At 46.5% G+C, this 121,896-nt stretch overlaps 1 protein-coding gene across 4 annotated transcripts; it reads left to right on the forward strand.

Moving 5' to 3' along the window:
• The first annotated feature begins 33,002 nt into the window (after positions 1-33,002).
• On the forward strand, positions 33,003-121,620 carry SMIM29 (small integral membrane protein 29). 4 transcript variants are annotated; one of them, XM_069238844.1, is made up of 6 exons: positions 33,003-33,196; positions 44,216-44,484; positions 45,218-45,243; positions 45,855-45,960; positions 119,199-119,258; positions 120,451-121,620. In XM_069238844.1, the coding sequence occupies exons 2-6, from the start codon at positions 44,374-44,376 to the stop codon at positions 120,460-120,462; spliced, it is 315 nt and encodes a 104-aa protein (XP_069094945.1). In that variant the 5' UTR covers positions 33,003-33,196; positions 44,216-44,373; the 3' UTR covers positions 120,463-121,620. The 4 variants fall into 4 exon arrangements, with proteins under 4 accessions (XP_069094945.1, XP_069094946.1, XP_069094949.1 ...); XM_069238845.1 differs by lacking the exons at positions 119,199-119,258; positions 120,451-121,620 and adding an exon at positions 66,610-68,422 and having other exon boundaries at positions 33,013-33,196; XM_069238848.1 differs by lacking the exons at positions 33,003-33,196; positions 44,216-44,484 and adding an exon at positions 44,550-44,823.
• Positions 121,621-121,896: the final 276 nt, after the last annotated feature.

Consider the following 121,896-nt stretch of genomic DNA (forward strand, 5'->3'; position numbering starts at 1 on the left):
AAAGTTTAACAATAAATCCCCACACCTGATCTGGGGACAGGCTGACTGCAGTGTATCATCCTTTGTGAGATATCTCCTGAAGGCCGTGCAGCTTTAAACTTCCATTGTGCGATGGCTGAGAAGATGGGCAAAGTCTCCTTATCAGAGATCATGCAGTCCTGATTGGTCCCTACTTCCTGAGAACAGTGGGGAATGTTGCATTATGTTGAGAGGTGTATGGTTTAATTGTGTATTGCTGAGTTAGTTTAGGATGCTCCTTTCTACTCTCTTGAGACTGCATGTTTTGTGTTGCTCTTGCTCAAAAAGTTGAACTATTAATCAAATCCATTTTTTAAAATCAGGCTGAATCTTTATTTGATTCTGCTTTTAGAGGCTTACTTGCTGAAACCTGCTGCTTAATTTCCCCACCCTCTTTTGAATCCTTAGCTTAGCATTAGGGAATTTCCCTTTGAGGGAACTGAAACTGAATCTTATTTGATTTACATGTAACAACTTTAAATAGCTTGTTTTTATATTTGCTGTTTTTATTTGCTATTTTGACTTTGTCTTGATTATACAGAACAAGACTTTTATAAGGTGACTATTGATTTATGGCTGATTTGAATGATTTCAGTTTGCAACTTTGTTAATCTGCTAATAAATCTTTATGGTTTCCAAATCTACTACTCTCTGTCATCCTTCTAACTGTTAATGTACTTCACTGTCATTGATATACCATTGAACTATTGATATCAAGCCCCATTCTAACATAAAAGGTCCATCCACTTGAGTGCAGCTTAAGTTGAGTTTGTACCAAGAATGTGTATGGTGCAAATCCCATCCACACTGCAACAGAGCACTAGGGAGGCATGCACAACCTCACTCTAGTTGAGGGGTGTCAGCCCAGCAACTAAACACACACTTTGTTTTCTCTGCTCATGATCTAAGCATGTCCAACGACCACTTAAAAAAAGACCAAGGCAAGCTTAACCCACAAAGAGGCAATGATGCATACAACACCCTTATCATGTGGGTTAAGCTTGTCTTGGTTTTCTTTCCTACGGCTGCTGTTCTAAGAGATAGATTCCTTGCTCTTAGAGCAAATTGCCATGATAGAAGTTCAGGAGAAGTGATTGGGCTCATTAGTAAAAAGCTGAAATATTCTTTGTTTCTGTTTTATAGAATAAAGAGAGCAGCTTCTTGGTGCAATATGATCTCACCAATAATGTCACTTGAGATGTCATAAGTGTTGTTAGGAATACTACGATTTCATATGGTAAAACTGATGCAATATGGAAGGGTATAATCAGTGCATGGAGAAGGTGTGAGTTACAGTTAATGTAGTTTGGAGAGTGGGATGACCACAATGGATATAGAGGTATACAATATATAGTAATTTAAAGGTGGTGCATAAATTATAAATTTAAGTTATAACTATAACTTTAGAATTTCTAATATTTGTCTAGTTTAAGTTGAGTTTGTGTAGAAAGAATAAATACATTTTTCCTAACTATAACTTATCCCTAACCTTTGTTTTTCGATTGAATTTTAATGTTTTTTTTATTGTTTGATAAATATGTTTTGAAATCGTATAGTTTACTGTTGTCGAGTGCAGTGTCATTAAGTACAATGTGGTACTGTAAAATGTAGGAGAGTGTTGTAAAGTGTACTGTCATAGCGTATAGTGTTGTAGAGTGAAGTAGAGTGAAAATTGGTGCAGTGAATCTGGAATAGGGTACAGTGGAGTGGTGTAGAGTGGAGTGGCGTACAAGGGAGTGTTGTACAGTGGAGTGCGGTATAGTGGAGTGGTGTATAGTGGAGTGGTGTATAGTGGAGTGGTGTGGTTTAGAGTGGAGTAGCGTACAGTGCAGTGTTGTAGAGTGGAGTGGCATAGAGTGGAGTGGCATACAGCAGAATAGCTTACAGTGGAGTGGTGAAGACAGGAGTGGCGTATAGTGAGGTGTCATAGAGTTTAAAAGCATATAGTGGAGTAGCTTAGAAAGCAGTGGAGTAGAGTGGAGTGGTGTACAGTGAAGTGCGGTACAGTATAGTGGCTTACAATACAATAGTGTAGAGAGGAATGTTGTACAGTGCAGTGGCATCGAATGGAATAGCATAAAGTGGAGTGTTATACAATGTACTGGCTTAGAGTGGACTTACGTACAGTGGAGTGGTATAGAGTGGAATAGTGCAGAGTGTAGTGGGGTGAGTAGAGGTGCCTAAAGTGGAATAGTGTAGTGTGAAGTAGCATAGAGGGGAGTAGTGTAGACTGCAGTGGAATAGACCGGAGTGGCATAGACTAAGGTGGCGTAGAGTGGAGTGGCGTAGAATAAGGTAGGCTACAGTGGTATAGAGTGCAGTGGTATACCATCCGGTGTAGTATAGTGGAATACCGTACATTACAGTTGTGTACAGTGGAGTGCAGTAGAGTGGATTTGTACAGAGTGGAATAGCATAGAGTGGAGCGGATTGGCATACAGTACAGTGATGTACAGTGCAGTGGCATATACTGGAGTGTTTTAGGGTGGAGTTGTGTACAGTGGAACAGTGTAGAGTAAATTAACATACAGTGTCGTGGGGTAGAGTCGAGTGGCTCAAACTGAAGTGGCATACAGTAGTGGCATATGGTGGAATAGCATACAATGCAGTGGCATAGAGTGGAGTGTGGAAGAATGGACTGGCCTAGAGTGGAATAGCGCAGAGTGGATGAACAGAGAGTGGAGTGGTGTATAGTGGAGTGGTGTAGAGTGGACTAGCGTAGAGCAGAATAAGGTACAATGTAGTGTCGTAAAGTTGAATAGCGTACAGTGCAGTAGCGTACAGTGGAATGGCTTAGAGTGCAATAGCATAAACTATAGTGGGGCACAGTGGAGCAGCATAGAGTGGAGTGGCAACAAGTGTAATAGTGTAGAATGCAGTGGCGTATAGTCAAGCAGCACATAGTGGTGTGGTATAGGTGGAGTGAGGTACAGTGTGGTGGTGTACAGTGGAATAGCACAGAATGGAGCGGCATAGAGTGGAGTGTTGTAGAGTGGAATACTGTAGAGTGGAGTGTTGTTGAGTGGAGTAAGGTAGAGTGTAATGGGGCAGACTATACTTGCGTAGAATGGCGTGTTGTAGAGTGCAGTGCCGTATAGATTAATTACGAAGAGTGTAGTGGTGTAGAGAGGAAAGGAGTAGAGTGGAGTGGCATGTAGTGGAGTAGCGTACCGTGGAGTGCTGTGGAGTGGAACAACTTTGAGTTTAGTGGCATACAGTGTAGTGCCATATTGGGGAGTGACACACATTGAAATAGTGTAGAGAGGCATAGATTGCCGTGTCATATAGTGGAATATCGGAGTGGAGTGTTGCAGAGTGAAGAGGGGTAGACTGTACTGCCGTAGAGTGTAATGGCATACTGTGGAGTGACATAGAATGGAGTGTTATAGGGTGTAGTGCTGTACAGTGAAATAGCGTAGAGTATAGTGGCATAGAGAGAAGTAGCTTAGAGTTTAGAGGCATATAGTAAAGTAGCGTACAATGGTGTGGAGTTCAGTAGAATAACATTGAGTTTAGTAGTGTACTGTGTAGTGACGTAGAGTGGAGTGGCACATAGTGGAGTAACGTAGAGTAGCGTGGCACAGAGTGTAGTGTCGTACAGTGGAATAGCAGAGTGTAGTGGCCTAGAGTGTAGTGATGCAGAGTGGAGTGGTGTAGAACGGAGTGGTGTACAATAGAGTGTTATACAGTATGATAGAATATACTGGATTATCATAGAGTGGCGTATAGTGCAGTGGTGTACAGTGTTGTGGCATACAGCAGAAAGGCACAGAGTACAATAGTATAGAGTGTAGTGTAGTAGAATGGAGTAGCGTACAGTGGAACAGCTTACAGTGGAGCAGCATGCAGTGGAGTTGCATAGACTGGAATGTCATAGAATGGATGGTGTACAGTATAATAGCATTTAGTAGAGTGTTTTGGAGTGGAGTGGCATTGAGCAGAGTGGTGTACATTGGATTAGCGTGGAGTCTAGTGGTGTATAGTGGAGTGATGTAGAGTGGAGTGGCGAAGCCTATAATATTGTAAAGTGGAGTGGCATGGAGTGTTTATTAAAATAGACACAGTGTGAAAGCTCGTCAATAGATGTAGATGTATTGTGGCAGGAATATACATTATGAGGTGTAAATGGTAATTTTTGGTACCATGTGTGAGTAGTGTTAAAGTTATACGTTTTAAAAAATGCAGTTATATATTGTGCCCATTTATCGTGCAACACATGCAGATGAGAAGTCTGTATGTGATTGGTCAATGGCTGTGTTTAACAAAGGTAAAAGGCAGCCATGTAGTTTTATTACAGTTTTGCTGCGTTCTGCGTTTCACTGCGTTCTAAGTTACAGTAAGTATTAGGTTTCATTGTTTTTCACTACCCATTACCACATTATTAAAGAGGTAATAGTTAGAGAAATGTATTTATAATTTTCCATATATTTCTATAGCAGTTTAGGGAGAAATGTGCATATTTTTTTAAGTATCACTGTAATTTGTAGGAATTATCGTGCTACTCTGTATACTTTTTTCTGCATATTCAAGTATGTTAAAAATAGAAAATACACGTTTGTACACCATATTTGTAAAATATAGTGTATTATAGATGTCTTTTTTTATTTATTGTTTTTTTACATTTATTTATTTTTGGTACTGCTGTACTCTCGAGGCAGTACTGTGGTACTCCGTATATATATATTTTAATAATATATAGAAACTTATAAATATTTAAGTTTACTAAATTGGTACTAAAGTGGTAATAGGTAGCAGAAAAATACCAAACCTAATACTTACCTAGATCTGAAGGCATAGCGCAGAACACAGCCAAACTGTACCTAAAAACAACATAGCTGCTTTTAACTTTTGTAAAGGCAGTCAGATAATCACCTAACCATTGCTGTGTACTGTTGTACTTTCGCGAAATACTGAGAAATACCACGAACTTTCTTGAAAATACCGCAAGAACAGATATCATAAAGTTAAAATACCTTAGAACTCAAAAAATACTTACCATACTTACCTTTAGTACCCAAAAGGATCATCTGCACACCATATTGTCTAATCCTGGCAAATTTCATGTAAATCTGTTAAACCATTTTCACGCTATGTCCAATGAAAATGTCTATGGGAAAATGCATTGGTGGCAAAATGTGTTTTGGGACCCCCCTCTTTATCCTTTCGCCTCTTTGACCAATCACTGTGAAACTTTGCATCTTACAGCAATGTAGAAGGAAGAATAGGTGTGACAATTTTGTGCAGATTCTTCAAACAGGCGCAAAGTTATTCATGGTGAAAAATCTGAGGAATACCTATCTCTGGTAACTTTAACTAAAACTACAGAGCGTCTAGTGCACTCTGTAGTATATATTGCTGTGTCTATATATCCATACTTGTTTTGCATGTGATAGTACACACACATACACACACACACACACAAGTAAAACACATTCGCTGCTCATGCACACATTGCATTTACAACTTTTTATTCCAGTCTTCTCGATCTTGTTATGCATTACCAATTTCTAAGCACTGGAGAAAGGGAAGCATTTACAATTCAACATGTTTTACGTCACAGCTTCTCCAAGGTGGTTACACACATTTTTACTGTGGTTATGAGAGTATGCTTGTTTGTTCCTTAAAATGAGCACTGTTGTCACTTCTCAAATTATAAATAAATACAATTAAAAACATAAAAAAATACACACATAAAAAGAACATACAAACCACTTCTTATGGAAACCACTAAGGATATTGTAACAAATGTGTACCATTTTATCACCAGAAATCCTGTATCAACACAATCCATGACTATAAACGCAAAATAAGTAAGACAAAATGGCAATATCACTGGTTCAACCATCGCCAAGGCTGCAATAATTCAACCGATATTCTGCCATGCTAACAGGCCACCTACCCCAATAACCAAATTGTCCACAACGTCATTAGTCATAGGCACACTAACACCCAACTGATATTAACTGAAAAGTTGTCAACTATCCACTCACTTCATGCCAAGGGCATTTCCAATAAGTGGAGCTCAAATGTTTACAAACATAGTAACAACACAATACAAATTCCTTCCCGAACTGGAAAAGAGGCAACCCAGGATCAGTTCAGGGAAGACCTGGCTTGACAGTTCAGGCTGGACTGTTCCCATGAGAAGCAGGGTGAAGACTGATTTGCACATGACTGGGTGCAAACTGGGGTAGCATGACTAGCAAATTAAGGATGGGCTGCAGTACTATGCCAAGCTATTGCCAGTGGTTAGATTTATTGCAAGCAGCCCCATCACCCTTTGTGTGTTCCATGTACTGCACTAAATGGCATGGGTATGACCAGATCTGGCTCCCATGCTCACTGTTTCACTAGAACCAAGCTGTACCTGGCTGATGAGCCGAAAACTAGGGTGAAACGAGACCTGAGTTGCTTGTGTTCTGGTTCAGGGATGATCTGGCTTGGCAGTTTGAGCTAGACTGTTCCCATGAGGAGCGTTCAGACTAATTTGCATTTGGCTGGGGCCAAACAGAGGTGACATAGTGAGAAGAAGAAGGATGGGTTGGAGTGCTACCTTGAGCTATTGCCAGTGGTTAGACGTATTGCAAGCAGCCTCCTATTGCCTTTTGTGTGTTCCATGTACCGCCCTAAGTGGCATGGGCATGCCCAGACGTGGGTCCCATGCTCGCTGATTCACTGGAACCAAACTGTTCCTGGCTGATGAGCCCAAAACTAGGGCTAAACTAGTCATGGGTTGCTAGTGTTCTGGGTTGGGGAGGACTTGGCTTGGCAGTTTAGGCTGAACTGTTCCTGTGAGGAGCAGGGTCAAGACTGATTTGCATATGGCTTGGTCCAAATTGAGGCAGCATGTTGAGCAAAAGAATTATAGGTTGGAGTGCTACACAGAGCTATTGCTGATGGTTAGAATTATTTCAAGCAGCCTCACATCACCTTTTGTTTGTTTTAGTATAAATGCAACCTTTCCTATTGATAGCCCACTAACTCAAATGGGAGTGTGTCTAGGACCCCGATCGCCTTTGAGTGAGAAATGCAATAGGTCGACCAACATCTGCAAGGGCACTTTATTCTTAAAAGTGATCATTACAAAACATGAATCACCCTTGATTATCTGACTGTGCCATGCCGATAAAAAAACATTATTAGCTGCCACTTATCTGGCTACTGCTGCTAAGGCACTGGTTTCTGAAGAAAGAATTGGGACATAGTGAACGTAATGTGACTTAAAGGTAGCAGTATGCACCTAATCTCTTTTCGGATTTTCTCCCAAATCCTGATAACAAGAACTGTTTTCCATCTGAGGTGTTGCACCCTCAAACTTGAATTTACAATATTTGTGGTCACCTAATGACAGTTCAGGATTCTACTTTCCTGTTTGTCCCCACCATCAATCAATCATTTTCCTTCTACTTTGTAGTGGAAAAACAAAAGAACAATTTCTGACACCACATGATTATTTGTGATCACATTTAAGAATTATGAGATGGACTTAGAGATCAGATGAGATACCCATGAGAGGTGCCCAGTTGTATTGTCAATGCTTTTGAACTAACAACTGGTGTTAGACCTGGCATCCTTGGCGTGGGTTCCTCTGCCTCTTAGCCTCTACCGCCTGTATTTTTGACTGTGCGCCGGATTTTGTTTTTGCTTGTTTTGGTACTTTGGACACTTTACCACTGTTTATCAGTGCAAAAAAGTGCAAGTGCTCACTGTGTAAATTGTGATTATGATTAGTTATTCATGATTGTCATATTTGATTTACTAGTAAGTCCCTAGTATAGTGCACCATGTGTGCCCAGTGCCTTTAAATCAAATGCTACAAGTGGGCCTGCAGCACTGATTGTGCCACCCACATGAGTGGCCCTACAAACATGTCTCAGACCTGCCTTTGCAGTGTCTGCTTCTGTAGTTGTAAACTGCCATGTCGACCTGGCAAGTTCACCAACTTGTCAGGCCCAAAACCTTCCCTTTTAGTACATGTATGGCACCCCTAAGGTAGGCCAAAGGTAGCCCCCTGGGCAGGGTGCAGTGTATTTAAAAGGTAGGACATGTACTGGTGTGTTTTAAATGTCCTGGTAGTGAAATACTGCTAAATTCTGTTTTCATTATTGAAATGCCTATCTCTCCAATAGGTTAACATGGGGATTGCCTTTTAATGTCTTTTAAATGTAATTTCCCATTGGGAGCAGATAGAGAAATGGAGTTTGGGGTCTCTATACTCACAATTTAAAAATACATTTTCTGGTAAAATTGGTTTTTAGATTGTAAGTTGGAAAATGCCACTTTTAGAAAGTAGACATTTTCTTGCTTAACCAATCTGTGCCTCTGCCTGGTTGCTGAATACACATCTGGGTCAGACTGACTGTGTTACTGTCTAGAGTGAATTCACAAACAGCCCAACTAAGGGAGCTGAGGTATGCCCTTCATATCCTGGAGCCAGGACAGAGAAAGGCAGGATCTTGTGCACTACAAAGTCTTTCCTTTAGAAGTTTACCTACTTCAAAGGCAGAAATGAGTATAAGTGTTGGACTGCTGACCCCACAATTTTAGAACACTTCTGGATCAAGAGGAGACTCTGCCAAGGAGAAGAGCTGAAGAGCGGTGAGGAGGAGTACTGCCCCTTTGCTGTGTGTGCTTTACTGGGCTGGCCTGCAGTTGCTGCTTCTGCTTTGGAGAGGACAAAGACTGGACTTTACTGTGAATCCTGCTTGTGAAATTTCTCCAAGGGCTTGAACTGAGCTTGTCTCCTGTAGTGAAAGACTTCATCTGCCGGCTCCTGGGCTCTTCTGGTGGGAGTCCTGACTTGCCAAGTGGTGCCAAATCCAGTCCCTGGGCCTTTGGAAGTGGAAGCTGGTAACCTGAGTGATAATCCACGCTACGGAGCCAATGTGGCAGAAAAACTGATGCAGCGCCTGCACAGTGGCTGAAAAATTGACACAGCACCTGCCTCGCGGCTGCAAAATTGACATATTGCCTACTTCAGTGCGGATCCATCATTGCTGCACCTCTGGATTTTCCATGCATTATCCCTGGGCATCAAATCTTCAACATCAGTGCAAGGACCCAAGGTTGCGTGCCCAGAAATCGACGCATCGTTGTCATGCGGACAATAGAATCGATGCATCACCTACCCGGTGCGGGGAAGGATCAAAGCACAGCCTCACTTGTGAGTAAGGAATTGAAGTATCTCTTGCTTTTCTGATGCATCACCGCTCCTGTGGCTTTATTTTTTACGCATATCAGGCACTTTGTGTTAAAACAACGCATCTATTGACTTTTATGTATTAAGACTCTTCTAACTTTAGAAAGTGATATCTCTACTTGTGTATGGTGGATTTGTGTCATTTTGGTCTTGTTTTATTTAGATAAATATTGCTGATTGTTCTAAACTGGTGAGGAGTCCTTTTGTGGTGTTTTCACTGTGTTACTGTGTGTGTTTGTACAAATACTTTACACATTGCCTTTGAGTTAAGCCTGACTGCTTGTGCCAAGCTGCCAAGCAGATGTGAATGGGTTATCTTGGGTGTGTAACTCCCTTACCCTGACTAGAGTGACAGTCACTACTTGGATAGGGTGTAAACGGACTGCCAACTAGAGACTCCATTTCTAACAATGGTGATCAACGGTGAGGATAGGACTTATATTTGTACTTGACATACAGTGATTGGTGCACACTACTCCCTTGGTACAGACCATTACGTGACCACATACTGCTTTTTACTTTTGGCTTTTCTTTGCCATCCTGCAACTTTGCAACTTTTTTAATCTTATCCACCATCATGTTTCAGTCTGGTGAGCTACCAGCTGGAGCTGCAGAAATAGTGTTTGAGTAGGAGAGGTTGAAAACATTCACGGTACTTCAGCTCAGAAAGTTCTGTAAGGAGTTCAATTTTCCTGTTAAAGGCATCAATAGGAAGGAGGAGCTGCAAAGGCGCTGAGGACCTGGTTGGCAGCAAAAGAGGCTGATTGGCCCACAGAGGAGGAAAATGTTGTTGTGGATGGAGAGGAGCAAAGCCTAAATGGTAACTTGGTGGATAACCAGGACCTGCGTGGGGGGAGGGCACCCTCCAAGGCAGGCAGCAGTGTTTCTTCCAAGGGATTGACCCCAGAGGTACTGAGGGACAGACTAGCACAGAGGAGACATCATTTGGAGCTTCAGAAGTATAGGTTGGAAGCAGGAAGCAAAAAGTTTGAAACAGAGCAACAATAGATGGCACGTGCCCTTGCTCTGGAGGAAAATAATTGCTTTTGGGTCACCCATTCCTAAAGCTCTAGTGAAGGACTGTAAGAGATAAAATGGCATACACTTGTGGCTTAGGGGGTATGACTCAGCTCTCCACATGAGGGGGGCCCTGAGATATACTGGGGGGCAGGTCTGTGGAAGCACTTTGAGGTAGAGGGTAGGGACACTTTGACAGCCCTAGTGGATCTCCAGTGGCTCAGCTACTATACCATGAAGGGTGCCCTACTCACTAAATATGGCCTCACCCCAGAGCAGTATCAGAAAAGGTTTAGGTCCTACAATCAGGTGGATTTCCAAACTTGGTTACAATATGTTGATGTTTTTTGCAGAGCACTAGATGGTTGGGTGAAGGGCAGCAAGTTAACATATTATGAGGGGCTGTACAAATTGGTTGCAATGGAGCACTTGTATAGTCTTTGTTTTCCAGAACTGTGCCAGCATCTGATTGACAGCAAGCTGACTGAGCCCAGGAAGCTTGCCCAGGGGCAGACCGCTGGGAGAGTACCAGTGTCCACAGGAGGTAAGGTGGGGACTCTGCCAAGGGTGGACATTGTCCCCATCAGAAGAATGGGAGGCAAGGGTAAACAGGGGGAGTTCTCTAAAGGGCCCCAACCTAGATCCCAGGGTAAGGATTCCCTTCCCTCAGGTGAGATGAAGCCTTGGATCTCTACAGGGAAGCCTGCAGAGAAGGATCCCCACAAGTGTTATGTCTGTGATCAGGAGGGTCAAACGTGGGGGGGGCTTAAGTGTCCCAAGTGAACACCAGCCCCCACTGGAGGACAGTCATTGGGGTTGGCCAGTGTAGCGCTTGAGGAGGAGTTGGATCCAGGAGAAGGGTGGGAGTGTGCTGAGATAACCTGTTTCTCCCTAGGAGACAGTGAGATGGTCCAGAAGACCCTTGTGCCTGAGAACACTAAGAAGTAAAGGCAGTGGGTGACCATTAATGGACAGAGGGTGGAGGCTCTGAGAGACACAGGAGCCAACATGACTACTGTCAGGTGTTACCTGGTGTCTAAAGAACAGATGGTCCCTAATCAAGACTCGAAAAATCTACTCGACCACTTGCTATGGCAAATTTTATTTTATGAGGTTGAGCTATTTTTAGATTCCACTCAACCCTTCTGGCGAGTGGACAAAGTAGACAAAGAACAGGTATTCTGTTCAGTCAGAAACTGAATTAGCATTTAAAATGCCTTTAAATCTTATTCTTGTCACATTTGCTCTATGTTCAGAGACTGAGGTCAAAAGTTAGTTTGTCTTCTTGCAATGCAAATACTTTTTCTTGTGACAGGATTTTGTAAGGTGAACTGTCTGACCTATGTGAAATGAAAGGCTTTTGGTATCAGGTTTTTCCTAACACACAGCATTTATATAACTATGTCAACTTTACAAACATTTCAAAATATATTTCAGTACCTGTGAAAGACCATTTTTTCTACTTCTGTGTGATGAAAAAAATATTTTAATAGAATGAAAAAAGTCAGAACACTTTACTTGGTGATGTGCAAATGATAAATGTTTTCTGGAACCCAATTTTCACAGATTATTGTTAATACACTATGGCCCTCATTCTGACCTTGGCGGTCTTTTCGCAAGACCGCTGAGTTACCGCCGCGGTGAAGACCGCCGACCGCGGCGGTGTGCCGCTGTGCGCATTCTGACCGCTGGGAGCGTTCCGCCGGAAAACCGCCAGCAGCCACACTGGCGGTCGGCGGGAAAGTGGAGACTGGTCAACCTCCACCGCCACGCCAGCAGAACACCGCCCCCAGAATTACGACCCACATTTCTGTGTGGCGGTCTTCTGTTGGCGGTCTTCTGTTGGCGGTCACGTCCCTATGGCTCCCGTCGCCTCCCGGAGGACCAACGCACAAGGTAAGTTGATCGTCCGTGAGGGGAGGGGGTGGGGGGGTGTTGTGTGATGTGTGCGTGCATGGGGTGTGCGTGTGAGTGTGTAGAGGGGGTGTGTGAGTGCGTGTATGCGGGCGGGGGGTGCTGCTGTGTCTATGGGTAATGTGTGCTGTTCGGCAGGTGTGCATGTCGGCATGTATGTGTGCGGGTATGTGTCCCCGTTGTGTATATGTGCATGTTGGGGGTGTGTGCATGTCGGGGTACATGTATGTGCATGTCGGGGTGGGGGTGGGGAGGGGGTTCGTACCACCTCTGGGGGGTGGCAGGGGGGTGGAGGGTGTGGGGGGAGGACTCGGGTGGGTAGTGGGGGGTGGGGGAGACCCCTATCAGTGCCAGGGAAGGAATTCCCTGACCCCGATAGTGCTTACCGCCATGGTTCGCACGGCGGTTCCCGCCCGCAAGAAACCGCGGCGGTAGGCAGGGTCATAATACCCTTGGCGGTCTTGGGACGACCGCCGGGCCAGAGTGCGCAAACTCCAGCCCCGCGGTCATGACCGCCGTGGCGGTCGGAGTGGAGAAGTAGCGGTCGGTCGCGGCGGGGACCGCCGCGGTCAGAATGCCATTTTTAATACCGCCGGTCTGTTCGCGGTCCGACCGCCGTCTCTCCGCCGACCGCCAGGGTCAGAATGAGGGCCTATATAGTTTTATCAGTAAAGCTCCAAGTTAGTGGGAGGGTTTTTAGACATTTCTTGGAAATTTACTGCCTGTAAATGACAGTGTGCTTCCACATCATGCTTTAGTAATACATTTATTACAAGTGAGTGTTTAAACATAAACTGAAAAACACTCCTGCCCTGATGGCAAAGCTATTCGTAAACTAAGAGGCGAGCCACACATGGATCATGTGTACCCTATATGTGGACTAGATTTATTATACATGGAGCAAACGTTAGTGTATTTAATCAAACAAAAGAGAATTTTTTTACAGCAGAAATGCTGAACTCACATATTTGAAGGTGCACTTATATGTGAGAATAAAGAAAAAGGTGACTGTAAAATACAATATTTGTCTAGGATCACACAATTTGAGACCCATTTCCGGGTCAAATACATTACAGTTAGGTCGAGTAGGTCATTCAAGGTACTCGACCTGCAGGTCTAGTAACATTTTAATGATTTTTTTAGCCCTGTTAATGTGTTTCACCAATTAGTTGCTGTGGACATCTCTGAGCACAAGTACCAGGTGGCGATCGTTCTCTTTGACAGGGGTGGAGGGGTGTCTCAGGTTCCTTGAGGGTAGCTGTGAGTCCAACCATGCCTGATGATTGTTTGTTAGGTAACAACCTGAAGGATTCCCCTTGGTATGAGGTGGAATACAGGTCACACTTGAAATGGTGGGTCTGCCTGAGTGGCATGTGTTTTACCACTCTGTCTATGGCAGCCAGTAAGGGTGATCAGGAGGACCTGGAGCCTGAAAGAGTTGCCCAGGTGCCTGTCAGGAGGAGCAGGAAGCATGGGAAACCCACCCCAGAAGGTCCTGTGGGCCGGGAGGAGGCAGAACATGAGGGGGATGCCCCGGAACCTACAGGGGAACAGGTAGCCAAACTGGTGGTTGTGCCTGAGCTGACCCACTGGCAGCAAGAAGGGCGTCCCATCAGGCAGGAGTTCTGCGAGGTGCAGAAGACATGCCCTTCTCTTGAGGGTCTGCAGCAGCAGGCTGCAGACCAGCTGGCTGGCCAGGAGTCTGGATCACATTGGATCTACAGGGAGAATGGCCTTCTGGATCATGAGCCTAAGGTTGCTAAGCACGGGGCAGCACAAGTGCTGGTAGTACCCGAGGGCTTCAGAACCTTCGTACTGGGACTGGCTCATGATGTGCCTTTGGCAGGACATTTGAGACAGGACAAAACTTTTGAGAGGATTGTCACCAGCATTTACTGGCCCCAAATGTGCAGGCATTCTGATGCACATTGTAGGTCTTACCAGACTTGCCAGACAAGTGGCAAGAGTTGGGGGAGATGCAAGGCTCCTTTCCTTTCCAGGAGAACCCCTTTTCAGTGGGTGGGGATCGACATTGTGGGGCCTCTGGACCCCAAGATAGCCATGGGCAAAAGGTCCATCCTGTTCTTGGTGGACCGTGCCACCCGGTACCTGGGGGCCATCCTTCCGAGGTCAGTTACAGCACCAGTGCTGGGCTGGGCATTGATGGGGATCTTTTCCCGCATGGTGTTTCCAATGGAGGTGGTATCCAACCGGGGTGCCAACTTCATATCTACCTATATGAAGTCTCTGTGGAAGGAGTGTTGGGTAACCTACAAGTTCACTACTCCTTATCACCCCTAAGGAAATGAGTTTGTTGAAAGGTTCAACCGTATCCTGAAGGGCATGATTGTGTGTCTGTCAGAATCCAAGAGGCGTAAGTGGGATGTCCTCTTGTCCTGCTCTTTCCATACAGGGAAGTACAGCAGAAGGGACTTGGTTTTAGCCCCTTTGAGTTGCTGTATGGGCCCCCTGCGAGAGTACCTCTTAGTCTGGTGAAAGAAGCCTGTGAGAAAGCTCCCCATAGGCACCTCCAGGAAGTATTTAGTTATGTGCTGGCCTTCGGAAACCAGACTGCACGCTTCAAGAAACTTGCTCAGGCGATCCTGAAGCAAGCCAGGAGGATATGAAACAATGGTATGACCAGAATGCCATTCTGGTTGAGTTTCAGTCTGGCCAGTAATTGTGGGTCATGGCTCCAGTGGGGCCCCACACTCTCCAGGACAAGTGGACGGGGCTTTTTGGGGTGGTGGAGCACAAGAGTAATGTCACCTACCTGGTGAACTTGCAGACTCCAAGGAACCATTTGGGGGTCCTACTTGTGAACTGTCTCAAACCGTATTTTGAGAGGTCTGAATTGACCATGCTCTTGAAAACAGATGATGGAATGAAGGAGGAGAGTGAACCCCTTCCTGACCTCCTGTCTGTCAAAGAGCTAGATGGATCTGTGGAGGGTGTGAATCTCCCCCAACACTGACGCTGGAACAGCAGCCGGACTGTTGCCAGTTGCTGGGACAGTTTGCCTCTCTGTTTTCCTTGACCCCAGGAATCACCCATTTGTGCACCCATGATGTGGACACTGAGGACAGTCCACCTGTGTAATATGAAATCTACAGGGTGACGGAGTAGGTCAAAGCCAGCATCAAGGAAAAGGTCTCCAAGATGCTAGCATTATGGGGTGATAAAGTTATCCAGCAGTCCTTGGGCCAGCCCAGTGTTCTTGGTCCCAAAGGCTGCTGCCGCAGGTGCCACCCCTGAACTTAGGTTCTGTGTGGACCACCATGGGCTCAATTCCGTCACTAAGACTGTTGGCCTCAACGGTTATTAGAGGAGATTTGTGAAGGGCTTTGGCACAGTTGTTGCCCCCTTGACAGAGCTGACTTCCAAGAAGCAGCCCAAAAAAGTGATCTGGACTGTAGGCAGCCATGTGCATGGCACTCATGCTGATGACGCCCGATTTCTCTAAGGAATTTGTTGTGCAGACCGACGCTTTAGAGCATGGTGTGGGGGCAGTTCTAGCACAGCTAAACGAAGAGGGCCTAGACCAGCCTGCAGCTTTCATTAGCAGGAGTTTACTCCTCAGGAAACAGAGGTAGAGTGCAATTGAGAGAGAAGCTTTTGCTGTGGTCTATGGACTGAAGAAGCTAAGACCCTACTTGTTTGGTACCCACTTCCAGGTTCAGACAGACCACAAACCCCTCAGATGGTTGATGCAGATGAGGGGTGAGAACCCAAAACTGTTGAGGTGGTCCATCTCCCTACAGGGAATGGACTTTACAGTGGAACTTCGCCCCGGTATAAAACACGCCAATGCTGATGGTCTGTCCAGGATTCTTCTGCGTGATAAAAACTCCCAAAAGGTTGGGTAGTTCTCCCCACTCTCAGCTGGGGGGACACATGTTAGACCTAGCATCCTTGGCGTGGTTTACCCTGTCTATGCTGGTTTTGGTACTCTGGGCACTTTACCACTGCTGGTCAGTGCTAAAGTGCAAGTGCTCACTTTGTAAATTGTGATTATGATTGGTTATTCGTGATTGGCATATTTGTTTTACTAGTAAGTTCCTAGAATAGTGCAACACGTGTGCCTGGGGACAGTAAATCAAATGCTACTAGTGAGCCCACAGCACTGATTGTGCCACTCATATCAGTAGCCCTGTAAACATGTCTCAGACCTGACATTGCAGTGTATGTGTGTGCAGTTTTAAATTGCCATGTCAACCTGGCCAATGCACCCACTTGCCAGGCTCAAAACCTTCCCTTTTAGTACATCTAAGGCTCCCCTAAGGTAGACCAAATCTAGCCCCATGAAAGGCATGCAGTGTATTGGAAAGCTAGGAAATGTACTGGTGTGTTTTACATGTCCTAATAGTGAAATATTGCTACATTTGTTTTTCAATATTGCAAGGTCTATCTCTCCCATAGGTTAACATGGGGATTGCCTTGAAATATCTTTTACGTGTCATTTCTTATTGGGAGCAGATAGATCTATGGAGTTTGGGGTCTCTGAACTACAATTTAAAAATACATGGGACCTCAATACAACCCTGGCGGTCGGTGATAAAGTGGCGGTAATACCGCCAACAGGCTGGCGGTCAATACTGCCAAATTATGACCATGGCGGAAAGATCCCGGATAGACCGCCACTTTACCACACTGACCGCCAGGGCAGAAACAACAGCCTCCACGGCGGTAGCTGCCTACAGCCAGGCAGAAGACAATGTTCCGCCCACTGTATAATGGCAATCCAATCTGCCACCTTTTCCGGGGTTGCACCAACGACATCAAAAGCCTGGCGGAAACACTGCACAGAAGGGAAATGAATCACCTTTGGAGACACAGGGAAGAACCACGCCGTCATGGAGCCCGAGCTGCTGATCTTCCCAATGATCTTCTATGTCCTGCTCCACCACGAACACCAATGACGGCGAAGACGACCAAGGAGTACAGCCGCCAAGCACACATGGGAGGTGGGGAGGAAAAAGAGAGTGACACACACACGCAACACACAAACCCCCACCCCCAACACCATACACACAATCAGATGCAGTAAGAAAACATATTGACCCCCTACCCCTCAGGAGTAATGGAAGGACAACACTAAAGATGAAAGTGAGTGTAATAATATAAATACATTAGAAATACGTACATCCAATCGAAAAGTATATACATATGTACAAATCAAGAGACACTGCCCAGTCCTCAATGTTCGTGGGCCACAGGGCCACATGACAAAGTCCAAGGCCCCACTTGTCTCCTGCAACAACACGGAGAGAACACTGCAGGGGCATCAGTTTGAAGATAGGCAGGCACCTCAGGGGGTGGGGAACGGGGGGCACCTCAGCCGGCAGATGGAGCAACACCACTGGTCCTGGAGGGGGCAACATGCCCTGTGCTTGCTCCTGGGGAGTGCAAGGTCACAGTCTCTCAAGTGGGTGACTTGCCCACATTCTCTGGAGGGGGCAACGTGCCCTGTGCTTGGTCCTGGGAGTGCAAGGCCACAGTCTCTCAAGTGGGTGACTTGCCCACTGGCTCTGGAGGGGGCATCGTGGGGAGTGCAAGGTCACAGTCTCTCAGCTGGGTGTCATAACCACAGGATTTGCAGGGTGCAGGCCGCACAACAGCCCATAGAGGGAGGACTACAGACTGTCCGCCAGCGATGGTGGCTGCTCAGTGGTGGTGGTGCTGCTGCTGGTGGTGGGGGGAAGCTCCAGCCCATCCCCGGCAGCCTTGGATGGCTGCCCACTGGTGCTGCTGCTGGTGATGGGGGAGGGAAGCTCCAGCCCATCCCCTGCAGCCTCGGACGGCTGCCCACTGGTGGTGGCGGTGCTGCTGGTGGTGGGGGGGAAGCTCCAGCCCATCCCCTGCAGCCTCGGCTGGCTGCATAACCATGGTTGGTGGTGGGAGTTCCAAATGAGTTCCTGCACCATGACCCTTGTCCTTCCTGCCTGCAGCTGGGGATGGCTCCTTGCTCTTCAGGGCAGCAGCTGGTGCAGGCCTCTTGCCCTTCCTGCCAGCAGCTGGGGATGGCTCCTTACTCTTCAGGGCAGCAGCTGGTGCAGACCCCTTGCTCTTCCAGGCAGCATCTGGGGATGGCTCCTTGCCCTTCCGTGCAGCACTTGGGCCAGGCACCCTTTCCGTGAAGCCGCCTGGTGCCCTGGATCCTTTCCCACCACGAGTTGCTGTGGACACTACTGGGTCCGTAGACTGGGTGACTGAGTTGCTTGCCTGGGTTTTAGCCACCCTGGCCAGACGTAAAGGACGGGGGTGGGAGGGGTAGGGAAGAGGTCAATGGTGGAGCGGAATAACTTCTTAGGGACACTGGGGTGGGGAGAGGGAGGTTTGGGAGTGGAGGAAGAGGGAGTGGTTGTAGGAGGTGTCTGTCTGCTGTGTTTGGGTGCAGGTGCATGGGCTGGATCCTGTTGTGAGGTGGATGGCTGTTGGGTGTCTGAGTGCTTGCGTTTGTGTACCTTGGGAGGGGGGGCACAGACACAGTGGGAGAGGACACTGGGGACGTGTGCATGGCTGTTGGGTGGTGTCTGCCAGTGAGGTGTGTGTTCTGCTAGGTGTGCTGGTGGTGGCGGTAGTGGATGAGGATGTAGTGCATACAGGTGTGAGTGTAGATGCAACTGGGAGGGAGGTGGAGGAGGAGAAGGAGGGGGACACAGTGGAGGCAGTGGATGTTGGTATGTCTGCATCTAGATGGTGTTTGTGTGAGTGCCTGTGGGATGAAATGTGGTGCTTGTGTTTGCCTGAACCACTCTTGTGTGTTGTCTTGTGTGCATGCTGGTATGCCTGTGTGCTAGGGATAGGTTGTGGTCCATGGGAATGGGATTGGGTAGGGGAAGTTAGAGGGGGGACGGTAGAAACAGGGACAATGGCTTCCATCAGAGAGGAGGCCAGAGCCTGGATTGATCTCTGTTGGGCCACCAACCAAGAGTGTATGATTCCAGAAATGCATTGGTTTGTTGCATTTGGGCTGCCAGCTCTTGGATGGCATTCACAATGGTTGACTGCCCAACAGAGATGGATCTCAGGAGGTAAATAGCCTCCTCACTCAGGGCAGCAGGGCTCACTGGGGCAGGGCCTGAGGTGCCTGGGGCGAAGAAGATGCCCACCCTCCAGGGTGAGTGGGCACGGGCAACTCAATGAGGGGCTGCTGGGAGGGCAGTGCTGGTACAGGGGGGGGCAGCTGTACCTGTAGCTGGGGTGGGCATAGAGGTGTCCGCCACCACCAGGGAGCTTCCATCGGAGGAGGTATCTGTGTCCCAACTGTCCCCTCCTGTCTCCGCCATGGTGCTCCCCTCGCACTCCGTCTCACTGGTGCCCTCAGCATCGGTTGACTCTGCCTCCTGGGTCCTGTGGGATGCAGCTCCCTCCATAGCCGGTGCTTTTGCTCCTCCGCCAGATGATGCTAATGCACATAAGGACAGGATGACAAAAATGGGGAGGGAAGAAACAAAGGAAACACTTGGTCAGTGGCTGCACCAACACCACCGTTGGCAACACAGCACAATCACACACTGGGAACAGCCCTATGCACTTTGCAGTGCACTACCAGTAACAATGCTAGTCACCAGGGCATGGGGAGGGACACATACCATCAACTACAGCATACCTGGGACCCACACAGCCCTGCCCAGTAGTGCATGCCTACTAGCTAGGTAGGAGGAATATCACATCAGAACCCTGTCCAACATGGGACCTACTCTGTGATGTCAGGCCTGGCATAGGGGCACCCACAGACACACATCCCCCACCCGGATACCACCCTACCACACGTAAGTTGTTATGATGGGAACTGTACTCACCCCCTTGTGGCTGCTGTGATGCCCTGAAGCGCCCGTCCAGCTCTGGGTAGGCCACTGCCAGTATGCGGGCCATCGGAGGGGTCAGGGTTCAATGGGCATCCCTTCCTCATTGGGAGACAATCCCCACTTGGGCCTCCGCCGTCTTCCGTGCCCAGCGTCTCAGGTCCTCCCACCGTTTCCGACAGTGGGTGTTCCGCCTGCCATAGGACCCAAGGGTCTGCACGTCCTTGGCGATGGCACGCCATATACCCTTCTTTTGATGGGCGCTGACCTGCAGAGGAAATACACACAGGGAAAGGTATTAGTCAGACCGTCCTGCCTGTTAAAATCATGGCCCACTATACCCCTTCCCATCCCCATTTGCACAGACATGGCCCAGCACAAAAGCTGCACATTGCCCAGGGGACATCCACCAACCCTCCCTCCACGAGGCCATCTCACACACACCACTTCATGCATTCATGCCCCATGCATCGTGCTCACAGTGTACTCACCTGTTGGTCTGTAGGCCCATACAGCAGTCCGTACTGGGGTAAGACCCCATTCACCAGTCGCTCCAACTCCGCTGAGGTGAAGGCAGGAGCCCTTTCCCCAGTCACACGTGCAATGGTAGGTTCCGGACACAGGTCACAGCAGCACATGCAGTGTAGGTCCTCTCCTGGTGAAGGTCAGGTAGCAAGTGAGTGAACAAATAGAAATGGTGGTGACGTCCACGGCGGTGCATACCGTCACTGCCGGCGTACATCACCATTGGCCACTGGACCCCATACGGCCCAATAGTATCCAATGAGGAGTTGCACGGCGGTTCACGACCGCCTCCCGCAACGGCGCACAACGTCAGCGGAATTACCTCACTTCCACCTGTCCCTCCACAGAGGACAGGCGGACGCCATTTCAGGGGGGGACAGACCCTGGATTAAAGCTGCGTCACAGTTCACAATTGTACAAACAGGACAAATGCCACATATACATTTCAGAAATACAACAAGCATTGTACTGTTGTGCTACAATGTACAGTTCATGACCGGCTCCTCACTCTGTTGCCCCAAAGATTACAACCACTGCGGATGAACAGGAGATGGAGACATACCCCTGTGTACAGACCACTGGTAGACTTGGCAACAATGGAGGACAGGCCCATTATCCTCACCTACAGACTTGACAGGGCCACAATCACAGAGCTGTGTGCCAAGCTGGAGCCAGACCTGATATCTGCTATCCGTCACCCCACTGGGATCCCCTCTCTTGTGCAAGTGCTATCTGTGCTCCATTTCTTGGCAACTGGTTCTCTCCAAGTGACAGTGGGCTTGGCAGCAGGAATGTCACAGCCAATGTTCTCAATAGTGCTGACAAGAGTGTTGTCTGCCCTGATAAAACACATGTGCAGCTACATTGTATTTTCCCAGGTGGAGGATTTGGCCACAGTGAAGTCTGACCTCTATGCAATGGGACATATCCCCAACATTATTTGGGCGATTGATGCCACACATATTGCATTTGTACCCCCCCCCCGCTCCCCCTAGCAAAATGAACAGGTCTTCAGAAATCGAAAGAGTTTTCATTCCATGAATGTCCAGATGGTGTGCCTGGCGGATCAGTACATCTCCCACATCAATGCGAAGTATCCTGGGTCTGTGCATGATGCCTTTATCCTGAGGAATAGCAGCATCCCAAATGTGATGGGCAACTACAGAGGCACAGGGTGTGGCTAATAGATGAGCCCTGGTTCCCACTCAGTGTATGTTGGTGAATGGGTATGGTGTAGGCCATATCCATATGGGATAGTGTGGCTAAATGTTGTCCCTCCATATTTGCAGGTGACTCTGGTTACCCCAACTTATCATGGCTACTGACCCCTGTGAGGTATCCCAGGACAAGGGCAGAGGAACGTTACAATGAGGCACCTGGGCGAACAAGAAGGATCATTGAACGTGCCTTTGGTCTCCTGAAGGCCAGGTTTCGGTGCCTCCATCTAACAAGTGGATCCCTGTGCAACTCACCCAAGAAGGTCTGCCAGATAATCGTGGCATGCTGAATGTTGCATAACCGTGCCTTGAGATGCCATGTGCCTTTCCTGCAGGAGGAGGAGGCTGGAGTTGGCCGTGTGGCAGCAGTGGACCCTGTGGACAGTGAAGATGAGGAGGCAGAGGATGAGGATGAGGACAACAGAACTGCAGTGATTCGACAATATTTCCAATGACACACAGGTAAGACAGTGGTACTTCACATTTCATAGTCATTTTTTTTTTAACATTGTCACTGGCAGTTATTTCCCACTTCTATGCCCACCCACTGTATCCTTTGGCAACTCTTTTTGCAGATGTTGGATCCCCACTATCGCTCCTGGTATGTTCACTGCAGCCAAATACAGGTCTGTCCTATGTGCACCTTACTGTACAGTTGATTTGCAATGTTTGAACCTTGTTGCACAAATTCATACTCAAATCATTTGACATACTCCATACTTGTATTTTTTCAAAGTGTGTTTATTGCAGTACTAAGAAGAAAAGGGTAAAGTGCAATGGGCTGGGATGTTGATGGAGGAAAGTCCAGGGTATTGTTCCAGTCTATTTGTAGCACAGGGGTATTGTCCAAGGGGGCATAGGAAGGGGAGCAATGGCAGTTGAAGGTGGACAGGGTGACCGAGTGGGACACAAGAGTGACAATCAGGACAGTCTTATTTCCTGGCAGGAGTCTTGGCAATAGTCTCTGGCTTCTGCCTGGATCACAGGGAACGTTTGCAGGGTGGTTCTCCTTCTGCAGGGGAGGGGTGCTGGTGGCCTGTGAGTCCTGTGGTGGGGCCTCCTATCCACTAACGGCAGCAGAGGTGGAAAGTTGTTCAGATGTCTGGCTAGTGGCAGTGGCCCGCTGGTGTGAGACTTCCTCCCTCATAATGTTAGCCATGTCTGCCAGCACCCCTGCTATGGAGACCAGGGTGGTGTTAATGGGCTGCAAGTCCTCCCTGATCCACTAGTGCTGTCCCTCCTGCAGCCGCCTGTTCTCCTGCACGTTGTCCAGGATCTGGCCCAGCGTATCCTGGGAATGTTGGTATGCTCCCAGGATCTCAGTGAGTGCCTTCTGGAGAGTCAGTTCCCTGGGCTTCTCCTCCCCCTGGTGCACAGCAGTCCTCCCAGCTTCCCGGTTGTTCCGTGCCTCTGTCCCCTGAACCGTGTGCCCACTGCCACTGACCCCAGGTGCCTGATTGTCTTGAGTGCGAGGTGTGCGCTGGAGTCCCTGTAGTGGTGGACACACTGCTGATTGACGTGTCCTGGGGACAGAGGTATGGGTACGCTGGCTGGGTGGTGTTTCCTAATGGGGGAGGCTCTGTGGTGGTGTGTGACTGTGCCTGGGTAACCAACTGTTCAGAGGTCGGTGATGGGCCAGGTTGGTCATCCAGATCCAGGCGAGCAGAGCTGCTGTCATCACTGTGGGCCTCCTCTGTGGGGGAACTGGATAGTGCTTGCACCTCTTCTCTGGTGACATTGGCTAGGATACCTGTGGGGATGTAAATGCAGTGTTATTGTTTCTGTGTGTGGCATATTGTGCATGTCTGGGGTGCCCTCTTTGGATGTATTTGCCCTGGCAGCTATAACTTGTGTGAGTTGGTATGTGGTGGGCTAGTTAATTATCTCCACTCTGCATGCTTTAGTGATAGGTGTCCATGCAGAGCTGTGAGGGGTGTCCATGCATTGGTAGAGCATGCAGGGCTTGGTATTGGGATAAGTGAGATGTGATGATGGGGTGTGTGGGATGGAGTTGAATGATGGGAGCGAGGGTGGGGATATGTGATGGCATGCACTTAGAGGGGTGATAGTTATAGAGAGTTGACTTACCAGCGTCCAGTCCTCCTGCTACTCCACCCAGGCCCTCAGGATGCATGAGTGCCAAGACTTTTTGTTAGTTGTGGGGGAGGAAGTGGGAGTCCCCCACTAGCCCTCTGTATAGCAAGTTGGTTTCTTGCTGCAATGGAACGTACCTTCCCCCGTAGGTCGTTCCACCTCTTCCTGAAGTCGTCCCTTGTTCTGGGCTGCTGTCCCATGGGGTTGACCCTGTCCACGATTCTCCGCCATAGCTCCATCTTCCTAGCAATGGATATGTGCTGCACCTGTGCTCCAAATAGCTGTGGCTCTACCCTGATTATTTCCTCCACCATGACCCTTAGATCCTCCTCAGAGAATCTGGGGTGTCGTTGTGGTGCCATGGGTGTCTGTAGTGTTGGTGAGGGTGTGTAGGGTGATGTGTTGGGGTGTGTGTTGTGAGGTGTGTGGGTGGTGCATAGGTGATGGTGGTGTGTGGCTCTGGTCTTGTCTGTGGTTGTGGTGTCTATCTCGTCGCAATTGTTTGTAATGTGGCTGTGTGTTTTATAGCGGTGTGGGGTGTATATGGGTGTCAGGTGTGTGTAGTTTGAATTGACCAATGTAGTGTTGCTTTGTTTGAGTGTGTGTATTTTGAGCACAGCAGTGTGTACCGCCAATGGTTTACCGCCATTGAATGTCCGCCAGGGTGATTCGTGGGTCATAATGTGATGGGTGTAGTTCTGTTGGCGTAACCGTAGTGGGGTTTGATGCCGCAAGTTTATCACTGACCTTTGGTGTGGCGGAGTTGTGTGTGTGGCTGAATAGTGATGGATTGGTGTGTGTGTGTCATAATATGGTGAACGGATATCCGCTGTGGCGGTGATATGTTGGCGGCCATCCGCATGGCAGTAAGTGGCATTTACCGCCAATGTCATAATGAGGGCCATAGTTTGGTAAAAAAATGTTTTACTTTGTCAGTTGGAACATGCCGAATTACAAAGTGGCCATTTTCTTGCTTAACCATTCTGTGCCTCTGCCTGGCTGCTGAATACACATCTGGGTCAGACTGACAGTTGGGCTGTTTGTCAATTCATTCTAGACAGTAACACAAAGGGAGTTGAGGTGTGCCCTGCATATCTTGATGGATCTTCCTGGACTAGAGTGGTGGGAGGATCTGGCACTTGCACCTGAATAGGGCTGTACCTTTCCTTACGCAATGCAGTCTCCAACCCCCTAGAGTGTGTATGAGGTCTTGTGCACTCCAAAGACTTTCCTTTGAAGTTTGCCTACTTCAAAGGCAGAATTGAGTATTGGACTGATGACTCCACCATTTGTTAACACTTCTGGAACAAGAGGAGACTCTGCCAAGGAGAAGAGCTGAAGAGCTGTGAGGAGGAGTACTGCTCCTTTGCTGTGTATGCTTTGCTGGGTTGGCCTGTAGTTGCTGCTTCTGCTTTGGAGAAAACAGAGACTGGACTTTGCTGTGCTTGCCTCCAGTTGTGAAGACTCAGGAACATCAAAGACCATCTGCCAGCACCTGGGCTCTTCTGCTAAGAGATCCATGTGGTTCCAGATCCATTCTCTGGGCCCTTGGAAGTGGAAGCTGGTAACATGAGATAAAGTCCCTGAACTGAAGCTGTTGCGGCACCTGCACCTGCACCTCAGCTGAAAACACGACGCAGAATCTGTCTTGCGGCTGCAACATCACCTGCTTCAGAGTGGATCCATCGTTCCTGTGCGCCGGGATTTTCCATGCATCATCCCTGGGCATCAAATGTTCAACATCAGCGCAAGGACCTGAGGTTGCGTGCCTGCAAATGAATGCATGGTTCTCCTGTGCGGGAAAGAATCGATGCATCGCCTACCCGGGGGGGAAGAAAGAATGCCCGGTCTCACTTGCGTGTAAGGAATTGATGAATCACTTGCTTTCCTTATACATTACCTCTCCTGCAGCTTTATTTTTGATGCATACCAGGTACTTTGTGCTAAAACAATGCATCTATTGACTTTTATGCATTAAGACTCTTTTAACTTTTAAAAGTGATATCTGTACTTGTGTATGTTGGAGTTTTGTTATTTTAGTCTTGTTTTATTTAGCTAAATACTGGCTATTTTTCTAAACTGGTGTGGTGTCCTTTTGTGCTGTTTTCACTGTGTTACTGTGCGTGTTTGTACAAATACTTTACACATTGCCTCTGAGATAAGCCTGACTGCTTGTGCTACCCAGGGGATGAGATGGGGTTATCTTGGATGTGTGACTCCCATGCCCTGACTACAGTGATAGTCCCTACTTGGACAGGGTGTAAACTGACTTCTAACTAGAGACCCCATTTCTAACAACTGGTTTCACAAAGAACTGTCATTTTGCAAAACAAGATGGCCCTGGACTTAATGCTGCCTAGTAAGAGCAGTTTCCGTACCAAAGTAGGGGCTAAATGTTGCTTTTATTCCTGATACATACATTTAAAACTATAAGGAAGTTAGTAATATACAAGTGTTAAAGACGTATATAATAAGGATGACAAAGTGAGAGGTGGGATCTTTGGTTTGGACTGCAAATGTGTAATTAGGGTTTAGGGTGTGAATATTCTGAAAGCTAGCTTCATTGTTGCTATTGCCCCCTGATTATTTATCACCCACACCAAGCTTGTGTCACCTCAGTAAAGGGCTTTATTATAGACAAGGGAGCCTCTTCTATCCACTCCACTCTTTGATGATGAAACTGATGATGATGATTTAGAGGTCAGAGAAGACGGTGAAGGACAGAAGTTTTTTAATTGAGCACTGATTTATATGACGTGTTAGGCTGTGCTGTAGAAGGGACAGGTTGTGAAATTAAAAATTATGCCATATAACTGCTTGTATATCTTAACCTCGAACTGCCATGTTTTTCCTACCCATGCTAACTATCGTAGTTGGCATGTCTCTTGCTTGACTAAGGTTCTGAAACAAGGTGCACCAATGGAGCCAAAGGCGAGGATTGTAGATTTTCCCTTGTTTAGTAGAAACAGTATACCAATGGTGATAGTTTCTGAAGAATGCCTAGTCTCTCATGAGCTCACCCCAGCATCTGCCTGTTTTGTAGTGAAATTCTGTAAACATAGTACAAGTCTCTGTATTCTAGTATAAATCAAATCAAATCATTAAAATTTATAAAGCGCGCTACTCACCCGTGCGGGTCTCAAGGCGCTAGGGGAAGGGGGTTACTGCTGCTCGAAGAGCCAGGTCTTGAGGAGTCTCCGGAATACGGAGTGGTCCTGGGTGGTCCTGAGGCTGGTGGGGAGGGTGTTCCAAGTCTTGGCCGCCAGGTAGGAGAAGGACCTCCCACCCGCAGTGAAGCGGCGGATGCGAGGGACGGCGGCGAGAGCAAGGCTGGTGGAACGGAGGAGACGGTGGGGGCGTAGAAGTTGAGGCGTCGGTTGAGGTATTCTGGTCCCTTGTTGTGGAGGGCTTTGTGTGCGTGGGTGAGAAGTCGGAAGGTGATCCTTTTGCTGACTGGGAGCCAATGCAGGTGTCTCAGGTGGGCGGAGATGTGGCTGTTGCGGGGTATGTCGAGGATGAGGCGGGCGGAGGCGTTTTGAATACGTTGCAGATGTTTCTGGAGTTTTGCGGTGGTCCCAGCATAAAGGGTGTTGCCGTAATCCAGTCGGCTAGTGACGAGGGCGTGGGTCACGGTCTTTCTGGTGTCGGCGGGGATCCTGCGGAAGATCTTGCGGAGCATGCGGAGGGTGAGGAAGCAGGAGGAGGACACGGCGTTGACTTGTTTGATCATGGTGAGAAGAGGGTCCAAGATGAAGCCAAGGTTGCGGGCGTGGTCTGAGGGGGTCGGTGCGGTGCCAAGGGCCGTGGGCCACCAGGAGTCGTCCCATGCGGTCGGGGTGTTGCCGAGGATGAGGACTTCCGTTTTGTCTGAGTTCAGTTTCAGACGGCTGAGCCTCATCCAATCTGCGATGTCCTTCATACCATCTTGCAGGTTGGTCTTTGCGCTGGCGGGGTCCTTGGTGAGGGAGAGTATAAGTTGAGTGTCGTCGGCGTAGGAGGTGATGATGATGCTGTGCTTGCGTACGATGTCGGCGAGGGGGCTCATATAGACATTGAAGAGTGTCGGGCTGAGCGAGGAGCCTTGAGGGACGCCGCAGATGATCTTGGTGGGGTCTGAGCGAAAAGGAGGGAGGTAGACTCTTTGAGAGCGGTTGGAGAGGAAGGAGGCGATCCAGTCCAGGGCCTGGCCTTGGATCCCGGCGGAGCGGAGGCGGGTTATTAGGGTGCGGTGACAGACGGTGTCGAAGGCAGCCGAGAGGTCGAGGAGGATGAGGGCGACTGTTTCACCGTTGTCCATCAGGGTTCTGATGTCGTCTGTGACTGAGATGAGGGCGGTTTCAGTGCTGTGGTTGGCTCGGAATCCGGATTGTGAGGGGTCAAGAAGGTTGTTGTCTTCAAGGAAGTTGGTAAGCTGTTTGTTGACGGTCTTCTCTATGACTTTGGCAGGGAAGGGGAGGAGCGAGATGGGGCAGAAGTTCTTCAGGTCGCTTGGGTCAGCCGTAGGTTTCTTTAGTAGGGCGTTGACTTCGGCGTGTTTCCAGCTTTCGGGGAAGGTAGCAGATGAAAAAGAGGAGTTGATGATGGTCTGGAGGTGCGGGGCGATGATGTCGTCGGCTTTATTGAAGATGAAGTGTGGGCAGGGGTCCGAAATGTGTGCCTGCCTCTCCTCAGAGAGTTTGACTCTACCTTATTTTAATAAATACATTTTCAGACTCAAAACCTGAAACCAGAGTTTTCTTCCACGTGTTACCAACTACAGGAATAAAACTGTGGGTAAAATAATTACAGAAGAGGCTGTAATACTGTGTATTCCATATATTTACTTCAGCAATATGTTTCACACAAATGCATAATGCACAACATCCACAAGTGACACTAAACAGCCCTTACAGATGTGGTGTGTGCTGACTAGAGAAGCCTTTATTCTGGGGCGGACTGTAGGGGTGGACACTTAACAAAGATACAGCAATTAATGATCTCTTCAGTGAGGATCTGGCTTTAATGAGATGCTCAATCAGATTTTAAATTCTTCTTAATCAGATAAAAAAACAGTTTATTTTGTGTCTGCAACACACAAGAGTTGTATGTTTAAAATGCTGGAAAGTTTGTAATGACTCTAAATGGGATAGAGCCCACAAATTCCCACACAGTCTCATGCAACACCACAAAAGTATCCAAATTACCATACTCCACAATGCCTACCTCACACCACATCAGCTCAACCTGTTTTTTCCCACAGCCCACCTTGTCTGCCTGGGGTGCCAAGGGTCCCTGGTCAACCTCCACCATTGTTCAACTGCGAGAAAGAGATTTTCCACCCTTACGGGACAGGTCAGGCAGCTGACGTCCACTCCTGACTGAAGTCTCTGAAAATTCCCCTTGCTGCTGCCCAGGGACACCTTTTATAGATTAAATAATGAAAAAGCCTGCTGAAAGGCCCTTCCCTCTAATAGTCAAAACATGCTGGCTACTGTAGGTCAGAGTTGGAAGAAACAAGCGTTGAAAGTTGGCCAGGTTTTCTAGGCTGTCTTTCCCAAGGCTGAGTCCTTCCCTGTACTAGAGAAAAACACAAAATATGCGCTTCTTTATCATGCTAGTGTTCGGTGAGAGAAAATACGAAAAATACAAGCTTGGTTTACCATGTGGAAAAACACAGCTTATCTGCAATGTCTCAACTGCAATGTCTAACACCACAATAAAGCCAATAGGCAGCTAAACTGAATACAAAATGTAATGTCTAATGTCACGTTAAAGCCAATAGGCAGCTAAACTGAATACAAAATGTAATGTGCTACTGGTGAACATTGAACAACTAATATGCACAGTGGTGAAACACAAAGTCAGTGGTCAAACATACTTAATTTCCTCTGTATATTGGGAACAATAAATAGGACATCAGACAACCATAAAAAGGGCCCTGATTGACTTTTTGTAAACAATGAAAAGGAATTCCTTTACAAACTCGTGTGCACCTCTTCCACCTTTCCATTTGCTTTAAGAAAACATATATTTAAACGTATCCAATCTCTGCAACAAACAGCTTTAGCTGTCTGTGGATAGGTTTATGGTTGTCAGTATATAACATATACTCAGAGTGGGCTTTGTATCAGGCCTTCCTCATAACCTGATGGCTTTGTTGTCTAGCTCAGTTGTCTGCTCTTAGTTGAATTACTTTCTTATCTGTTATGTTATATCAGTTTGTAGAGGGCGACTAAACACCCGTGAGGGTATCCAGGCACTTCAGCAGGTGAGTGGGCATATGGTCTCCACTGAGTTATTCCAAGATCAAGATCTTCAGCTTCTTGTGGCACTTAGCAAGTGAGGACGATACTCTAATGTGCTGGGGGGGATCGTTCCATGTTTTGGGTGCAATGCATGAGAACAAGAGGCATCCTGCTCTGTTTCTGGGAATGTTGGGGGGGGGGTTGAGTGAGAATGAGGTATAGAGTAGGTGTCCAGTCAGACGGTGAAAATGTATGAGACTTTTGAAGTATTTTGGTCCAACGTTGTGTAGGGCTTTGTATGTGTAGGTGAGGAGTTTGAATTGGCTATGTTTGTGAATGAGGAGCCACTGGAGCTCTTCGAGGTGTGGTGGGATGTGGGTTCAGGGTGTGAGGTCCGGTATGAGTCTAGAGATGCCATTCTGGATGGTTTGGAGGCTTTGTAGGAGTTGCTGGGAGATTATGGCATAAAGTGCATTGCCGTAGACAAGCCTCCTTGAGATAAGTTCTTGGACGAGATGTCCACGTAGCATGCATAGAATGTGGAAGAATGAGGTGCTCACTACACTGACTTGCGCCTTCCTAGAGAGTTTGTCATCCAGGATGATCCCTAGGTTTCTTCTGTGGTCAGAGGGTGTTGGTTTTGGTCCTTACTCTGGGGAGTCCCATGAAGAGGTCTTGTTTCCCAAGCTCAGCACTCCCGTTTTATCAGGGTTGAGCTTCAGGCAGTTTGCTCTCATCCAGTCTGTTACAAGGGTCATGAAGTTTGTGAAGTTGGTTCTGGAGGTGGTTGAATTGTCCGTCAGGGAGAGAATGAGTTGAGTGTTTTCGGCATATGAGATGATGGAGATGCCTTGGGATTGAATATCGGGTAGAGGGTAATGTAGATGAACAAAGTGACGCTGAGGTATGATCCCTGGGGACTCCACAGATCAGCCCCTGGGACTCTGATGTGAATGGTAGCATTTTAGCTCTCAGCTCTTCCTGTGAGGGAGGAGTATATCCATTGGAGTGTGGATCCTTGGATGCCAATGTTGTGAAGTCTTCTTATCAGAGTGTTGTGGGAGACGGTGTTGAAGGCTGCAGATAGGTGAGTAGAATGAGTGGTGTTGTTTCTCCGTGGGCCAGGATAGGCTTGACGTTGTCGGTGGTATGGATGAGTGCTGTTTCGGTGCTGTGGTTCTTTATGAAACCTGAGTGGGTGTTGCCCAGTAGATAGTGAAGATCGAGGTAGGTTGCTAGTTGATGGCCTTTCCCAGCACTTTGGTTGGGTACAAGAACAGGGATATTGGATAGTAGTTGCACAGTTGGCTCAAGTTGGCTGATAGTTTTTTGAGAGGGTGCTGATTTATGCATGCTTCCAGTCATCAGGGAATATGGTAGACATGATAGAGATGTTGATCATGTGGGAGAGGACAGTACTGATGGGTGCATGGGTGCGTTGGGGCCCGAGTGGATAGCCTAATGATTGTTGCTGTGTCATCTCTGGTGAGGGGTGTCCATTTGGTCAGGTTTTTTTCTTGGGTGGTGGTGGGTAGATTGGCATTGAGGTTGACAGGGTCCGGTTGGTGTGCAATGTTGCTGTTCATGAGTTTGTCCCACCCAGGGCCATTTAGGTCTCAGAATGTTGAAATGGGACGAGTTGTGTCCCTCTATGGCATACCTGAGAGTCTTTTTTAGGTTTTTTTTTTTGGGCATTCCTGTGCAGCGCAGGTTTCCTTGCTCTCTCCCACTCTTTGTCTTTACAACTAGTGTGCCCATCGCCCATTTAAAGAGGAGACTTGTTGGCTTTGCCAATGCTTGTAATCATTTCATTTCTGGCACTTGTGTTTTTGTACCGCTACAAATAGAAGCACTTCATGGCCCGGCAAGTAATGAAACCCACAATGAATATGCTACTAAAGGGTGAAATAGGAAATCTCTGTCCTCTCTTCATTGGGCACATCGGTCATGAATGGAATGAAGCACACGACTAGTAAAACACTGGTCATATTTGTTTTTCATACATTTAGTACGTGTAGTAATTCTGCCATGTTTCTCTGTAACACCAGTAGAGACCTGCTGTGACCTGCTTTCTGCTGTCCAGTCTCAGGCTGACAAGCCCCGTGACTCTGAACCAGGCTTCTCCAACAAGTAGGTCGTGAGCCACTGGTAGCTCTCCAGCTACCTGTGAGTAGCTCTACTGTGTGCAGCCCATTGAACTAAAATAAAATACTTTGCTTGGTTGAGTTAATATATCTATACCAAAATTGAAAAAGCATGTATTTGAGACCAACATGTGTATTTTCAGGATTCATAAGCTGATGTTTGGACAAAAGTGGTTGAATTTTCAAAATATATTTAAAGCTGATATTTGAGTGACAAAACTCAAAGGGTGTTGGCAAGACTATTATTACTAATATTATTAACTTGGTGCTAGGAGCATTGCAGCTATGACTATGTATTACTTAAAGCTTTTTTCACTTTACTACTGGCAACCGAGCCCTATGCATGGAGATGATCACTGTTTATAATCCTGCATATGACAGCCACTAATTTAGTCTTTTCCAATGTGGTTACTGTCACATCTCTAAATAGAAGAGGATTTTTATTGCACATAAGTAACTCTTATTACAAAAATGGTTGGAGATCCCTGCTCTAAACCTAATCATGCTTTAGCGTTCTCATAAGTGGTCCAGAGACCCCCTAGAAACCCCCCAAGCCCGCGGCCTCTCGGTCTGACAGCTGCTCTTTCTGCAGCAGATGAAGCTCACTTTGCTAAAGCCATTGTCAAAATCTTCCCTGCGGTCAATCCGCACGCCCCCGCCCCTGGACTCGGCAGCACAGTTCTGCGCGCACCGCTACACAGCTGAAAGTAACAGCAGTTAAATAGCGGAGTGATTATTTCCGGGGCAATGAGGGCAGTTTCTAGCTCTAGTGTCGTTTCTTCCGGGGCAGCAGCAAAGACGGCATCTTCCGGAGTGGGCGGGGCATCTTTTCCAGGATGGATTTTTTTTTTCATTTAGCACCAATCGCACGATTTACGAGGCGCTACAGCAACGAGGACACTCCCAGTACCGCCCAGGGCTTGTCAGTCAGAATAAACCAGCTTCCCTCTTCTCTGTCTTGGTATACAATTCATTTAACGGTTTCATATATTGGAGTCGTCCAAATTACCACCGGATTTAAGACCCTTGTCTGCAGGTAAGGCTCAGGTCTGGGGAGTTCGTAACTAATTGGTGACAGGCTGCGCGCACGAGTGCGTTAGAGTGCCAAGGGAAAGACTAAGGGCTTGTAAATAACCAACGTATCTACCAGAGTTCAAACCGGTAAGATAAAACTGTGTACTTACGAGTGGACGTTGAAGTGTGTATGCTTTGTCAGTTCTTGGTTACGTTTTAGAAAAGGAAAGTTGGAGATAATGAAAACAATTGGGGAAATATATTTTCTCCTATGACTTCTTTTGAAGCAGTGGCATTTTCGGGCGAGAGACACAGCTACAATAAATCAATGTTTTGCTTCACAAATGGGGAGTCTCCCACCTGAACAGTCTCTGTTGGCATGTATGCTATACAGTCGCCTCACCCCAGCTAGGACTCCTTCACACCCATCCTCCATAAAAAGTGTAGTATCTTTCCCAAGAGAAAAAAATTATGAATGGGTGAACGGTGTGATTTGCCTTTGCAGTCGGGGCTCCCATTTTAGAGTGTTGTAAAAAATCTAAACTTTGTGGTCCGTAGGGCAAGCTGTGTAAATATACTGTGAAAGAAACCGCATTGGTGAACATTTATAACCAAAACCATTTTCTAGCACGTTTGTCTAGCGAGTCTAGCACCACAATCATAAAAATTGAGAACATTATTCCTTATTCATAGGAACGGAGGTATAAAAGGCCGTCCGGTTTAAACTTATATGTTTGCTGAATCCACCTCATGGCAAGTGAGGCGTAACAATTGGAAGAAGCGGGGTGTTATGGAGAGCTAGGAATCCTGTTATTCTGCTCGACAGATGCTAGTGCTGCCCAATAAGATGCTGCTTCTCCCCCTCCCCTCCCTTGTCTACTGTCGGAACTGTCATGCAGCTCAAGCCGAGTGGTTACTTTTACTTGTGTGTCCACAGCTGACGGTAAGATCCCTTCCCATACTGAAGTAGTGCAATATGCGGGTAACGACTGTACCCTCATGTAGAGTAAGGTCTCCGCAAATGAGCAGGGGCCATAGGTCTAGAGGACGTGCCTTGCACGGATAGGGAACCTTATAGGTTTTGGTTTGTGTGCGCGGCACAGACTAGTAATGTTCCAATCTAGGGATAAAGTCAGGCACTTACAAGTGTATAGTGTGAAATACTAGGCATTCTGTAGCCACAGGAGCCAGTATGGGAACTGATATAAAGGGATGCTTCATTTGGGCAGTGACTGTCCGGTACTGAGTAACTGCACTTTTTTGATGTGAAATGGAGGGTACCTGCACGTTGCAGCTCTGCCGTAATGCACTTAATAGGAGAGTACGGGCGCTTCTCAGGAGCAAATGGGTACTCCTAATGGAGAGTACCAGCACTTAAGCACTGTGGTACTATCTGTATAAAAAGCCCAACATAAAGCAAAGCATGGGTGGAAATAGAAGGCTGTAGCGTGAGTTCCTAGGTACAGCCCATGCCCACTGGGCCTTTAGATGTGGGTCACACCTAAGTGACCATGTCCATTTAAGGATACAGGTATCAGGGGCTGTGGGTACTATCTGTTCCTGAGCCTCGTGCTAAGTGTATATATTTATCTAATAGAAACTTCTAGCTGCTGATTCCATACCTGTAAATTCTCTCCAGGCTTTACACTGGATCCAGAACATTTTTCATGAGCAGTACCGCTGCGTGCCGGTAGCTGGTGTTGATCGTCTCTGAGTCCATCGTCGGCATTGTGTGCACCAGAAATGAGGTCGCGGTTCCTCTATCGCCACCGGAGTCAGTTCTTTTCTTTCCGTGCCAACATTCGCACTGATCTGACGAAGTTACCCTTCAGTCATTTTTTTTGCCTACCCTTTTTCGACTTTCTGTCAAATATGTTTGAGGTTTACCTCCTGGTGTGTTTAGGATATTGTCACACAAGGTGGGTTGTAAGCCCTGCGGAGCCTGTCCTCGGGCGATGTTGATGACGGATCCGCACCTCATCTGTTTGTGGTATTTGAAGCATGACCACGACCCAATGTCATGCTCTTAGTGCCAGGCCATGCATCCACAGGCTTTGAGAGAGCGGTCCCTAAAGCTGCTAGCGACCCAGTATGCAACTCCTTGCAGGTTGAGGTCCCGCTTATGTGGAAGGTCCCGTTACCGGTCACAGAGCCGGAAATCGTCATCATCCCCCTTCAAGTCCTCTGGGCGATCGGGTAAGTCAAGGCACAAGAAAAAAAGTAGAAAGTCGAAGCAGTCTTCGACTTCTCTTCGTCCGTCAGCCAATACAACAACAGAGCATTGCCATTCTAGGCCTCATTCCTCGAAAGCTACACCGGGGCCGACTCCTCGCCTCCCTGATTTTGCACAAGCGACCTCTGCCCACTTAAAAACATTTTATGAGGCCATGCGCCTAATATTTGGACAGTCTGACCCGGTCAGTGCACATTCGGGTCTGTGGGGTCAAAGGGAGCCCCATTGGGTTCCGCACTGGAGGCTTTGGCGCCGATGGGCCCCAAGGATCTAGTCCTGGACCGGGACCAGTCGTACTACCTCTACCTTACTGTGTGCCGGTCCTGATGCCGATGCCCGAGGCGCCAATTGCGCCCACCGGTGCCACTATCCCCATTGTCCTCCCCGACATGGAGCCAGATGGGCGTCGCCTGACTCCGGCACTGACAGGAGCTTTGCCTCCTCAGTCAGATCCTAAGCCCTATGCCCTTGGGCTAGGCCTCAGGGAGTACTGGGAGGGGTCGCTGCACCATTTAGAAGACTAGCCTTACGAGGAAGAAATGGACTGACGTGAGGATCTTGGTGAAGCTAGTGGGCTGGACACTTCTCCAGATATTGGTATGCTTTCCCCCCCCTACCGTGGAGACTGAGGAGGGAGCTTCCTACAATATGGTGGTGCAGAGGTCCTAGACCTTTAACTATTCTTTGTTGCAGTCAAAACTAACATCTTGACAGAAGTGCTGCAGTTAAGTCTCCACATCCTAACCTCTACTCCTGTTTAATGATTCACTTACGGACGCCCTTTTGGGTACCTGGTCTAAACCCAGCACATTGGCTCTTGTTAATAGGACGATTGCCTGCCGCCATTTCCCTGCTCCAGGGGACCCAAGTTTCCTCACGTAATACCCTACCCCTGAGAGCTTGATGGTCCAAGCCTCCTCTTCCCAAGGCACTTTCCCTACTGCTCCTCCCATATGGAATCCGAGAGGTTGGACTCATTGGGAAGAAGATGTTTTGTTATGCCAGACTGCATGCCTTTTGGGTCATTATTCACAAACTCTGTGGGACACGGTTGTGAAAGTGCTGCCACAGGTCCCAGAGGAGGAGAGGAAGCCTGGGCTGTACTCTCTCAGGCTGTTGCCGATAGGAGAGATGAAGCAAAGTTCACAATTTGTTGCAGACTTGACACGACTGACTCGCGAGGCAGAGCGGTTTCCATGACAGTGGCCCTTGGGTGCCACACCTGGCTTAGAATGTCTGGCTTTTTGGGGGATGTCCAAATTCCCTTATGGACCTGCCAATCAATGGCACCCATCTCTTCAGAGACTAGGCATATTCGGTGCTCAAGCTCTTTAGGGACTCTCAGTATAGCCAGGTCCAGTGGCCCTTTCCTCTCCAGTCTACCTTTCAGGGGCCTCTAGCAGCACAAATACCTTCCCAGCCACCATGCCTCACATGCCGCCCAGCCTCTGTGTGGACAAGGCCGTGGGATCCACCAACCTTGTGGATCAGGTGGCCAGTGGTCTGGTAAGTCCCCCATCTCCTCAACTTGCGGCAGCCTCTAAACCCTACTAGTCTGCCTCTGTACCACCCTGGACACCCAGCTGGCGGCAGGATTCACCATCACCTGCCCCACTGGCACTCCATAACTTCCCACAGGTGGGTTTTGCAAATTGTCTGAAGGGGCTACTCTCTCCTCTTCACTACTACCCATCCCTACATGCCACCATCTCACAACCAGATGACGGAGCCATAGAGAGACTTCCGGCACCTGAAGTAGGCTGTGGTTGTTATTCCCCATTACTTTCTGGTTCCCAAAAAGACTAGGGTCTTCGGGCCCTCAATCTCTTCTTCAAGAAGAAGTTCAGAATGCTCACTTTGGCTCAGCTGTTGTCTGCCCTGGACCCTAGAGACTGGATGGTAGTGTTGGACTTGCAGGACGCTTATTTTGATATCTCCGCCCTGTCTGCTCATAGACGTCACCTTCGGTTCACGGTAAGACGCATACACTTTAAGTTCACAGTGCTTCCCTTTGGCCGTACAAGCACCCCTCAGGTGTTCACCAAGGTGATGGTGGGAGTTGCAGCACATCTGCAGAGATCAGTTGTGTCATACCTTCCCTGTTTTGACTAATGGCTTTTGAAGGCGAACTTGCCCCAAGGTGTCTCCCATCTCCAGACTACGGTGAACTCCCTACATTCCTTGGGGTTCACTATAAACATGCCAGAGTCACACCTGACACCCTCTAGACCGGAGGTCTTCAGTCTGTGGGGCGCGACCTCCAAGGGGGCCGTAGAGTCATGGAAAGGGGGGGAGGGTGCGAATTCCCCAGCCTCATCTTTGCCTCAAATTCAAAACGTCTTCATTTTGGAAAAAGACAACCATCCTTAGACTGTTAGTTTCGATAGTTTAAAACGCTTCAGCTGACTTGTCATTTAGTGAGTCTCCTGCTCAGTGAAACCGAGAGGGGGGCAGACAGCTAAACAAGTGTCCTTGCAAGGGTGCCTGCTTACCTGAAAGACATGCAAATATGCGCTACGAGTTAATCTGCAAATGTAAAAGATGCTTTGGAGCCTGGATTTAATTGATCGAATCACTGGAAGCTTTGTGATGCTAAAGGTGTATTCTTTTAAAGTGAAAGTAAAAACAAGTTAACAACTGAACTGTGAAGTGCGTGCTTTTAATTGTAATTGTATCTACATTGTGTTTACTACCCCTGAGGATGTGTTGAAGGGACAGTTATGTCAAAAAAATTGTATCACGTACGGTCTGGGCATTACTAAAATCTATATTTTAGAAGCACCATTTTAGCGTGAAATGTTTTGTACATTTTGTAGTAATTTATTTTATACTGTGTGTAATGCACACATAAAATAATGACTTGCATATTCACAGTTCTTTCTGTCATAGGCTGTGACCTCATAGCACTAAAAATATACAAGTCACTATTCTCCACTGCACCAAACAAGATTTAATTATGTGGCTCTCTGGTTACACACAGACCTCTGCAATGCGTTAAATAATAGAGGTTTCATAATGTACTATAGTGCATTTCCCACAGAGTAACAACTTTTTAAAACTTATTTTTCATTTAAGCTGCCCGCTATTTTTTATGTAGCTACCTGGTGGTGAAAGACCTAAAAACTAAAGTCAACAACAGCAGCAATCTAATACAACCAGGACTCAGTTTTTGCTAGAATAGAAGTGTCTGTTTTCATAATGTTAAAAATAAAAACCTTTTTAGAAAGGGTGAAAATAGATTAAGGGAACACTGCCTCCCCTAGAATTAAAGAAAGCATCCTACTTGGACCTTACAGTTCAACATTAATGAATATAAATGGTATGTTTTTAATTTTGATGAATGGTGTTCGGCAACCTCCCTTTCCATGCAGTTGTAAAAGCCAAGCAGTCGGCATCCCATGAAATATAGTATGGTTCTCCTTGGATGCCGCGCTCTAAAGTAGCAGCTCGTGCATTACAGCTATTATACCTAGGGCCACTGCAAATATGCGATTGTGTGTCCGCAGCAGTTTTCACATAGTTACAGATTTGCCACATAATTCATCATCTGCCACATAATCTGCTGATTTTTAACAAAAAAATATTTATTTATTGCTCAAACGTAGAGACGTGTTGCCGCACAGTAGAAGGTCATTTGCAAAGCTGGACTGGTTACCTTTTTGTTGCTTATTGCTATATTTGGGTGTTAAACTGGTATTATTGCTGTGCAACCACAGACTGGCCATCTCTCTCTGGAGAAAAACAGGCACACCCATCACATTAGTTCAAAAAGGTGTTATCTTCTAATTATGTTTTGTTTGTGAAAAATAAAGAACCATTGTGCATTTTTGGGTAATTCTTTTTGGAGACTTTTTGTTTGAGCTGTGTTGTAAGCCTCTGACACCGAACCACAGTCACCCACTAATATTTGCTTTGCTGAGCACTGTTTATATTATTTCCCCACTGTAAAAATGATTTGCTGTGAGACTTGGGGGCGTCTATTGCTGTCAATGATGAGGCCTACCAGGTTTTAGAAATTTTTTTGTCAGGAGGGGGTCCGTACGCCTAAAACATTTTGACAGGGGGGGATCTCAGCATTAAAAAGTTTGAAGACCTCTGCTATGGATGCTCCCTTTCATCTGAACTGTTCTGGACATGGTGCAGTTTCGGGCTTAATTCTCCCGAGCTGCGAGTCCAAGATATTCAGGCTATGATACCAATGTTTCACCCTCTATCCTGGATTTTGGTGAGACTGACTCTGACAATGTTGGGACTCATGGCCTCATGTATCCTGCTGGTGACCCATACCGGATAGCATATGCAGGCTCTGCAGTGGGATCTGAAGTTCCAGTGGGAGCAGAATCAGGGTAATCTCTCCAACGTGCTCCAGATCTCGGAGGGAACTGCAAAAGTTCTGTAGTGGTGGTTGAGGAATCACAGTTGGATCAGAGGCCAATCCCTCTTCCCTCTCTAGCCAGATCTGACAGTAGTGACAGATGTGTCAGTCCTGGGATGGGGCGGTAATCTATGAAAGGTGGAGATCAAAGGACTCTGGTCTTTTCTGGAATCCGGACTCCACATCAATCTGCTGGATCTCTGGGCATCCGACTGGCATTGAAAGCCTTTCTACCTTACATCAAAGGAAGGCTAGTGCAAGTGTTCACAGACACCACCACCACCATGTGGTACTGCTGCATACAGGGCAGATGGACAAGTTACTTAACTTTGGGAACACCTTATCTGGTAGAGACTATATGTAGCTGTAGATTCCTTACTGACCCACCCATCCTCCCTGCTTTGCCAACGGATTTCTAGGGACAGGGACTTTACTTTTAGGGCCCTAGTTTTGACTCACCAGGTAGTGTTCTCCGTGGTTCCGCGCTTCTGGCTTGGAAAGTTGTGAAAAGAACCTGACGTTATAGGCTGGGTGGCACTTATATAGGAACTGTGATGTTATTTCTGGCGCGCCTGATGCTGATGACTGAGGCAGAGCTGGGTGAATAAAATTACCAGCACGTAGGGGTACTGCTCACGAAAAATGTTCCAGATCCAGTCTGACAGCTGGGGAGAATTCACAGGTATGTAGGAAGCTTGCCTGGTGGGTACCTCGGTACTTACACCTTATACCAGGTGTCCCCTTTTAGTGAAGTGTAGGCAGTGTCTAGAAGCCAGGCTCTCTAGAGGTAGCTGTGGATGAGCAGTCAAGGCCTATGTAGGAGACCTGCAAAGCTCATGCAATACCACTGTAGTCACACAGCACTAACACATGAAAGCAAACACTCAGTTGTACAAAAATAAAGGTACTTTATTTTTGGGACACAATACCACAAAATACTAGAAGGGCAACCCTCCAATAGAAGGTAAGTAATACACAAATTATATACACTAGTAAACAGAAATAGGCATAGAAAAGGTTAGCAAACAGTGCAAATGTAGATAACCAATAGTGATCCTAGGGGGAGCCCAAACCATATACTGAAAAAATGGAATGCAAACAGAGGACTCCCACCTAGGTAAGTGGAAAGTGTAGAGGGGAGCTGGGAGTACCAGAAAACTACAGAGGTAAGTAACACAGTGCCCCCTCCTCCCCCCCCCCCCCCCCAGCAACCAGGAAAGCAGGAGTAAATCACTGGAATGTTCCCAAACCACCCAAAAGGAAGAAAAGAAGACACCCGGACAAGACTGCAAGAACAAGAAGCCAGCAGTGGATTCCTGGAGAAGACCGGTGGAGAGAGGGGACCAAGTCCAAAAGTGTGAGTGGAGTCCAGGAGGAGTAGGAGCTACTACCCTCCCAGCTGTACTTGTAGGAGTTGGTCGACTGTGAGGAAGAACAAGGCAGCACTGCAGCCCTGGAACAGGAGAAGAGTTTCTAAAGGATGCAGATGATGACCCACTCTGTGATGAAGATTGCAGACAAGTGTCTGTGCAGGAATTCCACCAACAAGCCTTGGTAAAGGCAAACTCACGGTTAGTGGAAAAGTGGTGCTGCCTTGGACCAACAAGGCCCGGTAGGACTCAACCCAGAAGGGGGGGTCACAGGGGACCCTCGGCATCGCAGAGAGTCCACAGGAGCCGAGGCAGCACCCACAGGGCGGGGACACAGAAGTTGCAGATGGAGCCCATGCAGCACTACAGGAAGGGATCCCACGACGCAGGAGAACCATGCAGAGGGTTGTGCGTCGCAGGAAGGAGTGCTGGGGGCTTGTGCTAAATGTCACCTGAAGATCCCTTGGAAGATATGCAAACAAGCCTTGGCAGCCGACAGACGTGGTGCACTGGGGTACTGTCTTGCGTGGGAAGGTGAAGGCTTAGCTCCAGCAAGGTTGGACAGCTGGCAGAGACGACCAAGAAGAATATTCCAGACCACCACCTGTGATGCAGGATCCACGTAGCTCAGGATGAGAGGAGACCCACGCAGCCAATCGTCATTGCAGCAGGTGCTTGCCGATGCAGGGTAGTGACACCTTCACTCCAGGGGAGATTCCATCTTTCTTCTAGTGCAGACTGAAGACACGTCGCCCTCAGTGTATGCACAGCCGGTGGAAATGTTGCAATTGCTGGCAGGAGCCCTGGAAACAATGTTGCAGAAGAGTTCTTCTTGGAGTCAGCTTGTTGGGGCCTTGAGGTTCCAGTTGCAGATCCAGAGGCCAGAAGTCGAAGTAGAGGTTGCAGAGGAGTCCTGCTGAAATCTTGCAAGCCACATCTGAGGACCCACTCAAGAAGGAGACCCTAAGTAGCCCTGAAAGGAGGCTTGGTCACCTAGCCAGGTAAGAACTTATCTAGAGGGGACTCTGATGTCACCTGCCTGGCCCCTCAGATCTCCTAGAGTTCCCTGGCAACCTTGGAAACAAGATGGCAGAACCCAGGGACACTCTGGAAGAGCTCTGAGCACCACCCCTGGGGTGTTGATGGACAGGGGAGTGGTTACTCCCCTTTCCATTGTCCAGTTTCACACCAGAGCAGAGACTGGGGGTCCCTAAACCTGTGTGGACTGGTTTATCCACAGAGGGCACCAAATGTGCCCTTCAAAGCACACCAGTGGCTTGGTGAGGCTACTCCACTCAAGCCAGTCACACCTATATCCAAAGGGAGAGGGTGTTACCTCCCTCTCCCAAAGGAAATATTTTGTTTTGCCTTTCTGGACCTGATCAGATCAAGTAGCAGGAGGGCAGAAACCTGTCCGAGGGGTGGAAGCAGCTTGGGCTGCCCAGACAACCCTGTAAGAATGGTAGTAGCAATGCTGGGGGTCTTCTAAGGAGCCCCCAGAGTGCACGGAATCATATGTCCAGTACTTTCAACAGTATTGGAGTATAATTCTGACATGTTTGATACCAAACATGTCCAGGTTCACAGTTACTATTATGTAGCTGGACATAGGTAGTCACCTATGTCCAGTACACGTGTAAAATGGCATCCCCGCAACCACAAACTCTAGGAAAATGGATCTGGAGTTTGTAGGGGCACCTTTGCTTGTGCAGGGGTGCCCTCACACACAGGTACCTGCACCCTGCCCTCTGGGCTGAGAAGTCCTACCATAGAGGTGACTTACAGTGACCTGGTGCAGTGACCTTTAGTGAAAATGGGTGCATGCACCCGTTTCACACAGACTGCAATGGCAGGCCTGCAGAACCCTTTGTATGGGCTCCCTATGGGTCCAGAATAACTGCTGCAGCCCATATAGATCCCCTGGTACCCCAATGCCCTAGGTACCTAGTTACCATATACTATGGACTTTTTATGGGGGGACCAGTATGACGATTGTGGGAAGAGAAGGGTACAGTTACCAGGTTAGAAGGGAGAGAGCATAACCACCGGGGACCTGGTTAGCAGGATCCCAGTGGGGACAGTCAAACACACTGACAACAGGCAGAAAATGGGGGTAACCATGCCAAGAAAGAGGGCACTTTCCTACAAGGAATCTGCAGCTAGTTGTAGTCTCTACCAGATAAGCTGTTACCGAAGGTAAGTAACTTGTCCATTATTGCAACGGGGTGGGTATTTTGCTGCAAATCATATTGTAGATTAGTTATGTCACATCCTTGTTTCATATTGAAATTGGGATATCTGTCACCTGGCCACATGTCGTGAGGGTGACTGAGTCCAAGCTGGTTTGCAGCCGACACTGTTATGCTTGCTGGGACCTGTAGTTTTATTTTCCTGTTGAAAGTATAGACCTATGAATCTTCGCGTATGTAAAATATGCAGATCCCAGCATGCTTAGCACTGTGGGCTAACTAACCAGGACTCATTGTTGCCTTCATGGTATGAAGCTGACAGATAACTTTGTAAGGAGGAAAGGATCATAAGATATCCCTTATTCAGTGTGGCCTTCGGTCTGCTACGTTTACTACAGTGTGCGTTTAACTGGCGGAAGCATGGTGTGTTTCTTCACGTGTAGTCCATACGGTCACTATCCGATCTGCAGTATCCAGTCTCTTAGCAAAACCTCCTGCTTACACTAACTCCAACGGAGATCACTTGGATCTCAGTGCATCAAGGACAGACCGTGCTTACATAGTCGCTTATGTGTTCTTGGGTAGGTAATGATAGAACTCAGCAGAACATATAGAAGGGATATCTGGTTGTGATGGTTACTTGGTGGTTCAAGGCAGTAAACAGTCTGTTTCTATAGAGGTCGGCTTGCGGATGATTGCTGTGTCCCCTGCATGAGCAATGCTCTAAGAGTTGGCAGGGTTGGCAGTAGCTGGGGAGAATGAGCGCGTGACCCGCTAGCGTGGACATGAAAGGCAGCCTGTGTGTGTGTTGTCTTGTGGTGCTGGGCCTGAGGCTCTTCACTCATTGACCCATGACTTGTGTGCTTGTTACCAGATCAAACGATACTCCTCAGCAGCCCCTCCCCAGAACGGAGGAGCCGGTTCCAGGGAGAAGAGTGGCCTCGTGGTCGATGAGGACAGAGCGGGACCTGAACCCACGAGGAGCCATCTCTGGCTCTCGGAGACCTATTGGAGGCTGCGCCCCCCAGCACCATGAGTAATACGACCACCCCGGCCGCGGGGGAGGCAGCTGGGGACTCCATGGGCGGCTTCATCCTGGTGCCATTCTTCCTCTTCACCATCGTTGGCATCGTCGTGGCCGTGGTAAGAACCCCCTGCGGGGTCTGGGTGTAAGGTAGATTTTCCTTACAGAAAGAAAAGTCCAGAGTTGAACGGCCCCTCGCAGCAGAGGCTGACATTACCTGGAACGGGGATTGTGTTTCCGGTGACTGGGCTTAGGTCTGCCAGCCTTATGCTCGTAGAGGAGAAAGGGCTCCGCCTTCTCTGCGCGTGACCGGGAGGGGAGCTGCCGCATCTCGCCTGTGGTCTGACGGCCCTAGGGAAGAGGTGGACGGTGGTGATTCAGGAAGATCTTACATCACCTTTTGGGGCACGGGGAGTGGATGGATGGCAGTGGAAGATAGATGTGGTGAAGAGAAGTTGGTGATTTCCTTGTGCATGGTTTTGAGCAGACCCTCCCCTCATGTCGGGATATAATAACCGCTCTAACAACGTCCTAAGGGTAATTAAGAGGGGGTTCACCTCTTTTTACTGGTAGAGGAGTCATTTCCTTGTCTGTTGACGTCTGGAGAGGGCGTTACAGTGTGCATTTTACATCCTTGCACTCGGGGAAGGACACCTTTTGCTGGTGTGACTTCCGCCTTAGGGATGCTGCAGGTGTCTGCATCTGAAGTGATGGTGTTTGCCTCTGGAGTGATGGTGCTCATAGTTCGATTTTTAGTAATGGTGGCGGGGCACTCTTGCCGCGGAGATTGGGTCTCTTTACGATATTGCACTGTAGCATGTTTCCTACTAATTTATTTTTGTTTCTTTACAGTTCATGTATGTCCAGAAGAGGAAAAGGTGAGTTAATTTCTCATTGCGTTAGACGGTGGTTAACTTGAGTGACCAGCCCCTATTACTGCTAGTAGTGGGGTGGAAAAGTGTGAGTAGCAGTGTAGAGTATGAGGAAGGTGACTAACAGATGGTGTAGGTGGTGAAAGGGTCTGAGTAACATTATGAAGACTGAAGGAAAAGAGTAGTGGGTAGAGGGGAAGAATATTGACTATTAAACTGCAGCATCTTGGACCTAATTTGCAGTAGTGCCTACTATTCCAATCCATAACACACTATACTCGCTGCATCCCCCAGTTACGACAACGTGAGCTACTGGCACGACTGCGTTCGTAATGCACCATCTCCTACTTTGAAGAGTAGCTCAGAATGACCACTGCAGTCCTAGAGCACCTTTAGGCCTGACCCTCGGCATCCCAGCAGTGCCGGTCTAATGCGGAGCACCCCAGGCCAGCACAGTCATCTGGACTGCGGCATCCCAGTGTACTCTCATGCAGCTTCCGCCGCCAGTCACGTACACCTGCCGTACACCACTACCGTCACACCAGCTGGTTTAACCTGCAGCGCCTCTTGCTGTTTTGTCAGAGCAGCCTGTGAGACTCTCCTTTGGTTTGCTTCAGGGTGGATCGGTTGCGGCACCATCTGCTACCAGTCTACAGTTATGACCCCGCAGAGGAGCTCCAGGAGGCGGAGCAGGAGCTCTTGGTGGATACCGAGGAGACAAAGGTGAGACATAAAACACTCAAATACTTAGCACAGCGGAGCGAGAAGATAACAACACTCTAGGGTGGCATTGCTTGCCCACTTGTACCCTCTGGTGACTGGGAATGGGAATGCAAACAAAACACACTGCTACTACGTTTTTCCCCTCGACTTCGTGTTTTCAGCGTGTATAGTTAAGTGTGGCATTTCATTTGGCTGTATGACACTGAGAGGAGCTTAATTGCAAGTGCAACACTCCAGTTTTGTCCCTGTAACGAGATACATGTCAGAAATCACCAGCGTCTGTGCAAGAAAATGGTGTTAAAACAACTGCCGCACTCCTGGAATTCCTAGGCACGGCCACCAAGTTAGTTAGTTTCCTCTCATAGCATGCTCGTCCTGAGATGACATAATAAACAATATACAACTGATTTATCTGAAAGTACTTTAGTATGTTATTATTGCATGTTAAGCCAAATATGTTGACAAGTGGATTGTTCAGTCCGTTGTCCAACATGTGGTCTGTTGGAAGATAGCAAAAGACACTAAACTGCCCCTGTATGGGATAGTCCAAGATACAACCTCTATCATTGTGCACGTGCTATTGTCACTGACTGCACACATCCTGTACTCTACCCCGGTAAAGAGAGTTAGAGAGGTCGGAGTCCACTAGTAAGAGCAGCATCATTTTCAGTTTTGTACCGGTTTATAAGGAAGGAAACGCTCCGTTTTTTATTCATTGTTGGAAAAGGTACATACTGATTTTATACATTAAAGAAAAGAAACCGGCATTGTTGAAAACTGGAATGGCATTGCACAGTTTTGCTCCTTAAATCAAACTGATGTGCACTGTTTCTTCAGTCATGGTTAGGAATGGAAACTGTTTTGTTCAGTTTTTAAATGAAATGCCCACGGTTTTATTCAGCAATGAAAAGACCTTCTCCCCGAGAAGCCCGCGTCAATGGCTGCCTCTCTTTATATCGAATGGTTAAAAATGTTGCACAGACATCTATTTTTCCCTACTTTGTCGGGTGATCATGGCAGCCCATTTAATGTTTCATCCTGCTCGTATTCTAGGGGTAGACGATGGTGGCACACTGACCACTCCCAAATTCAGACAGCATTTACCTTCTTGCTGTAGCACACAGGTGCTGTCGCGTGCAGCCAAGTATAGATGCGTCCAGGTTGTGGTGTCGTGTGATGTTATTGGTCTTGTAGCTTCTGGGACGGAGCTGGATTACTCCTCAAAGCATATCTGGTGCGTGTGGATCTGTCAGTGTTGACCTCGCCTTCTAAGTCACCGGGGGATGTCCCATTGTCTGGATCATTTTCAGAGGGGTTGCAGGCTGACACAGGAGTACAAGTGCAGACCAACGGGCAACTGCTGGAGCCATGAATAGGGTCTTCATCACCATCCAACACCAGTCTCTGTTCGGAAACTGTCTAAGGATGGTGGAGGGTAAAATCTTTTGAACATGGAAACATTCCTGCTGACTGTGGAGTTTCTTCTTCGGGCCACAACCATAGTCCCACTCCTCTGCACAATGACCCATGGGCTCTGGTCAAATGGCAAACAAAACTTGCTCCGTGGTGACTGTTTTTTCTGTAGCACAGTGTCTCCTACCTCTAGATCCGAAACCTTCGCATGACGATGGTGACTAGCCTGTTGGTTCCCCTGTATTCGTTTGTTGTGCACACGGAGATCATCTTTGGGCCCGGGTTTCCAGTTACGATGATGAGGTATGGAGTCAACCACGACCCTCCTAGCAACACATGAGACGGGGCTTGCCCAGTAGTGGAATGAGGAGTCTGCCGATCATTCCTCAGGAAAGAATATATGGCATGTTTCACAGGTTGTCCATCAGCAGAGGCGATGCGGATGATTTTGTTCAATGTCCTTATAAAGCGTTCAACTTCTCTGTTCACCTGCGGCCAGCGGGGTGTGATTTTTCTGTGTTGGATGCCGATGGCCTCAAGATATGATGCAATTTTCTGGCTCTGGAATGGAGGGCCGTTATCTTTTCGCAGCTCAGTGATGACACCTTGAGTAGCGGGAATCTTCTCGATCTTGGGAATCACGGCCTCAGCCATCAGGGAAGAGATGATCTTGACTTCGGGAAACTTAGAGTAATTGTCAGTCATCACCAAGGTGTGTCTACCATCAAGAAGGCTCCCAAAGTCTAAACTCGCTGACACCCAGGGTTGTTGGGGCCCAGCCTCAGCCCCAGTCTCTATCGATGCAGGTCTGCTGGGTTCTCCTGATGCCTGACACCATTCGCATGAGCGTACAAGCTGCTCGACTTTTCCGTCCATCAGGGGGAACCAGACTTTGGTTCGCAATCTATTCTTAGTCTTGACCATCCCTTGGTGTCCATGATGGGCATTTTGGACCACTTTGTTGGCAAGGGAAGACGGAACAACTAGGCGATGACCTCTCAGTAGACATCCGTCCGGATCAACTGACCGCTTTTGCCTAACATGATACAAGGTCTCTAATATCTGCTTCGATTCAGGCATAAGTGCAACCAGGTGTTTCCTTACGACATGCTTCTGGTTGTTTAATGTAGCTTGTATGTCGTGTTTGGTGGCTTGAATGATCGCTTCTGCTGAAACGGTCAGCGGCTGTGACTTGTCGGATATATACCGCACATACTCCTCAGCTTCGTGATCGTCATGCTGTTCTTCCGGGGTAGGTGCCCCAGGGTGACGGGATGGGTAATCCGCTGGATTGTCGGAGCCCGGCCGGTACTCAAGACAACACCAATAGTCTTGCGGCTGGAGTAACCATTTTTCGATTCTTGGAGGTGGCTTGGAGGCAATTCCATTAAACAGAGGAGTGGGGGGCTTGTGATCCGTGGGCACTACAAACGGTTGTCCATACGCATAGAGATGAAATTGTTTGCATCCCCAGTGCACTGTAGTGGCCTCTTTCAATTTGTGAGTAGCTTTGTTCTGTGTCCGTTAGTGACCTACTTGCAAAAGCTACCGGCAACCACTCCTGGTTATCTTGTTTCTGGAGCAACACTGCTCCTAACCCTTTTGGACCAGCATCAACCGCGATCTTGGTTTCTTTTCAAGGGTCAAAGTATCTAAGAATGGTGTCTTCCGACAAGGCATCTTTTGTGGCTACGAATGCTGCTTGTTGAGCCAGGCCCCAAACCCATGGCTCTGCTGACTTTGTCAAAACTTGGAGGGGTTGAGTCAATGACAAAAAGTCACTAATGAAACGACCACAGTAGTTGACCATTCCGAGGAAGCTTCGGACTTCGGTGACAATTGTAGGAGGAGGAGCTGCTTTTATGTCTTGTACTTTGCTTGGGTCTGGCGCTATCCCTTCTGAAGAGAATATATATCCAAAGAATTGGATCTTCTGTATGAGAAATTCACACTTTCTTCGGCGGAGAGTCAATGCTGAGTCCTTTATCCGTTGGAGCACTCCTCTGAGTCGGGCGTGATGTTCTGAAATGTTTTTTCCGTGAACTAAAATATCGTCACTGACATTTATAACTACGGGAAGGTCTGCTAGGAGTTCATGAATTACATTCTGAAACACTTTGGCAGTGCTGGATATGCCGAAGTTGAGTCTCTTATAGCGTCTGAACCCAACATGAGTCGAACATGTTGTAATATATTGCGATTCCTCATTGAGAACTAGTTGGTGGTACCCAAAGTGCAGGTCTAACTTGGAGAACCAGCAGGCCCACTTAGTTCACTGATCAGATCATCAGTGGTGGGGGGGTCAGGTGCCACTCATGCTGGAAGGCGACATTGAGGAGGCGCATGTCCACACATATCGGCACTGCTCCTGGTTGCTTTGGCTTCTGCGCAGCTACAGTCAGCGACACCCACGGCGTGGGTCCAGAGACCCTTTTGATGATGCCTACAGCTTCAAGTTGGTCCAGTTCCTTCTTCACCTACGGTCTGAGGTGGAAAGCAATGCGTCCGTGTTGAAGCGCCACTGGCTGTACGGACTCATCTATATGCAACCGACCTTCTTTGTGATGGAGGCAGCCTATCCCGTTGAACAGTTCTTTGATTTGTGGTAAGATGTCAGTCATGGTTTCTTGGTTTATTCCGAATGCGAATGTGACCGTGCCTAGGGCTTCTGCTGTGTGGCATCCCAGCAGCATCCCTTGTCCTCCTTCTGCCACGTACACAGGAGCATGAACCGAGCAAGGTCCATAAGTGATTGACGTCTCAAATTGGCCTTTGAGTGCAAGGGCTGTGTCCTGACCATAGGCATAGACTCTTACATTTGCGGATTTCAGGCCGGGGGCAGGACTTATCTGGCGATAAATGTCTGGCACTAATATGTTAATCGAAGCTCCTGTGTCAACATCAGCAAGAGTGGAATGTTCACCGACTTGTATTTGGCATCGCAGGAGCTGTTTTGAGGGCCGGCTAGCTGCACCCACTGTGAAAAGAGAGTGGATGATGTGTTCTCCAGCGTCGTCGTCATCCATGCCACTGCTTCCATGTGGTTGGCTTACTGCTGCGTTGACAGTGGTGCTTTCCAATCGTGGTTTGCTGGATCTACACTCTTTTACAAAGTGATTGACTTTCCCACACCCTGTGCATCTTTTTTCTCGCACCCGGGCAGTCGGGGGGGGGTTGTGTTGGGGACCCCCCCCCACAGTATCCGCAGAGTCTTGGTGTTCTGCTGGTGTTGCTTGGTCTAGTCCTGTTGGGGGATGGTACTACCACGTTGAGTGGCTCTTCCCTGACCGGTCTTTGGAGTGCTGCTTCCATGTGGGACGCTCTGGCTTTGGAGAGCTCCTCAGTGCAACCCATCGTGAGGATTTCTGGTAATGACCCCCCAGACTCTTCGAGAATTCTTTTTCTCAGCTTCACTGATGCACACCCCTGGATAATCTGACCTCTTAATTCTTCGGTCTCATCCACAAAGTCGCAGGTGTAAGCCGGTTCCTTTAGACGCATATAAATCAAGCCAATCGATTCTATGGCTTGCTAGCAGGCTTGCCAAAAAATGAACCGTTCATAATCCGTGTTGGCCATGAGCTCGAAGTACATGTTGAGGGCTCCTGTGAGAGTCAGGTGCGTCTTGCGGGTGGCTTCTGTAAGATTCTTTTAGATTTTGTAGATTTTTTTCCCCCTGAGGTGTAATAGCATGGCTCTCTTCTGAGCATTCCCTGAGCTCGAAGTGCATGTTGAGGGCTCCTGTGAGAGTCAGGTGCGTCTTGCGGGTGGCTTCTGTAAGATTCTTTTAGATTTTGTAGATTTTTTTCCACCTGAGGTGTAATAGCGCATGGCTCTCTTCTGAGCATTCTCTACTCTGATGGCCTCGAACATGAGTAAGACCCGTTTCACCCAGTCTTTCATCTAGATGCTTGTGCTGGCGAGGCGCTCTGAACAGCAAACAGTTCAACTGGGGGAATGTTGGACATCTGGGCAGATTTGCGGTGTGAGCTTCCGTGTCCTTACTACGTGTTGCTGTAGAGGTGGCTACAGGGGACTCTGGTTGAGCTGTGCAACCCCTTCCTGTTTTTTTTTTTTTTTTTAAATGTATTTTTTTTTTTTTTGATGCTTGCTACTGTGCCGGGAATAGTATAGTGCACATGCACTGAACTGCCTTCTCTGTATCAGCACACGCTGAAGTCCTAGGTTCCTTGAGCAGTAAGCTTCACTTGTGTATACTCACTCGTGCAAAGCTTATGAATCTGCTGTTTTTGACTGGAGGCTACCTGAGTAGCGTGTGTAATCTGTTGCTGTGTAACCCAAATTTCTTGGAACCGTGCGGCCGCGTCTCACCTGCCAGAGCAGCGCACGGGATCCGCTGCTCAATGACACGAGGCGTCTGGAGCCGCACAGCTGCATCTCACGCAGACGGGCCCACAAATGCACTGTGATGGACACGGTCACAAGGGGCGGGGCCTCCCGGGGCAGCGAAGGCACTGGTGTCGTGAGCTGGGGAACAGGCCTCAACACCTCACCACTACAAAGGCCACACGGTGCAGGATGGCAGCAGATGCGGAGACCACCTGGCATGCGCACCGTACGGTAAAGTGCGGCTGCCGAAGCGTGGTGACAGGTGGATGACGTCGGACCCTCATCTCCAAATGTTGTATCGTGTGATGTTATCGATTGGTACGTGTCGCTAAAAAATCACAGCACAACAGGCTTGTATTCTACCACTGGTCAGCTGGGGGGAGTTCCATGCACCTTGCCATCTCTCATTCCTTCTCTCTCCATCCACTGATCTCTCTTTATTTATGTATTCGCCCACGTGACCAACAGGGTCACTCCTCAATGCTCATACATAAGGGGAGTTGGGCTGACCTCCCCTCTAGTCAGACGCTAAACAATGGTAGTGCCTGCGACCAGTTGCATCATTGGCGTGACACTACACAGGTGATAATCATGTGCTACAGTCTGTCAGAACTTCTAGCTGATGGCCGCCATGAGCGCCAAAGCAGGGTCCCCCTTATACTGCTGAAGAGCAAAAATTCATTGCAGCTGAGCAGGACCCACCAGTAGGAGAGGGAGGCACATTTTGGCCTTACTGACTCGTCTAGGCCACTGAGGGCTCTGCAAGTCCTTTCTCTGCGTCACACAGCCGCACATGCTGCACTGTGCACCGTCTGGGACCCTTGAACAGTGCACAGTCAGACCAGCTGCAAGTCCGATACGAGGAGAGTCAGACAGACTAATAGCTCACCTCCGCAATCCTGTGCCAGCCTATAATCGTAGGCAGGGATTGAGCTGCATGTGGCAGGACCGACCTTGACTCTGACTAACATTTAAAAGATTACACAGAGTCATCACCTGACGGACGTGTGTAACTGGACTCTGACCCCACTGAGTGCTTCCGGTTTCCCCTTTTTTGGTATCCATATCTTAGACTCGATATTGCATTGCAAATGGTAAACACAAGAGCTTTCTACTTTGCCACGCCAGTGAGGATCAGCTACGTGAATGCTTTACACACTTCCGCTTCTAGGTTCCAGTGGAATCAAGCTACCAGACCCTCAATGGCAGGGTACCACTGACTCCTACTGTTGATGGCCCACCCAAGTAACCTTTTCATTTATGCTAACTGCTTCCACTTGGCCTAAATCGGGCCTGGGGATGAGAGAAGCCAACATCATCTATCTATATAGCTTTTTACCATACACACAGATGTCCATGTATGGAATGTTTTTAATTAACATGTAACTTCATGTACGTAGGCCAGGCAGGTTCCTCGTTTCTTCCAGTTAACTCGGCTCCTGGCTATTTGTCAGTGGCTACCTGGCCTCTCCTATTGAGCAGGAACTGAGGGTTATGAGTATACACACCATCTCTAGATAGGAGACTGTCCCCAAATTGTTTGTATCGGGGGCTTATCGGAAGAAATTAAGCTCAACCGAGGAACAAGGCAAGGCTGCCCTCTTGCTCCCCAACTCTTTATTGAGATCCCTACATCCACGCTTTAAAAGAGTTTACTACTTTCCCGTCAGTTAGGCTACATAATGCAGAGGTTAGAGTACTTGCCTACGCGTATGACATCCCATCATGTCCTTGGCACACTCCAGCGTGGTGGTTCTTAACCTGTGGTCTAAGGACCCCTGAGGGATCTGTGACGCCCAGTCAGGGGGGACACAGCTGTTATAAAATTAAATATTAAAATCAATAAATTAAAATTAATAAAGCTGCTGCTTGCACCGTGACCTGTGGGCACATGCCACACCTCCTTGCTCATACTGCAGCCTTGGCATCACCGATGACGACGCTCCATGCATACACCGGTGCTGCTGCCTGCACCGTTGCTGGTGGACATCGCTCATGAGGCACACGAAGCACCGTCCCGGTCTACCAGTGCCATCGACTCCAGTGTCATCAACAGATGCCCCTGAGTGCACCGCGACCCGTGAGCGCATAACTGATCCCGCCCCGTGCCGCACTGCCTTCTTGGGCCTACCGACGATAGTGCTTCAGCAACGACGACTCCGCTGCCTGCACCGTGACCTGGAGACACCGCATGTCGCACCGCCCCGCTTCACACTGCAGCCCCTATGCCATCCACACCAGCGCTCCTGACCTCGTCATTAGTCCGGAGTTCGACCTGCAACGAGTGTGATTTCAAGGGCCAGATGACCCCTGCATGGACCTCCAGAACTGACACCTGCCACATCAGCAACGCCGCACTCTGGATCTCATAGCGAGGATTACAGCACCCTACATTTCCAAGGTACTGTTTGCGGGTCTTCCTGACACCGTAGCTGGCCCTCGATGTTGCGCCCGGCCTGAACTGTTGGATTTGATGATAAAGACGCTGTGATAGCTCTGTCTGGGGCTATCATCTTTAAGGAACTGTATTTTTGAGGTAATTATTGCAAAATTCATATTTTCGTTACTGTATGTTGGATTTTTCTTGTTTTAGTCTTGTTTTACGCAGATAAATATTGGCTATTTTAGTGTTTTCACTGTATTACTGTGTGTTATGTGCAAATGCTTTACACATTGCTTCTGAGGTAAGCCTGACTGCTCAAGCCAAGCTACCAAGGGGGTGAGCAGGGGTTATCTGAGCTGGGTGTCTCCCTTATCCTGACTAGAGTGAGGGTCCCTACTTGGACAGAGTGCAAACCGACTGCCAACTAGATACCTCATTTCTAACAATATGGTTCTTGGGTACCCATGGCATTGGTGCACCAGGGACCACCCAGGTGCTGCAGCATGTATTGTGCTACCCATGGGGGCCCATGCAACTGTGACTACAGGCCTGCCATTGCAGCCTTTGTGAAATTATGCATGCACTTTTCACCTCAGATATGAGGTTTGCCTTATATCATGGTCATTGCACTCTGACCCAATAAGTCACTCCCATGGTAGGCCCTTCAGCCCAGGGGCAGGTTGCTTGGTTCTCAATGTGAGGGCACCCATGCATGAGCAGAGGTGCCCATACAACCCCCAAACTCCATTTCCTTGGCTTTGTAAGTGCGCAGAAGCCACCTTAATGTATGTAGTGACACTGATCAATACGAGATGTCCAACTACATAATGTCTTCACCGAACCTAAGCATATTTGGTGCTAAACCTATTGGTATCATGCAACCGGTTCCAGTGCTAGTTGCATGATACCATGTACTCTGGGGGTTCTCTAGGGGATCCCCCATGTCTGCCTGTACAGCCTTCCAGGGTCTACATGCCAACCTGTGCTCCTGCCGACCCGACTGTTCTGCCCTCCTGCTGCTGAACTTAACTCGGGCAGGGGAAGGCGGGACAAAAGATTTCCTATAAAGGAGCGGTGTGACCACCTCTTCCTTAGAAATAGTTGTCACTGGGCTGGGGTCGAGTGTCTCTGAGCACCACTAGACTGCTCTAAAGTGTACATTTGGTGCCCTCCATGCATAAAGCAGTTTACTGCATTGCAGGAGCCCCCGGCTTCTTCTCTGCTGCGAAACCACACAAAGGACAGGGGAATGACCCTCTCCCCCCCCCTGTCCAGCTCCTCTCCTAGGGAGGTGCACAGAGCTCTGCCAGGTGGCCACTTGATTCTGCCATCTTGAAAATAGGATAAGCAGAGGCCTCTGGGAGCATCTGACGGGTTAGTCTAGCCCGGTGACGTCCCTGACCCCCTGCGATAGGTGGGTCCCTGCAGAAAGTGTCCAAATCTCCCCCCCCCCCCGGGTTACTTAAGGGCTCCCCTGAGGATGGGACCCTAGATTCGTCAGCAAGACTTCAAAACCTGTCTGCAAGTCTCTTCTGTAAGACACTTCTGCAACCTGGACACCGGAACCACTGCTGTTCTTTGCTGAAACTGAGAACAAGACTGTAACTAGTAGTAGGGATCCTACTGCAACTTTGTTTCCAAGTTCTATAAGACTTCTGCAACCCCCATGGTAGTGCATCCTCCGGAGTCACAAGGACTCTGCCTGCATTTAGGAAGGCAAGAAGGAATCTCCCTTGGAGTGAAGGACTCACTCCCCTGCATCTGCGAGCACCTCCAGGACGACGACCGGTTTGTGGATCCTCAAGGATCTTCAACACAAGTGGTGGTTCTGTGGCTCTCCAGAGGTCTGACCTGTTTTCTTTGCATCTGAGAAGTCTGTGGTTCATCGCGTGAACTGCGTGGCTGGAACCCCTGTGCACCATGTCTGTTTGTCGTTGCCACGGATTGTTAGCTCTTCAGTCTGAAGACTTTGTAGCTCCAGGAAGCCCTGGCCTCCAGTACTCTCCAGCTCCAAGAACAACGTCCTCTCTGCAACTCCTGTAATGTGGGCATCCCTTTTTGCTGTGCTGCTGATGCTTCTCTGTGACTCCCTGTGTTTGCTGCCATAGGGTCCTGCTGGGGGCTCCATCAATTCCTGCTGGCTCTCCTGCTTGCTGAGGGCTGGCCCTAACCTACCTGGAGAGGTTGGGTCACCTGGACCTTGCTAGTCCCCACAAATCCTGAAATCTTCTTGCAACGCTTCCCTGCATTTGCCAAGGCTTGTTGGTTGTCCTGCTGACCACTGACTCCTCTGCAATCCGACCGGTGTGGGACAGCTTGTAGACTCCAGGGTCTTCCTGCATTGCCTGGGCTCCACAGCTGAACTCTTTGTCCACTGCCACACAGGAAAGTATCTGCTGGAAGGATGGGCATTGCCCTCCTGCACCACCTGGGCACCTTTGGGTGGTCTGGACTCTATTCCCTCTTTCCTTAGGTCCTCTTCTTCTAGAATCCACGCCTGGGTTCCACCGACCTGGTCCACGGTGACGAAAGTAGCTGGACAACTGAGGTCCCCATTGACTTCAATGGAAGGTTCTGACACAATTTCTCCTATGCACCTGGGCTCCCTGGTGTAGGTACTTCACTGTTCTGGGTATCCATGAGTGGGGGTACTATCCAACCTCTCTTGTCCCCATGAGTTTCCTCAGTGTTCTCTGGGAAAGATCCTAAAACTCCAAAACTCCAACCCGACTTCCCCATGTTATCCTTAGACACCTAACCCGGGGTTACACCTCTGCACATCGGCACCTCACGAATTCTACTTGCTTACCTTGGGTGTTCCATGCTTCCCTAGCTCTAAGGGTCCTTGGGTGGTAGTTTAGGATGGCAGTGATTCTCGCATTCCATTTACTTAGTGTATGGTTTTGCCACCCCCGTTAGGGGCACATGTTACTATATGCCGTTACATTCCCTTTTTCTAAGTATATTTTTTTATGATCATATCTCCGGTTAGGAGATATACCAAAGTTAGTTCTGGTGTGTGTGTTGCAATAAATATAGAATATTTTTCTAAAACTGTTGTGTTCTTTTCCTGTGTGTACATTGCTGACTGACCTACGTGGTGTTTGTAACTGCTTTACACCCTCCTGGATAAGTCTTAGCTGCTCTCGAAAATAACCTATCTGAGAGCTCTTGTTATCTAGAACCTCCTACACTATCCCTAAGGGTTGCCTGGAGTCAGTACAGGGTGCCTCACTTATAGGTGTACACCATATACTGAGCCAGCCTCCTACACTGGGATGAAAAAATTAATATATTGGGTAATTCATTAATGATCACTCTTTCCAAGTTGGGAGTTTGTTTTTTGCGTTGATGTTACCCAACTTGGGTTTGCTAGTTTGTGGCCACATAGCGCCCTCCAGATCCAAGGGCTTGGTTGAGTTCATATTTCTCTGTGGTTTAGAAATGACCATTATTCAAAATGGTCTGTGATGTAGTAAGCTTATAAGAATATGGGATCCAGTTAAAGAATGTACGCAGAAGTTAATTCCCAGCTACGTTCCTCCAATGTTTTAAGCTGTATATGCAGCAGTGAAGGTGTTCCAAATTGTTTTTCTGTGGATGTGTAAAAGTATGACTTGCCTATCTCTTTAATAATTTTAACTTGTTCCTGTATCTTTGTATTAGATGTGTACATGATTTCCTATTAAAAGTTTAAAAAAAAAAAAAGTCTGTCTCCTCCTGGAGACCTAGATTGTGCAACCAGTTGGTTCTTACGTTATATGGAACGTGGCGCATGCATAAGGGAGAGACATACCCAGAAGGGAGAGCAAGTGACCTCTGTTAGAGACACATGTGCAAGAGGGATAGCTAAGTAATACTCTTACAAGGACTCATGCAGGAGTAAAAGTGGATGACTACTCTTACAAAGATACATGCAGAAAGGAGAGCAAAATATGTCTCTTGCACGCATATGTGCAGGAGGGAAAGCAGAGTACTGCTCTTACATAACAAGAGAAAGAGCCAAGAAGTGCTTTTACATTGATGAATAGAGAGCAGAGTGCTGGCTGATCTTGTAGGAAAAGGTGCAAGTGAAGAGTAATCCTTCTGTATCAGGATGAGCACAGGAGAGGGTCTGATTCTGGTTTTACATGAACATGTGCAGAAGGGTGAACAGAGAAGGCTGACAACTTACCTTGCACACGAAGGAGGGAGAACCAACTACTAGCCAACATTCAATAACAAAAAAGGTAGAATTTCAACTTTTAAATCCACTACCTCACTTAATGATGGCATCACTGGTTCAGTGATGACATCACAGCAAATAAAATCCATGCTTTTGAACCTGGATCAGAGAAAATTAATATGTGGAAGAAAGGACCTCATGATGCTGATGGCATCATGAGAAATACAGGCCATGAAATAAAGTTACCTCTATGTAGTGATAAAGAGATTGTTTAGATTTCAAGAAATTCATAAACAAGTTGGAAAATTCCAAACTCAACACTAGATTGCCGGATAGTGCACAGTATAGCATCTACTACAGTGAATTAACAAACAGTTAAGGGTAAGTCCCATTGCCTTTTTGCTGCTAAAAAGGATTTATCTTGTGTGCCATTTCTCACTACTATATTGTCTAAATCCAGAAACTAGCTTCGGGTCACGCCTCTCAATGTAATCTATAGGTATGAATGTAACTTTTTTTTCTGCTTTTTGTTTGTCCACATCTTCTAGGCAGTGTTTTTTCTGTTTTATTTTTAGCCATCTTTTTATGGAGATTAGTGCATCTCTTGAAGCGGAAAGGAAAGTTTCTTACTTATAATCCAAGTTACTGCTCATGGGTTTTCTTCCACAGATTCTTCCCTCCTCCATCCCCCTTTACTCATCCCAAGCCTTTGGGTTGAGTAAATGAAGGATATACTCCCAATTAACACTTCTGGATTTCTTTCCTCTTCCACCCCTCCATTACTCCAGTCAATCTAACTAACAAACTCTCATATCCGCGGCTCAAATTAACTCATAATAATACTAAAACTGTACTCCTATTTCCCGATACTAATCCATCACTAATTCTTTTTGGTTTCCAGAGTAGCGTGCTACTCACAGAAAAGCGCTTTGACGCCTCGTCAGGGGTAGTTAAGCGCTATATAAATACTATTACAATACAATACAATACAATACAATACTATGGCCAGATTTATACAAACCAACCCATCTCTTGATTAGTAAACCTACATGTGCAGTGCATTGATATGCATTACTAATTTCAGCACACAGCTTCAGCGGCAAAGCTTGCTTTTCAGAGACCTACACTGTTTTCAAAACCGTGTTGGCAATTTTCTTTCTGCTGGGGAGGGGAGAAGGGGTGGGTGGGAGGGGGGCTTGGTTTCATCTCTTAATAGTTTCAATCTCCAGCTTCCTAAAAGCAATATGACTCCAAATAGGACTCGCTCCAGTATGACTGACAGGTATGGTTCCATTTCAGAGGCATGGCAAGTGGGAGAGCTGGAGACTGCTTTCACAGAACCATTCGTAGGACAGTATGCTACTATTGCTTTTACATGAGCAGGGAGCAGAGAAATACTTTTGCACTTAGGAATCCGAAAGCTGCTCTTGTATTGGCAGAATAGGGAGGCAGGTACCGCTTTTACAGATGAAATGTAGGAGGGGAAGCCTAGTGCATCTCTCTTGGGACTCTTGCAGGACTTTTCATACAGGAGCACCTTCTAGGAGGGTTGACTTCTGTTCTTACAGGACCACTTGAAGGACGGAGAGGCAAGTACTGATCTGATAGCTATGAGCAGATAGAAATGTGGAGCTCTGTTCTTACGCACATACATTCAGGAGAGAGAAAGTATAGAACTGCTCTTATTTGAGAGAGAGCCACTTATTCTTTTTACTGGGACACGTGAACAACGATGCCTACAGCAAAGACAGAAGGGAGCACACCATTTGCGTAATGTAAAATGCCCCCCCACACCTGGCCCACAAAATGTGGTAAGGAGCCCCTGAGGTTCTAGCACTCGCAGATATACAGTAGTCTTCAGCTTAGTGTGAGGCCAAGCACCACAGGACATGGAGGGGCCTAGGTTATGCCCCTGGGGTACATGCGGATGGAGAGTGCAGAACTCTCCCTCCTACACACATGTTCCTTTAAGAACAGTAGGTTGCTGCTTTTACATGGACATTAGAGGATGAAGAGCAGAGTTAATGCTCTTACTGGTTGCAGCATGACCTGTCGGGACAAAGAAGTACCAGTTCTTTGCTGAAAATGTTTGTAAGTAAGAGAGGCTCTAACTAAATAGTCTCCAGATGATGATGTCGTTTGCATCTGTGCATGAGATAATGTTCCACTACTCCCAGTGTAAGTGTTGCTCGTCTGGTGCACGTGCTGTGTTTGTGTGTGAAGGAAGGCAGCTTCTCTTCCTGTGCTGTACTTGCTGTGTGTAAGCGTTGGCCACGTTGCTGCTGCCTATGCCTGACCTGTTCTACACATGAAAGCAGCTTGCATTGCCACTGCTTGTGCTGTACCTATGTGTAGTAAAGTTAACATATAACAAACCAGTGATAGAACAAAAGGCCACTTTATAGGACCTGTTTGTAGTGAAATAAATTAAATAATATACAAAATGTGTCAAATTCAACCTTTCTAACACATCAAATTCCTGAAAACGCCCTCCCTTAAACAATTGCCCAAAGTATAAACCGTTCACCAAAACAACATCTCATACCCCAAAGTGTCATTAATTCGTCTTTCATTCCCAGGCTTTCCCTTGAATTCCCTGTTCCCTCTTGCTTTCACACAAACCCCAAACAAGTTTCTCCAAACGAATTTCCCTTGTCCTGCTTGAAAGACCCAAACTTATTTTTCCATTCCCCAGTACTTCCCCCTTTGAGCAGTGGATTTCCCGGCACCTGACGCTCCATCCGCCCTAACTTACTGTCATCCAGGAAAACCCATCTTGGTGTTTTCCTGCCTCATCCCTTCTAAAGCAACTAGGCCCCTGTTACTGATGATTTCTCTAGCACTGCATCTGTTCATTTCATAATCTTACCAGGCCCATCAACCTCAACCTCAACCTCAACCTCGAACATGTAATATGCATTCAAAATCTTGACAAATGAACATGATCCTGTCTGTATTCATCTTCCTCCCTCATATTGATAAAAACATGAATACCCGCACATTTTCAAAACACCCTCATTGCCCTGTTCGGATCCCTGCGATCCTTGTCTGTCGCAATGTGTTTCTTAGCTCCCGCCCACTGTCTCCTTGACTCTAATTTCGTCCATACCAAATATGTCTCTGTCCATCTCGTAGCCGCTCCAAATCCTCCTTAATTTTTTTCAATAAAGTTAAACCTGATAACTGTACTAGATTTACTAGATTGCCCTCTCCAATATGGATCACCAACATATTTGGGCATCCTTTATTCACAAACAATTCTGACAGCAACAGTAAAAGCTTGCCCCATTACATTCCTCTCTTTCCGCACAGTATCAGTTCATGCTTGCTGCTAGGCATTCCCAGAGAGCTGTTGCATACCAGCATATTTTTAATATTTTGCAGCCCAACGAACAGCTGAATGTCCAACTATCCATGTAATCATCTTGCTTGTTGACTGACCCTTAGCACAACCTGTAGTGAATAAAACCACAATATTAAAACAAAATATGTTTGATAAATAATCATTTGCTATCTATTTTTTTTCACGTTTCTCAAAACATTTTGATTTCCATCTATTTACCTGTGCTCTTAATCTGATTCCAGTTGCAATTTAGCCTTGCTGCCTCAGTGGCTGCCCCATATTCTAAAAAAAAAAAGTGAGCCCCAAAACCTTACATATTCAAACCTATTTTGCTCAATGTTCTCCTCATTCCTGCCATCAGATTGGAAGCTGTTGTCCTAGAACCATCTGCAATACAAAAAAATCACCAGACCATATTCCTGGTCATGTCAAAACTCTTCCATTCTACCCATGGCATTTCTGCTCCTGTTCACTGTTTTTCAACCTGATCCAGTTTGCTCTTCCCACCTGATTTCGTTTAGATATCCTGAGCCGAATTCTTAATCTCTGACCATCAACTGTCACCTCATCATGACGCATGCCTGCCTTTAACCTAGATCCTAACAAGTCAGATACTCTAAATGCTCTGAAAAACATCCACAACATACTTACACTTCAAATGCTACTGTCTTACCTTAATTACAATGTACATTTGCAAGCATTTTAACATGAAATGTCTCCACCTCAAAACCCTCTGGTCAGGTGTCTTTTTATTCACCAGTTCAACCAATTTCATACTGTCCACATTAAATAGTACTGTCCTGTTTTGCAGCTCTTGCCCCTGAACCTAGAGCTACTAGTAACGAAAAAAAGATCTAAGAAATCTATACTCCTTCCTTGTTTTAACAAATGATTGGACCACTGCTCTGCAGTCCATCTTCGCTCCCAAAGTAAGCCAAAACCTTTTGATTCGGAAAGATCTGAAAATAATTGACTTGTCACACTGTGTCTTCTGCCAAAAAATACATAGAAACACCTTTACAATTCTCAAAGAAAGTGCTTTAAATATAAAAATCTGCTCTCATTGCCATTGTTATCCTCACTCTATGATGTGGTAACACAGTTCTTGACAATGCTAATCCTAACCTACAGAAAATTCTACTGGCCTTCACCACACAACAGCAAAGTTAAAATAGCCTGAAACCTTCTGCATCTTCCTCCAATTAAATATGTATTTTCCCCCACCACTTGTTCTAAAATCATCTTGATTTCTGGTAGCTACCATCTTCAAAAAGTCAACAATTGGCCTGGCTTCAGTTTTATCAGAAGTCAGTTGTACTCCCAGTTCAGCTGCTGTTTCTTGAAATTCTTTTAATGCCCTTGTACATTCTCCTGCATTAGGTCTCCCTATACATAATACATGAAGATAATACGACTCTAATTGGTGTCTTTTTTTTGTTAAAACAAAACCACTGCAGAAAAGGGCTAAATGTCTCAAAAAAATGAAAAACGTGGCAGTTCAACCCATAGGGAGCACCCCATCTACATAAATAGCCCCTTTAAATTACATGTCTTAAAAATGGAAAATCAACTGGATGAACCAGCAATAAACGGAAAGCAGGCTGTAATTCGGCTTCCACCCTCCCACTTTAACCAACTTTATTGCACCCCCCACTGTTGCATATTTAACACTTAACATCTTCCATTGCTATAAAGTAATTTACTGATGCTCCTTCTGGCCAAGATATGTTGTCTATCAAATGGTATTCATCTTCGTTCTTTTTAGGAATTGCTTCCAAAGAAGATATCATTACATCTGGTAAAGGCCAATGAAAATATTGCCCAGCAGGTTTTACTTCCAAACTTTATTTACTCAGTTTTTGTGCCAAGATATATTTTTAGTCTTTAACTGATCTCATAGTTGCCTCCTTTTGTCCCCCTAGGACCTTAAGTGTAAACCTTCCCAAAACCCCCATTTCAGTTTTTCCACATCTTCTCTTTCTGGGTAATCTTGCAGCCATACACTTAAGATGTGTAAATTAACCGGTGTATGGGCCCTTTGGTAAGGGTGACCGACCTGCCGCCCTCTTGCTGGCCTAAATTGGTCTTCTATGATTACCATTGCACTGGGTGATTGGCTCTCTACCCCTACATTTGATGCACTCATGTTTAAAATTGCAAAGTGCCAGGAACAGAACCTTCTGTTGAAATTCCAGCAAGAACTCCTAATGTCTCACTTTCCTCTTGAATATGCCCCTGTCCCTTGATTGACAAAGTGATATATAAAGGGCCTATATGTAACTGGCAGTTCGCTAGCTATGGGCGTTACTTTGGCAGCTGTGTAGACAACTATTGCAGCTATAGTTCAGAATCCACTTCGCCTCATGATTTATTTGGGTTCAAACACACGCTAGCCTTGAATTCCTCATTGTAATTATGCCAAATATAACCCATAAAGTGCATTTGAGCCTTTCTGATCACAACTATATGTTTGAAAATGGGCACTGCTCTATCTGCTGGTTTCTTACAATATACACTGGCATAAATGAAAAAAGGTTGCTGTCCATTTCTGAATTGCTATTTGAACCCTTGGATGCCTTCCCAGTTCCCACTCCTCCCCTTTTGATCCCACATCTCTGTGTAGCAATTAAAAAATATATATAAATTCATGCTTAAAAATCATATTCTTTGTCTGTCATATAAATGTGAACCCAGTGGCCTAGTAATTCCTATATAGGGCAAATGCATTTTATAATCCACTGTGCCTTTTTTCCACTTCTCCCATTTCCCTTTCCTCATTGGGTAATGCATTTTTTCCGATATTCGTACTTCTTCGTCAAATGTTTCCTTTCTATCTATTTTTCTTAAAATGACTTCATTAATCTTGTCTTTAACTTTGTTTAATTTTTCCTTCTTAATTATCCCTTCTCCAAATCCAGTTGATTTAAACCTTTTCTCTTATCCTTCTTCCCTGTCCACATCCTAGACTGACCACCACTAAGATCTAAAGCTTTTGCGTTCCACGATCCTTTTGATGCACTCCTCATGTCCAAATCTGTGCTCTTGTCTGCTCTCAACTTCTGAAGAGCACCAATTCGCCAACTTTCTTCAGCTAGTTTCCCTTGATTCTCCTGAAATCCCCTTCCACCCGTTTGATTTCTTTCCACACTTTCCATGCCTCTCAGTTCCTCTTTTTCCCATTCATTGCTACCATACTCATGATCCAACACAATTGTATCCTCTGCAGCCACAGCTAGGCATTCCACATCACCCCACCCCATCATCAAATGTTTAAAAAAAAATCTTTCATAGTGACTTTAGTGGGCCAAACCACAGATTTTCATTCTCTCGATGTAGGCGAGGCAGCTGATGACTTCATCATCCCTTCTGACCAACATTCAGGAGCCACCTCAAGGCCCGCTGGCACCTTGAACTTGTCATTGGCCTCTTTTTGCCAGCATTTCATCTTGATGTGCGTCCATGTCCTCAATCACCAAATGACCCAGAAGGCGCTCCAGCTTTCGGAAAACGTGTCACTCCTCTTCTGGCACCCAAATTAATTTGCCTCTATTCTTTACCTGTTTGCTACAAGCCATGACCCTTTGTGACCTAAAATTAAAGTCTAATATATTTGTTCCATTTAAATCGGTCAACTGCTGCTTTGCCCTGCTGTCCTCTCCCCCGCTTTCATATACCTCCGTCCATTTTGCCTTTATTTCCACAGTGGTTCTTTCCTCACACCTTTCACTCGAAAATTAAATTTCTGCCTCTGTTTCCAACCTCCTGTCAGTCCCCACCCATGAGCCAACAGGATTATAAATCCTGCTTTGGTCCCTGGCAGACCTCCCGCCTCTACACAGGGCACCACTCCCTACCTATTCACCACCGCCTGCTTGCACTACAGCAACGGGCCTCTTTAACGACTCCACTCCGCTGCTCATTGGAGCACTGCCACCCCGCCTACCCGCTGTCTCTCTTCTATCCCTTGCAGCGGCTCCACAAGCGCTCACTGCCTCAGACGGCACAGCGCTTATTTCATTGGAAATGCATTTCACCTCCTGAACTTCTCCAGCCTCTGGACACCGGTAATCTCTTCTTTGTTTTATGCAGCGATAACACTAACTCTGCTTCATACTCACCACCTCCTCACTTCCTACAGTTCTACATCTTCCCAGTGGAGGGAAACACACCACCACTGCTGCTGCCTCCCCTTCGGCCGCTTTTCTCTGGGGCCTCGCCCTATCCACCCAGGCCTGGCTCATTACACCATGATTAATTAAATCGTCGTGCCCGCCGCACATAATGCGTGCAGTGCAGTGCTGTTATCCATCCAGCCACCCTGTTTTTGTACAGCAAATTTTACTTCATCTTCACTGAAACCTTATTTTAAAACTACTACCTCTCCTCTGAACAGTTCCTATCTTCTCGCATGGTGATGGAGCCAGCAAGTTTCTGAACACCTCCTCTCACTGTCCCTAAATACCTTGTTCCTTTGTCCCTGCCCCCTGTTGTCCCAACCTATCCCCTGCCCTTGACATTGTGGTGTATGCCATTTGCACAAAGACATCTGGAGGGGAGACTGTCCTTGCTCCTCCCGGGTGCCTTCATTTCCTGCATATTTACATGAATGTTACACTGCTGCCCACCATACTGATCGAGTTCCTTCTGGGTGGGGAAAGCGTGCTCAGCTATTCCCTCTTTTTTTGTATGTTTTGAATTGCCTTTACACTTCTGTACCTGACGTGTGTGTACACACGTTTTTAGGCTGCACTGCTATAGCAGTTGTGTGTGAGAAAGCTTGAATTGCCCCTTTCTGCTCTTTAAATATTCATTGTTGGACATAAGCTTGTTATGTTTCTTCCAGTGTATATGTGTTCCATGATTAAATAGTAAATCGTAGATCCAGGTTCGGAATGGTACATCACATTTCTGCCTATCCAGCTTGTTCCATTAGGGAATGCATGCTCTCATGTCCATTGTCCTAACAAAGCTTATTCTGGTTTCTTCTGTTAACAGGTGGTGCAAGGCTGGAGAAGTGCCTCTCCCCAGTACAGGCGCACCTCCTTACTGGACACCAAGGCCTAACTGCACCGGCTGCTGAGCGCCCCGGGTTCTTCTCAGTTAACTCCTGGCGTACAGTTATGCACCACTGAATTTTTTTCTGTCATCCCTTTTTTTGTTGGAAAAAATGTATTTCTGCCAGCCTACTGTCCTAATACTCTTTTCATGGGCCTAGTTCTGGAGTGCCATTCTTGGGTGATAATTTTAAATGAGTTGCACTTGCCAAGAGAGTCCCCTTGCCCTGGGAGATGTGTGGATTTTACAGTTAGTATTTTATTTCTAATGAACTAGCCAGGGCTACTCTGTCACATTATTTTACACAAATATGAAACCTAGTATTCTTCAATTGTTGCCATGGAGAGCGGTGACAGTTGTTTGTGAACTGTTCTTTTCCGAGTTGAAAAGCCTGTGAACGTACCAGATGGGGTCTGCTACTTAAAGGTCTCATTGGTGCATTTTTCACATTTGTGGAGATGCATCAAGGTACTCAAAGGAAAGTAACTAAAGATGGCTTGGCCGATAGCCTTTTAGTAGCAGTGACAAAGGTGTCTGGTCAGGTCTGTTTCACTGACCCAATTGTAAGCATGATGGTAAAGAATCTCGTTATCACTGAATTTGATTGGAGCAGCACTATTGGCAGGTTTTGATTGATTGTGTTTGATGGTATCCAGTGGTTTGCCAAGTTCGGTACAAATAGCTTTATCTTTTTTGGACAAAAATATTTATTTTTGTTAATTCGTTGAATGAGTGAGAGGATTGACTGGATCTGCTATACGGAGGTTGTTTAGATTGTAGTCCGTAGGTGGAGTCTACAGGGAAGGGAGCAGAGCCCCTATTCCACAGCGAAGCGCAGTGTGAAACGCACTATAGTAGGGGACAGGACTGTAGTGTACGTAACCAAAGTGTTCAAGAGGGAGTGATGAAGTGTAGACTGACTGCAAATGTAAATCATGATGAAAAAAGCTAGTGGCTGTAGAGGCACTGAATTTTCTTAATTGAATATTGCAGCTCCACATTAATGTGTATGGAAACATGATGGTTTGTGTGTGTGTAAGGTGAGATGAATCTAGTTGGTTCTAAATCTCTTTTTGACTTTTCTGATACTGTGAGGTGCAGTAGAAAGCTGTGTAGGGGGACATGAAAGAACCTTGGTGGTGAGATAAAGTGAGGCTTTGTGGGCCAGAAAATATGCAGTTACAGAACCCCCACCTCCCTCTTTCGAATGCTGTCACACAGATGAGTCATGTGCCTCAGACCTCAACATTTCATTTTTTAAGGCTTACTTAGAATGTTCCTGTCTAATTTATTTTGTAAATAATATATAAATGCTACCCTGTAGTGTTCCATAGAACCTTGTTGTTTATGGCAAAGTCTTTGCAACCGACTGAATCAGGAATTTCCTTGACACTATAACCCAAAGACTTGCCTCTTTCACAGGAATTAGAATCTTGCTATTTTTCTGGCTTAGCTGCTTCCCCTTTTTTATTTATTTATTTTAATTAACTATTTGAGGGTGGATGGTCTGCAGCCTGCCATTCTTTCCTAAGCTCTATCCTTAACGCATTTTCACGATGGAACTTAAACAAAGGTCCTCTGTGTCGTATATTTAATATCAGAACCATGCTTACCTAGATATCTCATGCTGTATTACGAAGTAGAAGGGAGTTGGCTGGGACTACAGGAGAGCCATTGTGCCAGTAAATTGTGTTTGAAAAATTAAGTGAAAAAGAAAGATTTATTAAAATAAGACATGAGTGATGCTTAAAAATCTTTCCTTTTTTCTTTGGGAGGAGTGTCTTGTTTGTAATTCATGCAAGATTGGTGAAGCTGGAATGCCCCTTCCTAGGAATTGCAAGGTGTGAATGCTTTAATTTCACATAAATACGGAGATCTCCCCTTTATATGCCTAATCCCTGCCACGATATCCACATCATATACTTCTCACCTGCAATTCCAAACATACTTTAGAGTGGTGATAGCGGTGCTGAAAACCCGCCATCAGTCACCAGACCATTAAGGCCCACTCACAATAGAATACCCAATGTGTTCTTATATTTAAAATTTGTGGTCTCTAACCCTCTCCCCTCTTTCAGTGTTTTCAAATATTGCATTAAGTTGGGGACTCTCTTATTTTGACATTAGCACTTCAAAGTCCCTAATCTGAGCTTTAATTGGATCTTAGTAGCTAGGCAATGTGGATCATTTCATAGTTTTTTTGTTCAACAGCTTGATTAAAGGATCTGAACAGCCCACTGACACAGTGCATCAGATTACCCACTCACCAGAGTTCTGTGATGGTGTTGGCTGTGCCTCTGAAAGCCCTCATGTTCTTTGATGCACCAGCATTGCTTTCTAGTAGACATGCTGCCTCAGAAATGTCACCATTTAATTTAGTGTTTTTACCATTTTGGGAAAATCTGCATGTTTCCATGCCTTTGTAACCAAAGTTCCAAGCATTCTGAATCTTTGCCAAAATACCTGAGGTAGAAGAATAAAAAATGTATGATGCCCTTAGTGATGCCTCTGTGGACGATAGTAGGAGTGTTTGTTATAAACATTTATAAAGCGCACAATTCACCCAAAAGGTATCATAGAGACATATCATAGAGATTCTTTGGAAGTGCAGCTCAATCTTTTCTACATTTTGCTGATTGGTGGCACAGAGATTTGCTGTATGAAAACTCAGGTGTCAGGATTGTGGCAACAGCGATCACTGTGCAAATTGATGCACCCAGAATCAATGTCCTCCTTTAATCCCCTGACAGCCAAGGATGTAACTGTTACGTCCTTGGCTGAGGCGCCAAGGACGTAACCGTTATGTCCTGGTACTGGCCCATGAGCCTCGCCTCAGCACCCCCACTGCAGGGATGGAAGGGGAATAGTTTCCCCTTCCACCCGTGGCGTCTAATGATGTCAGCACTTAGGCAAGGGCCGCTCCCCAGGGGCCAAATTATTTCTAGGCCATTTCTGTCCCCCCCCCCCCCCCCCCCCCCCCCCGGGGGCAGATTGGCCTAATTTAATTAGGTTGCTCTGCCCCTGGGGGAGCAAGGGAGGGGCGGGGGGGGGGTCGTAGAAACCCCCTAGGCACCAGGAATATTTTTATTTTTGTTGTTTATTTTTTTTTATGTGGGGAGCGACCCCGTTAGGCCATTTCTGCCTCCCTGGGGGCAGATCGGCCTATTTTTATTAGGCCAATCTGCCCCCAAGGCGGGCAGAAACCACTAGACACCAGGGATTTTTTTCTTTTTGCATCAATGTCATAAAGTGGAGCGACCCCTTAGGCAAGGGTCACTCCCCTGGGGATCTAATCTATTTTAGGCCATTTCTGCTCCCCATGGGGGGCAGATCGGCCTATTTCTATTAGGCCGATCTGCCCCCCGGGGGGGGGCTAGAAACCACTTAGGCACCAGGGATTGGTGTGTATGTGTGTGTTTTGTTTGGGGGGGCAGCCCCTTGGGCAAGGGTTGCTCCCATCAGGGCAGATTACTGTTGCCCATATCTGGCCCCCTTGGGGCAGATCTGCCTATTTTTGGAAGGTCCATCTGCCCCCAAGGGGGCCAGAAAGCCCACCAGAGACCAGGGAAGATTTTTTTCTTCTCCAAAATAAGAGGGTAGGGGTATGGCCATACCACCACCACAAATAAATGGGGCCAAAGTTGTTCTGCCCACCAGTGGGCCTATGGGTCAATTACCCCTGATCCAGACCCAGAGGGGGGGGGCAGAAAGTCTACAAGATGCCAGTGAATAAAAAAAATAAAAAATAGTGGGGTGGTGGCGTCCAACCAGTATGGGCCTGGTTATGCCCCCACCCCAACTGAAGGCGGTAACAGCCTTTCAGCTCTCCCCCTGCACATTAAAACATCTTATCCCACGGCAAGCAAGAGGACATTTGATTATTTGGGGTTTTGGTTTTATATTTGGGCCATGAGACCTTGGCTAACTCTCAAAATCGTCCCACTTGGAATGATGAGGGCTGCACTTTTTGGACGTTGGGATGCTGCCATGTAGAAAAATCCATAAGACCTAGGCACATCTGAAAACTAAACATCTGGGTGAGTCCAGGGTGGTGTGCTTCACATGTACCCTGCACCATTTTCTTACCCACAATGCCCTGCAAACCTCCAACTTTGCTGGAAATCACCCATTTTCCCCACATTTTTGTGATGGAACCTTCCGATATCTGCAGGAATCCACAAAATTCCTACCACCCACCATTGTCTCATCTATACCAATAAAAATTCTGCTGCTCTTGTTAGCCTAAAAATGTTTTTTTTTTTTCAAACTATCCTTTTGGACCCGCTTTGGTTCCCCCTCAATTTTGACATGTTTTTGGCTCTTCCCTATCACAGGCACTTGGCCCACCTACACAAGTGAGGTATCATTTTTACCGGGAGACTGAGGGGAACGTTGGGTGGTAGGAAATTTGTCCCGGTGTGGTGATTCTACACAGAAATGTGGGAAAAATGTGATTTTTTTTTATTTATTTTATTTATTTTAAGCTAAATTTGAGGTTTACTGAGGATTCTGGGTAAGAAAACATTGGGGTATCCATGTAGGTCACACCTCCCTGGACTCCCTAGGGTGTCTAGTTGTCAGAAATGTCTGGGTTTGGTAGGTTTCCCTAAATAGCTGCTGAGCCCAGGACCAAAAACGCAGGTGCCCCCCCCACCCCCACAAAAACAGGTAGTTTTGAATTTGATAATTTTGATGTGTCCAGATAGTGTTTTGGGGCATTTCCTGTCGCGGGTGCTAGGCCTACCCACACAAGTGAGGTACCATTTTTATCAGGAGACTTGGGGGAACGCTGGGTGGAAGGAAATTTGTGGCTTCTCTTAGATTCCAGAACTTTGTCACCGAAATGTAAGGAAAAAGTGTTTTTTTGGCCAAATTTTGAGGTTTGCAAAGGATTCTGAATAACAGAACCTGGTGAGAGTCCCACGAGTCACCCCATCTTCGATTCCCCTAGGTGTCTAGGTTTCAGAAATGCACAGGTGTGGAGGTTTCCCTAGGTGCCGGCTGAGCTAGAGGCCAAAAGCCACATCTAGGCACTTTGCAAAAAACACGTCAGATTTCAGTGTAAAAATGTGATGTGTTCATGTTGCGTTTCCTGTTGCGAGCATTAGGCCTACTCACGCAAGTGAGGTACCATTTTTATCGGGAGACTTGGGGGAACACAGAATAGCAAAACAAGTGGTATTGCCCCCTTGTCTTTCTCTACATTTTTTCCTTCCAAATGTAAGACTGTGTGTAAAAAAAACATCTATTTGAGAAATGCCCTGTAATTCACATGCTAGTTTGGGCACCCCGGAATTCAGAGATGTGCAAATAACTACTGCTTCTCCACACCTTATCTTGTGCCCATTTTAAAAATACAAAGGTTTTATTGATACCTATTTTTCACTCTTTATATTTCACCAAATGAATTGCTGTATACCCGGTATAGAATGAAAACCCATTGCAAGGTGCAGCTCAATTATTGGCTCTGGGTACCTAGGGTTCTTGATGAGCCTGCAAGCCCTATATATCCCAGCAACCAGAAGGGTCCAGCAGATGTAACGGTATATTGCTTTAAAAAATCTGACATCGCAGGAGAAAGTTTGAGCGTAAAACGTGGAGAAAAATTGCTGTTTTTTACCTCAATTTCAGTATTTTTTTTATTTCAGCTGTTATTTTCTGTAGAAAATCCTTGTAGGATCTACACAAATGACCCCTTGCTGAATTCAGAATTTTGTCTACTTTTCAGAAATATTTAGCTTTCCGGGATTCAACATTGGTTTCACACCCATTTCTGTCATTAACTGGAAGGAGGCTGAAAGCACAAACAATAGTAAAAATGGAGTATGTCCCAGTAAAATGCCAAAATTGTATTGAAAAAGGGGTTTTCAGATTCAAGTCTGCCTGTTCCTGAATGTTGGGAAGATGATGATTTTAGCACCCCAAACCCTCTGCTGATGCCATTTTCAGGGGGAAAAATCACAAACCTTCTTCTGCAGCCCTTTTTCCCCATTTTTCCCAATTTTTTTGAAAAAATTGAAATTTTCGCAGTATTTTGGCTAATTTCTTGGTCTCCTCAGTGGAACCCACAAAGTCTGGGTACCTCTAGAATCCCTAGGATGTTAGAAAAAAAGGACGCAAATTTGGCGTGGGTAGCTTATGTCGACAAAAAGTTATGAGGACCTAAACGCAAACTGCCCCAAACAGCCCAAAAAAAAAGGCTTGGCACCTGAGGGGGAAAAGGCCTGGCAGCCAATGGGTTAAAACATTGCCCCTAACACTTTTTCTTAGATTTACTCTGTGATGGTCTAAAAAGCATTCATGTTGCAACCCATCATACAGAAGGACCAGGGGCCACATCATGAACATGTTAATTACCCATGCTCCATACAAAGAGGTCCATGAGCTGGTTTTGGTGAAATTGTCCTGCTTTTAGTGCATACATTTACTCTGAAAAAGGTAATATAGTGTATAAACTGTAGACTACAGTTCCGAAACATGAAGAGGCAACCACTAGTATGTGCTGCTGATGGTGCAGTTTCTTCCAAGACAGGCACATGGACATGTTTTGAGCCTGCACATTAATGCAGATAGATTCAACTCCAGGATCACCAAGTTCAACTTTCATGCCTGCTACCTCCATGTCAAAATGAAGTTTGGAAATTCTGGTGCTGACACTTGGCGACATCATTGGTACAAAGCATTGTTCAGGATTTAAAAGAAACACGCTGAGCTGTGTTTGTTCATTCCCCCAACGAGGAAATGGACTGTAACAGTGCATACTGCACAGAATACAAAGATAAAATGCCTTGTGTAGTTGTCACAGAGGTCTGGTAGGAACCCAATGGTCTCATTGGTTTTCAAAATACAAGGACCTTCCCACATGCTAGGTAGAAATCAATCCTTTAAAGGTCCTTGTGCTTTCTTTCAAATAAGATAGAAGCTATACCGACCAGTGAAAAATAAATTTCATTTCTATTGTGGACCGCACATCTGAATGATCCAGGACATCCTGCAGGAGATGAAGTTTCTTTACGACTGTAGCAGTTTCATATAGAAGTACAGTTTGCTGTCACCAAAGTCCCTATAGTTAAGTATTTTACTTTCTGATTTGGGCCCATTCCTTCTAATAGAGGAGAAGCTAATGAAGAAATGTTATATGCATCCTGTTGTTAGCCCAGTGTTCTCTTGGTATCTCAAGAAAACAAGAGGACGGATGAGCAGTTGCTTGCACTAACTAAGCACTGAGCACCCCACTATGTATATTTATTATATTTATTTATTTATGTGTTTATACATATATATATATATATCTCAGATCATAAGTAGAAACTGTAATTCTGCAAATATTTGCCATTTATTTGTGCAGCAAGATGGTGTTTTTAAAGTTCACCCATAATCATTTATCTGCTACAATCGGATCGTAATGGGTTGCAGACAGATCTCCATCCATGCACATCCTTGATGTGGGTTGGGGCTGGACTGCTAGAAAGAGGTATTGGAGTGCTGAGAAAATAGATGGTCAGGGAGATGAGACAAATAATGAAATGTTACTTTAAAAAGCAAATTCAATGAGAGGCTACAAACAAGGGATTTGGGTGCAGAAACAGAGTATGAAAAATTGGCAATCGGATGGACTGAAGGAAGGCAATAAAATCTAGCTTCTTTCCCATCATTGGCAAAATGCCATCCCGTGATTATTTTTTTGGAGCATAAAAGAATGAATACTGATTACCACAGATTTTATCAATTTTTGGTAACACTGCAAAACCCCAACGCAATTCACAACAAGTAAACACTAAAAAAAAGGAAAGCCTAGACATCTCTTACTTTCATCCAGTCCTTCCCCAATCCTAGTAGCAGATACATCTAAACTCAGTTGATCAGTAGCACACACACATTTAAAATTGTCATTGTTTATTAAACAATAATCTAACATTCAGTACATTTTTTTTTTTTTTAAATATCACTGAATACCGTCCTGTGATCTTAGTTAAGTCTCAGTTTCATCTTATTTTCTAATCAACACTCCCTGCATTTTGAGTTTTCAGTATGCTTTGAATAAAAATCCTCCAGCACCTTGAACTCTGCATAGACCTGTGAAGACAAATGCTGCTCTGCCTGGTTGAGGGTCTCCTTAGGCGTATTTTGCAATCGTAAGTACAGTGGACACCTTTTTCACAAAAATGTATTTTGAATTGTAGAGCACCTTTTGCAGGACGCTGTTTCCATGGCACCAAGAATAGCCCTCTTTCATTTCCTTCCTCTTTCATCCATGGGTACAGGTGCAGCTCTTACTATTGCTGTCCCTCTGAATGCCTGTAAGACTTATTTTCAGCACACCTTGGAGTGAAGAAGGCCCTTGGGGAAAAACTTACGGCCTGCGTAAAAACTATCCACAGACTTGCTTGAAAATGCTTTTACATCATATTTAGACAGTTATAGCATTCCCCTAGGAACAGTCACTTGTTTGTAATACATTTAAAGCAATATAAAGCTCCGGACACACTGGGCGAATTCTGAAAACGTTTTTTCAGAACTAATCTCAGTTCATTGGCTGAAGGGTCCAAAGAAAACTCTTTTTGATCCCCCAAAGCATTCTACCACATCAGACCCATCTTCCTAATTTCCAGACGTTTTTTTTTTTCCCTACTCCTACTTAATCCATGTGCACAATCTACAACTCTCACCTTTGTGAGATGCCATAGACAAACCCAATGAAACCCACCCTTTATAAATCCATTAATTGCACATTGTGGACACACCATCAGCGTTAATCATTAAGAAGACTTCGTGACACTATAAAGAACGCATTAGTCAAAACATCTCTCATACGTTAATCGTGCACAGCTCAGACAGGCACACGTCCTGTAACACCACCAGGACTACTGCTAAACACCAGACAACAGCCATGGTACCAAACAAATGATGCACACACAATTGACAAAGCCCTCCCCCATCCATACTCCTTCAACGCCAAATTAACTATTATTATTAAAGACTATGTACAACCCACCTGTCATGACCACAGATGTTTCTTTTTCATCTCACTCCTGTGCCTAACCTCCCATAATACTAATGTAATAACGATAGTTGCTCCAGAGGAAATGTTGTTAAACAATGTTTATTAAGATCAATACCGCAACAGCGCAGCACAAAAACGCTCCCTCGCCCACCTCCGTCTTCCGTCCTTTTCGTCCCCGCTAACCGTCTCCCGCCGAATGTAGAATTCTCGACATACGCACGTATGTCGAGAATTCCATAACACAACATATCCACCCCCTTTGCAAACAATGAATGACATGCACAAATTCCATATAACTTAAAAACTATGTGCAAGATAAACATCAATAGTATAACTTAAAGACAACTTCACTCAACATAATCCCGTAAATAACTAGGTGGTTTACGAGATCTTAACCCTACTCTTTTGTTTTGAACACTCTCTTTACTCATATCTGTATGTGTCTCCAACTCTATCTCTTGTTGGCATTCGTTTTGTAAACAATCTCTCTCCTGTATACTCACTCTTCCTTTATCTAACATATCCTCATCACTCGTAAGTAGAAACCCACTATTTTCATCAGAAACCCATCTTTCAGAACCTAACTTCCTCCTTTCATTCCCATCCCTTTTGCAATACAGTACTACTTTCCTCTTATTCCAACGTTCACCATTTTCCAAAACAACATAAAATTCATGTACATCTCTAACTAAGTAGGGTCCCCGAAATTTCATGCAACTATTTCCAGTATTCACTGCTCTAATTTTCACCAAATCTCCCTTCTTAATATTATTTTCCCAAAGAGGTCGTGATGTATCTCCATTCTTATGTATCACGTCTCTTTCCTCTAAAACTGAAACCAACCATGGTGGGTTAACTTTTGTGCATGCTTTCCTGCCTCTCATCCCCTCAAAAGGAATTTTACCTGTAACACTGTGCACTGTGGTGCGATATGCCCATACAAGGTCGTCTACCATGGTACGTATATTCTTACCACTTCTCACAGCCATGTTGATAACACCCTTTACCATCCGATTGCACCTCTCTACCATACCATTGGCCTGTGGATTGTACAATGCAGTGCGGGAATGATGTATTCCTGTCTGTTTAAGAAATCGTTCCATTTCATGGGAAACTAACTGTGTCCCATTATCCGTAATGAGTTTAGTTGGAAAACCTTCTTCATGAAATATTTCCTGCATTGTCCTAATAGTTGTTCTAGTAGTAATCTCTTTCAAAAATGTGACTGTCAACCATTTTGAATGCACATCAATCATCACTAAAGCATATCTTAAGTCCCATGGAACACCATTCAAAGGTCCAATGAAATCCATGCACAACGTATGCCACACTATGCCAGGATCTGTTATGGATCCCAATAAAGCTTGTCTGCCCACTTTCAGTCTCTTTTCACTCTCCATACAATCAACACACCTCTCAACCCAATTGCAAACTTCCCCATCAATCCCTGGCCACCAAAAATTTTCCTTTAGTCTTTTTTTCGTTAAAGTCTGCCCTAAATGGCCTTCGTGAGCCAACCAAAACAGTTTGTATCTCACACCTACCGGAGGAACAAACTTGTCACCCCTCACCACGATACTCTTAGTGAGAATAGACAATTCCTCTAGAATTTTTGCATAGGGTCGAACCTGAGGATTTAATGTACTCTCTCTCTCCTTTCTCCACTAATAATTAAATTAATAACGTCTCTCATCACCACATCTTTCTCCATTTCCTCACATCACTCCTCACGGGACACCACACCCTGAGTGCATTCAAGCACGTCCTCAACACTTGCAACAGCACCTTCACTCTCATAGTCTTGTATGCGTTGTTTATCTACATCCTGCCAATTCAAAGGCAAACGAGATAGGCAATCCGCCTGAACATTACGCCATCCAGGAATATATTCAATGGTAAACTGATACTCCTGCAACTTTGCAGCTAATCTCACCAGACGTGGAGACACTTTGTTGGCACCCCCAGGTAACAGCACCCTCAACAATGGTTTATGATCAGTGCGTAACATTATCTTACGTCCCCAAATGTAAGTTCTGAAATACTCCATGCCCCATGATGCAGCCAATGTCTCTTTTTCAATGACCGAGTAATTCCGTTCAGATTTGGTCAATGATCGTGATGCAAAAGCAACAGTCTCTTCTCCTTTATCAGAGGTTTGTGAAAGCACCGCTCCTAGACCAATTGCACTCGCATCAACTGTTACAATAGACTTAGCTTCAAGGTTGAAAGGTACCAACACTTTAGCTTCACACATTTCTTTCTTTATGTTTTGAAAAGTTGACTCCTGATCACCCCCCCATTGGAACTTTTGCCCTTTTCGTAAAAGTTTTCTTATACTCTCCGTTTTATCAGCAAAATTCTTTATGAATTTGGAGTAGTACTCAATGAGACCCATGAACGATCTCAGCTGTTCTTTGTCCTGGGGGGATGGAACCTTTTCAATGGCATCCAACAGTTTCCTCATTGGTTTTACTCCATGTTCAGAGAGGGTATAACCCAAATACTCGATTTCTTCAACTAAAAATTTGCATTTTTCTTTTTTAAGTGTAAGACCAGCTCTCATAACTCTCTCTAATGCACACTTCAGTACTTGGTTATGTTTTTCCAACGTTTCACCGAAAATCAAGATATCATCTTGAAAGTACAGCACATTTTCAACCCCTTCAAACACATCACTCATTATTCTCTGAAATACACCTGCCGCAGAGGCCAAACCAAATGGCATCCTATTAAACTGATAAACCCCTTCCATAGTAATAAATGCTGTTAACTCTTTGGACTCCCCATGCAATTTGACTTGATGATACGCACTCCTAAGATCTAACTTGGAAACATATTTCCCTCCTCTCAGGAGTAAAACTAATTTGTTAATATTTGGTAATGGGTAATTATCTACTACTACATTCTGGTTAAGTGACCTGAGGTCGACACAGAATCTCAAAGACCCATCAGATTTACTCGTGATGACCACTGGAGAAATCCAACTCGATGTCTCAGTACGTTCTATGATGCCCTCTTGTACCATGTCACCAATCATTTTCTTTACCTCATTCCTTGCCTTAATAGGAACTCTCCTCAATTTGTATTGTACCGGAACTGCATCTTTCTTCAATATTATTTTGTGCGTATACCCTTTAAGTGCCCCTACTTTATTGGTGAAGACTTCTTTATATTCCTCCAATATATTACCAACGCTATCATCCTGCAACGCCATGACCCTATCATCTGTCCTGGGATCCAATCTTATGTGTAAATCATACTGGTGATGCCAACCCAGAATTGGTGGACCATTAGTAGCCACATAAACCTTACCCTCAACTTGTCTCTCAGCAAAATTTATGTCGGCCAACATGTAACCAATTATATCTATTTTCTCACCCTGATAACCACCCGGATTGATATCCTTTGGTAGAAGACGCACACTGGGCCATTCTTTAACCATTAAGCTTTTGGGTATAATAGTGTATAGTGAACCAGAATCAATCATTAGGCGTACCTTTCTCCCACGTACTACAAAATTTGCCGTTGGTCTTGGAGGTCTATGTACACTTTTCACCTCCTGTCTAGTGTTTTCTATGGATAAAACTCTATCTACTTCTTCGACCTCCTCCATGTAATCTTGATGTATGGTACCCACTCTAGATTTTCCATTATTCTTACACATGCGTGCAAAATGCCCCTTTTTACCACATTTCATGCAATCCTTACCCAAAGCAAAGCATGATTTTGAATCTGCATTGTGAAACTTACTCCCACATCTCGTACATACCTTACTATAAGACTTGTTGACAATGTTATTCTTATTCGCTCCCTTGTACACACGCCCACCTTTTGTACTTGCCAAAACATCACTGCCTTCTTTTATAACACAAGTTGTATTTGTATCAGAACTACCATTGGACACTCTCTCTTTCTTTTCCATCGCTCTCATACAATATTCAGATTGTTCAACAACTTTTGCTATATCGATAGCATCCTTCAACGACGGATTTTTGGCTGCCCATAATCTTTCTTGCATTTTTTTGCTATGACACTGAACAATTAATTGATCTCGTATTAATTCTTCGGTCATCGCACCAAATTGACATTTAGTGGATAACTCCCTCAGCCTTGTGACAAATTCATCGATACTCTCCTCTGTTCTTTGTGGTTGGGTATAAAATGTATGCCTTGCCATGACAATGTTGACTTCTTTCGAGAACCTTTTTTCCAGTCTTATCCTCGCCTCCTTATACACATCCATTTCCAATTGGCCTTCTTCTACTGGTGGTTGAGGTAAATATTTAAATATACGCTGACCTTCCTGACCTATAGTACTCAAAAGAATAGCTTTTTTTCCTTGCAGGTCTCAAATCTTGGCCATCCAGTGCCACCAAATAATTTTCGAAAATGTCAATCCATTCACCCCAAGGAATGGGTGGATTACCTGGTTGTGCAAGAAACGGGGGAGGTGGTACTATACCTTGAGTGCTGGTAGCCATGGTGATTCACAATGTAAATATTGGACCTTTCCCTTTGTTGAATATAATATATATATTTTATAATACCAGCATTTATAATGACTTTATAATGTCTTCAAAACATGAATTTAAGTGACATCAAATTTTGTTGATAGACAGTCACACTTTTGTGTATAATCTTGATGTCATTCAAGATTAAATTGTCTTCTTTTTAAACTGGAAATCTGAATTTTACTCCCAAAATATCCACCTGTAATATGAAATGCAATTTTGTACTCCCAAAATGGCTTCCACACCAATAGACGATGTAAAATCCGAATTTCTACTCTCAAGATGGCTGCCACGTTAATGTACCATTTGATCCAATGTATTTCCTACCCCCAAGATGGCCGCCACGTCATTCCACGTTTTCTTTAAGGGCGGTAGGGGTTGTTTTCTTTGGGAATGAATCTTCAGCTTACTAGCCTCAGTGCTCCAAATAATTGCGCGTCGATCCTCCTTTCCTTCGTGTCCTCCGAACATAGAAGTCACTTTTGCCAGACCGCCAGGATCGCAGGTCCACTCTCGCATTTCCGTGCCACGGTAATCTGAGGTGGAGGTAGGCGCTCGTCGCCAATGTAATAACGATAGTTGCTCCAGAGGAAATGTTGTTAAACAATGTTTATTAAGATAAATACCGCAACAGCGCAGCACAAAAACGCTCCCTCGCCCACCTCCGTCTTCCGTCCTTTTCGTCCCCGCTAACCGTCTCCCGCCGAATGTAGAATTCTCGACATACGCACGTATGTCGAGAATTCCATAACACAACAACTAACTGCAGATTGTGTACTTTACAAGTACCTGTAATATAAACTAACATCGTTTTTCTAAAAGACACGTGGTGGGTCCAAGGTCTCGCAAAGGAGAGGGTGAATTAATTGTAACTAAAGTCTTAAATGCCATCCCTCTGTCGACTCTGCAGATTGACATTCTGGTGTTTTTACAATTGGATAAAGCTGTGTAAGAGCTTGAAGCAGATGTTCAGTGAACCAGACTATAGTATTTCAAAATGTGTGTGAGACCCTAGACAGGCAGTATGCAAACTGGCACTGGTTCAATGTCATGCCAACCAGTTCTTTGTCCACCAGGTCTTGGCCTTTGTGTGCAGTACTGTTGGTTAGCTCATAATGCGGAGGATGGTTTCGTCATTACCAGAGGTCTCACACTGTCCTGATTAGTCTGCCAGTGGTCTGCACAGGAGCACAGAAAACAGGCCCTGGAGCTGTAGATGAACCAGCGCTGGACAGCCTGTAACTCTTCAGTCTGGAAACGTAAAGCTGGCATTACGCCAGCCCTGAAGCCTTTTAGATCGAAAGGTCACATTTAAAATAATGTGCTTTGCATACAAAGCAAAGTCAAACGTACTCAAGCCATCTAGTCCTTCGTCGTATCACTATCTGAAACCAGGCAGCCCTCGGCTGAATAAGACTGGCAAGTTCACGACCAGCGAACAATGTGTACCCCCAAAGAAATAAAATAGATCTTCTCCCTCAATCCCAGTGTGCTGTCGCTGCTCCAGCTAGAGTAGATTCGTCAACTACTGTACTCCGGTGCATTTGGCATACAGTTACACCTACATGTACATAAGACTATACACCACAAACTATTTAAAAACCTAAGCGGTGCCCTATACTAAACCAATGTACTTTTAGATAGTGTAATTAGACCACAACAAACTTATTTTTAGAAGACGGATTGCACAAAACAATTCTGCTTTTCACATCCAACTATTTGCATACTGTAATTTTCATCCGATTGTTTAGCATGCATAATTTACGAGGTAATCTAAAAATCCCTTCTGATTTATGTAAGAGGCACTTTAATAATATGTGCCGCACCAGTTCACTTGCTTGTGACAATAAAAGGAGATCACAGTAATTTCAGGACTAACTTATTCCTACTGGTTCGGCATCAGACTCTTTTAAATATCAAAGGTCGTATTCATCATCATCATCATATTTTCTTTATTCAGTTTAACGCATGAAACCAAAAATGACAGCAGCAGTATGAAACAATATAGAACATAAATAATGAACAGGCCATAAAAATCAGTTCATATAATGAACGGGGGATACTAGGTCTAGAAGAACATGATCAGTCGTCCTGTATACTCCATAAAGAGACAGCAGCACTTAGAAGACGAGTAACATTTGCAATTACAAATTCTACTGCCAGCATTTGCAAATATAAAAGGGCTGGTGGGGCTTGTTTAAAGCCACCTCCTTTAAATAAGGGATCTATAAAACGGATCCTGGGTCCCATATAAAATGTACAGAACAACATAAAATGCAAAGTATGATCGCAGCCACAGGGGCCCAGGGATCAAAGGTCATAACATCTTCGTGGCGAAGTTAAAATCAAGTGCAACAAATTAAATCTAAATTGAGTTAACAGGTATCTATCGCTGTTATTTTTCACCCGGGTAAGGTAGCGCTCCATGTTCAATGTTGTGGTTGTCAATGCATACATATAGACTAAGAGTTTTACCAACTCAACCTCTTCCGCTAGTAAGGTCACCCATACCCTAAAACTCTGTGACCCATTTTAAATCTCCTTTACCAATGCCCTCTGGGCTAAAAAATAAATAAAAAATTACTCCCTTTGTACCTAACTTCATGAAGGAGTCTCTTATATATCTTAGCCTGGGTATTTTTAAGTTGTAGTCAAGTGACAAACAGTCCCTCATGATTAGGTGATTCAGGGCCAACTCCTCCATTGACCAAATCCTGATCCAAGTCTGCAGCCGGCTCAAGGCTAGCTGGTTGCTTAAATACTTAACCCCTTACTCCTCACGCATGACATAGGTGGGCGTGCTCTATGGTTTGCATAGTACACAGCTAAGGAATTTGTGTTCCTCTGTTTGTAGCTCGCTTGCTGAGATACCGCCAAATATCACACCCATACAAAGTTTTTGATAAACACTTGGCCTTGTAGATATTTACTAAGGCTTTAAGAGGTCTACTGCCCAGCCTTGAGGCGAAGCTAAGAATAGCTACTATTGACTTCTTAAGCTCTTGCCTCTTGGCCTCAACCAATGGTTTCCAGCTTAGTTTTGAATCTTACAGCACCCCCAAATACAGGAAACTCCCAACGTTTGCTAAGGGGTATTGGTTGAAAGTAAAAGTCTTAATTCTTAAGGGTTTAGAGCCCACCACCATAATACAAGATTTAGAAAGGTTAACAGACGGATCAAAGTTTCTCATAAAACTGTCAAACGAGTTCAACAAAGTTTGTAAACTGTTATCCGTTATCACCACCAAAACTGCGCCGTCAGCATATAACAGCACTGGCAGGGTGCATGAACCAATAGAGGGACAATCTGCCTTGGGCTACTAAACCCCTTTCAAAGCCATTTATATAGAGAGTAAAAAAAAACAGGGTGAGGATACGCCCTTGCCTCACACCGAGATCTGTTTTAAAACTATTGGTGCAGGCAGAATCATTTGAATATTTAACGGAGGCCATATTGTCTGTTTGGAGATCTAAAAAAAAACTGTGTTGGGGTCTACACCCTTCCACACCTTTACACACTTTCCACAGCTTGCCCTGATTAACCCGATCGAATGTGGACGTGAGATCCAAAAAGGCCAAATGTTTTGTGTCATGACGGGCAATGGTGTATTTACTGATCACCATAAAGAGATGTATGCACTGATCGATGGTGGATTTGCCCGGCTGGAAACCGTATTGACACTCAGCAATAATATTGTCATCTACCTAGGATCGCAATCCGTCCAATATTTGTCCTTGTCCCCCTTTTTAAAAATTGGCACATAAACAGATGACGACTAGGAGGGAGGTAGGCCTACCCTTGTGGCAGCGTTCAATATCAGGGTCAATATTAAAGCTAAAACATCCAAGTGTAAGACTAATAGGTCAGGCGGAATGCCATTAGGACCCTGGCCCTTGTGCCTAGTAAGACTCTTAATACCATGTCTAACTTATTCCAAGGTAAAAACAAGGCCGGATTTCTACTGCTTTTCCGGGTCCACAACATCCGTAGCTATCTGATCTGTGCAATTTTAAGTATCTTCAAAATGGGTTACCCAATCCTACACTGGGATATAATGATATATAAACTTGGGGCATTCGCCTGGGCAAAACATGGGTGATTGATGATATGCCAAAAAGCTGTGCTATTCTTTACTACACAAGATTGTACCAACTCCTCCCGTGCTTTTTCCCTTAAACTCCCCTTCCGTTTCTTTTAACTCCTTCTTATACATATGCTGACAAAGGGCTATATGTGCCCTATCTCTAGGAATTATTTTAAGGACATTAAGTAACTTACGCAGTGCCCTGGAACAACTGAGGTCGAATCGTTTTGGGGCCTGAATGTTAGGCTCATGGAGGAGCTCTACTACCTTTTCTACAATTGAGCTAAATGCTGATTAAAGCTTAGAATCGGGGGAGCATGGCTCTAAACAAATTTCCAATTCATTGGCACAACTACAAAATAAGGTTTCAACAAATGATCCGGTTCCACCAGTGACCACCTGAAACGTCTGCTCTGGCTGTGAATTTGAGGGACTATACATACCTTTGAGGAGCTCCTTAAATAATGTACTTGGACCCCACAATTTTAATGTTAATGGAGTATGGTTGCCAAACGGTTGACAGGTGATATTAAATTTAGAAATCATAGGATATAACGTAGCAGATACAAAAACATAATCTATAATAGAGGCACAACCCCTTCCTGTATATGTTGGAACAATTACCCCAGCATGATGTTGTATCAGCACATCCGTAGTAAAAACAGGATTAAAATCATACACCATCATCATTAAGTCAGAGCCTTCACTAATATGTTCCAAATGAAGCCCTGATGTCAAAAAGCACCCCCGAGGGGAATAGGGAACCACATTCGGGGTTTCTCACGAAAATGTGTGTTCGATGGCATCTGTCGCTGTAGATACACATGGTCTGCATAGCTCGCCATCTGGTGTTGGGTCAGAGTGTTACAAGTTGTTTTTCTTCGAAGAAGTGTTTTCGAGTCACTGGACCGAGTGACTCCTCCTTCTGTGCTCATTGCGCATGGGCGTCGACTCCATCTTCGATTGTTTTCTTTCCGCCATCGGGTTCGGACGTGTTCCTGTCGCTCCGAGTTTCGGAACGGAAAGATAGCTGAAAACGGAAGATTTTTGACGGTATCGTTGCGATCCGGTTCGAGATAAACACATACGACGACGCATTGAACATCGAAGCGCTTCGGTGCCCTTCGGGGTAGATTTCGGCACACCGTCGGGGCCTAGTCGGCCCGACCGCGTGGAGAACAACGCCGATGGAACGGACCCCGTTTCGATTCTGCCCTGAATGCCACAACAAATATCCCTATACGGACCAACACTCGGTCTGTAACCTGTGCCTGTCACCCGAGCACAGCGAAGAATCCTGTGAGGCCTGTCGGGCGTTCCGGTCCCGAAAAACTCTGCGCGACCGTCGAGCGAGAAGACTGCAGATGGCGTCCACGCCAAAGGAGCATCGGCAGTTCGAGACAGAAGAGGAACAGGAGGAATCCTTTTCCATCCAGGATTCAGACTCCGACGAACTCGACAATACAAAAACTGTGAGTAAGACGTCGAGATCAGAAATTAAAAAAGGCAAAAAGGCCCAGGGGACGCCACTGCCAACCGGCCATGGCTCAACCCAAATTCACGGTGACCAACAATCGGCACCGAAAAAGGCCCATTCAGTGTCGAGATCGTCCGACTCCGGTCGAGACACCGGCACGCAGCCTCCTCGGGACCGAGAGAGTGCTAAAGAGAAGCATCGACACCGAGAGTTCGGTGTCGACACGGATCGACGCCGAGACAGTGGCGCCGAAGACCATAGAGGCCAAGATTTTTCGGCACAGAAGAAGAGGAAGGTTACCTCGGAGCCGAAAAAACAAACAACAGGGTTTTCGGAGCCGAAAAAAGCACCAACAGACCCAGTTTCAGGCTCCTATACTGAAGAACATTCTATGTCTTCACAAATGAAAAGACACAGATTCGAACAAGAACTGCAATCCACTGAAGTGGATCACACGCAAAAGCGTATCTTTATTCAGCAGGGGACAGGGAAGATCAGTACCCTTCCACCTGTCAAAAGAAAGAGAACACTTCAGTTTGGAGCACGAGAGGCTCCTCAGCAACAAACAGCAAAGACGGTAACACCTCCTCCCTCGCCTCCACCTGTAACTCCGGCTTCGCCAACTTACACCCCGTCACATTCGCCAGCTCACACCGCCATGAGCCACGACGACCAAGATCAAGACGCGTGGGACTTGTACGATGCACCAGTGTCTGATAACAGCCCAGACACATACCCAACTAGGCCATCACCACCTGAGGACAGCACAGCCTATTCACAAGTGGTGGCTAGAGCAGCTCAGTTCCATAATGTGGAACTACACTCTGAACAAGTAGAGGATGACTTTTTATTTAACACCCTCTCCTCCACCCACAGCTCCTACCAAAGCCTGCCTATGCTCCCAGGCATGCTACGCCATGCAAAGGAGATCTTCAAGGAGCCAGTTAAAAGTAGGGCAGTAACGCCTAGAGTGGACAAAAAGTATAAGGCGCCTCCTACGGACCCTGTATTCATCACCTCTCAGCTGCCACCAGATTCTGTGGTGGTAGGGGCTGCCAGAAAACGGGCAAATTCACACACTTCTGGGGATGCACCTCCCCCAGATAAAGAAAGCAGAAAGTTCGATGCAGCCGGGAAGAGGGTCGCTGTCCAGGCAGCAAACCAGTGGCGCATCGCAAACTCACAAGCGCTGCTAGCGCGATACGACAGAGCCCACTGGGATGAGATGCAGCATCTCATTGAACATCTCCCAAAAGATCTACAAAAAAGAGCAAAACAGGTTGTTGAGGAGGGTCAAAACATCTCCAACAATCAAATACGCTCCTCTATGGATGCAGCAGACACAGCCGCAAGGACCATTAATACGTCGGTTACCATCCGTAGGCACGCATGGCTCAGAACGTCTGGATTCAAGCCAGAAATTCAGCAGGCAGTACTTAACATGCCAGTAAACGAAAAACTTCTGTTCGGTCCGGAGGTCGACACAGCCATAGAAAAGCTCAAAAAGGACACTGACACTGCCAAGGCCATGGGCGCACTCTACTCCCCGCAGAGCAGAGGATCTTATACCACCTTCCGCAAAACACCTTTTAGAGGAGGGTTTCGGGGTCAGGCCACACAAGCCAGTACCTCACAGTCTGCACCGTCCACCTACCAGGGACAGTACAGGGGAGGCTTTCGGGGCCAGTATAGAGGAGGGCAATTCCCTAGGAATAGAGGAAGATTTCAAAGCCCCAAAACCACTACCAACAAGCAGTGACTCACACGTCACTCACCCCCACCCCCACACAACACCAGTGGGGGGAAGGATAGGTCAATATTACGAAGCATGGGAGGAAATAACTACAGACACATGGGTCCTAGCAATTATCCAACATGGTTATTGCATAGAATTCCTGCAATTCCCTCCAGACATACCACCAAAATCACAAAATTTATCAAAACACCATTCACAGCTTCTAGAGATAGAAGTTCAAGCACTACTGCAAAAAGATGCAATAGAATTAGTACCAAGCACACAAATAAACACAGGAGTTTATTCACTGTACTTCTTGATACCAAAAAAGGACAAAACACTGAGACCAATTCTAGACCTCAGAGTAGTAAACACATTCATCAAATCAGACCACTTTCACATGGTCACACTACAAGAAGTGTTACCATTGCTCAAAAAACACAACTACATGACAACCCTAGACCTCAAAGACGCATATTTCCGTATACCAATACATCAATCACACAGAAAATATCTAAGGTTTGTATTCAAAGGAATACATTACCAATTCAAAGTATTGCCTTTCGGTTTAACAACCGCTCCAAGGGTATTCACAAAATGCCTAGCAGTAGTCGCTGCACACATCAGAAGGCAGCAAATACATGTATTCCCGTATCTAGACGACTGGCTAATCAAAACCAGTTCGCTCATACAATGCTCAAACCACACAAATCAAGTCATACAAACCCTCTACAAACTAGGGTTCACCGTCAACTTTGCAAAATCCAATATTCAGCCAAGCAAAGTACAGCAATATCTAGGAGCCATAATAGACACGACAAAAGGAGTAGCAACGCCAACTCCACAAAGAATTCACAATTTCAACAGAGTCATTCAACACATGTCTCCAAATCAAACAATACAAGCAAGAACAATACTACAGCTCCTAGGCATGATGTCCTCATGCATAGCCATTGTCCCAAACGCAAGACTGCACATGAGGCCCTTACAACAGTGCCTAGCCTCACAGTGGTCTCAAGCACAGGGTCACCTTCTAGATCTGGTGTTAATAGACCGCCAAACTTACCTCTCGCTTCTATGGTGGAACAGTATAAATTTAAACAAAGGGCGGCCTTTCCAAGACCCAGTGCCACAGTACATAATAACAACAGATGCTTCCATGACAGGGTGGGGAGCACATCTCAATCAACACAACATAAGAGGACAATGGAACATACATCAAACAAAACTGCATATAAATCATCTAGAATTATTAGCAGTTTTTCAAGCACTAAAAGCTTTCCAACCAATCATAACCCACAAATACATCCTTGTCAAAACAGACAACATGACAACGATGTATTATCTAAACAAACAAGGAGGAACACATTCAACGCAGTTAAGCTTATTAGCTCAAAACATATGGAAGTGGGTAATCCACCATCAAATTCGCCTAATAGCACAGTTTATTCCAGGGATCCAGAATCAACTGGCAGACAATCTCTCTCGAGATCACCAGCAAGTCCACGAATGGGAAATCACCCACAAATTCTGAACACCTACTTCACACTCTGGGGAACACCTCAAATAGACTTATTTGCAACAAAAGAGAACGCAAAATGCCAAAACTTCGCGTCCAGATACCCACACAAGCAATCCCAAGGCAATGCCCTATGGATGAACTGGTCAGGAATATTTGCTTACGCTTTTCCTCCTCTCCCTCTCCTCCCTTATCTAGTAAACAAATTGAGTCAAAACAAACTCAAACTCATTTTAATAGCACCAACGTGGGCAAGACAACCCTGGTACACAACACTGCTAGATCTATCTGTAGTACCCCACATCAAACTGCCCAACAAACCAGATCTGTTAACGCAGCACAACCAACAGATCAGACACCCAGATCCAGCATCGCTGAATCTAGCAATCTGGCTCCTGAAATCATAGAATTCGGACACTTACAACTTAACCAAGAGTGTATGGAAGTCTTAAAGCAGGCCAGAAGGCCATCCACTAGACACTGCTACGCAAGTAAGTGGAAAAGATTTGTTTGTTACTGCCATCATAATCAGATACAACCACTAGACGCAACTCCAAAACATATAGTAAATTACTTGCTCCATTTACAAAAAGCAAAGCTAGCCTTCTCTTCTATTAAAATACACCTTGCAGCAATATCTGCATACCTGCAGACTACCTATTCAACTTCCTTGTATAGGATACCAGTCATCAAAGCATTCATAGAAGGTCTTAAAAGAATTATACCACCAAGAACACCACCTGTTCCTTCATGGAACCTAAACGTGGTCCTAACAAGACTCATGGGCCCACCTTTCGAACCCATGCACTCTTGCGGAATACAATTCCTAACCTGGAAAGTTGCCTTTCTCATCGCCATTACATCTCTGAGAAGAGTAAGTGAAATTCAAGCGTTCACAACACAGGAACCTTTTACATAAATACATAAAAATAAGGTCGTCCTACGACCTAATCCAAAATTTTTACCAAAAGTTATTTCACCGTTCCATCTAAATCAAACGGTAGAACTACCAGTTTTTTTCCCACAGCCAGATTATGTGGCTGAAAGAGCACTACATACATTAGATGTCAAAAGAGCATTAATGTACTACATTGACAGAACGAAGAACATCAGAAAGACTAAACAGCTATTTATTGCATTCCAAAAACCTCATGCAGGTAACCCAATATCAAAACAAGGTATAGCCAGATGGATTGTTAAATGCATCCAAATCTGCTACCTTAAAGCAAAAAGACAACTGCCCATTACTCCCAGGGCACATTCAACAAGGAAAAAAGGTGCTTCAATGGCCTTTTTAGGAAACATCCCAATGCATGAAATATGTAAGGCAGCCACATGGTCTACGCCTCACACATTCACCAAACACTACTGTATAGATGTGCTATCCGCACAACAAGCTGCAGTAGGTCAAGCTGTATTAAGAACTCTATTTCAGACAACTTCTACTCCTACAGGCTAAACCACCGCTTATGGGGAAATAACTGCTTACTAATCTATGCAGACCATGTGTATCTACAGCGACAGATGCCATTGAACTGAAAATGTCACTTACCCAGTGTACATCTGTTTGTGGCATCAGTCGCTGAGATTCACATGGGCCCACCCACCTCCCCGGAAGCCTGTAGCAGTTCAGAAGTTACCTTCAATTTTGTACATTTGTATATATATTATTTAAACCTTTAATAGGTACATACTTACACATTTCATTGCGCGGGCACTATTACTATAGTACAACTCCTACCTCACCCCCTGCGGGGAAAACAATCGAAGATGGAGTCGACGCCCATGCGCAATGAGCACAGAAGGAGGAGTCACTCGGTCCAGTGACTCGAAAACACTTCTTCGAAGAAAAACAACTTGTAACACTCCGACCCAACACCAGATGGCGAGCTATGCAGACCATGTGAATCTCAGCGACTGATGCCACGAACAGATGTACACTGGGTAAGTGACATTTTCATTATACCCCCCATATAACGTGTGTATTAAAGTCCCCAGCAAGAATTCAATTAATCTGCCCCCTCCGATATTTAACTAATGAGGAAATATACATGTTCAGACTATGGACCTGTAGCCATGTTTTTGCATTATAGAAGTTTAGCAGGTAGACAACAAATGGATCAGCGATTGTAATCTTAAGGGCTTGTCTGGGAGAACTGTCTGGTTTTAGATTGATAACTCGCTCATTAATCTCTAGTGAAACAAAAATAATCATTCCCTCCTGGCCCTCTCAGCAGATAAAGGAATGAACGGGATAAATAAAGTTTAATAGCCCTCTAGATAAAAAGTATTCTTGGACTCTGAGACCTCTCGTAAAGAGATCAAATGGAAGCCTTTCACAAACCTAATTCAATTTGAAACCATAATTGTAGAAGAGAGCCCTGCAATGTTCCAACTGATCAATGAGATGTCGTCACTGGTAACTGTAGACAAATCACTAATCGAATGGACCAGTGTGTTTACACGATTGGAAGGTGCTGTAACAGAGGTAGAAACTGCTGTTGGGGGGCTTGCATCAGTCACAAGTGTCCAACTGACTCAAGGGAGCAAACTTATTGTAACACATCTCTTGGGGAAGTAAAGGCTGCGTGCGACCGATCTCTGAGGGCCAGCCAAGGACCAGCGCGTTGGACAGACAGATTTGGGTCTCGAAAAAAACCTACAGGAGCCTGCAGTGTTAAGTACTTGTTCTGCCACATTTGCACAGTTAAAATGAATAAAATGCAGCCCCCACATCAATTGAATTAGCATCCTTACCAAGCCAATTAACTCCAGGCCTCGAAAAATCATAAAAATGTTACTAAACCTGCAGGTAGAGCAACTTGAATAATCTACTCGTCCATAACTGCAATGTACTTGACTTGTAAACGGGTCTCAAATTTTGTGATCCTAGTCAAATAATTTAGTTTACAGAGTTGCCTTTTTCTTCACTGTCACATATGAGTGCACCTTCAAGTATGTGAGCTCAGCATTTCTGTTGTACAAAAACTTCTTTGTTTGATTAAATAGACTAAATGTTTGCTTCATGTATCCAAAGCTCAAGCCCACATATACGGAACACATGATCCATTACTTGCCTCTTGGTTTACTAATTACTACTCATTTGATGTGGCCCAGCTATGGGGATTTGCACCAACCATAGAGATATGAACCCATGTGCATACCTTTGGCCTGCCATCCCTAAACGAAAGGTGGAACACCAAATACCAGTGTAAGATGTTAGCTGAGGGCACCTTACACTTTTTCCCTATGTTTCCAAATCCAGATCTGACATGTATCCAAAATGATGAAGGACCACAATAATCCCTAACATTCATAGAACTTCCGTGAACGCTTTCCTTACACACTCACCAGACACACATGAGACATATGTCTGGGCCACATTGCTATCATCAATTGACGTGAAGCCTGCACTCCATTTCTGCATCATGTAGTGTTTCTAAAGCCAGTCTAGCTGTTGCGTCAACAAAGGTTGCCAATCATTTGGAAAATACTTCACTGGCAAATGTGACCTATATAGACATGATTGGCTCCTAATTTGTGTTGCTGTCTGACACAAAGGCGGCACCAAATTACATTAAGCAAAAGTATTCAGTAAGTTTGCAGAGCACTTGCTTCCTGACAGCTAGCAATTGTGGTCCTTCACATAGTCCATCAATGACTCTGTATGTTTCCGAAGCATTCCACACACTCAGCAACTTAGCCGGCAGATATTGTACAAATCGTCTGATGTCACTACAGAGCTTTTAATTATGCACATTTACATGATTTGTACTTACCAACAGGGCCACCAATCACTATTCCCAGGTGGTCCAGCAGATCTTGCTCCCTGGTGATGAGGTCAGCCCAGCGGTGCTTCAGCTGGTGGTCATTACTCTGGCTCCGATACACGCGCTGCAAGCGATGCAGGACCTTTCCCCACCGGATTCATCATGCCTCGGTGTGATACCCCTGTATCACCCTGCCCCCTGCCTCAATCATCAGTGGGAGGAAATGGCACACCAGCCATATAAACCCCCCAAGCTCCTCCTCACCCATCTTGCCAGGACGTGGCCTACCCAACATCTTGGCACCGAAAAAGGGGAATAGGGGATAAAGAAGAACAAAGGAGAAAAGGGGGAAAGTAGAAGTACAAAAAAGTAAACTTAACAACTAAAAGAGCCCAACCATCCTCAAACTAGCACTACCCACACAAGACTCCCACAAACAATCGCTGCTGCTATCGGTGGCGGGCAGGATAGCACTCCTAAAAATGGTGGTTCTGCCACGTCTTTTGTATTTCTTCTTCAATCTCCTGCACTATGTTCCGCCCAGCTTCTTCAGGGCACTGGAGACAGGACTGAGGGAATTTATTTGGAACGGCGGCCGTTGCAGAGTTGCCCTAAAAAAGCTGTACCTGCCGCCTGATAAAGGCGGACTAGCGGTCCCCAACCTATAACAGTATTATCTGGCAGCCCAGCTTCAGTGGACATCCAGGTGGCTGGCGGGTACACAGCTTGTAGACACAGCATCGGAGAAACGACCATGGTCGCTCCAACAGATACAGCATTTATTTGACCCACTCACACGTGCACAGACCCTGCGGCAACTGTTCCTCAGAGTAGCCCACAAATGTTTCCGCAGATCGCTCCACCTCACAAGGTCGGTGATCCCCTATGCGCCTGCCCTGGCGCTATCGGGCACACCAAGGGGCCCCAGAGTAACGTCAGACTCTGAATTACACACATGGCATGAAATAGAGTTATACACACTGGGCGATCTCTATGAAGAAACCCAACTACTACCGTTTGCTAGGCTTCAGGAAATGGGACTTCCACCTGGCCAATTTCTATTATACTGTTCCTTGGTGAGGGCTCTGGGGTCTATGTGGGGAGACATCACAGTGGCTCTACCTACTCACCTGCTAGCCCAGTACCTGCAGGTGGTGGGTCGCAGACAACACCTGGTTAGCTGGCTGGCGGATGCTTTGAGGGCCCAAGCCGCCCCTGAAAACGATACACTACGCGTGGCATGGGAAACAGACACTGGCGATTCGATCGCGATAGCGCGATGGAGGTCTGCTCTCTCGAGCCACCCTAATGTACCTCGAAACTCTCGAATTCGTCTAATTCAATACTATATAGTGCACAGAGCCTACCTTACACCAGCCCGCGTAAACAGATACTTTACCCGTGAAGACGCGGCCTGTCCTCAATGCTGCGAGATTGGAGCGGATTTGTTACACATGGTGTGGTCCTGCCCTAGCTTGGGCTCCTACTGGAGGGTGGTGATTGACAATTTATCTAACTGCATAGCACAATGAATACCCTTCACATGGGAGGCATGTATCCTGGGACTGTTCCCTAGAACCAATCAACACAGAGCAGAGGCGCGCTTTACAGACCTAAGACTCATTGTGGCAAAGCGATTAGTGACCCGCAGGTGGAAATCTTCATACCCTCTTCCGATACAGGCCGGGAGGCGCTCACTCGAGGTGTGGGCAGGAGCCGAGGGCTCAGCACTGAAACGAAAGGAGGTCCTGGGACTGCAACAGTTCCCGATTTCCACCTGCTGGGAAGGGCTTTTGCTACAGCTGCGTAACACAGAAGTGCACCCAGTAGAGGAGGGACTGGACTAACGCAGACGAGTATCTGTGTGCGAGAAAATGCACTGTATAAGGAGGCTGAATGTGAAAACTGGCTAGATACACTATGGCACTGTGGGGTGGGAAAACTACACACACCAGACTTGACAGCTGACCCAGTCCTTCCACCGGCAAACCGATCTGTTGTAATTTGACTCCCATCCCGACTTGGAAATAGCCACATGCGAAATAATCACACAAGTGTCTGACTCCGGCAAATGTTACTGTTGTTCTTTTCTTTTTCCTTTTTATTCAAAGGTTAATCTATATAAATTTCATAGTGTCTGCCTCCTTAACAAGAGTGCCACAACTGAACATTTGTGACTGAAACCAACGAGTGCTATCAAACGACGCGCCTACTAAACAGACGCTAAACACACTAATGTCCACTCAAGCTGCACCCACGGAACAGAGTAGCAAATGCATAACACATTAGAAAATAAAGGCTATGCAAGGTGAAAACCAAAGTAGCACAGCGATCGCGATGAACACTTGAACAACTGCAAATATATGCTGTGAATTATGCTGCATCATTGTGTTACCAATTTACCAATCAATACCTAATGCTGTGAGCACTGCACATCATAATATGTTAAAATGAAACAAGTATCAAAACATGAAGCAATGTAATGACAAAAAATTTTAATAAACAGATTTATGAAGAAAAAAAAAAACAGACTCCCACAAACAACAAAGACAATACAATACTGGACAATAGTACACAAAACACACTCGGACAGTATATAACAACAATATTTATTTCACAAACTAACAAGTAATGGAGCACACAGGAGACAAAAGCACAATTTCACTGGACAAAACTCAGAACACAGCCACACAGTCTAGAAGAATCACAGACTGCAAAGTGAAAGTGAAAGTACCACCACTGTATATAATCTGTAAACAGGATATCCTATTACATCACTTCCTGCATTAAATGGCCGCCGCTTTTATCATTATGCGTCATATTTTTTCACGCATACAGTATGTGCGTCATTTTGTTCAACACACAGGAGTAAAAATTAGGCCGCATCCATATATTTGGAAATAGTCTTAACACTTAACCAATTTTCAGGGCATTATGCATAGTTTTTCAGGCATAAGCGTCATTTTTTTACGCTTGTGCGTCATTTTTTGATGCGTATGCGTCAAAATTTCAGGGCATGAACTGGTTTTGGGTATTTTTTCCATTTTAATGTAATGTTACATTTGTGACACAACTGATATAGGCTGATTGCACCCACTTTGGTGTTGATGGTGTATGTTCACATGTGAGACATTATACTGCTGTGGACCATGACCCGCTACTTCCTTAACAGGATTCTCACGCTTGGCTGACACACTAGGTGGCCATATGTGTGCCTACATATATGTATTGCACAATTTGGGCATGTTTGGCATCAGGAGAGGATAGCAAGGTCACGCACATAAGTACAATACCTCAATGCCTATGGCTCAATGTGTGTGCATTGGCTAGTAATGTAGTTGTCGACCCAGTGTGTGTGTATCACAAGATGCATTATTGCAAATATGCTTGTATGAATGTGAAGTCAATGTGTCCAAACATTGGATGCAAGTCATTGTGGAAATGAGAGAGGACATGTGCTAGTCATACATGTAGCAACATCTGTTGTGTGCACTTCCAAGATTTTGGGTAACGTAGACACCACAAATGACAAAGCATGCACCGGATAGATGGCAGACGCTTGTTCATGTCAATGGTCCACAAGTTGGCCGTCCCATGTCCTAGAAATTTGGTAACTGCTTCCTAAGCACTTGTTGGTGAACCCACAGTGAGTCAGGCACATGCATAGACTAAGTGGGTACCATGTTATTGGCACAGACAGCCAAAGGTGAACCACAAATGTAATATGACGCCACAGTTGTGCTCATATGACAGAGCCACAACTCTCCAGTGGCAGTGGTGGACACATATTTCCAGTGATCAATTGCACAGAGGTGTCTTGTTCATGTGTGTGGTCCAATGTTGATCCTGTATATTTTTTAGGGGTGTATGTTGTCAGAGTTACGTCCAGGTCTCATCATGAGTCAGTGGCAGCTATTCCTGTATCTACTGAGTAATCTTCGGAGATCAATGTGAGTAAAGTTGATGAGGACATGAGAACCTACATGGGGATGGTCCCACCCTGTCACTGAAGACGTGTTATGAGACTGTCAACAGGGCAACCTTGGTGTGCTGAGTGCGATAATTTCTCAGGTGTCATGTTCTGGCAGGTGTCATTACAATATTTGCACACAGGTTGGCCTGTGAAGTTCCCACTGCATCTGGGAACATCATAGCCTCTGTGTTGATTAATGTAGCAGCTATTCAGCATGCACAGCCCATCAATATGTTGTGAGCAATATGATTCAGCGTGTGAACTGTCAGGGTCCTAATATGTGTGGACTTTTCATGCACATTATCAGAGGTAGCTGGTTCTGCTGGAGGCACCATACCCATTCCCTGCATATGGCCCTGGTACACTGTCACACTTTGTCGTTCATGCATACATGAGACCCAGACTAGGGATGGGCCATGATTTTGGTATTCAAAGACAATTTTACTAATATGGTACAGTTAAAAAGCAGATGATGCTATACAATGTATTTGGGTATGCATTGAGGAAGCACATGACAAAATACCCTCTGAGGAATGAGAGGTTTGGTAACGCAAGTGTGGTACATATGTAGCCACAAGGAACCTTTAGGGCAACGCACAGACAGGTGCCAGTCAGGCTGACAGGATGCAGGGTCAATCTGGATCCAGCAATTTCACAAGGTACATAATCAGTGGTCTGACTAAGACTGGTCGGTGGAAGAACAAGACAGTTGACATGGAAAACTGTGTATGTCCTGTGTTTTTGAAGGTGACACATAAACCCAAGGGCTGTGTTACACGGCTTAATTACTAGCAGTGCATAACAGTGTATTTGACAAAATGGAAACTTCTATGCTGTTCCAGGCATCAGCAGGGGCAGTGCATGTTCAAATGGGTGGTGTGCATGGAAGTGATCACAGGTGTGTGCCCCATCAGTTTCTCACAAGTCCTGTATGTGAGATTCGAATTCAAATGGCTAACAGTACCTTTCACACGGGAAGCAATCTACAGGTGATAACAGGGCTTAGGCAACTACAAGCCAGTGTATTAATTGACCTGACGTCCATGCAGTCAGATGTACTATGACAATGGCATAACATAGGAAAGGGCACAAAGGATTAGTATTGTTAGTCTGTGTATGTAGAGGAGGGAATATCGGGGTACACATATTACCATTCCACGGACCTCTTCAAACAGGTGGGTTGTGACCAGGAGCATGGGGGTGTCAGGAGTTAGGAAATGGGCTGACATGTACATGTACATGGAATGTCATGTGCGCAATGCTTGTCATAGGTGTGGCACTTGTGCTGTCTATGTTCTGCTTATATGGAACTCTAGTCACAGATAGTCCTTGCAAAGATCAGTGCAGTTGGACTTACTGCTGTCAAGGTCTGGTCATACATTCCTGTTACCAATGCAATAGCACATCCACTGCCTCATGTATGAGGCTTGTTTTCCCCTTATTGAGTGATGGTGTCTTAATTGTGTGCCATATGCTGTGATGAACTATGTTGCCAACATGTATGTGTGAAATAAGTGTGGTCCTCTGCTATTGCCCTTCAAAGCTGAAATGTACAGGTTATACGTCATTTACAGTGTGTGTGTATGTGACTGTTGTATGATACGCATCACAATTGCTCAGGAAATTTCTGTGTCCTGATCGGTATATCAGCAATGCTCCATGAGGCTACACTCTTATTCTGATAGTTAGAGATAAAGGTGAGCAAAAATGATTAGCCAGAACATGATATGGTGATTATTATCAGTGTTTATTTACATTAGTTAATAAAAGAAATTGTTCACTATATGTTGGCGCCTACACAATCCAGCAGCCGTGTTTTGTTGTTCCCCCTCATGTTGCAGGCCAGCATCCTCCTCTTCAGGCATGTGTGGCTCTGGTTCTAAGAGGGGAATGTTCCTTCGTATGCAAATGTTGTGCAGGATGGCACATGTTAGACTGATCTTACAGACCATTTCTGGGGAGTATAGGAGGCTGCCACCAGTGATGTCGAGGCACCTGAATCTCGACTTGAGGATGCCGATGGTCCTCTCGACTATGCTGCGTGTCCTCCTATGTGCGTCATTGTAGGCACGCTCTGCTGCAGTGCTTGGGTTGCCAAATGATGTCATTATCCATGGCTGGATCCCATACCCCTGATCAGCTGAAAAAGAAAATGAATGGGAGCCTGTTGATGTAGCTTACCCCATTGAAATCACCTTGCATGGCAGTAGTTGTCTTGTGTTGTCTGTGACTCTTTTGTATTATTGTGTTCCTTCCTAGGCTTGTAGGATATACCATCTGCATTGGGTTGTTTCCTTGGCTGAACGAGTGTTTGGCTGCTGACCGGTTGTCAGCAGTATGTTTTGGGATTTGCAGTATACTGTGCACTCCCTAACATTGTGACTTGTGATACAGGTGTCCCTGTGTCTTCACTGGGGGTGAGATGATATTTCCATACACAGATTAATTTTGACAGTGTTGTTAACACATTAGCATCAACGTACCCTGGACATCCCAATCCTTTAGACTTATGCAATGTCTTAATTTAAACATCAGTGAGACGCTTACATTTTGCAAGGTGACAAATAGGCAAACCTCTCCAAACATTGTATTCATTGACGTCTTTACATTAGACTGTACACTAATTTCAGATGTGTGACAGGTTCAGTGCTGACCTATGAAACATGGCTAGCGATGTCAGGACCTCAGTGTGTTCCTGTCCACATGTTGCTGTCTTGGTGTATGTGTTGTGTGTCCTAGAGGGTTGCTGTGCAGTGGGTATATAAGTAGGTTTTTGTACTTACCAACAAGTAGTCCATTGCCATACCGTCCATCCTGGAAGTGCTGATTGATGGTAGAGTGACGGAAGATGAATGAGTCATGGACACTCCCAGGATATTTTGCCACGATGTTGGTGATCAATCCTTGGTGATCGACAATGGCCTGCACATTGATGGAATGTGTGTGCTTCCTGTTGCGGTAGAGGTGTTCAGTTGCAGCAGGTGGCACAAGGCATACATGTGTGCAGTCGATGGCACCAAGGACGTGTGGGAAGCCACTAATGAGGTAAAACCCCTGTTTTGTCTCCTGCTGCTTCTGCAGTGTGTTTGGGAAGCAGATGTGGCGGGGTGTGAGTCCAATGATGGCATCCAGTACTTTGGGCATGAAGGCAGAGAATGATGGCTGTGATATTCCAGCAACCAGGGCACCAGTTGTTTGAAAAGAGCCACTTGCCAACATGTGAAGTACAGCTAGCAGCTTGGTTTCTGTTGGGATGGTGCGGGTGTCAGCAAGGTGGGTGTCAACTGTGGCTCTATGTTTCGCAGCAGGCTGCTGAATGGCCTGCCAGTTCAACCTGTACATCTGGATGATGTCATGTTCCCTGAGGCCATGAAGGGTTGTTCTGGTGCGGAATATCCTCTCCTGCCTTCTGCGCTGCCTTTGGGGTCCCTGCTGGTGTTGTGGTAGCTGCTGTTGTTGTTGCTGTGCTCTGCGTCTGCGTGCACGCTGAATGAGAAGCACCTCCATGTCTCCCTTTTGCTGCTCTGCTGTTGCTTCTGTGTTTCTGATTAAATACAGGTGTGTTTGCCCCATTTTAACACCTGCCCTGACCCAGGCCTTAATTTTTTACGCAAATCGGGCTGTGCTTCATTTTCTGGCTTTGCCTCCCGGGCTTGTGGGATTTATGCCCGGAAGCATAAATATGACGCACGGCCATTTAAGTCATTTTTTTGGACGGGAACGCCTATCTTGCATATGATTAACGCAAGGCAGGTTCCTGCATCCCAAAAATTACGCACACGGTGGGATTTTGACGTCCGCGGGCTCGGGCATCAAAGTTTAAATATGGGGCAGGGTTTGCGCTGAATGTGCAACAAATATTTTGACGCACATTCGGCGCAGACAGAGTATAAATATGCCCCTCACTTTTAATAAATATATTACTAAAGCATGATATGATTGCACACTGTCATTTATAGACAACATTTCCAAGAAATGTCCAAAAACCTTCCCACTAACTTGCAGCTTTATTGATAAACTATATAATGTATTAACAATATGTGAAAATCGGGTTTCAGAAAACATATTTATTCTTTACACATAGCCAAGTAAAATTTTCAGATTTGTTTTCAATCTATTAAAATATTTTTTTTCATCACACAGAAGTCCAAACAATGGGCTTTCACAACTACTGAACTATATTTTGGAAATGTTTGTACAGTTGACTTAGCTATTTAAATGTTGTGTGTTAGGTAAAACCTGACAGAATCCTGGAACTCTGCAGTGAGAAGGAAAATTGACTGTAAGACAAACTGACTTTTGATCTCTGTCTATGAACACAGAGCAACTGTGACAAGAAGAAAATTTAAAGGGTTCTATATTGCTCCTCCACTCTTTGACTAAACAGAACACCTGTTCTTTGTCAACTCGCCAGAAGGGGCGAGTAGGTCCTAAAAATAGCTCGACCTGATAAATTATGGCTTGCCATAGCGAGTGGTCAAGTGTATTTTTCGAGGTCTGAACTCTTCTAACCATGTTGATGCAGAACCCCGCCAATGGGTCACTTTGTTTTTCAACTGAATGTAGGATTCTGGATTGTTACTGGTCTGTGGTGGAACGCTACCAAGAATAACCACATATGGGGTTGCTTTGGGGGAAGGTCAGTTGTAATGCCCGATAAACTAGGCTCTCAACCCATGACATCTCTACGGAGACAACCCCCTTTGCCCATCATATTTTCAGATATGGGCAGGAAACCATCAGCATTCCTAGGATTGGTCTTAGCACTAGATGAAACACATCTGACCTAACCCTTGTGGACATATCTAAGGAGGGAACCTCAGCTAGTGGTACCAGGGATGAATGCATAATGCCCTGGGAGGAAACATCCTTTAGACTTAAAACAACTTGGTCTATATTTTTGCAACGTAACTCAATGGGATGTAATAACCCCTTGATTAAGAGTTAAAGTTTTGAAGAAAGGGAGCCCATATAAGTCTGTAGTTTGATTTTGATAAAGTGTTCAAAAGTCTTATTCACAATCTTATCCTTAGGTCGGGAAGGAGGACTTCAGCTTCCTGCGTACTCCATACCTTCTGTTTTCTTCCATTTCTGTGCTAGGGGGAGGTCTGCCTCATGTTCTGTACCAGGAACAAACAACGGTGAGACAACTGCACTTGACGATACAGCTGTACAATGAACCTGAGCCTGTACTGACACTGTGTTTGAGGTGGTCCCGCCAACTCTTAACGTGGGCCATTCTAAGTCTACTGGCTGAGTACCCCCCAGCACTGGGCCAGCTAATCCTCCACATTGGTAATTTCCTTTTCCAGGGCACCTGAAGCACAGGATACAAAGGTTAAAATGCTTGATTTCTCCTGCTGTGGTTTGGAGGCAGCGGCTTGGACCCCCACCCCCAAGGCATGGCCATTAGCCTTACGTTTCCCCATCAAAATGGCTAGCCTAGGACCAAGAAAGTTCACAATACACTGGAAACGCGCAGTATGACTGAGATTTCAATAATTAATTTTCCTCTCAAAAGCACAAGTCACAGCCGAGGTATTAGTTGGAAAACCATGATGTAACTTGATGGAATGTGACTATTTAAACATTGGCAGCACCTCCCACAAATAAACCCAGCCCACGTGGAACTGACACACGGGGTAACATGTACCTCAAGTACATGAACAAACTGCAGGACACATACACCATAAAACGGGCGTCCCACGGTGCAGCTGATGGTTGGCGCTTTAATAGCACAACACAAAAGTGATCAGCCGCCTGCCCCTCCACTAAGTGTGTGAGAGCAAAGTTCAGGGCAAGATGAGTGCTGAGGGACGAAGACCCACCCCAGCACAAGTCTGCAAATCCTGCTAGGCATTATTATAGAAGTTCCCTGGGGTGCAGTAAGATTTTGTACCCACAGGGCAATAATGTGTTACAGAAAGTTCACAGGCACTTGTGTGGTCCCTTCAGTTACAGTCACACACTGCATGCTCTTGAAACTCAGATGGTCTGCCGCTGCTGTGACATCTGTAGAGGCAGTTTGAAACCACAACCCTTAAGCCACTGCAGGACTGTCCACACCACAGGAGAATTTGTGACTGCACTGGGAATAATTTTTTTCGTAATCAGTCATACTCAAAAAAGATGTGCATGACAGAACCGTGCCTTGTACATAATCTGCCTCCTGTAGTGTATCTAAACCCACATTCGTATTACTTAATCATCATCATTAGAAGTTAATGTCCGATTTGTTTCTTATGAACAAGCCCTTTGACTCCTTAAAGATATTTGTTGGGAGAGTGCCTGGTACAAATCCTCTGCTATCAACCCTCCCACTCCACCAGCCTGCTTTGCCATGCCCCTTCCCCCACCTCACTCCCCAAATTCAACCTCTGCTTCTAGGACTTTACTCTTCGGTGTTAAAATCCATGATAAACATGTACTGTGCCCAGTTGAGAAACAAAGGTTTCTCGACTCCATACCTAATAACTCCTTAATAATTTGTGACAGCTCTCTAGCCTTAGAACACTTCTACCCCTTACGAAACATGTCATCTTCACCCCATTCAAATAAAACTTGTTTTTGACCCACTGAAACCTCAAGTGTGTTTTGCACAGTGAACAGTTTACCACCCCTTGGATGTTCCTTGAACAGGCCGCCACCCAACAAATATAGAAGTATCTCTGCACTTGCAAGTTTTTCGAATTTTGCTTCTCTTTCTTTCTTCCCTTCCACTGCTCCAAGATAACCTCAAGATTCACTATCTGGAATGAATTCCTTGCAATCCGTGGCTCAGGCAGTGTGGCAACATTCCACCTACTGAGGCCATTGACTGCACCAGCTTTGTGTGACTGCTATTCCAGACAAATCCCTTTTCCCTGATGAAAACCCTTAAGGCTTTAGGCCCGTATTTATACTTTCTTTGCGCCGTATTTGCGCCGCTTTTTGACGCAAAAGCGGCACAAACTTACAAAATACAATTGTATTTTGTAAGTTTGCGCCGATTTTACGTCAAAAAACTACGTAAATGCGGCGCTAAAAAAGTATAAATATGGGCCTTAGGGGGTCATTCCAACCCTGGCGGTCGGTGTTAAAGCGGCGGCCAACCCGCCAACAGGCAGGCGGTGCAAAAAATGGAATTCTGACCCTGGCGGAAACCGCCAACACAGACCGCCACTTTAACACTCCGACCGCCACGGCAGGACAAACAAACAGCGCGACGGTCACCGCCAACAGACAGGGTGGGCGGTACATTGTCTCCCGCCTATCACAACCCACCAATCCGCCACCTTTTCCGGGGCGGGAGCCCCGCCGATAAAAACACGGCGGAAACAGACTACGAACGGGAAAACGCTCACCTCTACACACTCCACGAGGAATCTGGACAGCATGGAACCAGAACTACACATCCTACCAGCTATTGTCTACCTGCTCCTCTACCAGGAGCACGAACGCCGGCGCAGAAGACAACGGTGAGTACTGCACCTACGACACAGGGGAGGGGGGAGGAGAAAAGATTACGGGCACACACATACGCGACACACCCACCCTCACCCACAACTACCTACACATCAATGCAGAGCAACAACTCAGGGTGACCCCCCCAAACCCCCCGGAAGAATGCAAAGACAAAATAAAATGATCATGAAATTCAAATATAATGTAAGGCTACGTAAAACTTTTTTTTCAAACATCTATAACTATATACATATATGTAAATTGTCCTGTCCAAATTGGGTTTCAGTCATTGTACGTGGGCCGATGGGCCTCAACACATGGGCAAAGCCCACACAGGAGACCCGAAGCCATTGGAGAGAACACTGCAGGGGCATCAGATAGAAAAACTACAGGCACCTCAGGGGGAAGGGAAGGGAAGGGGAGGCACCTCAGCCACATGAGTCCACGACGCCAGATCCAAGAGGGGCCTCCATGCCCACTGTGCCATCCTGGGGAGTGCAAAGCCACAGTCTCACAAGTCTCTACAGTGGGTGGCTTGCCCACTGTGCCATCCTGGGGAGTGCAAAGCCACAGTCTCTCAAGTGGATTACAGACTCCACTGGTACTGGAGGAGGCATGGTGCCCAGAGTGCATCGTGCAGCCCTGCCCGACACAGATCCGGGCCTGCCCCTTCTGCCAATGGGCCAGCGGTGCTTGAGATGGCGGTGCCCACCGGAGCTGTGCTTGAGACGGCGGTGCCCACCGGAGCTGTGCTTGAGACGGCGGTGCCCAGCGGAGCGGTGCTTGAGATGAAGGGCCCAGCGGAGCAGTGCTTGAGATGAAGGGCCCAGCGGAGCGGTGCTTGAGATGAAGGGCCCTGTTCAGCGGTGCCTGTCTTGAAGGGCCCTGTTCAGCGGTTCTTGAGACAGCGGTGCCCTGTTCAGCGGTGCTTGTCTTGAAGGGCCCTGTTCAGCGGTTCTTGAGACGGCGGTGCCCTGTTCAGCAGTGCTTGTCTTGAAGGGCCCTGTTGAGCGGTTCTTGAGACGGCGGTGCCCTGTTCAGCGGTTCTTGACACGGCGGTGCCCTGTTCAGCGGTGCCTGTCTTGAAGGGCCCTGTTCAGCGGTTCTTGACATGTGTCTCCAGGACACCATATCTGGCCAATATATGGAGTTCACTCGCCATCTGACTTCTCGCTTCCGGGGCCCTCCTGTGCTGGAGTCCCGGGCCCGTGGGTGTCCTCCTTCACACCCGGAATGGGGCTGGTGGGGCCCTCCTGGGCAGCTCGCCTGCTGCCGGACGTGTCAGCCGTGCTGCCCTTGCCATCCTTCCGTGGTTCCCTGTGGCCCTTGCCTCCCTTTGTAGATGTGCCAGGTGGCACCCCACATCCTGACAGTGCCAGGGTAGTGCCTTTGGAGGCTGCCGTCTCTGGCCTCTCGCGCCGGGCCTTGCCTTTCTTGGTTTTCTTCCCAGGGGGTGGGCTGGCTGTCCCTTTACTGGTCGCCGATGTTGCTGCCCTTGAAGGTGGTGGACTCCAATATCCCTGTACTATGGACCTTGTAGGTCCAGGGGTTGTGGTGGCTGAGGTGCTGATTGGACTCTTACGAGATGGTGGGGGTGGGTCAGGTGACGGAAAGAGGTTAATTTTGGACAGGAAAAACTTTTTAGGAGCAGTGGGAAGGGTAGGTGCAGTGGGTATGGGAGTGGAGGAAGAGGATGTGGTTGTAGGAGAGTCAAGTGTGGTGTCTTTGGGTGCAGGTGCTTGTGACAGAGGCTGTCGTGAGTTGGATGGCTGTTGGGTGGGTGGCTGCCTGCGTTTGTGTGGTTTGGAAGAGGGGGTGACAGACACACTGGGAGAGGACACAGGGGACGTGTAAATGGCATTGGGGGTGGTGACTGCACGTGTGCGGAGTGTTCTGGTGGGTGTGCTGGTGATGGACGTAGTGGCTGATGATGTTGTGCATGCAAGTGTGAGTGGAGACGTCACAGGGAGAGAGGAGGGAGACGAGGAGGAGGGGGACACAGAGGAGGCAGTGGCTGTTGGTATGTCTGCATGTGGCTGTTGCTTGTGTGATGTTTGGTGCTTATGTCTGGATGAGCTGCCCTTGGGTGTTGAGGTGTGTGCAGGCTGGTCTGTAGGTGTGTCTGGGATAGGCAGAGGAACAGGGGAGTGGGACTGGGTGGAGGAAGTTGGAAGAGGGAGGCAGGAGATGGGGACAATGGCTGCCGTCAGTGCTGAGGCCAGAGCGTTGAACGATCGCTGATGGGCAGCCTGACCCGAATGAATGCCCTCCAGGTATGCATTGCTCCGGTGCACCTCCCTTTCTACCCCCTGGATGGCATTCAAAAGGGTAGACTGCCCAACAATGAGCGTCCTGAGGAGGTCAATGACCTCCTCACTGAGGGCAGCAGGGGTAACTGGGGCAGGGCCTGAGTTGCCTGGGGCGAAGGAGATGCCCGCCTTCGTGTGCGAGCGGGCATGGGGCGATCGCAGAGGGGCTGCTGGGAGGGCGGAGCTGGTGCACTGGGTGGCGGCTGTACCTGTTGTTGCGGTGGGCACGGATGTTGCCGCCACCACAAGGGAGCTCCCTTCCGAGGACGTGTCTGTGTCGCTGATGTCTCCACGTGTCCCCGTTGTGGAGCTCCCCTCGCCCTCCGTCTCAGTGGTGAACTCCGAGTCGGTTGCATGGCCCTCCAGGGCCATGTGAGATGCAGCTCCCTCGTGCTCCGATGCCACTTCTCCTCCGCCTGATGATGCTAATGCACACATGAACAGGAAGAGCAGCAAAAAAGGGGGGGGGGGAAATGAAGACATGTTGAGTGCATCCATTGGCAACACAGTTGGCGGAGAGGACAGACACAGAAGCCCCCTGCACTACGCCGCGCACTTGGGGTACACTACTCAATCATTGGGACTTGGCCTACAAGCCTATGGACGACTACTGCACACATAGGTGAAACAGGGCCATGGATAGCTGTACTTGGCACCCTACAGAGGTGGGGGGCGGGGGCACAGGGCCATGCCTTACGGAGGGGCCTACCCTACAGAAATCGCCCTGGCCTAGGGATACCCACAGCCCTCCTCCCCCACCCAGACGCCTCCACTGCGCACAAAGTCAGCAGAATGTGTTTGTACTCACACCCTTGTGTCTGCTGTGATGTCCTCACGCGCCCATCCAAATCGGGGTAGGCCACCGCCAGGATCCGGGACATCAGGGGGGTCAATTGATGACTGGCACCCCTCCTACGTTGGGAGGCCATCCCCAGCAGAGCCTCCGCGGTCTTCCTGCTCCCACGGCGGATGTCCTCCCACCTCTTGCGGCAGTGGGTGCCCCGTCTGTTGTGGACCCCCAGGGTCCGGACGTCCTTGGCGATGGCACTCCAAATGTCGATTTTCTGGTGGGCGCTGACCTACGTGACATGTACAGGGAGAGAAGAATAATCATCACCTTCTGCATGCTCGATGTGAGTGGCCCCCCATCCCCACCCTTGCCATGTGGCACATGCTCTCACCCGTTGTTTGATGCATGCCTCAATCGCTCCCCTCCCCACCCTCTTTCATCCACCCGACTCAACACAGGCATTGCCCCCAAAGCATGCTCCCAGTGTACTTACCTGTTGGTCTGGAGGACCGTAGAGTAGCGCATACTGGGGGAGGACCCCATCCACGAGTTTCTCCAATTCTTCAGAAGTGAAGGCAGGGGCCCTTTCCCCAATCGCAGCAGCCATTGTATCTTCCAGACCGAGGTCACAGCAGCACTTGCAGTATAGGTCCTCTCCTGTGGATGATCAGGTCTCAAGTGATTAAGCAGATAGAAAATGGCGGTCATGTCCGCGGCGGTGCGTACCGTGGCGGTGCGTACCGCGACCGCCAGAGCACTTCGTCATTGGCTCCTGAAACGCATAGGGTTCAATGTTAACCAATGCGGCTTAGCGCCGCAGTCTTCGACCGCCTACCGCCACGGTGTGCCACACCAGCGCATTGACCTCACATCCCATTGTCGCACTTCACAGGTCAGGCAGCTGCCATTTCAAGGGCCCACATGGCTTAATTTCTACTGCGTCACACATGCCTAGGCCTTGCATCGACACTCATACAAGCCATTCAATGCATATAGAATCGTGTACTGTGCAAGCTGTGGGAACTTACCTGTGGGTTGATTGACTCTGTGCTCGCTGTTGTCCTTCCTAGGCACCGTCCGCTGGGACTTGCGAGGAGATGGAGAAATGTTCCCGTGTACAGACCGCTGGTGGACCTGTCGACAATGGAGGAACGACATGTCATTCTGACATACAGGCTTGACCGAGCCACTATACATGAACTGTGTGCCCAGCTGGAGGCAGACCTGATGTCACCCATCCGCCAACCCACAGGGATCCCCCCTCTAGTGCAGGTCCTGTCAGTACTCCATTTCTTAGCAAGTGGGTCATTTCAAACAACAGTGGCCATTTCATCAAGGATGTCTCAGCCTATGTTTTCCAAGGTGTTGTCCAGAGTGTTGTCTGCCCTGCTCAAACACATGCAGAGATACATAGTTTTCCCTGAGGTGGGGGATTTGCCTACAGTGAAGGGTGATTTCTATGCCCTTGGACATATTCCCAACATCATTGGTGCCATTGATGGGACACATGTGGCTTTGGTACCCCCCAGTGAAAGTGAACAGGTGTACAGGAACAGAAAAAGTTATCATTCCATGAATGTACAGGTGGTCTGTTTGGCTGACCAGTACATCTCCCATGTAAATGCCAAGTTCCCTGGGTCAGTGCATGACGCGTACATCATGCGAAATAGCAGCATCCCTTATGTGATGGAACAACTACGGAGACACCGTGTGTGGCTAATTGGTGACTCAGGTTACCCCAACCTGTCGTGGTTACTGACCCCAGTGAGGAATCCCAGGACAAGGGCAGAGGAACGCTACAATGAGGCCCATGGGCGAACTAGGAGGATTATAGAAAGAACCTTCGGCCTCCTGAAGGCCAGGTTTAGGTGCCTGCATATGACAGGTGGATCCCTAATGTACTCACCAAAGAAGGTGTGCCAGATCATCGTGGCCTGCTGTATGCTTCACAACCTGGCATTGCCACGCCAGGTGCCTTTTCTGCAGAAGGATGGTCCAGATGGTGATGTTGTAGCAGCTGTGGAGCCTGCGGAGAGTGAACAGGAGGAAGACGAAGAGGACGACACAGACAACAGGGACACAGTGATACAGCAGTATTTTCAATAACACACAGGTAAGAATCAACACCGGCATTTTACATTTACTTACAGTCTCCTGCCTCTCTACTGTCTGTCCTTTTCACCCAGTGGATGCTAACAGAGTTGTGACTTTCCCTTCCAATTTCAGAGATGTGGGCCCCACTGCGTGACCTCTGCTTTGTTTGCCCATGGACTACAGCTGTGTGACAGTGGTATGTTGTCATCACAATGTAACTGGTCATTTTTGCACGTTTATGTCTAATACATATTTTAAAAAAAACAGGCAGACTCCAGATTATTTGTGTGCAATAAGTGTGTTTATTAAAGTGCTTAATTTTGGGACATGGTTGAAAATCGGTGATGGGTGATGGTGGAGGAATGTCCATGGCAGAGTCCAGATTCTCAGTCTCACAGGTGCATTGTCCATATGCCTGTGGAAGGTGGAGTAGGGGCAGTTTAAGGTTGGACAGGGTGACAATGTGGGACAGTGGGATGACATCAGGGGGTATCCTTTCCTGGCGGGGGTCTTGGCATCCTACTCTGTCTTCTTCCTAGATCTCAGGCCCCGCTTGCGGGGTGGTTCTTCTTCTGCAGGAGGTGGGGTTCTGGTGGCAGGTTGTTGCTGTGTCGGGGCCTCCTGTCCACTAGCGCCGGCGGAGGTGGTAGGCTGTTCCTGGTCCATGCTAGTGACAGGGGCCCTTTGTGGTGCCACATGGTCCCGCAATGTGGTGACAATCTGTTTGAGAGCCACAACGATGGTGCCCATTGCGGAACTAATGTTTCTCAGTTCTTCCCTGAACCCCATAAACTGTTCCTCCTGCAGTACCTGGATCTCCTGGAACCTGGCCAGGACCGTCGCCATCGTCTCCTGGGAGTGGTGGTATGCTCCCATGATGGAGGTGAGGGCCTCGTGGAGAGTGGGTTCCCTGGGCCTGTCCCCCCCCTGTCGCACAGCAGCCCTCCCAGTTCCCCTGTTTCCCTGGGCCTCTGTCCCCTGGACCGTGTGCCCACTACCACTGCCCCCAGGTCCCTGTTGTTGTTGGGGTGGTGGGTTAACCTGGGTGCCCTGTAGTGGTGGACACACTGCTGATTGACGTGTCCTGGAGACAGAGGCATGGGCCCGCTGGGTGGGTGCTGTGCTGGTGTTCCCAGAGGGGGGTAGGTCTGCTGTAGCCTGTGGCTGTCTGAGGGGAACCGACTGTCCCGAGGTCCCCGATGGGCCGGGCTGGTCATCTGGGTCCAGGGAGACAGAGCTGCTGTCATCACTGGGGGCCTCTTCTGGGGATGGGATGGACATTTCTCGACCCTCCTGGGCGGTGTGGTGGCGTTCGGGTCCTGCAGGGGTATAAGAGTATGGTTATTGCTTCTGTGTGTGCCATAGCGTGCAATGGGTGGGTGCCCGTGTACCCCAGTGCTGGCATTCCTTTGTGGGGGCTGTTGTGACAGCGGTTTGTGGGGGAGATGTGTATGTGCAGTGGGCATGCTTAGGTGATGGCTGTCAATGGTTTGTGGTGGCATGCAGGGTTTGGTGTTGGGATGGGTGGGTTGTGATGGTGAGACATTAGCAACGAGGATGTGTGATAGTGGTGGGGGGGGGGTGGGGGTATGAGTTGGCATGCTGGTGGGGTGGGGGGGATGAAGTAGTGGAGATGAGACTTACCAGAGTCCATTCCTCCGCCTACTCCTGCGAGGCCCTCAGGATGCAGGATGTTCAAGACCTGTTCCTCCCATGTTGTAAATTCTGGGGGTTGAGGTGGGGGTCCGCCGCCAGTCCGCTGCACTGCGATGTTGTGCCTGGATACCATGGAACGCACCTTCCCCTGTAGGTCGTTCCACCGCTTCCTGATGTCGTCCCGATTTCGTGGATGCTGTCCCACAGCGTTGACCCTGTCCACTATTCTTTGCCATAGCTCCATCTTCCTGGCAATGGTGGTGTGCTGCACCTGTGTCCCGAAAAGCTGGGGCTCTACCCGAACTATTTCCTCCACCATGACCCTGAGTTCTGCGTCTGAGAACCTGGGGTGTCTTTAGGGTGCCATGGGGTGGTGTGGATGAGGTGTGGGGTGGTGTTTGCGGGGATGAGTGTGGTGAGTGTAGTGGTGTGTGGTGTTTTGTGCGTGGTTGTTGTGTGGGTGATGGTGTAGTGTGCCTCTGTGTGATGGTGTTCTCTATTCTGTGCTGTCTCTCTCTGGGCTTCTTCTCTGATTTGTGGTCGTAGGGGTTTGTGGGTGATGTGGGTGTGTGTTTTATAGTTAATTGGGTGTGTGGGAGTGTTGTGTGTATGTGTCTCAGGTGTGTGTATTTCAAATTGTCCAATGTGGCTGTGTTTTGGAGCTGTATGTGTATTTTGAGCGCGGCGGTGTGTACCGCCAATGGAATACCGCGGTTGAAAGACCGCCGTGTGGATTCGTGGGTCGTAATGGCATGGGCGTTTTTCTGTTGGCGTGACGGTGGAGGTTTGGTCTTCGCCAGTTTAACGCTGGCCGTTGGTGTGGCGGACTTTTGTTGATGTCGGGTTTTTGGCAGTTTGCCTCTTGAGGGTCAGAATGACCGTGGCGGTTTACCGCGACCGCGGCGGTGTTGTGGCGGCCTTCTGACCGGCGGTAAGCGCCTTTTACCGTCGAGGTCAGAATGACCCCCTTAGTCTCCTACTCTAAACCTTAAGACTACCACTACCAAAATTACAACTGTTCCCTAAGAACCTTAGTTGGTGCCCAAGGTTTCTCACGTACAATGCTGAAAAGCTGTTCTTCCTGTAACAAAAAAACAAAAAAAAGTGGTAAAATTTGAAAGAAAGTAGCTAACTGCTTCCTAGTGACTCCTAAATGGGTGCCTGCGGACTACTTGCGTCTTGTTGATACTACAACCAAGTTCTCAGTCAATAGGTGATTTATGTAAAGAAACTCAGGGGCATATTTATACTCCGTCTGCGCCGATTGTGCGTCACAAATTTTGATGCACAATCAGTGCAAACGTTGCCCCGTATTTAAACTTTGACGCCCGAGCCCGCGGACGACAAAATTCCGCCGTGTGCGTAATTTTTTGGATGCGGCAACCTGCCTTGTGTTAATTATATGCAAGGTAGGCGTTCCCGTCCAAAAAATGGCTTAAAGAGCCGGGCATCGCATTTATGCTTTCGGGCAAAAATGACGCACGGCCGGGGGGCGGAGCCAGAAAATGACGCACAGCCCGATTTGCGTCAAAAATTAACGCCTGGGTCAGGGCAGGCGTTAAAATGGGGCAAACACACCTGTATTTAATCAGAACACACAGAACAAACGGCAGAGCAGCAACAGGGAGCCATGGAGGTGATACTAATCCAGTGTGCACGCAGATGCAGAGCCCAGCAGCAACAACAGCAGCTACAACAACACCCTCAGGGACCCCAAAGGCAGTGCAGAAGGCAGGAGAGGATATTCTGCCCAAGAACCACCCTTCAGGGCCTCAGGGAACACAACATCATCCAGAGGTACCGGTTGAACTGGCAGGCCATTCAGCAGCTGCTGCGCAACATTGAACAGCAGTTGGCCCCCACTTTGGTGACACCCCGCACTATCCCAACAGAAACCAAGCTGCTTGCCGTACTTCATATGCTGGCAAGTGGCTCTTTCCAAACAACTGGTGCCCTGGTTGGCAGAATATCACAACCATCATTCTCCGCCTTTTTGCCCAAAGTACTGGATGCCAACATTCGACTGACACCCCGCCACATCTGCTTCCCTAACACACTGCAGAAGCAGCAGGAAACAAAACAGGGGTTCTACCTCATCAGTGGCTTCCCACACGTCCTTGGTGCCATCGACTGCACACATGTATGCCTTGTGCCACCTGCTGCAACTGAACACCTCCACCGCAACAGGAAGCACACACATTCCATCAACGTGCAGGCCATAGTCGATCACCAGGGATTGATCACCAACATCGTGGCTAAATATCCTGGGAGTGTACATGACTCATACATCTTCCGTCACTGCACCATCAATGAACACTTCCAGGATGGACGGTATGGCAATGGACTACTTGTTGGTAAGTACAAAAACCTACTTATATACACACTGCACAGCAACCCTCTAGGACACACAACACATACACCACAACAGCAACATGTGAACAGGAACACACTGAGGTTGTGACATTGCTAGCCATGTTTCTTAGGTCACCATTGAACCTGTCACACATCTGAAATTAGTGTACAGCCTAATGTTAAGACGTCAAAGATCACAAAGTGTGGAGTGGGTTGCCTAAATGTCACCTTTCAAATTGTAAGTGTCCCAATGACCTTTACATTAATCCACTGCATAAGTTTCAAGGTATGGGATGTCCAGGGTACATTGATATAAACGTGTTAACAACACTTTCAATTTTAACTGTGCATGGAACTATCATCTCACCCCCAGTGAAGACACACGGACACCTCTATCACAAGTCACAATGCAAGGGATGGCACACTGTACTGCAAATCCCAAAACATACTGCTGACAAACGGTTAGCTGACAAACACTCGTTCAGCCAAGGAAACAACACAATGCAGATGGTACAGCCTACAAGCATAGGATGCCACATTAGTACACAAAAGAGTCACAGACAACACAAGACAACTACTGCCAAGAAAGGCCTTTTCAATAGTGCCAACTACATCAACATGATCCCATTCATTTTCTCTTGCAGCTGATCAAGGGTATGGCATCCAGCCATGGATTATGACACCATTTGGCAACCTAAGTACTGCTGCAGAGCGTGCATACAACGACGCCCATAGGAGGACACGCAGCATTGTCGAGCGGACCTTCGGCATCCTCAAGTCAAGGTTCCGCTGCCTCGACATCACTGGTGGTAGCCTCCTATATTCCCCTGTAGGATCATCCTCACATGTGCAATATTGCACAACATTTGTATCAAAAGAAACATTCCCCTCCTGGAACCAGAGCCACACATGCCTAAAGAGGAGGAAGAGGAGGATGCTGGCCTGCAACAGGAGGGGGAACTACAGAACACAGCCGCTGGTATACGCAGGCGGCAACAGACTGTAAATAATTTCTTCGGAATATGATCACCTTCACCACTTTAGTTAACGAATTGAAATAAACACCTATTCTAATCACCGTATCATGGTCTGGCTATTCCTTTTTGCACACCTTCATCTCTACTTATCAGAATAAGAGTGTTGCCTCATGGAGCATTGCTGAGATACTGAGTAGGACACGGAACATCCCAGAGCTAATGTGATGCCTAACATACAATGGTCACATACACACACACTCTTAATGACATATATCATGTACATATCTCCTTTGAAGGCCAATAGCAGAGGACCACAACTATTTCACACATACATGTTGAAAGCAAGGTCCAATGCAGCATATGGCACACATCTAAGACACCATCACTCAATAAGGGGAAACCAAGCATCATACATGAGGCAGTCAATGTGCTTTGGCATCAGTAACAGGAATGCCTGACCAGACCCTTGACAGCAGTAAGTCCAACTGCATCCAATATTTGCAAGGACTATCTGTGACTAGAGTTCCCTAGAGGCAGAACATAAACAGCACAAGTGCCACACATATGACATGCATTGCGCACATGACATTCCATGTACATGTCAGCCCATTTCCTAACTCCTGCACCTGGTCACACCCCACCTGTCGGAAGAGGTCCCTGGAATACTAAGATGTGTACCCTGATATTACCTCCTCTACACACACAGACCAACATTAGCAAACCAGTGTGCTACACCCTTTCCTATGGTATGCCATTGTCATAGAACATCTGACTGCAAGGGCATCAGGTCAATTTATACACTGTCTTCTAGTTTCAAAGCCCTGTTAGCACATGTAGATTGCTTCCCCTTGTGAAAATGTCTGTTGGCCCTTAGAATGCAAGTCTCACCTACAGGACTGGTGAGAAACAGATGCAGCCCACACCCGTGATCACCTCCATGCACAACACCCATTTCAAAAAGCACTGCCCCTGATGATGCATGGAACAGCATAGGAGTTGCCATTATGTCAAATACACCGTCAAGCATTGATACTAATTAAGCCGTGTAACACAGCCCTTGGGTTCATTTGTCACCTTCAAAAACACAGGACGTACACAGTTTGACATGTCAACTGCCTAGTTTGTCCTCAAAACAGTCTCAGTCAGACCACTGATTATGTAACTTGTCAAGTAACTGGATCCTGAATCACCTTGCATTCTGTCAGCCTGACTGGCAACTGTCTGTGCGTCACACTAAAGTATCCCTGTGTCTACATATGTACCACACTTGTGTTAGCAAACCTCTCATTCATCAGGGGGCATTGGGCATGGGCTTCTTCCATGCATACCCAAATACATTGTATAGCATCATCTGCCTTTTAACTGTACCATTTGAGTTACATCCTCTTGGAAAAGCAAAATTCATGGCCCATCCCTTGTCTGGGTTGCATTTATGCATGAATGACAAAGTGTGACAGTGTCCCAGGGCCGTTGTCAGGGATTGGGTACGGGGCTTTCAGCACAACCAGCAATCTCTGATAATGTCCATGAATAATACACAAATGTCAGGACCCTGACAGTTCACACACAGCATCACAATGTGCACAACATAGTGATGGGCCGTGTGTGGTGAATAGCTGTGAGAATAATCAGCACAGAGGCTATGATGTTCCCAGATGCAGTGGGAAGTGCAGAGGCCAACCTGTGTACAAATGTTGTAATGACACCTGCCGCAACATGACACCTGAGACATTATCTCACTCCGCACACCAAGGTTGCCCTGTTGACTGTCTCGTTACACGTCTTTAGTGACAGGGTGGGACCATCCACATGTTGGTTCACATGTCCACATCTACTTTACTCACATTGATCAACCAAGGATACTCAGTAGATACAGGAATAGCTGCCACTGACTCATGATGAGTCCTGGACCGAACTATGACAAATTACACCCCAAACAATCTACAGGATCATCATTGGACCACACACACAAACAAGACACCTATGTGCAATTGATCACTGGAAATAAGTGGACACGTGCTGTCTTGTATGCTGGTCCTCCACAGCCACTTGATAGTTGGGGCTCACTTCTATGGCCTCAACTGTGGTGTCATCATACATATGAGATTCACCCTTGTCTGTCTGTGCAAACAACATGGTACCCACTTCTTCAATGCATGTGTATGACTCACTGTGGGATTCTCCAAGTAGTGCCTAGGAAACTGTTACCAATACTCTAGGACATAGGATGTAGAAAATGTGGACCATTGACATGAACAAGCGTCTGCCATCCATCTGGTGCATGCTATGTCACATGTGGTGTCTATGTGACCCTAAAACTTGGAAGTACACTTTACGGGTGTTGTTACATGTATGACTAACACATGCCCTTGCTCATTTTCAATTTGACTTGCATCTAAGGATTGGACACATGGACGTCACATTCATACAACCATATGTACAATTATGCTTCATGTGATACACACACACTTGGTCAACCAACACATTAGTTGTCAAAGCACACACTTTGAGCCAAAGGCATTTAGGTATTGTACATATGTGCGTCACATTGCTATCCTCTCCTTATGCCAAACATGCACAATTTGTGCAACACATGTATGTAGGCCACACTTATGACCATCTATTGCGTCAGCCAACTGTAAAAATACTGTGAAGGGTGTAGTGGATCATGTTCCGCTGCAGTATGATGTCACACATGTGAACATACACCATCAACACCATACTGTCTTCAATTAGCCAATCTCTGATGTGTTCCAAATGTAAAATAACCAAAAAACAAGTACAAATGCCCCAAATCAGTTAATGCACTGTAATTTTGACATCCCTAGCGGTGTGCATAATTTTTTGACAACCAAAACTGTATTTGCGTCATTTTTTTGTCGCACAGCAGTGAAATTTAGCCCGCATCCAGATATTTGTACAGTCCATGTATCATTATGTGGATCACGGTTAATATTCACGTCTGTGCGTCCAAAAAAATGACGCAGATACAGTTTTGGTAAACAAAAAATGACGCATAACGCGAAAAAGGCGGGACTTTTCATACAGGAAGTGATGTAATAGGATATCCTGTTTACAGATCATGTAGAGTGGGGGTACTTTCACTTTCACTTTGCAGTCTATGATCCTTCTAGACTGTGTGGCTGTGTAGAGAGTGTTGTCCTGAGATTTTGTGCTGTTTTTGTCCTGTGTGCTATTTGTAAAGTCCATTTGTGAAATAAATATTGTTTGTGTATACTGTACTACTGTGTTTTGTCTACATTTGTCCATTTATCTTGTGTTTTTCTTGTTTGTGGGGGTCTGTTGTGGGTAGTGTTAGTTTGGGGATAGTTGGGCTCTTTTAGTGTTTAGGTTTACTTTTTTTCTGTCTTTGTACCCCTACTTTCCCCCTTTCTATTTCTTTTACCCCTATTCCATATCATCACTTATAAGTATGTCTGGTAGGCCACGTCTTGGCAGGATGGGGGAAGAGAAGTTGGGGGGCTTCATCTGGCTGGTGACGCATTTCTTGCCGCTCATGATCCAGGCAGGGGGCAGGGTGATACAGGGGTATCCGACAGAGGCGCGCAGAATCCGGTGGGGAAAGGTGCTGCATCACCTGCAGCGTGTGTATGCCAGCCAGAGGAGTGACCACCACCTGAAGCACCGGTGGGCTGACCTCATTACCAGGGAGCGGAATCTCTTGGACCACCTGGGAATCATGATTGGTGGCACTATTGGTGAGTACGAATTATGTTAATGTGCACGATTAAATGCTCTGTAGTGACATCAGGGGATTAGTGCAATGTCTGCCAGCTAACTTGTGTAATGCTGGGGAAATATAAGGGGATCATTGATGCACTATGGCAAGGATCACAATTGCTTACTGTCAGGTAGCACGTGCTCAGCAAATTTACAGGTTACTTTTCCATGAAGGAAATTGGTGCGGCCTTTTTGTCAGAACAACTAACAAAATATGAGCCAATCATGTCTATATAGGGTACTATTGACAGAAAAGTACAGATGTACCAACATTTAGGCCAACTATGTTGACGCAATTGCTAGACTGACTTTAGAATCACTACATGATGCTGAAAATGAGTGCTGCCTTCACGTCAATTGATAATAGCAAAGTGGCTCAGACATATGTCTCATGTTAGTCTGGTGAGTGTGGAAGGAAAGCGTTCACAAAAGTACTATGAATGTGTGGGATTATTGTGCTCCTTGATCTTTTTGGATACATGTCAGTTCTTGATTTGATAACATCGTGAAAAGGTGTAAGGTGCCCTCAGCTAACATCTTAAGATGTTTGTTGGAATTAGTTGAGCCACAATCCAAATATGGATGGCAGTCCAAGTGTATGCACATGGCCTCACATCTCCATGGTTGGTGCAAATCACCATAGCTGGGCCACATCAATTGACTATACTGTAACAACAGGATGGATTAAAAAAGTCCCTGCCCCTCCCTCTGCACATTGGGCCTATGTGCAATAAATGTGTCATGGCCACAAGGCATGTTTGACTGGTAATGCAGTCCTCAAGTAACCAGGCTTTGGATGTCTCTCTTGGATGCACATGATGAGACGATTACACTCCATATTTTTTAGTGCTCACCAATTATGGGGCATGTTTGCAACCATATGATAGTTAGGGCCATTGTATATGTGCAGATATGTGTGTAACTGTCACAGGAGACCCATGCTATGTACAAGTTGGCCGTGATATATCAGATCCAGTACCATCATGTCTGAATGGCTGCCATTTCATTATTAAGCCTACGCATTGTAAATGTTTATGACATTGTTGCACTGTGCACAGATTTTGAGCACATTTCTTCCTTCCATACCTTACAGGTGGACCGGCACCCTACACTGTGGGAGAGGTGGCGACATTTGAGGACCCCGACCACTCCAGTAAGTGTTGATATGTCTGTTATGTGTTGTGTTTGCTGGTTATGGACTCGTGTGAGTTGGACGCATAGCAAGGTGTGATGCGTTGGGCAAGCTTTTCTCTTGTTCCATGAGTGGGAATGCAGTTCTCACATGGTTTGAGTTTGCCAATGCGTATCCAATGGTATCATGTAGGGATTGTAGGACATCCCTGTAGGCCCCACTGTGAGTACAGGGGATAGTCATGTGTATGACACTTGTATCACCAAGTCGCAATGGAAGTCAGCCCCAATTTAGTCAGCCTGTCAGACCCACATTCTCTAAGATTGGTAGAGCTAATAGCTTTCCAATAATCTGCTTCCCTATTTACCTATGTTATTTTGAAACAGTAGGTAGAACCTCCTAGCAGCATGTACTTCCACATGTAGTGCAACAAGTCTGTGGAACCTGAGTGCAATGGTCTAGGTGTGCATGCAATTCATGATCATGGGTGTTCTAGCAACTCTGTGTCTGATGTAAGTCAGGCCTCAGTGGAAGTATATGTTGTGTACTAAGTTCTGCATTTCCTGACATGTCTGACCCTATGAGTGCTCTAGGGTTTGCTGACTCCTAATTGTAGATAGACCTTACCTGTGGTGTGTCTGTAGAGACAAACATGTGTGGAGTTTCCTATACACTCCTCGGTGTACATGTTGTTGGCAAATTATAGTTATGTATCCACCGCCCCCCCTCAAACACGGCCATGGGTTTGTGAATGGGGTACCTAGTACTTATGCTACCAGTATGTTACACATACATGTGAATAAGTGACGGTTTGGTTGCATACTAGTATACATACTCAGGTTTGGCACTTGGTACTATACTGGAAAGTCCAGTTACAACTTGCAGACCATGTGGCTTAAGTTTTGCTTTCTGTACACTGACATTTGTAGCCCAGCTCTTGGCGGAGGATATGCAGCATGATTCTTAGATGATAACTGTCAGAACTCAGATTGCAAGTCAAAGCCAGTTATTACCCATCTTGTAGGTTATGGATGTGCTTTGTGTGATGTGACCTTTGTAGTCTGGCCTGCCATATACTTCCTCAGGGACATTCAGTGCTCTGTATTGTGATATGAGCTGTTACAAGTACAGTAGATGTAATGTCTGATTAACTTGCAGTGCCATTTCACACAATGCAGTTACTAATGTAGAATATCTGCATTTGTCTTCACAGCTGCTAACATGACTCCAGAACAGGTCCGTGAATTTCAGCGCCGGGCCATGCGATATCAGCACATCCTGCTGGTGGAGTCGGGGTTCCGGAGGATGGCCCGGCGAGCCTTCCCACAGGGTGGGCCTACTTTGCCCACCACAGCCACCACCAGCACAACCACCAATCAGAGCCAGGTGGCCCCACCCACAGCTGCCACTGTTGGTCCAACATCTGCTGGACTTCCTGGCCCCAGCATTGCCATCGGTGCAGGACAGCCAACTAGGCCTGGCACCACACCCACACAGACCTCCTCCACCGGTACCCAGACTGCCACTGCTCCATCTGTTGACCCTGCAGCCTTCAACAGAATGGAACATAAGATGGACAAAGTGCTGCGCAAGTTGAGCCACCTGAGCCGGGACGTGTGGCACATTAACCGCCGGGTCAAGCCCATTAAGAGGACCCTCCGGAGGGCCAACCTCTAGACACTTTTTTTGATGGACATGATTCCCTCCCCTCCCTCCTCTTTCCTTGTTCTTATAGTTAGTGGGCTTAGGGGGCTTAGTGTTAGGTTAGTATAGGCTGTTAGTTTAGTTAGTGTGTGGGAGGTCCTCATTCTTTATATTTTTACTTATTAAGTGTGTGCGGGCTATGTTGGGGTTCTTGTGTGTTAAAAAAAAATTATGAAAAAAACAATATATTTGTTTAGGATAGTATAGTATGTGTTTAGGTTAGTATGTGTTGTCCTCCATGTGTCCCGTCTCATAAGGGGGGTGGGGGGAAGATGTTTAGAACGTTTCGTTACATGTGATAAGTAAGTGTAGCTTAGGTTAGTTAGGGACAGTCGTGGGTAATGAGTAGTCAGGGTAGATTAGGGTAGGTAAGATTTTTCCCTCAGTTTCCTCATCTGTGGTTAGCATTTAATAAATATTTGGTTACCCCTTAATAGTATGTGTTGAATAGTACTTGATCGTGGGTTTGGATTCAGTGTACATCAATTTGGTACTATAACATCTGTGTCCTATGCTACAAACCAATCCCAACTGAGCTGTACGATTGGCAGCTAGCCCAGAGCTACCTTGAAAAGTGTTGACCCTTTGTTGCAACCACCAATCACAGTTAATAAGGATCCCAATGTGTTTCTGTTGATAAGTGTGTTTTCAAAGTCACTAACAGTGCTTCCAGACTTGATATTGGGGAAACAGTTTTAGGTCTGACTGCAGTGTGATGATCATGCACACCCTTATAAAATGAGTTCTCAGTGGCAATCTTGTCTTCATGAACCTCATACATCATTTGAGACACAGTTCGGCATGATTACCTATTTGTATGTTAACTCGGACACCTTCATTTGTGCAGTTTTTGTAGTGTTTACTTAGATTAGTGTGGCATGTTTATTGTGTTATTTTTGCATGTTTACAACATTTTGCGACCACTTTTTGATGACTTAGTTATCCCCTGAGGAAG

This window comes from Pleurodeles waltl, chromosome 6 (assembly GCF_031143425.1).
Source record: "Pleurodeles waltl isolate 20211129_DDA chromosome 6, aPleWal1.hap1.20221129, whole genome shotgun sequence".
Lineage (NCBI taxonomy): Eukaryota > Metazoa > Chordata > Amphibia > Caudata > Salamandridae > Pleurodeles > Pleurodeles waltl.

What these genes read in the sequence shown, in the direction of transcription:
- SMIM29 (XM_069238844.1), top strand. Translation starts at nt 44,374, where the DNA reads ATGAGTAATACGACCACCCCGGCCGCGGGGGAGGCAGCTGGGGACTCC. An exon ending in TATGTCCAGAAGAGGAAAAG is followed by an intron (nt 45,244 to 45,854) that starts GTGAGTTAATTT and finishes GGTTTGCTTCAG; the next exon opens with GGTGGATCGGTTGCGGCACC. An exon ending in TGGATACCGAGGAGACAAAG is followed by an intron (nt 45,961 to 119,198) that starts GTGAGACATAAA and finishes CATACCTTACAG; the next exon opens with GTGGACCGGCACCCTACACT.